Raw genomic sequence first — 142,807 nt, 5'->3', positions numbered from 1 at the left:
AGGTAAAGAACCCATTATTCCTTTGTAAGTCTAATCTATTTAATTTGGATATAATTCCCAAACTATTCATTCAATTTTAAATATCTAATTAAATATTTAAATAATATATTATTATATAATTAAATATTATTTTATTTATAAATTAAAATCAACCAATCATATAATAACACATAACCTTAATCATATAATAACACATAACCTTAGCATTTAATTAAAACTTTACAACTTAGTCAGATAATTTTATTATTATTTTTCCCAAATAAGAATTATATCTATCATTGCACTTGTGCCTTCACTAACAGTTTGTTCCAAGTAAAAAGAAGAAAGCCCAAGTTTAGAAGGCCTAATTATGCAGGAGGCCGAAATTGCCTTTATCGAAATAAGTTTAAGGTTGAACTACATTCAATCCAAGTCCTCCTCCCCGTCATCATTATCGTCAACAACATTACCCGGCTCCGGGCTAGCTCAAAAGATTAAAGCGACATAATTATAATTTGAATTTGCAGGCGAAGGTGGACGTGGGTTTTTTAAGTTCAATAACTATGACACTTATATTATCACTGCTGCCGCGAGCCATGGCGAGATCCGCCAGCACTGTGGCGGCTCTAGTTGCTCGGTTTTCCATGCCGACATTGCGGGCTGACGCCCATTTGACGTGGCCAATGAAGCATCTTCTCACTACTTGGCATGCGACTTCATTCGAAACAACATCCCACAGCCCATCGCTGGCCAGAATTAGAAATTCGTCGCTGTCAGCTCGGTGGCTCACTGTTACTTCTGGTTTCGAGATCACGAATGGCTCCAGATATTGATCACCTGCATGCATAAATGTATGAAACTTTAGGATTATTTTCTCCGTATTAACTTAATGTATGCTAATAATTATGCAGAGAGGCTTTGCATTTACGTACCAATGGATCTTGAAGTGGCGAGAACTCCGAGTATACGAGGTCCATACCAGTTTATGACTCTTCCCCCAGCAGCTTCAATTCTTTGAAACTCATCAGGTCTGTCAGGCTTCGAAAAAAGAATCATTTTATCAATAGATCGATTTAAGACATGTATCCAATGATAATTTTAACATTTTACCACGAGGATTAGTGGTAAAACAATTTTTTTACCCACTAATTATATATAATAAAACTATGTGGTCAAAGTAACTAAATTGACACGACTGAATCATACCATGATAAATTATTAGAATAAATATTGCTCAATTTACACTTTTCATCCGTTTTAAGGAAAAAAATTCTTGATAAAATGCAGAAAATTAAATTAAATATAACCTTCAAACTATTTCACTTTTCAAAATGATCCTACTACAAATTAACAAGATTTTAAAATAACCTTTTGTGCATAAAATTTGTCATAGAAGTCAACAGTCCTTTCTCCCTCTTCGGCTTTCATCCTCTTCTGATAAGTTTTTAAACTTCCCATAAAGAATTTGAACCAGTCAACCAAGTTCATCTAAAATCGACACTCCCATAAGAAATTATTATTTTCTTGGTTTTGGAGTTGTGCCACAGGAAAATTGCTTTTTCCTGATGCAAAGGCTTCGGAAAACCCTAAAATCATGGTTGCTCAAAGCTTATCGTTAAAGTGGAAGAACCAATGTTCCTCACTTCACATAACATAAAGATATTGACTTATAAAGCAGTTGAATGATACATAAAATCATTGACATGCATGAAATATTATAGGATTCTGATATGACTGCAGAAAAGTGGAGTAATCTGATTGAGATAAAAGTCTACAGAAAAAAGTGCAGTGACATGTTAGGACACTTGAGTTATCGTTTAACAGATGTGCCACTTGAGATGTGAGGCGTGGTGGTATGTTATGTTTCAAATGTAAAGTATGAGAGTTAAATCTCTCATTGAAAATTGCAATCTTAAAGGTAGAGCTCACATGAGTTGCAAAGTGAAGCGACATATTACCATCTTAAAGGTAAGGTAAAAAACTTGAATCCTCTTTTGGAAAATAGAAGACTAGCGATAAGCTAGCGCACAACATACCATCATAGGCTGCAAAACGCAGTGGTATATGTTACAATTTCAAATATAAAGTATGAGATTTAGATCTTATATAAAAAATATGCACTTTTGATGTGTGTGTAAGTATCAGCTTATATGGCCAAGAAAAACGTCCGAGTTTATATAAGTTTGGATTCTCTCTCTCTTTTTTTTTTTTTTAATTCTTCCAAAATTCTTATCATGTTTCCATTTTTCTTTTTATTTTTTGGGCTAAGAATTGAATCTCTATTCTACCCATGTCCAGGTTCCTTGATTGCCCTAAATTTTGTGAACATTTATCACTTCGAATATAATCTACTTAATATATAGACTATAGTAATGGTTTATACCTTGTGATCAACGGAAAGAGGCACCACAGCACCACCCCTATAGAGCACAGCCCTTGAGTCTCCACAATTAGCCACCACCAACTCCTCCTTACCCACCACTGCCACCACCGCCGTCGACCCCACCATCTCTTCTGCTAACCTCCCTCTATTCACCTCCTCATCCATTTTCTCAAAACAACTCTCCATCACTGTCTCCCAAACAATCTCATCATTATAAAAACTTTCTTGATTCTCTGTTACCGTCTCCACCAACACTCTATGCAGCCTCTCTTTACACGCCTCCGCCACCCGGGACCCGCCGTGCCCGTCGTACACCGCGAAAAAGTCGAACTTTTCCCCTCCTTTCACCATAAACCCTTCCTCAACTCTCACCCTATCCTCCATCTCTCTTCTCCTCCCTATCACAGACACCATCCCATGTGACACGCACGTGAAACTCTCCTTCTCCTCGTCATTCCCACAACTCTTCTCGTCGAACCCTGTTGAAAAGTCGTAGTTTTCCGACGAATGATCAGAAGCAGAAGATATCGATAACGACAACGACAAAGCCATCTCCGTTTCTTCTTCTTCCTCTCGTCGTAGCTCTCTCTTCTTCACAGCACCATGACTAGAGACACCGACACATGTACTTTGACAAGTATTCTTCAACTTTAACCCTCGAATTTGTAATTTTTTCCGACGACCATTACTCGCTTTCATCATAACAACCTTCCGGCCTGTTCTACCGGAACCCGAGTCCATTCGTCGGAGCAGCTTCATCGAGTTCTTCTCCTTCTTCATCTGAACCATTATTGCATGACAGATGAAATAAAAGTGAAAAATTTCTTTAAATAGGAATAGGAAGTGTGAAAAGCATGGAATGAGAGCCGTCGATTAAATGTGGTCCATCTAGTGGTTGCCACATGGGCCTATCTACGCCACTGGGGTAGGAATTTTCAGAGGAGACGTGGACGGTTGTGTTTTGTCGGGGAGACATGTGGCAATTAGATGTAGAAGTAAGTGATTCGGTACGCCGAGAGTGGGCCCGGTTGAGAATCCAGAACACCCATTACGTGGTGCCTCGTGCTTTGGTGTTATGTTGCTTTCCCGGTTTCACGGCCCTTTCCGTTTTCGATTTTGCTTACTTTGTGTTTTTTTCTCACCAGGAATGTCCATTATTGCAATTTTGCACTACACGTGTCCATCATTTGCGTCACGTTTTTTGAGTCGGCCGCAGTTGGGATAGCAACACTTATGGTCGGGGCTAAATATCCAGGAGATTTTAGATTTTGAAATGACAGCATGTGGATAAATTAGATATATAAATAATATATTAATATATTATAAAATAAATTTAAATTAAAAATAAAATAATATTTAATTATATAATAATATATTATTTAAATATTTAAATTATATATAAAAATTATGTATATATAATATTATTATTTTTTATTATAAATTTTTTTTTAAATTAATCTTTTAATAATAAAATTTAAAAGTTTAATTTTTTTAATAATAAAAAAATTAGATTTCTTTGAAAAAGATGATAACCGACACTTTTAAATATTGTTATCTTAATTTGGAAACAATGTCATACTAGAAAAGTCTATATATTATTATGGCTAAAGGGCTAGTTTTCATTCAAGTTTAGTTACCTTTTTAAAATTACATCTACAAAATTTGAAAAACTTAAAATCTTATTTATAAATTAACTAAGGGTAAAATTTTTTATTAGAGATAGGAGTAAAATCATTATTTTACTAATAATATTAAAAAAATATAAAATTCATTATATTTTCTCTCTAAGTTTTAAAAACTGATATTTCACTGATACCTAAAATTTTCTAACTTTAAAAAGTCATATTCTCCCCCCCCCCCCTCAAACCTTAGGGTTTCTTTCTTCTTCCCTTCAACCACTATTTCCGACATCAACGACTTCCTTTTTTCATCCTAAATGGCTAATCGACACATGGAAAGCAATTTGAAGCGAATCTTTTTATCACTAATAAAGAAATCTATTTTAGATTGTTTTTCTATGCGTCGGCCAACCGTTTAGGATGGAGAGAGGAGATCGTTCACACTAGAGATAGTGACTGAAAGGGTGAGAAAAAAATTTTGAGAGAAAAATATGACTTTTCAAAGTTAAAAAACTTTAGACATGGGTAAAATTATTAGTTTTTAAAACTTAAAGAGAAAATATAATAAATTTTATATTTTTTAATATTATTAGTAAAATAATGATTTTAACTCAATCACTAAAAAAAAATTCTAATAATAATTTAATTATGAGTGAGATTTTAAGTTTTTCAAACCTCATAAATAGGAATCTGAAAATGCAATTAAAGTTGGGGGAAAATAAGTCCTTTGGCCTATTATTATTATATTTAATAATATATGTATGAGTGATTACCATTTTTCCATCTGATGTATGAGTTAAAACACTTCTCTATCATGTAATACATAAATCACGTTTAAAAAGGTCGTCTCCTGACATCCCCCATGGGGATAGAGGTCATTTTCTCATGGCAGGCATTCACCAAAAAGAGGAGCCAATTTTATTATAACATATAATTTATTTATTAAAATTTTAAAAATAAAAATAATCTTTTTTTAAATACTCATTTTTATTGAATCATACTAAACATAATAATAATATATAATTAATATTTTTTAAAATAATCTATTTTCAAAGCAATACCGACTATTCTTCCAAGGCTGGCAAATCAAAGCGTTTTAGTCAAACAAAACTGCATATGAAATATTAAGTCAATATTTCTTATTCCAAATGCCAACACAAAAAAGCTCTTACAGTAGTTAAGTGGAGCTCTGTAATTGGCTTCCTTGGAAATGTCCTTATCCTTCAAGATACAAGTGAATCAATGTGGCCAGTTACATAAAGATCTGTTCAAAAGCTTGCCATGACTAAAATGTTGTGAAATTTAAGCTACGTTCCATGACACAGGGAACAGTCTTGTCAAAAAGAAGAAAGAAAGGGAACCCAAGAAAAAATGTACAGGAAATTGAGTTAAAAGACAAAATTATTGGAGTGAATGATCATACTATCATGATAAATAATTATAAAAAAGAATGCTTATGTAAGTTCTATGAAAAAATATTACTATTAGCAGAACAAGCAAAGGTGAAAAGAAAAATGGGAGTATACAAATTACACTTGCTAGCTGATGATTAATTGTAGCAGGATCATGATTTTTAGAACTTGAAACGCAGCAAATCACCAGTAATCGTTACAAGAGCATGCTCCATCCTTGATATGGTGAAAACGATTTGAATCCCTTAACACTATTTCCCTGCTAGTCGCAGCTGAGATGTATTTTATGGCGGTATGGCAATCTCTGCAAACACGAAGATTCTTAAAAACCCGGATGGGCTTTGATCTTGGTGTGCTAATAAGACCAAATGCAACAGCAATTTTCTCACTATGTTGAAACAAATATTGAACCTTCTTTTCCTCCTCTAATTCATGAAGTACAAAATTTGTATTAGGGATATAGCCTAGTTCCTTTATTTTTAAAGCCAACTGGTCCAGTTCAGCATATATCTCCTGTGCTTGTGGATGACATGTTTCTCCAACGTGGAACTTATGTACCTTATTTTCCACCTCTATCCAGCTACAACCAGCTTCTTTAATCAAATTTCTCTCTTTCATGATCTTTCTTATGTCTGCCACATCATCCCACTGACCTGCAGAAGCATACAAGTTTGACAATAGGATATATGCTGCTGGATCATTTGGATCCTGCTCAAGAATCATCTCAGCAGCATGTTTCCCGAGCACTGTGTCACCATGAACATGGCAAGCTCCAAGAAATGTACGCCATACTAGAGCATCTGCCATGAAGGGCATTGATCTAATAAACTCAAGGGCGTCTATAAGCGATCCAGATCGGCCCAATAGATCAACCATACATGCATAATGTTCCATTCGTGGAAGAATCCCATGTTCTTCATGCATTGACCTGAATAGTTTCCATCCCTCAGAAATTAAACCCACATGACTACAAGCTGACAAAACAGCAATATAGGTAATCCCATTTGGTCGTATGCCAGCCTCAAGCATCTCTCGAAATACTTCCAAAGCTCTGGCTGCAGATCCATGTTTTGCAAAAGCTGTAATCATTGAAGTCCAAGATATGACATTCCTATCATCCATCTCCTTAAAAACTTGGAAAGCAGCTTCTATGTTCCCACACCTAGAATACATGGATATCAAAGCATTACAAGTGAGGTGGTTTGACTCAAAGCCAGATTTTATTATTCTGGCATGAATTTGCTCACCCTTACTGGCTGCACCAATACATGATGCCCCACTCAAGAGACTAGCAAATGTATGAGCACTAACCCCAACTCCTGAATCTTCAATTTCATTGAAAACTTCAAATGCCTCTTCTGAATTCAAATTTTTGGCATAAGCCTCAACCATAGTGTTATAAGAAACTAAATTCTTCTCAAATAAGGAATCAAAAGCCTTCCGAGCATCATCCATCATACCAGATCGAGCATACATGCTGATAAGGGAATTCCCTACACAATTATCTAAAGCAAGACCCCTTTTCACAGCATGGGTGTAAACCTGTTCACCTACACCTGAATTCAAAAGATTTCCACATGCTTTCAATACACTAGCCAATGTGAAATGATTAGGTGCAACATGTCCCCCCTGTATCATGTCACAGAACAGTTTTATAGCTTCCTCGTCACACCCTCCACTCTGCACATATCCTGTAATAATTGCAGTCCATGACATAACATTATGATCAAGCATCCGATCAAAAACCTTCCTAGAATCACCCATAGAGCCATCTTCTGTGCATTTTGCATACATGTCTACCATACTGCAACCAATACATACATCATATGCCAGTCCTGCCCTTATAACCCAGGAGTGCAATTGCTGTCCTAAAGTCAACAACTCTAACTCTGAACAACCTGAAACAACCGCACTTAATGTAAACCTATCTGGTAAAAAACCACTTAAAATCATATCCTGGAACAAACCAATCCCATCTCTCGCATACCCCAATTTCACACATCTTGTAATCATTAAAGTCCAAGAAACTACATTTCTCTCAGGCATGTTATCAAATACCCTAAAACCTGACTCCAAATCTCCACCACCTTTCACAAACATGTCAATCAAAGCACACCCAACACACACATCACTCTCAAAATACCCACATTTTAACAAAAAACCAAATACTATTTTCCCAATCGAAAAATTCTCCATGTTCGAACAGGCCCTAACAACAGCTGTGAAGCAATACTCATTAGGGTAAAATCCCCGTTCTAGCATTTCAACAAACATAGTAACTGCATCCAATTCCTTCCCATTATTCGCAAAACACGAAATCATTGAACTCCAAGAAACCAAGTCTCGTTTCTCCCCCATAGTTTCGAATATCATACTGGCTTCATTCAAGTTGCCGCATTTAGAGTACAAGCTAATTAAAGAATTGAGAATTACTGAGTTGGGCTCCAGTTTTGAGTGAGTCATCAAATGCGAGTGCACGTATCTTCCGATGTCAAAGGCACGTGACCGGATACATAATTTGAGAAGCAGAGAGTAGGTGAGGAGGTCTAGGTAGGTGTTGTGTTGGGTCATGAGATCAAGAGTAGAGATGGCTTTCTGAAGATGACCCTCGTTGAGGTGCTGTATCAGACGGCTGTTAAGAGGTTCAAAGTTGTGGGGTTGTTTGATCAACGGTGTTAATGATGATGATGATAATGGAAGGTTTTGGCGAGAAGGCTTCGAGGGTTTGCAAGAAGGCAGAGGGATTTTGGCGGGAGCGGGAAGTGAGAGAGTAATCATCCTTTCCTCCAACGGCTAACCGTTGTGTCTCTTAGCTTCATTCATATTTATATCCGCTTTTTATTTAGACCTCAAAAAAAATGGTAAGAAATTTTTTAAATAAAAAATAGGTATAATATGTAATCATTATATTACATTATCCACAAAAAATAAATAAAAAATATATATTACACTTAAATAAAAATAACTAGATTTAATTATATATAAATAAGTATTTTTTTATTAAACTATTCTAAGATGAATTCAAATCGATGGAAAGGGGCAACATAGTTGAAAGAAGCGGAAAAATGATCCGCAAGACAAACTCTTGTTTGTCGAAACTGGCAAGACATCAATCTTGTGCCAAATACTAATACAAGTTTGGTTTAATTCAAATTTATCTACCTTTTGTTATAAGATTAAAGTTGAATCTGAGTCAAGTTAATTTAGCTTAATGTTTAATTTAATTTGAATTGAATCAAGTCTAAAACTTTAGTTTGACTCGAATTTTCTTTGAGAATACTATTTATATTATTGATGATATTATTTATCTTCCTAATAATACTATTTATCTTATTGATAGTATTATTTATTCGTTGATTATCTTATGACAATATTTTTTTTGTCAACTCAAACGAATTCAGATTCAAGTTAGCTTTTATAAAACTATATGAGTCAGCCCATGCTTAGGCTTAGCTCAAACCCAACCTGTAAAAAAATCATTTGGATGGTGTATTTCAAATTGGGACACATTATTGTTAGAAAGAACAACCAACGCTCAAGAGAAAAATTATATATACAAATTGATGAATATCTTTCCATATAAAACTAACAATTCCCAAAGAATTATGTGTAATCTAGGATGCACATGATATTTCAAGCTACATTGTTCCCGGCAATGGTAGCTGTGGTGGTGGCAGCGGTGGGGTAGACAGTGGCGGTGGCAATCTATGAGGTGCATTTCTACAAACTGGGCAAGAAGCATTCAACACAAGCCATTCATCAATGCATTCAGCATGGAAGCAATGCAGGCAGTGAGGGATTGTTTTGAGGGTCTCTTTAGGCTTGTATTCCGAGAGGCAGATTGAGCAAACATTGTCATCAGGCTTCGGCAGACGCCGACTCTCTCCAAGAACAACTTTGGGGTAAGAGTCGATTGTTGGGCCATCGAGGCCCCTCACAACTGTGGGCGGTAGAGCAGTTGAAGGATTGAGCTCCGGCAAAGTCAAGTTCCTGTTTACAAACTTGAGCATCCTATAAACCACACTGGAAAGTCCCAAAAGGCATAACATTGCAGGAACTCCGGCTCCCACCATCATTGCATAACGAGCACCCCTGGGAAGTCCTGTAAATTATCAAATAAAAGGATTACTTTTAGAAACTTTTATGCAAGGTCTTTAGATCCAAATTGGACCTTGATTCGTTTAAAATATCTGTTTACAAGTCAATCAGTTTGACGAGTCTAATATATTAATAATATTAATATGATATGATTAAATATTTTTGTTAAATAATGTTGCATAATATATGTTTCTAGTGATGCATGTACCCAAAAATGTGTAACATTAGTCTTTTATATCGATAATATCAATTTATGATGATGTCATGGTAACATGAGCAACACAAGCTTTTGTCTTGGCTTGCATCGAATTAACCATTGATTCTCGATCAATATGTTTCATTTTTAAAACAATACTTTCATGAATTTATAATCTTAGTGGAGTTTTTAGTATTTGAAAAACGATTGACTATAGAGAACCACTTTCAACTTTATGTTAACATCATACTAATATTAGCATGATAGTCAGACTTGAATAATTCATTCTATTTAATCTTAAGTTAATTCGTTAAATGGTTAAAATGAGTGTTAGCTTTGCTTTGAAATGACTTAATTACTAATTTTCGATTAGACAAATTAATTCTATATGTATTTCACGATGGATTGTCAGTATTTAAAATACGTTTGTCTATAGAGAATCGTTTATGAGTTTTTTATTTGAAGTTGTTTTTGACCTAACAAAATGAAGTCGACGAAATCAAAAAGCTATAATTGTAAATAAGAAAAATTTAAACCCACTTAAAAGGAGATTAGATTATGTTTATAAACTCTAACCTTTAATAATTGCCTTGCTATGCCAATACAAAACCACAAGACTTGCTGCTCAAAGTCATGACAAATAAGTTGCTATGTATAAACAACCAAATTAAGGGATTTGCCGACGCTAATACATCCTAAACATATTTATTATTTTTATTCTTTGTTTTAGAAATAGAACGAAAAAAACCCTATGCTCAACAAATGAATGAATTTTTCTATTAAATGACATAAATGTTATAAACTAATCGATAAAACATGTTAGTGATGTTAGTATAATATAACTAAAATTTAAAAATATATTTAGTTATGTAGTTGTCAATATGACAGTTGGATTAACTTGATTTGACAGTTAAATTGTTGTCTGATATGATTTACTAATTTAATATCAAATCGACCTAATCTAATAGTTAAAATGGGTTTTAATTATGACAAAAATTAAGCTTGTCACTAGTTTCCGTTCAAACTGACTAATCCCATCTAGGTTCTAAAACACTTATATGAGTGTGAAGAGACCATGAAAACAAATTGTAAGTTAATCTACATAATAAAAATAATAATAAAAATAATCACATTGCTTATCAAAATCCCTTTGAAGTAACAATAATACTATCAAAACCTTCAATCTAATTCACTCTTTTCCTATGAATATGATCATTTTGAGCCTATTTTGACACTAATAATTTGAAATAAAACCAACAAGAAAACTATATAGTAAAGAGAAAATTAATTTGAAGTTGCATTTACATTATTTAAAGTTAATTACCTCCTTGAGATGAATACGAGCAACCGATTTCAATGGTAGAATTGCTCTTGAATCCGCACTGTCCACTTCTTCTCTCACATTTCCCGCACTTGGGTTCACTCCAGCTCAGCCTCAGATTATCACTGAGGTCCGACGACGCAATCTGCTCGTAAAACGGCCACTCAACCGGCACTTCAACCGCCGCAACAATCTTGCAAGACGGTGAAGATGACAGAGAGTTGATAACTATTTGAGAAGACGAAGCAAAAACGGTGTAGTTTGTGTTGCTCATGCAGGCAATAGGGTTCAAGCGATACGCCAGATAGCTTAAAGAGCAATTAAAGAAGGTGAACTTCTGATTATACGCGGCAGTGAAGGGTGATCCCGAGAGATTAAGGGACAAAATACGTTGAGGCAGGCAGTTTTTAGGATCATTAATCCGTAGTTCTTGTTTGAAATAATCTATAGCTTGGAGTCTGAATTTTCCTGAATTTGGTAACTCAAGTATTGTTTGGTTTACAGTGTCACAGCTTACATTGAAACCCGGATAGCCGCAGGATTTCGGTTGCGACGTCCGGTTGATGATCCGAAATGGGAACCGAATCAGTGGCTCGTAGCGGCGGCAGATGGTGGTTTTGCAGGTGGGTATGGTGGCTGCAGTGGTTGAGGAGAGGAAGAAGAAGAAAGAGACGAAGAAGATTTTGAGGATGTCCATTTTTAGTGGGGAGAATATTTGAGGTTTGATTGTGGATGGATATTGAAACAATAATAAAGGTGTTATAATATATGATATTACAGTCAAGGGTGATTCAATATGAGTCAATTCAGCTCAAATCTATCATTAGGCTCGGATAAGTCAAATTGGAGTTGAAACTCTAGTTTGACTTAACAATTCTATTTACTTTTCTGATGATATTGTTTATATTATCGGTAACTTTCAAATAATACTATACACCAATTTAAATTCGAGTTAGATATTATAAATTTAAATCAAACTCAAATCAATTATATGTTTGAATTAGTTCAATTCGATTGTACCCCTAATTAATGATTATATTATAAGCCATAATTTTCAATTCTAATTCAGCATAAATAGGGCTCCACTTAGATGATTAGGTTAGAAAGAATCGTGCAAATTATAAGGCAATTTAGGTTGCTAGAGATATTTGATTTGATGTTTGCCTCTTGGCCAACCAATTAGGCTCAAATTTGACCCAATACTAATTAATTTTTGGGATAAACCTCAAATCACCTCTTGGGTTTGTGCAAATTCATAGTTGGTGGATGAATTTGAAACTTTGGACCAATATTCACATAATATTTCAATGGCAAATGGTTGAGAAGAAGCTTGGATCTACGTTCAAGCTTGAAAAATTTGAGTTTAAGCTAGGAGAACTAACTCAACATTTCGAATCAAGTTCGAGGGTTCATTAGTATCATCACATAGGAGCCCTTCTTCTCTCACAATTCCTCTTTCATTTGCAAAAATTTTGTTTCTTCTTCTCTTCTTGATGATTCTTCATATTTTTCAACTATTCATAGTCTTCTTCTATTGCATCACTTTTCACCAACCAATAGAAGCAAACTCAAACACGAGTTGACTGTTTTAGATTTGAATTACACTCCGGCTAATCCTTTTGCAAAACCACCCATAATTTTTTTTTTTTTTTAAAGGACTGTGAATAAAGATTACATCTGTTTGGTCACCAACCCAGTAAGCCATTTCCATTTTCTGCTTTCAAAGTATAATTCTCTCCATTATCGAAATTGTAAATAAACCAGAATTTCATCATCAAAAGACAATAAATTTAGCAATTATATGTAGTTATAATCATAAAGATCCACAAAAAATATACTAAAATTGATCAAAGATTGAATTCCTCAATGGGTAATTCTCCAATCAAAGTTTATTCAAGTAAAATAAAAATGATGTAAAATCAGAAGTCGTAACAGCGACCTTTGCGTTCCCAGTCACCGTAGCGGGTTGGCTCAGGGCCTCTGGGCCCACCGACTTCTCCTGTCTGTTCATTCACGAAATCGTCGTCTTCCCCTCCATCTTCTCCTTGATCTTGTTCGTGGTGATTTTCAGATTTTGTTTTGAGGGTCTCTTCTTGTTCTTTATTGGGGGTTTTCTCCTGATGTTGATGAGGCTGTTGAGTTGACGAGCTGATGAGTCGGCTCATCGTGTTTGAACAGATTGACGACTCGGACAGAGGGAAAGGAAAGGGAACTTTGGGTGAGATTGACGTGAATAAACGGCCAAGATTGTTTCTTGCCATAGCTGATGAGATCTGGAACTTGTTGAAGAAGAAGAACACTAATAACAATAAAACCCTAATTTGATCTGCCGTGAAACGGAATTGAAATGGAATGGAATTTCGCCACTACCACTCAATACGGCGTCGTGTCACCCAGTTGCAGAATCCACGTGGTGAGGGGAAGAGCACACTGCGTGTTAAGTGTTTTAAGTGCTCGTACGATCTAAGTAAGGTGACGTTTCTTCTTTTAATGATGGATTCATACGATTCTATCAACCCGTTACATTAGACATGTTAAAGGGTCTGGATCGACCCAAAACTAGTTTAAGCCCTTTATTTTGGCGCAACATATTGAAAGCATGACCAATTTCTGTAACGGGCCGTATTAGACCTTAGAATAATTCGAAGTGTACTCAAACTTAGTCGATTTGATATGAGCCATTATTATCATAAACAAAAAAATATTTAAAAAATTTATTTGATATGAGCCCTTTTTTTTCTTTTTTCTTTTTTCTTTTCTTTTAAAAAATTTATTAAAAAAATTTACTTTTTTCTTATGAAAAATAGATATTGAAAAATTATGTTTTGAGGAAAGGGAAAGGGAAGAAACAATCGACTAAGTTTTTTTTTTGTTATATATAAGAAAAAAGAAAAAATTTACCATGTTCACGGCCGACTAAGTTCTTTTTTCCATTTTCTTTTTTCTTATTTCCTATCTTATTATAAAATGGATTGCCAAGATTAACCAGAGGGAAAGGGAAGAAGAATTAGGAATTTTGGACAGGCCCAGGGCTGATTTTGGACATGTTCTACAACAGCACATATTTTTTACCAACACACCCTTTCAATGAATTCCTCAATACTATTAATTGTACAAAATATTATAGTTCAATCGTGTATTAAAAATTTAATTTTATATATTATATATAGAGTATTATTTTATATTATATGATACAGTTTTTAAAAAATAAAATTATAAAAAAATATAATTGACACATCATTAGTTTAAAAAATATTATAAACACTTTTAAAATACAAATAATTATAGTTCACAATAATACACATAAACCCAGGAGATCAATCGAAGTCAAGTTTTAATGATAACATCTGGTCATCACCTCATTTATTTGGAAACTGATCCCTGAGCACGCCTAATATCTGTAAAATTGAGTAGAGAAATAATTAATTATAATGCTTTGTTTTGCAATTGTATCGTATATAACTTAAAATAACTCATCATTGCCTTGCTTCCCTAGGGCTGTAGCACAGAAAGTTAGAAAGACTAACCTCTATTTCATCCTCAACTTCATCTAGGGACCCGATGCCTAAGTAATACATCTTTCAGGTCATAGGCCATAAGAGCAAATGCTTCAACATTTGTTAGTGCTTTCAGAGATCTTGTTGACAAGGGGATACTTGTTGATATATGGCCATCTAGAGCCCATGCAATGAGTTCTTCTCCATAGAAGTCACATTCTGCCTGATCATCCTTTTTGCTTATGAGATTATCATCATCTCTGCTATGATCAGTGCTTGCAAAGCCAGTTATACCCTTAGAGGTGTAGGAAGAGACTTTGCCACACACCACAAACAGCATTTGACCAATCGGATATCCTTCTTGAAAAATGTGAGTGTGCTGAGAGTAGAAGACTGGCTTTACATTATCACACAGTGCTTCCAACCTTTCTTCATTTAACATCTTAAACTCTGGTACCTTCACATACATTCAAGAACAATACTGTGAATAAATCAAACATCCAGTGACTTGAGGAAAAATTCAAGATTGACAATTACATCTGGTAATTACCTCCAATCTGATGTGTTAAATTCTAAGAATGTAGTTCAATTTTCAAAGCCATCTAAACTTTTCTTCTATGATAGTGTGCAATTGGATCCTAAGTATAGTTAAGCAATTATATAGAGACAAAGGAACTCACTTTCTTGAGTAGCTCCAAGCATAGCTCTCGATTAATGTTCCTTACAAGAGTGTTGGGGAGATTGCTCAACAAAAATTCTACGCCATCATCTTTATTTTTTCGCCATATGCTTCGCTGATATTTCCGAACCTGTTGTTGGAGATTCTTAGGGAGCTTTTGTAAGAGCATCAAATCCCCAATCTTTGGTGTCTCAAGTCTCATCTCCTTCGATCTCCCAACGGTAGACATTAAATATAACTGTTTCAGAAGAAGTGTTCAAAGAAGTTAATTTGTGCTTCAATTTAACCATATACTTTTAACCTGAAGACTAGAAACAATTATAAAAATCGAAACAGAAAAGAAGGCAACCTGAAAGTTCCCTATGAAAAAGACAGCCAACACTGAACTAGTGATGGTAATCAAAATAGCAAATAAGTTTTCCCAGACATTGGTACTTGTATGAAGGTTCTGACCAAACCAACTGCAATAAAAATTAAATACAACTGTAATAGATCAGAAATTAATCGTAGAATCCTAAGATCCATATGTGTGAAACTAATAAAGTACAGGGTACAAACCAAAATGTCTATAAATGTTAGAAAACAGATGACCGGACTCATACAGAGACTAAAAATAACTGAGTTAAAAACTAAGTTTCACCATCCCAATATAAAACATGAACCATGATAAATGCATAAAGCTCCACAAGTCATTTACCTCAATTTGCTAATGTATCAGAGAAGCCAAAAGTCTAGCAGTGTTATTCACAATGGACACACAGTCATGACAATCACACAACAAGTGCCAATCAATTGACTAGAATGTGACACCTATTACATTTTCTATGTCTCACTTCTTTCCCTTTTTACTAATTGAATGGCCAATTTTTAAATTTCCATTCTCTCATTGCAATCATCTTAAGTGTAAACAGGACAAAGGGTGGTCACCAGGCAGTGCTCTGTAATCATTAATATCAGTCTCACCTGAGCAGTGCACTGACAATTACCAAACGGTGTTTATATGTACCTGTGACAGCTAAATGCTCTACTACAATGGACCTCATACACTGACGACATACTCAAATTAGTACAAAACAAGGTTTGAGTCATCTGGGCAGTGCACTGAGAATTGCCAAATGGTGTTTATATGTACTGTAATAGCTACATACGCTAACACAATGGACCTCCATACACTGACCATATTCTCAAGTTATGCTCCCACCAACAAGAAAAGGATCTAGTATGCACAAACCTGAGATTTTGCAGGCCCCATAGAAAACAACGCAAAAACTTCTGTGGAATATTAGTCCTTTCCACAACACCGGACTGAATAGCATCATGAAAAATTCCAAAATCATAGATGGTATTATTTAGTTTTTTGGTTGGGCAGGTTCCATCTAGAAATTTGTAGTCTCTTAATTTACCACTGCAGTAGAAAGACGCATTACTGCATTCAGTATGATTTCTGCAGGCATTCTTCCAGCATTCAGTTTCTCTTTCGATGGCCATTAAATACCATAAGGCTCCAAATACCTATAATCACCAGCAATTGTATTTGATCAAACAGATATGAACAGAGGATAAATTAGTCAAATATTAATAAACAGTAAACTAAGCTCTGCCAAGCTAAGAACTCAGTAAAGCATTCTAATCCAATGCACAAAAAGAAGAGTAAAAAAGAAAATATGTAATCACATAAATCAACGAATAAGCAGTTGTTCAACTTACATGAGCAGCAAGCATGTAAATGTATAAAAGAGTAGTGGATATAGCTTTGTGCCATGTAGCTTCTGAAAGTTTGCCCAAAGTCGTTTTAGCCTTTGTATAGATTCTGATAGCCCTTACCAGGCATCGTAGAAACACAAAAACTTTCACCAACTTCATCAAATACCAAAATTCCAGGTCTTTTACAAAGGTCCAGACCACCAGCTGGACAGAGCAAATAAATTTTTTGAGTTTATAAGCGATAATTATACATAGCAGAAGTCTTAGTATGATGTAAAACAAATGGATTAATAATAATTATAAGACAACTTGAATTACGAAGTATTTGAATAACACTAAATGGTGAAAGATACGTTAGTTAAACCATGAATAGCAACATCACTTCAGAATAAAACGATCGTTCAAAGAGTCAGTCCGCCTTACCAGTGGAAGCGGAACGGGCAGGTCAAGGTATGAAGACAACCCAGTTTTTATTCCCCATATGAAGGCGTCAACTCTTCCGTGTGGATGTTGTATGAAAGTTATAATGATGGTGTAAAAGAAATACCAAAGGAGATGGAGAAGAGTAGCCCAAATACTAAATTTCACGTCAAACGCCAGACACTTGTTATCATGATCAACCACAAGAATGTAGAGAAACAAAAAATCCAACGGGATGGAAGCCATATCAAATATAATACAAATCCAGTTTTCCAAGGGCTTTAATGATGGGTAAGCCATTTCCATTAAAAGCGTCGAAAGCTTAATTTTAATTGTACTTGTAGACTGTTTAAAATCAACATCAGATGGTGTACCTCTTTGGAACTTGTCTAAGAGGGTCTCTCTTACTTCCTCACAAGCTACACTTCCTTTACCTTCTTCATGAAATCGCCTATGATTACCTTCCTCTGATTTCACGTCCCGAGACCTGGAAAAAACATGAGTAATAAAATACCTAAACCAAAGGTAATTCATTTGGTGCATAACTTTTGGCCAAGAGAAAATTGTTAGCATAATTTCAAGAAAAATTTTACAGCAAAAACAGTAGCGAACGTAAAATGCAGAAGACGAAGGTTTATGATTTCTGAAATTCGGTTCACCAGGCGATTTAAAGATCCATAAAAGTTCGGTAGCAATATTAAAATATTTTGCACGCGTTGACTTGAACCAGCCTTTTCGTCAAAACGATTAATTTTTTACTGACTTCCAACAACCTATGAGTCTTTTTAAAGGGAAATTTTAAAAAATAGCCAAAATACCCTCCCATTAAGCAAAAATACCCAAAATCACTATTTCCAAAATACCAAAATTACCCTTCTCCTCATTTATTTAACTCTCTCACTCATTATGGGGGTTAAATGTAAATTTAGATAAATATGGGGGGTTTTTGGATATTTTATATTGTAACAAGTCTGCTGTTATATGACAAATTTCCGAAAAACCCACTGTGTTCTAAGAAATTTTTGTTGGCTCCCTAATATTTTAAAAAATCTATTTTACCCCCCTAACCCACGGTCAATGTCTGTTGACCGTGGGAGAAATTGTTTGACCGTGGGAAACACTGTTCCCACGGTCAAACTGCAGCTCCTTTGCAGCCATTTTCAGCCAAAAATTTGGTTGTTTTAGCCTCCAATTTCTACATAAATCAAATCTACACGTTGTATAACACAAAACTCCTCAATCAATTCAACAAAAACAACCAAGAATCAAAACATTTTAAACATTGTTCAAGTCGAAACCCTAAAATTTTAAACCTCAAAATCTCAATCAAATCTTAATCATATGTGAAATAACTTGATTCAAACAAGATTACGGGAGATATACTAACCTTCTTTGTCATTTTCGGTTGCCGGAAAGCAAGAAAATCGGCGAAAATTTGGTTGACCGTGGGATGACCGTGGGAAAGTGGAAAATTTTGAATTTGCACAGTGAACTGACCGTGGGAAGTAAGGAAATTTGCTATGTTTATATATGGGGCAGTTTCGTCATTTCACAAAACATGGGTATTTTTGCTTAAACCTAAATATTTTGGGTAATTTTACTTAGACCCCCTAAATTTTGGCTATTTTTTATAATTTCCCCTTTTTGGATAAATTACGTACCGTGTGAACGTCGGAAAAAATCTACATGCATGCAAAGAAACGAAGAATAAAAAATTTAAAAAAATATTTTTTCGACGCGGCATCAAAATATATTATAATTCATAATTTATTATTAAACTTGTATTTTATATTCATTGCACATTAATAACACTAATAAAAATTATGAATGACAATGGAGCAATGTACTGTGGAGCGAAAATTTTATTTGAATTTATATAGTAATACCGTAAAAAATTATCGTGAAAAATAAGAAAATTCTTTTGATTATATATAGGGACAATTTAGTTATTTCACAAAAAAACGATATTTTTGCTTAAACTTGATTGTTTTGGATAATTTCACTTAAACTCTTTTAATTTTGGTTATTTAATATAATTTCTCTGATAAAAATTTTTCTTATACCCGTTAACTAAATGCTTCATAATAAAAATTTTATAATATTAATTATTATTTCTTTCACAAAATATTCAGTTATTACTTTAGTTTTAATACAAGAACTGATTTATTGTCGTGCATGACGGCATTGATCCGTTGATGAGAAGACAACCAGCTCCTCAACTTTGATCTGTTGTTGGCTCACAAAACTGAGCTTTTTTTTTTTTTCTTCATAACTTTTGGCTGTAAACCATCCATAATTATTATAATAATTATATTTTAATCCAATCTTTATGACTAATCTTCTTGCTTTAGTCTTTGTATATATAGATTCTTTTTAGACCGTTGCCTGAATATTGTTTACTAGGAAGTAGTTACATTACTGTAATTCCATTTTGTCGATATTGTTTGTGAATAACTCCAAGCTTCCTCGAAACTTCCTTTTACTACAAAAGAAGGAAATCCCATTGACCAAAAGACTTGTTCCCACCCCAAGGTTCGGTGTAACTTGAAAGTTTTTTGTACGTTAATTTTTTAAAATTTAAATATTTATCAATTGATTTATTTTTATCAAAAAATTTATTTAATATAAAAAATAAAAATATTATTTATTAAAAAAATTTAAAAAATAAAAAATTTATCATAGTTTTCTCTTAAATTTAATAATCTAATAATTTTCTTCAATCTAAAGTTTAAAAAATAAATATGTATCTTAAAAATTTATAATTTTCTTTTACTGTTTCTCTGGTAATTGAAACCAACTAACTTTCATATTAACACTCCCCTCTCTCTTAGACAATGACAAATCAAGGTTAACCAACGATTCGTTAATGCAAAGATAAATCTATGCATAACACAAATCAATCAATGTGTGGGAAAATATTTACCAAGAAAAAAGAAATAATGATGTATAAGTTTACCAAACTATCTCTTATTTTCTTAATTTAACACATTTAATTGATTGATGACTTGATATGCTATGATAAATGTTTAGTTTGTAGATAGCTCAAAATTACCGGTTCAATCAGAATAGTGATATTTATATACATTAAAAAAATGATAAATTTTAAATCTTTAATAAAAATTTAAAATAACTTTACCTGAATTCAAAATTCAAATAAGGATACAACTTTACCAAAGCCAAAATTGAAATAACAATACATAAATCTAAAATCCCGATCCAAAAACCAAATGATAAGTAAAATAAATCCAAAATGCAAAAACCAAATGATAAGTGAGGGATGCCTGTCAACCTACGTAAAGCTTTCCTTCCACGGTAGGATCTTATAACTGCGCCAAGCTTTTTGTATAATATACAAGCATTTTTACTTATGTTTTTCTAAAGCCTTCTTCAGGTCATCCAACTCTAGAGCAAAGGCTTGAACTTTAGTAGCAGCTCTAACATTTCCTTTTGACATGGGTTCCCAATTCAAATGAGGATGCGAACAAGATATTGCAATTTCTTCACCCCAATATTCACCATCACTGTATTCCTCAGCCACAAAGGAACTATCATCTTCAGTCATGGTAGATAGTATTGTGCCGTGTATGATGAAGAGCATCGCCTTGATTCTCTCGTCTTTTCTAACAATATAACTTCCTTCTGCATACAATACTGGCTTAAGATGGTCACACATTTCTTTTAAAATTTGTTCTTCGAATCCTTCAAACGCATTCACCTGCAACAAAACCAAGAAAAATAAATTAGAAAGATTAAATATTCTAAGAACTCAAAAGTGTTATGGGGTAAGAAACTCACTTTCTTGAGCATTTCTAAGCGAAGTTCTCTCAGTAAATCTTCTCGGAGGCCTGAGGGAAGAATATCAAGGAAATGTTGTCCATCAACAACTCCCGTTTCTTGGCATACGTACTGCAAATGACTCTTTATTTGTTCTTGTCGATTTGTGGAGAGCATGTTAAAAGTCTTGAATCAAGCTATCTCTTGGACCCTCAATCTCAAGTCCACTAATCTCTTGAACTCAGACAGCAAAAGGATCTGTTGTACAAAAGAAATTAAATTCAATGCGTCACCTTGAGCAAATGCCAAAATAAATTAAGAGACAAGGCATTGAAAAATATTAACCTGCACTTTTCCCAGCACAAGTACATTGATGAATATGACGCAAAACAGATTAATGAAAACTGCAAATAAGTTTTCCCAAGCATCTGTACTTGTATTGAAGTTCCCACCCAAGGATCTGCATTGAATTAATTGAAAAACCCAAACCAAACAAATTGATGAGACTGCAAATAAGTTTTCCCAATAAGCTGCACTTAATATGGAAATTTCCATGAATTTTATACACAAACCTTATAGTCTGCAAGCCCCAGTGAAAACAAAACATAAACTTTGTCATTAAATCTTTCTCCAAAACACCAGAGAGAATGACCTCTTGAAACATTCCAAAATCAAAAACTGTTGCATCTACTATCATAGAGCAAATGATAGTGGTTCCAGCTATACGCCAACATTGAATTAATCTTTCAACAGCCAATAGATAGCACAAGGCTCCAAGCATCTAAAAAGACAGGTAAACCGCTAATTAAAACAAATGCACACAGTTCAAATATACTTCTAAATGTAAGTCAAGCCTCATGCACTCCGTTGATGTTCACATGTAACGCGCTTTTGAATGTCAAGAGCGAGCCTAAAAATATATCAGACGAATCTTTGATTGTATCAAAAGTCATTGTTTTAAAAAAAAAAAAAAAGTTGTTAATACAGACATTCCATATACAAACCTTAGTTAAATATTTGGAGACCAAATGCGAGACAACAAGTAGAAAAAGAAATTTGGAGGAAAGGTTAAGTATAACTTACATGACCATCAAGCGGGTAAATTAGGAAACAACATGAAGCATTTACCCATATATTTTGAGTAAGGATGCCTTCAGCACTTTCAGCTTGTCTATAAAACCTATAAATTCTTAAAAACCTAGGTAGGTACTGGAAAATAATAACATATTTCAAGATCCGGAATGCATGTAAGGGTGTCCAACTTCTCATGCCGGCAATCATAAACGAAACCACCTGAAAAGATTATATATACCAAGTTCAGATCAACTACATTTGGGTATGAATTTGAATGAACATGGAGAGCCATATATAATGCTGGGTTATTCAATCAAAGTTATAACATATAAATACATAAAATATCAATAAACATGAATATTAATTAGTTAGAAAAGATGGTTCTTACCAGCTGTGGTAGTGGCAAATTACTGAAGATGACATCAACCCAGAAATACAGCGGTTTTTGCCTTGTAAGCACAGTGTCTCCTTCCCTTCCTCTTTCGCGTACACAAAGAAAAATAATCAAGAAATCAAAAACACTGCGGAAAACAGTGGCTTCAATTGCTGCACGTTTTTCGAGTTCAAGACAATTTTTAAGATTGTCGATCTTGAAGCTGTACAGAAAGAAGGAATCTGACCATGTCGAAATCATACACAGGATAGTTAAAATCCAGTAAAATGGAGATTCCTGTGAGTCCAGGACTTTCTTCATATGGTGAACCACTCTTTCGGTCAAATTTCCCAAGAACCCATTTCTTCCTCTCAAGGAAATTGGTTCACTCATCTCTACCCCTGAGTTCAAAGCCCTAATAGTCAAACAAGTCATAATCAGGTAAAAGAAAATTCATGTACGTATTTGTTCAAAAGCACACATTCAGTAGATAACAAAGTACCAAAAACGAAGCTTACAAAAACAGCTCAATCATACATGACATGTCAACAGCTCAAAACTTGTGAAGAGGAAAATTTATTCTCATAAAAATTTGCAAAATCAAGTGTTCATCAACATGGCATATCTACACAAGCAGCAAGAAGTTGCATGAATAATAATGCAAAGATCTAGCAGAAAAGAACCTGCAAGATACTGACTGACTGTCTTAATCTTCGTCTCTGCAACTTGATAAGAAAAATGGACTGAAAATGTTGCTGAAACGCTGCAACATATAGATTATATAGACATCCACCCAGCGTGGGGGAGAATATCCAACGAACGCGGACTTCTGAAGAATGATATCTGCCCAATAATTTATTGATTTTGACCAGAATCAACTTGGAAACTCTGCAGACCAGTGAAGTCTTCAAAAGTCACTTTCGTTCTCCTGTTGACGTAATAAAGAATCAAACATCCATGAATCATTTGGGGCTTTTTCTTTTATGTGAAAAATGAAGAAGCCTATGAAAAACGGGTACAAATGAAGGTACCCAAATATCTTATGAAGAATTATTATTTTGACTTTCCATTCACGTAGAGTCAAAAAGGACAACCATGAACACATTAGATGAATAAAAATCCAAAGGAGAAGCGAGATGCTGGCACTTCAAACTGAATTCGAAGGGAAATTGACATAAAATAATACTTGCCAATAGAGAAAGATCTGAGTTGGTTACTGCTCATTATAATTTTGGTCTACAATCACAATTTACAAATCGATTTAAGTAATAAATAAAAATAAATTCAATCTTTTTTTATTTCCGATAATCAAATATTACTCAAAACATTTATAATAATTTTTATTTTATTATAATTATATCTTTATTTATTAATTTTTTTATATTAAAATATCTTTATTTTTAATTCATATAATAATATTATAAAATAATTATATTCAAAGATAATTAAAGAAAATAATATCTTAGGGGGCATTTGGTTGAAGGGATTGATAATCTATCTTTTATAATTTATATTATTTTATTTAATTTATAAATAATAAAAGATTCTGGTAATCATTTATTACCAATAGAGATGTGGTAAGTAATACAAATTGTAATCTGATTATTATCTAAATCTTAAGTATTAAAAAATTACTCAGATAATTTTGATTTTATTATAATTATATCATTATTTATTAATTATTTTAATACAAAAATAATCTCACTTTCAATAATATAACAAATAATATAAAAAAATATTTTAAAATAATTATACATAATAGTATTTAAGTAAAATAATATACTACTTCTTTTTATTACCTCTAACCAAATACAATAATTATTTATATATATTCATCTTTACCAAATTTTATCAGATATGTTAATAATTTATATCCAATAATCTTCAAGTTAATCTTCAAATTTTATAATAAATTCTTCAAACCAAACGCTCCCTCAGTATTTTTTTATTACATCCAACCGAACACAATAATTATTTATACATATTATTTTTATCAAACATAATAATAATTTATATCCAGTAATCTTTAAGTTAATATAATTTTATATTAATATTTTATTTTTTTATAATAAAAAGAGTACCTGAATCAAATGCATCCTTATAAGTTATTATTTAAGTAAATAACATTAACATGAGTTTTAAGATTTATCGAATTTTTTATGAAATTCAATAACCTATTATATATTTGTTAGATCCTTTCCTTAAAACCAATACATTATTATAACGGTTATTCATTAGAGGTTTTAGCAGTAAAAAACTAATTATTTTGATGCAGATAAATACTTATCTCCATAATTTTTTTGCTTACTCCTATAACAATAAAACTATGTGTATCCAATTTTGGTACACAATTTGTGTACACAAATAAGGTGTCATCATGTGATTGAATATTTTTTTATCATATGGTGACACATATTTTAAAATCACCTAATTGCATGATGACACATCATTGTGTATATGAATTGTGTACCAAAATTGGGTACACATAACATTGCTCCTCCTATAAATGCTTATCCTAATAAGAAAACAACCTTCCTCATTTAATGCAGCCTTGTAAACAATCTAAACATACGAAACATATAAATAAAACTAATAAAGTAGAAGAAACATATAACGTTAGATGGGGAAAACATAGACATGGTGGGAACATTAAAATTATGTAATATAGTGCGTAATGTCGTAAAAGCTAAACTAATTATTTAAACCCGTTTGAATCAAAGAAAGAATTACTTAAAATATATTAGGTGGGGAAAATTGAAAAATATAAATATAAAATTAGGAGTGAGTTAAAATATACATTTAATTAATTCAAAGACAAAATCAAACCATAGACGCCTTCTAAGCTCCAGCTTACGCGTCTTTATCCCTCCCATTCCCTGTTCAGACTATAGATTTCTCACATCATGTATCCGCGCCAAGTATAAAAAATTTTAGAACATTTCATCGTCTTCCCCAAGCCTCTCGCCATTGATTCAATTAAAAATTCTTCTACTAATAGACTTTTGTTTTGTCCCCTCCAATTGAAGGTTAGGAACAAGGAATTTTGACTGTTAGACCAGTTGAACCAGTCATTAGATTAGATTATTGTATAAATAAATATTCAAAATATAAATTCTAAGCTATGTTTGCTTTTAAATTTCTTTTAAAATGGAATAAAAAGAACAAGAAGTGGCTTAAAAATTTGCAAACTCTCGCCTGGTTCCCAATCAAACCGACCAATCTAATTCGAGTTTCAAAACATTAGTGCATATATATTATCAATGGTGAGCAAACCAGATCAGATCAGATTGAAATCTAAACTCCTGTGAGTTAGTATCTTCAATTACTGTTTCTTTCAGTGAGCCCTTCTTTTGTCATCAAGATTTTAGTGATTCTAACCTACTCATTCTACATAAGAAATAATATCGAGGTCTGCTGAATACCTTGAAATGAGGTTATTTTCTTATGTATAATTAAATTTTTGCCTAGTAGTATCTAGGGCAAGAGCCATATTGTGTGCCTGTGTTTGTCACACGAAATAAAATTTTAAGAATTTATTCACATTCTAATTTAAATAAAGGGGAAGATTTACAATATAGAAATTTTTTTAATTTTCATAAAAATATACTTCAAGTTAGAGGTGGATTAAAAATCTAATTAAGGCCAAACAAGGGTTGGCTCAAAATTAGTATGAATAAAACAATTCCAACTTGAGTGAAGAGGTAATGAGTTTATCAAAGAAGCCTTTAGAAAGTGTCAAAAAAGAAGAAAAAAAATAGTCGAAAATGAAGAAGAGAAAGAATTGTCAAAGAAGAAAAGTGGTTGTATAAGATGAAAAAATTGTTAAGAAAGATGAATTTATAAGTAACTTTTTGACAATTCACTTAAATTGAACTGACTTAATTTGAACTTTCTATCTCAAATTTGACTCATTTAAAATACTAAGTCTATTTAGTTTGGATTCACCCCTACTTCAAATTTATTCGCCCTTTATATTTCATTATTATTTTACATTGATCTTCTTACATTTTATAGTTATTTTAATATTAACTAATCTATATTTCATTCTTGGATCTATCCCTATATATTACATTTGTCTTCCTGAAAATGTTGGTTTATGAAAGTGTGTTCACAGTGATTTTCGACAATCTATAAAGACCCCAAAATCAGAATAATTCAAATCAGAGATCAAAGTCCAATAGTAACCTCTTTCATTGGCTATTCTAAGCATGTAATGTATGATTGTGTAATCCGAAAACTAATAGAAGGCCTGTTATAATATACCAGTTTGCATTGCCTAGTTTATTTGGTGGAAGTTAAATGTTACCATTGAAACGGCTTTAACCATTTGTTGATGTTTCTCCTCATCATTTCAATTGCATCATTTCTACCCTGTTGGCGAAAAATGGTAACCTCTTTCAAATCTAAATGCAATAGATAATTTTTCAATAGTATATTTGATATGAACTTGGATTCTCCTTTCTTCCTCTTAGAAAACCAGTCCGTATATAAAATAGTGAAATTGTAAGCACGAAGATCAACAAGTTTTTCCGATGCTGGAGATGGGAGGGATTCTCAAGATTTCTTGCTGTTTATGTTCTTTTGTGGACACATTGTGAAGGAATCTATAATAGCACACTGCTAATAACATTTAAATGAGGTAAAGCTATGCATCTTTTTGTTTCCAATACTATTGCAAGCTTTTACTTATTCTTTGATAGGAATTTGGAGTCAGTGGACACTGTTTATATGGCTCAATCCTGTCCCAGCTGCTGATCTTCACAAGACTACTGTTTAATTGTTAAGATCTCTGTGATATTGGCGACTGTAAATGTAACACTCTTTGAAACAATATTGTAGATAATACTATTTGGATTGATTACATTGTATAAATAAAGATGAAGCATCCAGCTTGGGCATTTATCATACTAAATCCAGAACAAAAGAGAGATTATGCCAAAAGCTTAACTCATAACTGGCACCATTTCTATCTTTGTTTACAGACCAAAAGCATTAAGGGAAAATTAAAACCAACAAGAATAGCCAAGAACCATTTCCAGCTTTCAAGAGACTGGTTCTCTCCCTAATCTTCTCCTTCTTCCAATGACTTCCCTGCCTTCTCCATACTCTCCAGGCTCTTTATCTTTTCTTTCTCCCCACTGCTGCCCCTCCAATCTTGATTTGCCAGCTCATCAGCCAATATAACCGTGGTACCCTTTTTATTCTGCATATCCCTCTTTTCTTGCTGATGTACTGTAGCTTGTGTTATTTCTGAATTGTTGTCATCTGCAGGCTTTCTGTCAGGGTCTGCTATTTGTATCATTTCTGAAGTGCTGCCACTTGTTGAATCCTCACCTTCGCCACCTGTACTTCCTTTGCTAGAGTTATTTAGCATTTGCACATTGTGTTCATTTGGATTGATGTTTTTGTTTCTTCTTATTTTCTTTACATATACTTGAGCTCTGACATTCTTGAACATGTTCTACAACGGCACAAATCCTTGACGAACACACACCTTTAATGATTTCCTCTACACTATTAATTGTACACAATAATACACATAAATCAGGAGATCAATCTAATGCAAGTTTTAATGAAAACATCTGGTCATCACCTCATTTATTTGGGAACTGAGCTCTGGGCAGGCCCAGTTTTTGTGAATTTGAGTAGAGAAATAACCAATTATAATACTTTGTTTTGCTATTGTGTAAACATAAAATAATTCATCATTGCCTTGCTTCCCTAGGGCTGTAGCACAAGTTAGAAAGACTAACCTGTGTTTCTTCCTTAATTTCATCCTGATTCTTTCTGGCGTTCTGAATATTTTATTCCTTCCCTGCATTAGAATTATGAGAAGGCTCACCCCAATTGTCATCATGCTTCTCTGAATTAGGTGACACACATATTTGGGGGTCAATGTATGGGTAAGTTCTAAGGAACCAATACCCAAGTGTTAGCTTGGGTGTACGTGAAGAGGAAGAGGGGGAGAAAAAATGCTAACACAAGTGGACAGCCCGTGGTGATGACAGATGGCACTCTCCCAGAAATTATACAAGCAGCAGCCCAACAAATTATGCCATCAGCAGACCACCAACAAGAATATCAGGGCATACAACCAAGGGAAGGGACCAGAAGGATATGCTCAACTGAGCTGGCACCACATGATTGGGAGGACAGTTATGGTGAGGAAATGGAGAAAAGGGACCTGGAGAGCAGCAGGGAGGCAGAGAAGAGAATAGAAAAAATGAAGTATTGAGGAGAGATCAGCCCCTCGAACGCTGGAAGGGAGATTGCTTAGTGTTTTCTGAGCTTAGTTCATTTCTGGGGTGGTTCTGGTTTCTGTGTTTTGGTTGTTATTTTCCAGGGTTATATGTTGCCGTTGATGGCTTTAGTTTAGGTTCCGTTTGTTACGAATATTTGGAGAACAATGTTGATGTAAAAACTGTGTCTTTATTTCTTAAGTAATATTAATACAAGTGAAGTTACTGTTACATTGTGGTTGCAAACTGCATATTTACATTCAGCAGAACTCAATTCCAACAAACATATTTTATAGTATCTTTACAAACATCTGCAAGTGAATTGCTAGTAGTTCAGAGAGGTTGTTCTTCCTGCAAACAGAGTCATCCGGCAGAGCAAGCCTAATCATTCTCCGGGTACCTATCACGAAGTAATACATCTTTAAGGTCATCGGCCATAAGAGCAAAGGCTTCAACATTTGTAAGCGCTTTAACAGATCTTGTTGACAAGGGGATACTTGTTGATAAATGGCCATCTAGAGCCCATGTGATAAGTTCTTCTCCATAGAAGTCACAATCTACCTGATGATCCTTTTTGCTTATGTTATTATCATCATCTCTGCTATGATCGGTGCTTGCAAAGCCAGTTATACCCTTAGAGGTGTAGGAAGAGACTTTGCCACACACCACAAACAACATTTGATCAATCGGATGTCCTTCTTGAAAAATGTGAGTGTGCTGAGAGTAGAAGACTAGCTTTACATTATCACACAATGCTTCCAACCTTTCTTCATTTAACATCTTAAACTCTTGTACCTTGACATACATTCAAGAACAATAATAAAAATATATCAAATATCCAGCGATATAAAAAGAAATTCAAGACTGACAATTACAACTGGTAATCACCTCCAGTCTGATGTGTTAAATTTTAAGAATTTAGTTCAATTTACAAAGTCATCTGAACTTTTCTTCCATTATTAAGTGCAATGGGATCTTATTTAGATATTATATTTAAATTAATGCAATTGTATCTGAGTTTCCTCCCTAAATATTGGCACTTGTTTCTTCTTCTTTTAACTTCGTAAATGGGTACAAAAAGTAATCCAATGAGAAGAAGATTTTAACTCCACGCAGGCTAATAGGTGAGCAATTATATAAAGACAAAGGAACTCACTTTCTTGAGTAGCTCCAAGCATAGCTCTCGATTAATGGTCTGTAAAAGAGCATTGGGAAGATTACTAAACAAAAATTCTACACCGTCATCCTTGTTCTTTCGCCATATGCATCGCTCATATTTCCTAACCTGTTGTTGGAGATTCTTAGGGAGCTTTTGTAAGAGCATCAAATCCCCCATCTTTAGTGTCTCAAGACTCATGTCCTTTGATCTCCCAATATCAAACATCAAGTATAACTGTTTCAGAAGAAGCATTCGAATAAGTTAATTTGTGCTTCAACTTGACCATTTATGTATAACTGGGAGACAAGAAACAACCCAAAAAGGGAAAAAAGAAGGCAACCTGAAAGTTTCCTATGAAAAAGACAACCAACAGTGCGCTAGTGATGGTAATCAAAATAACAAATAAGTTTTCCCAGACATCAGTACTTGTATGAAGGTTCTGACCAAACCAACTGCAATAAAAATTACATCCAACTGTAATATATCATAAATTAATCATAGAATCCTAAGATTCATATGTGTGAAGCTAACATATTTACAGGGTACATACCAAATTTCCATAAATGTTAAAAAAGTGATAACCGGACTCATATAGAGACTAAAAATAACTGAGTTAAAAACTGTAAGTTTCACCATCCCAAAATAAAATATGAACCATGATAAATACATAAAGGCCCACAGGTCATTGACCTCGATTTGCTAATGCATCAGAGAAGCCAAAAGTCAGTAGAGTCATTCACAATAGTCACAGTCATAAGAATTATACATCAATGAGTACCAATCAATTGACTAGAATATCACATCTATTACATTTTCTCTTTCTCACATCTTTCCCTTTTCTCTAATTGAATGACCAATTTTTAAATTTTCATTCTCTCATTGCAATAATCTTAAGTGTAAACAGGAAGAAGGTTGGTCACCAGGGCAGTGCACTGTAAGCATTAATATAAGTCTCACCTGAGCAGTGCGCTGAGAATTGCCAAACAGTGTTTATACGTACTGTAACAGCTGAATGTGCTAATACAATGGAACTCATACACAGACCATATCCTCAAATTAGTACAAAACAAGGTTTGAGTCACCTGGACAGTGCACTGAGAATTGCCAAATGGTGTTTATATGCACTGTAACAGCTAAATATGCTGATACAATAGACCTCATACACTGACCACATTCTCATATTATGGTACTACCAACAAGAAAAGAATCTAGTATGCACAAACCTGAGATTTCGCAGGCCCCATAGAAAACAATGTAAAAACTTCTGTGGAAAATTAGTCGCTTCAACTATACCAGACTGAAGAGCATCATGAAAAATTCCAAAATCATAGATTGTATTATATAGTGTTTTCGTTGGGCAAGTTCCATCCAGAAATGAGTAGTCTCTTAATTTGCCACTGCAGTAGAAAGACTCATCACTGCATTCAGTATGATTTCTGCAGGCTTTCTTCCAGCATTCAGTTTCTCTTTCGATGGCCATTAAATACCATAAGGCTCCATATACCTAAACTCACCAGCAATTGTATTTGATCAAACAGATATGAACAGAGGATATATGTATATGTGTGAGTGTATGTATACGTGAATAAGCAAGCTAACATAAGTGTACGTATATCTGAGTAAGCATTTGCGTTTGATTCAATCATGCTGTTAACCTAAGTTGATTAAATATGTTTAAATGCTTTCAGATCAAATTTCCGAAGCAATTTAAGGAGAATGTTCAGTTGTAGCACAAACCACAACTTCCAAAAAAAAAAAAAAAGAATTATGTACCACCACTAAGACCTGGGTAAAGCATTTAAACACACAGAAATCACTTCACAAAAAAACTAGTCAAATACTGAAAAACAGTAAACTAAGCTTTTCCCAGATTAAGAAGTTGGTAAAGCATTTTAAGTCAATGTACGAAAAGATAATAATTGACCAGATAAATCAACAAATAAACATTTATTCAACTTACATGAGCAGCAAGCATGTAAATGTAAAGAAGAATAATGGATATAGCTTTGTGCAATGTAGCTTCTGAAAGTTTGACCAACGTCAATGTAGCTTTTGTATAGATTCTGACTGCCCTTATCAGGCATCGCAGAAACACAAAGACTTTCACCAGCTTCATCAAATACCAAAAATCCAGGTCTGTCATTAAAGTCCTGACTACCAGCTGGACAGAGCACATTAAATTTTTTAGTTTATAAGGGATAATTATATATATAAGAAGTCTTAGAATGATATAAAACAAATGGATTAATAATAATTATAAGACAACTTGCATTATAAAGCATTTGAATAACACTAAATGGTGAAAGATATATTAACCATGAATAGCAACACCACTTCAGAATAAAAGTTGAAACAAAACTTGGGAATCATATCATCAGTATCTTGTATGTGTGATTCGTCAAACATGAAATATTCTTTGATCAATTCATTCCATCCATTTGTTTAAAAACGACTGTTCAAAGAGTCAGTGTGCCTTACCAGTGGAAGCGGAATGGGCAGGTCAAGGTATGAAGCTCCCCACATGGAGAAGTCAACTCTTCCGTGTGGATGTTGTATGAAAGTTATAATGATGGTGTAAAAGAGATACCAAAGGAGCTGGAGAACAGTAATCCAAATACCCAATTTCACGTCAAATGCCAGACACTTGTTATCATGATCAACCACAAGAACGTAGAGAAACAAAAAATCCAACGGGATCGCAGCCATATCAAATATAATACAAATCCAGTTTTCCAAGGGCTTTATTGATGGGTAAACCGTTTCCCTTAAAAACCTCAAAACCTTAAATTTAATTCGGCTTTTAAACTGTTTAAAACCAACATCAGATTGTGCACCTCTTTGGAACTTCCCAAAGAGTGTCTCTCCTACTTCCTCAGAAGGTATACTTCCTTTAGCTTCTTCATAAAATGACCTATGATTACCTTCCTCTGATTTCAAGTCCTGAGACCTGAAAAAAAACATGACTAATAAAATACCTATACCCAAGGTAATTGAATTGATTTTTTTTTTTTTTTTGGGTTTTGCTCGGTGCATAACTTTTGGCCAAGAGAAAATTGTTCCACACATAAATTAGAATAATTTTAAGAATAATTTCACAGAAAAACAGAAGCGAACTTACATCACCAAAAACGCAGAAGAAGAACGATTATGTTTTCGGGAATTCAGCTCACCAACTTCCTTGAAAGATAATGCCGATTTTAGGTCGGTAGTTTTGATTATTATTATTTTTTTTTTTTTGCAGGCTTTGACTTACGAACCAGTCTTTTGGCCAAAATGAATCGCATAGCGAGTTGAATTACTTATACCCCCCTCGAGTTTTCCATATATTCTAAATAAATTTACACAATATGAAAATTCAAATATCAATAAAATATAAAATTATAAATACAAACATACATCGAAAAGCCCAATCCAAAAACCAAATGACAAGTAGGATAAATACAGAATACAAATCCTATATGATCCCATGAAGCGACTGATGAACTATACCAAAATGAGTTTAAACTTTAACTTATGCTTCTTCCTCCGAATGAGAATGATAGTTTATAATCTATGTAAGGTTGGAAAAGGCAACACTATTTTTCTTTAACTATTTGTTGGATTGACATGAGATTGGTTATTAATCGATCCAATTGGTTTGATCCGATCCAAATTTTGAAAAATTGATTTTTATGTGTATATATTTCTGTGCGCATGAAGCATCATAGATTGTATGGACTCTCCTATCTTGTCTAGACCAATTGCTCCAAGAGCAGTTTGGGTTTTGACTTTGAGAATTGTAAAGAATTTTCTTCCACATTAAGGGTAATTTGAAGCTCCTTTTTCTTCTTCTTATAACGGTGCCAAGATATTTGTATAATACGAGCATTTTTAGTTTTCCACTGCAGCGAGTAAAGGTTGGGCAACTTCTTAATTTTTTCTAAAGCCTTGTTCAGGTCATCCAACTCTAGGGCAAAAGCTTGAACTTCAGTAGCTGCCCTAACTTTTCCATTCGACATGGGTTCCCAATTCCATTGAGGATGCAAACAAGATATTGCAATTTCTTCACCCCAGAATTCACCATCACGGTATTCCTCAGCCCCAAAGTAACTATCCCTCGCAGTCACAGTAAATAGTACTGTGCCGCCTATGATGAAGAACATTGCCTTGATTCTCTCGTCTTTTCTAACAATACAATGTCCTTTTGCATACAACACTGGCTTAAGATGGTCACAAATTTCTTTTAAAATTTGTTCATCGAATCTTTTAAACACATACACCTGCAACAAAATCAAGAAAAATGAATTAGCAAGAGTCGATATTACAAGAATTCAAAGTGTTATGTTACTACTTTTAACTTTTAGGCGATAGCAGGGTAAGAAACTCACTTTCTTAAGCATTTCTAAGCAAAGTTCTCTCAATACATCTTCTTGGAGGCCTGAAGGAAGAATATCAAGAAAATGTTGTCCATCAACAACTCCAGTTTCTTGCCATACATACTGCAAATGACTCTTAATTTGTTCTCGCCGATTTGTGGAGAGCATTTTAAAAGTCTTGGATCGAACTATCTCTTGGACCTTCAATCTCATGTCCACTAATCTCCTGTACTTAGAAAGCAAAAGGATCTGTTTCACAAAAGAAATAAAATTCAATGCGTCATCAATCTTAAGCATATGACAAAATAAGTTAAGAGACAAGGCATTGAAAAATATTAACCTGCAATTTTCCCAGCATGAGTACAGTGATGAATATCACGCAAAACAGATTAATGAAAACTACAAATAAGTTTTCCCAAACATCTGTACTTGTGTTGAAGTTTCCACCCAAGGATCTGCATTGAATTAATTGAAAAACCCAAACCAAACAAATTGATGAGACTGCAAAAAAAAAAAAAAAAAAAAAAAGGCGCACTCAATATGGAAATTTCCATGTTTTTGAACAGTCTAATTATTATACTCAATTTCAATCCCCAAAACTCAACCACTAGAAAATCAAAGTAGACATGAATTATGTACACAAACCTTATAGTCTGCAAGCCCCAGTTATAACAAAACATGAACTTTGCCATTAAATCTTTTTTCAAAACACCAGAGAGAATGACCTCTTGAAACATTCCAAAATCAAAAACTGTTGCATCTACTACCATAGTGCAAATGATAGTGGTTCCAGCTATATGCCAACATTGAATCAAGTCCAAGTACCTAAAAAGACAGGTAAACTGCTATTTAAAAGTATATGCATACAGTTGACATATAACTAATTGTATGTGCAATGATTAATTGTAAATGTAATGTTATAAAATTTAGGAGGAAACTGCCATGATACTTCTATATATATGTCAACTGTCCAGCTTCATTCACTCTGCTAAAGTTCACATGTAACATGCTTTTGAATGTGAAGAACAAGCCTAAAACAATATAAGAGGGAACTTTGATTGTATAAAAAAGTCACTATTTTAGGGGAAAAAAAATTGTTAGATACAGACATACCATAAGCCAAGTTCATCATTCAAACCTAGGTTAAATACTTAGAAACCAAATGCGAGATAACAGGTGGAAAAGATTAAGTATAACTTACATGACCATCAAGCGGGTAAATTAGGAAACAACATGAAGCATTTACCCATATATGATGAGTAAGGGGGGGGTGGTGTGTGGGGGGCGTGTGTTTTGGCCTTCTAATAAAAAACGAAAATAACCTTATCTAAGTTCAAATTTCAAATAGCAGTATAATTAGAGGCTATAATTCTATCCAAAAACCAAATGGTAAGTAAAAAACCTTTAAAACACAAATCCAATCAGAGTTATTGAACCTTATTGAATGCTGTTTAAGCTAATATAAAACGGGTTTTAGCCATTACTGAGACAGGCTATTGGTCAAGCCAACCCATCAGATCCCATAACAATCATTCGAATGCAGAAGTATATCTCTGAGCATGTGAAGCATCATGGGCTGTATGGACTCTTCTATCTTGTCTTTAAACGAATCGGCGTGAATACTGAATGTCAACCTACGCAAAGCTTTTTCCAAACAATGCTACGAGGAAATGAACCCACATGCAACCTCACCTTTCTTAGACTCCGCAATCAGCCCAGCCTGTCCATCATCAAGCCTTTCTTTTATAAAAAGATCCACCGCCTCTTGCAGCTTCAGACCCTCATATTCCATCACAGCCATAGTCCCACGTATAATGGCCTCCCCTTCTCCAGTGCAAGACACTGCACACGCCGCCGCACCGATAAGCGATGAGTTGCCAATTCTCCTACTCATTTTATTCATCAGCCCCCCTGTTGAAGTGGCTGCAGCGCATTGTCCCTCCCTGTCCAACACCACGCAGCCGACTGTTTCCGGTGCGTATACGCTGAGTGGGAGCCCGTTCATTTGCAAGGGGCTGTCCATGGCTGCTGCACCCACACTGCAGCTTTCCAGTCCGGCTTTTGGGATTCTATAATCAAACTAGTTAAATGACAAAAATTTAATGTTAGTGATTGGAGCCCATTTGTTTTACAAGATTCAAATGACAGACGGTGATGGATAATTAATTCAATGTACCAGGATGGAGCATTTCTTTTTCTTCTTACAAGTGCGCCAAGCTTTTTGTATAATACGAGCATTTTTAGTTCTCCACTGCTCTGAGTAACGGTTAGGCAACTTACTGATTTTTTCTAAAGCCTTCTTGATATCATCTAACTTTAGAGCAAAGGCTTGAACTTTAGTAGCAGCTATAACATTTACTTTTGACATGGGTTCCAAATTCCAATGAGGATGCAAACAAGATATTGCAATTTCTTCACCCCAAAATTCACCATCACGGTATTCCTCACCCTCAGAGGAACTATCATTTGCAGTCATGGTGGATAGTATTGTGCCATGTTTGATGAAGAGCATCTCCTTAATTCTATCGTCTTTCCTAACAATACTATGTCTTTCTGCGTAAAACTTTGGTTTAAGATAGGAATACATTTCTTCTAAAATTTTTTCATCGAATCTTCTTTTAAACACATACACCTGCAACAAAACCAAGAAAAATAAATTAGAAAGATTCAGTATTCTAATAACTCGAAATGTTATATTATGTTACTACTTTTCACTTTCAGGCAATAGCAGGATAAGAAACTCACTTTCTTGAGCATTTCCAAGCAGAGTTCTCTCAATACCTCTTCTTGGAGGCCTGAAGGAAGGATATCGAGGAAATGTTGCCCATCAACAACTCCAGTTTCTTGCCATACATACTGCAAATGACTCTTAATTTGTTCTTGCCGATTTGTGGAGAGCATTTTAAAGGTCTTGGATCGAACTATCTCTTGGACCCTCACTCTCATGTCCACTTTTCTCTTCGACTCAGATAGCAAAAGGATCTGTTTCACAAAAGAAATTAAATTCAATGCGCCATCGATCTTAATCATATGACAAAATAAGTTAAGAGACAAGACATAGAAAAATATTAACCTGCACATTTCCCAACACAAGTACATTGATGAATATCACAAACAGATATATGAAAACTGCAAATAAATTTTCCCAAACATCTGTGCTTGTATTGAAGTTTCCACCCAAGGATCTGCATTTGAATGAATTGAAAAACCCAAAGAAAACAAACTGATGAGACTGCAATTTAGTTTCCCAAAAAGGCTGCACTCAATATGGAAATTTCCATGTTTTGATAGATCCATAATTATTGAACAGTGTAATAATTATTATACTCAATTTCAATTCCCCAAAATCCACCACTAGAAAATCAAAGTACATATGAATTATATACACAAACCTTATAGTTTGCAACCCCCAGTTAAAACAAAACATGAACCTTGTCATTAAATCTTTCTCCAAAACACCAGCGAGAATGACCTTTTGAAGCATTACAAAATCAAAAACGGTTGTATCTACTATCATCGTGCAAACGATAGTGTTTCCAGCTATACGCCAACATTCAGTTAATCTATTAATAGCCAATAGATAGCACAAGCCTCCAAGTATCTAAAAAGACGGGTAAACATATTGACATGGTTCACATATAACTAATTGTATGTGCAATCATAAAAAATTTAGCAGGAAACTACATATGATACTTCTAAATATATGTCAAGCCTCATGCACTTCGTTAAAGTTCACATGTAACACGCTTTTGAATGTGAACAACAAACCCAAAACAAGTTTTAGAAAAAAGTTGTTAAATATACAGAAAACATAAGCCGAGTTCATCATTCAAACCTAGGTTAAACATTTAGAAACAAGATTCGAGACAACAGGTGGAAAAAGAAATTTGTAGGAAAGGATAATTATAACTTACTTGACCATCGAGCGGGTAAATTAGGAAACAACATGAAACATTTACCCATATATGTTGAGTAAGGATGCCTTCAGTGCTCTCAGCCTGTCTATAAAACCTATAAATTCTTAAAACCCTAGGTAAGTACTGGAAAATAATAACATATTTCAACATCCGTAATGCATAAAAGGGTGTGGAACTTCTCATCCTGCCAATCATAATTGAAATCACAACCTGATCAAGGAGAGGATATATAACAAGTTCAGAGTCTACAAGTGATATGTATCAACTACAGTTAAGTTATTCAATCAAAGTTATAACGTATAAATACATAAAATATTTTTTAAAAAAAAACATGAATATTAGTTAGAAATTAAAGATTGTTCTTAATTACCAGCTGTGGTAGTGGGAAATTACTGAGGATGACATCAAGCCAGAAATACAGCGATTTTTGCCTTCTAATCACAGTGTCTCCTTCCTTTCCTCTTTCATTTATACAAGGTAAAATAATCAAGAAATCAAAAACAGTGCGGCAAACGATGGCTGCAATAGCTGCATGGCTTTCGAGTTCAAGGCAATTTTTGAGACCGTTGACCTTGAAACTGTACAGAAAGAAGGAATCTGACCATGTTGAAATCATACAGAGGACAGTTAAAATCCAGTAAAATGAAGATTCCCGTGAGTCGAGGAATTTCTTCGATTGGTGAGGCACTCTTTTGGTCAAGTTTTGGGAAGTTCTACGTTGACCACTTGTGAAATTTCCCGAGGGATTCCCGGAAATTGATTTACTCATCTCCACCTCTGAATTCAAAGCCCTGATAATCAAACAAATCATAAATAGTTTAAAGAAAATTCATGCATGTATTTTTTCGAAAGCACACGTTCAATATATACGATACAGACAACAAAGGTACTAATAATGAAGCTAATAACTAACAACAGCTCAATCAGCAAGTGCAAGCACAAACTTTTAAAGAGGAAAATTTATTCTCCAAAAATTTGCAAAATCAAAACAAAAGTTCATCAACATGACATATCTATACAACCAGCAAGAACTTTCATGAATAAAAAAGCAAGGATCAAGCAGACAAGAAGCTGCAAGATACTGACTGACTGTTTCGACTTTCGTCTCTGCAACTTACTCTGCTTGAAGAGAAAAATGGACTGAAAATTCTTAAAGTTGCTGAATCGCTGAGTGTTTATATAGATTATATAGACATTGACCCAGCGTGGTGGAAATCATCCAACAAAACGCCGACTTTTCGCTCCCAAGATGTCGAATCAAACAATTATTGCAATTGTCTTTTTTAGAAATTAATGTGTAAAATGAAGAAACCAATGAAATACAGGGGTAAAATTGTCTAAATATCTTGTGAAAAATTATTATTTGACTATCGACTTACGTAAATTCAAACATGAATAACAACTTGGATATAAATCCAGAGAAGAAGCAACTTTCTGACTATAACCTATAAAAAAAAGGTTTAAGGTTTAGGATTTAAGTTATGATCTGATGAACAAAATCAGCATGGACATAAAAAGATCTTTGATGAAGTTCAAAACCCTATTTTTCTCTCCAAAAAACATACAATATAATTGTACTCAGGAGAGGTTTCCGAGAACTTCAATACCCTTAAAAAATTTATTCAGTGCTTGCATGAGTCATGCGGATTATGGCTGAATAATTATAGTTTAGGTCATGCTAAATCTTACGTCGTTTTCTAGCTGGACGGCTTCTTCATCTGTAGATTATAAAACTTGTGAATCGAACTGTGGCAACAGAGATTACGTTGAAGGCAGAAGCAAAATCTAACCACATTCTTTCCTATAGATAGACATTGACAGTCAAGTTGGTAATTCTCAACCTAACCTACAAATTCCATATAATACAATATGAAAAGAGTCAATAAGATACGATTTATCAGATAATATTAAAATTCACATAAAAATAATTTGATATGATTTGAATCAATTTAAATATTTTAAAAAATCTTATTTTAATAAAATTTATTAGAGATATATTATAAAAAATATTAAATTTTTTATAAATTTATATAATTGTGTATTTGGATAATTGTAATTATTCATATTATTTTTTATTTATTTAAATGTATTATTTTATTATTAAATAATAAGAATATGATTTAATTAATTAAATTATTAATATATTTTAAATGTTTTTAAACTATTTGTAAATAAAATAAAATATTATATTATATACTAATTAATAATAGATTAAGATAATTTAATAAAGAAATTAAAATAATAAAAATATTTTAAAAATAAAAATATTTTAAAAATAAAAATAATAAATAATTTTGAATAATTTAATTAGATCAAATAATTTAAATATTTAAAAATTAAGTTCAATTTAAAAAATTTTGATATAATACTAATTTAATATAAAATCAAAACCGTTATATGCTGACATAATTAATGGTGCGTGGAGAGAAATATAATGCTGTCTACTCTGACTTCAAGTACCATGCGAAGAACAAAAAATTTTAGAAAAATTTTTTTCAACATAAACAAAATAATAAAATGAAGGGAGAAGGACTATTTCCCACCCATCTTTTGATGCGTTCTCACATTGCCACCAATGGCAGATGAAAATCTAGTTTTCTCATCCGTGACCAAACTGCCGTCCAATTTTTCAGTTAGGGACAGGGGCAAAATCGTCATTTGCTATTTAAAACCTTAAAACTTTTAAATCTTACCGTTTCCCCCCTCCAGATTTTAAAAACTAATAACTAACCCATCCTCAAAGTTTGAAAAGTTTAGATTTCACCCCTGGGGTTTGCTCCTTCTCCGACCACCATCAACAGCCGACGCATTCGACTGATCTCCTATCTCTGACTACAAAGGACGACGAAGGACGACCCTTCGTCGCCCAGATCTGGACGACGAAGCGTCGTCCAGATCTGGAAGAATAGACGAAGTCATCCTTCGTCGTCGCGTCTTCCAGATGCTACGAGCCACGAAGAGAGAAGAAGAGAGACCTTCATCGAGCGATCGCCCAGATCTGGACGACGATCGAAGTTTGAAACCGATCTCCCAGATCTGGACGACGAGCGACGAAGAGAGGTTTCTTCGTCGCATCGTGCGACGAAGAGATTTTCGTCTCTTCGTCGCACCACCGCCGTCGCACCAAGAAAAGGAGGAGGTCAGTGACGACACCGGAGAAGACGTCGGGAGATGAAGTTGAAGAATGGGGGTGAAATGCTAGTTTTGAAAGTTATGGGGGGCGACTGTATTTTGAAAAATATGGAAACCCTAGGTTTGGGGGTGAAAATGTTAGTTTTTAAAGTTTAAAAACTTTAGGTAAGGTGAAAATGTTAGTTTCTAAAACCTAAGAGGGGTGAATGGTAAAACCCTCACATCAATTTTGAGAAATTAAATTGAGGGGTACTTTTGTTATTTCATCTAACAAGGGTAAAATGGACATTTTACCCTTATGCAAACAGATATCATCCATTTTAATAGCTCATGGGTGGGAAAACTGGATTTTCATCTGCCGTTGGTGGCAATGTGAGAACGCATCAAAAGATGGGTGGGAAATAGTCCTTCTCCCTAAAATGAATGGCCAATATAAAATTTCTAAGGGTTATATTTTTAATAATAGTCACGTTGAAAATTGGTTAATTAAAATAAAAAGTTATTTACCTCATTGATTACACCACCACAAACAAGTGTCGAACCCTAATTGGTCATGGTAAATTAGCACTGTTGAAGGATAAGGATAAAACTTGGAATTTAATTACTTAAATATTTACTTCTCGTACAAATTTTTTATTAATAGATGTGAGATGCATTGGCCGGCCGAAATCAAGCCTCCCAACTTTGATTCAATTTCCTCCAATTGAAGGTTTGGAACAAGAAATTTTGACTGTAGACCGGTTGAACTGGTGGCAGACTGGATTACTGTGCAAATAAATATTAGAAATAATAATTAAAATAAATTTAACTAATTAATTATTAAGTATAATTCCCAAGCATCATTTCTACCCTGTTGGTGTTGGCTTGGCCGCATCCTAAGATGGTGGTATATATAGTTACCTCATTTCATTCTGAATGCAATAGATTACTTTGTTTTCGAGCCTAATTTCAGCTCTATAAGAACATTCATGTGTACACTAAGAAAAAGATAAGAAATAATGTGTTGGTAATGATATTCAAAATCACAAGTTTACTTGCTTGAAGGTTTTGAACAGAATTCCTGACAAGTTAAATCCAACTGTAATATAGTAGACATTAGCCGTGGAGATTTGTAAGGACATTAAGAGTTAAAAATTAAGAATGGTAAGACAAATAGTTTTTTTTTTTTTTTCACGTGGTTTGGGCAAACATTATCCAGGTTTGCATTGAGAATGTAGCTATTAATATATAGATGAAGACAATTTTATCTTTGTCAAAAGAAATAGGTTTCATCAATATTTGAGATGTAATCAACAGAGAGAATTAAACCTAAAGGGAGAGCCAAAATGGTTAAAGACGACTGTCTCTGATAATGATTTATAAACCCTATAAAGAAAATATTAATTTTTTAAACTTTGAGTAGAGAAAGAACTATGAAATTTTTAATCTGAGGAAGGTAAAAGTAATAAAACTTTAGTTTTTTAATTTTTTGTTAAATAATGGTTTTCTCCTTAACTTTAATAAAGATTTTAAACAAATAGATAAGATTATTAGTTTTTGAAATTCTACAGATAAAACTTTAAAAATACATCTAAACTTGGATGAGAAATAATCCCCTGGCCTATTAATAATGTTCGGGCAGTAACTTTCAAAACATAAGAAAGAACAAATTCATTTTCTTTTTAACCTTTCCAAAAAGGGAAAGAATTGAGTTATATCATACGTATTAATAAAATAAAAGTGATTTATTTTAACTGAAAATCATTCCACAGAAATTTTGGTGGGTAATTTAATCTTCGTGGCGGCTGAAGAAATAGCCGTTAGATCTATAGACAGAATAACATCATCGTCACAGGTTCCGCCACGTGGGAATATTTGATCGAATATGGCACGTGCTCGTCACACTCCCTCCGTCCTTCCTGTCACTTTCTTGCTATAAAAAAGGCGGGTACTAATTGTTAAACCTGCTAAAGGCACAAGCTTTATTACCCTCTTTCAGAAAAATTGTAATTTTCCCGGAACATTTTATGCAGGTCTTCGTTTCCCTCCATCCTATTGTATTTTATATGGATTTCACAATATAATATAATATAAATAAATACAAAATATATCAAGTTATTACGATATAATAAATTTATTAGATAATATGATATATATATATATATATATATATATATATATATATATATATATATTTAATAATCAAAAAATCGACCCTAATAAATCTTGGAACAATCATCAAACCCATAACTATTGCATCGGGTTCATCAAGGGTTTTATTTGTATAGTAGTTATTCGATTCCAAATTAATTAATTCAATTTTTTTTTCATAAGAGTGTCTCCTTTCACATATGTTATTTGAATTTTAATTTTTAATAAGAAGGTTTTTTTTTATTATTAAAATTAGTTCTAATGTCAATAATATATATTATTGATATAAATTAATACAATTTTTAAGAAAAATAAATATATATTAAAGATTTATATAATAAATTTTAAAATTTTAAAAATATATAATGTTTTTTAAAATAATAACATATTAATAAAAAAATAGAAGTTAGTGTACAAGAGACGTAACCGGAGCTTTTAGCGAAATAGATCACTTTTTCTCTAGAACTGCCTCTACTTGGGGACTAAGAAAGTGCAACTTCCTGATGTAGACAGCATCTTCATCTCTAAATTCTGGAAGTTGTGAGTTGAATTTGGCAACATTGCTTAACTCCAACGCTGACACTAAATCAAACCATTTATACTATAAATATAGTCATTAAGGTGGCCCATGTTATTATTAAAAAAATAATAATTTAATTAAAATTTTAACCTTAAAATTATAGGTTGCTTTCACTTCTATAATTATCTTCATAGTTTTTCTATATTACGAAAACATTGCTTGGTTGTGTTATTGAAAATAATAACATTATGTATATAATTTTTGTATACAAATAAGATATATTATTATGTGATTGAATTTTTTTATTTTTAATTTTCAAGTATTTAATCATATATATATATATATATATATATATATATATATATATATATATATATATATATATATATATATATATATATATATATATTTTATTTGTGCATAAAAATTATTCATATAATACTATTTTATTGAAAATAGTATCATAAAATTAAAATATAAGGTAATTAAATTTATAAACTATTTGCGTAAAATTTTAAAAATTATATTAATATATTTTTTATATTTAAAAACTATATGTCCCTTGATTCCCAATCAAATCGATAAGTTTTATCCAAGTTTCAAAACATCAACGCTTACAATCAATGGAGAAGTAGTTGTAGGAGAGATATAATAATAGATATAAATCAAATCAAGTCTAAATATCTTTTAACTCGAATTGGAAATAGTCTAATTCGGATAAAAAATAATCAGTTTAAATTTGATTCAATTTTTTAACTCGAATCAATAGTTCTAATTCATAACTTAGTTCAATTCAAATTTATAATTTAAATACATGATTTGATTAGTTTTATTTGAGTTTGAAAACATCCGTGCTTACTATCAATGGAGAAGTAGCTGTGGAGGGTGGTGGAGATGGTTATCAAGTAGGGATATTTTTGTTGGCATAGCCTTGTTTATGGATTTTATAGCAAATAGAACAAAGTAATTACCTCGATAAAAATTTATGGGTTGAAGATTAAACGAAAGTAAAATATAAGATTCAAATAAACAATAATAAAATATAGAAAGAGTCAATAAAAATTTTCGAAGCTATATTAATATATGAATAGTATTATATGAATAATTTTTATATATAATTTTGGGTACAAATAGTTACGTAGTATTATATGATTGAATAATTAATAATTAAAAATAAAATAATATCTAATCACATAATAATATATCATTATTTATATAAATAATCTTATTATTGATATATTTTATATATTTAAATTAATGATTTTTTAAATTTAGAAAAATTTAAATTTGTCACAAATCAAATATATCCCCCTCAACATATATATATAACGTTAATCATTCAACAATTGATTATCTATTTGATTTTACAATTAATTTTTATTAAAAAACAATAAAATTATATATATATAAATAAAATAATATTTAATTACATAATAATATATTTTCTATATAATTAAATTATATATAAAAAAATTCTCACATAGTATTTATGTGATATTAAAACTAATTTAACGAATAAATAGATTAAAAAGGAGACCATTGAGTCTAGAAGATTTAGTACAATTATCAATAAAAATAAAAAATTAATATATTTTGAAATTTCAATGCAAAAGAATTAATAAAATATATTATTTATAGTATGGAAGATCAAGGTAGAAATCTTACGTGAGAATGACACTTTTCTAACAAATCGGATGGAAGCGACCCTCCATTGACCAATTAAAAAATCTTCCAGTATCAAATTATTTTTTCGTTTAATTTAGCGTAAGGAACAAGAAACTTCGACGGTTACACTGATTGAACTGATTGTTGGATTAATTATTTTATTTAATTAATTATTAAATTTAAATTCTAAATTACATTTATTACACTAGAAGTGTCAGTAGCTCCGAAGTCGGAACAGGCTATACAGAGCAGATCTTGGTGCGGCCGAATGTGTTCGTTTGGGTTGAGACATATCAAGTAAGGTCAATCCGGCGAAAGTATAGGGCTCGGGATAAGACTCAAGGTTATTAAAGTCGTGTCATTATAAGTTATTAATAGGGTTGATCGGCAAAAATATGTACACCGCTCTACTGAATCAATAAAATTATGTGTATCTATTTTTGATATATAATTTATATACACAAATGAGATATTATCATGTGATTGAATATTTCTTTATCATATGATGACACATGTTTTAAATTCACCTCATTATATGATGACACATCATTATGTATATGAATTGTGTATCAAAAATGGATACACATAGTACTGCTCCTACTGAATTATAATTTTTTAAATTTAATTTTGGCCAAAGGACTATTTCCCACTCAAAGTATATTTTTTTAGGAAATTAAAATTTTTACTCTTATTTTAATCCGTGTATACATATATGTTATTTATTTTAAAACTTAAACAAATATACAACAACAGTAATCTATTTCCCTAAAATACCTATTTTTAGATGACCAATATAAATATTCTTTATTCTCTCTTCTTTCTCAACTTTTAAATGAAGACTCATACAAAGAGATCTTTTATCTTTTTTTCTACAACTTTAGAATTGTACTATAATAAGTAAAAAAAATTTTTTTGATAAAATTTAACTAAAAAAAAAGGAGTTACAGAAAAATTTAAAAAAACGTTGATGTGGAATTAAAAAGGGTTAGCATGGGCCCAACGCCAACCGTTTTATCAAATACCCAACCCTTCTTAAAGCGCCATAAATTTTTTGATTCTTTTTCCTGGGGTGGGCCTATATAAGTTAAAATATTATTTTTATTAAAGGGAATTCAGAAATCTTTAAATGCAGTAGACCTATTGTATGAAAAAAAAATCCAGAAATCTTCAAATTCAATGGGAGTGAACTAAATTTAAAAAAAAACATAAGTCAATGGGTGTTGCGCCAACCTGTTCTTTGTCTGAAAATATTTTAGATTTAAAATTTTGTATTTTATAACCATTAATATAATATTATAACAATTTTAAACAATAAAAACAATATTAAATAACAATATTAAATAATTTAACAACATAAAATCATAATAAAATTAAATTTCACATGAACTCATGAACATGAATCTATCATACATTATTTGATTTTTAATTATTCATAAATAAAACACACAACATATAAATTTTATTGTTCAATCACATATTTTCTTTGTTAAAGAATTTTTTTTTTCATACTGCAGAAATTTCTTCCTCACTGGAAGGCTGAAGAAAAAAAGAGAGATGATATTCTCTCTTTCTGCATGAGTTATATCAATAAGGGTATTTTAGAAAAATGTTATGCTGTTGTGGTAGTTTTATTTAAACTTTAAAATAAGTGATATATATGTATACACGGTAAAAAAAAAAAGGTAAAAATTTCAATTTCCCCTTTTTTTTTTTCAAAATTTTCTCTGTTAACTTTAAAAATTTGATTTACCCACCCATAAACCGTTCAAATTAACTGAGTCCATTAGTTATATCATTTTTCCTAACTCTAAAAACTAACAATTTCTCTTCAACCCAAATTTTCAAAAACTACATTTTTCCCCTAGGGTTTCCAAACTTTCAAATCCAATTTTTTCGATGACGACCGATGATCTCCAAGCACCTACTCTCCTTTTCCGACGGCCCCTCCTTTCGGTCGTACATCTTTTGACGCTGTGTGGCGTCTTCGTCAATGACAACAACGAGAAAGGGGAGACGCCGCACAATCGTAAAGAGGAAACATCGAATGCTCAGAAAGAGGAGACATCGGGGATGCAAAGTATAAAGGTAAAGATATAAAACTAATTACCTATTAATGTGAAGATCAGGTTGGCGTTCACGCTAAACCTTGACATGAACGCCAACGCTTGGCAGGAATGCAAAGCCTTGACAACCCGCCAAGCAATATTTTTGCTGTTTTTTATTCAAATCTGAATTTTTATCAACTTATTACTAGTTTTAATTATTAATCGTTTAATTATATTATAATAATATTAAATAATATAATAATATGAAATCATATTATTAATCAATAGTAAATTATATTTTACATAAAATTATAAATATGAATCTATCATATATTTATTTTCTTTTTTGCGTTTATAAGATTAAAAATAAGTGTAATTTAGATATTTCAATAAATAAAGTAGTAAGAACATTTATACTTAATAAAGTGCGATATAATTGTATAAGTGGACCATTTTATAGCAAAAATTTCAGTGTCCCTTGTATCAGTTATTCTGCTGAAGATCCACAGATAGAGAGGTGAAGGGAAAGAGGAGATCATGAAGAGAGTTCCACACATTACCATCAAGGACAACAACCAAATTCATGGAATAAATTAGAGTCCATATCTGGTGTATATCTATACAAATATACTAAAAATTGATGGTGCAATGCACAAGATTTGTAATTATAAAAACAAACTAAAAATTAATGATACTAAAAACTGATGATAATAAAAGTCAATCAGTCACGGTAAAATAGACATCTCATAGTCAGGAAGGGATAATTACAACTAAATATAAATATGTAAATTATATTACATATATAAATACATAAATGTGAAAAGCAATCTGTTCCTACGGCCACGGTACAAAAACCATGTACATACAGCTTTGACTTAGAGGATTGGGAACAATTTTCTTCCATCTCAGAAGTTCTTTTGAAGCTTTTTCTTCTTATAACAGTGCCAAGCTATTTGTATAATACGAGCATTCTTAGTTTTCCACTGCAGTGAGTAAACGTTAGGCAACCTCTTGATTTTTTCTAAAGCCTTGTTCAGGTCATCCAACTCTAGGGCAAAACCTTGAACTTGAGTAGCAGCTCTAGCTATTCCAATTGACATGGGTTTCCAATTCCGATGAGGATGCAAACTAGATATTGCAATTTCTTCACCCCAAAATTCACCATCACCATAAGAGTAACTATCATTTGCAGTCATGGTAGATATTACTGTGCCGTGTATGATGAATAGCATCGCCTTGATTCTCTCGTCTTTTCTAACAATACATCGTCCTTTTGCATACAACACTGGCTTAAGATTGTGACAAATTTCTTTTAAAATTTGTTCTTCGAATCTTTTAAACACATACACCTGCAACAAAACCAAGAAAAATGAATTAAAAAATTCAATATTCTAAGAACTCAAAGCGTTATGTTATGTATACTTTGAGGCAATAGCAGGATAAGAAACTCACTTTTTTGAGCATTTCTAAGCAAAGCTCTCTCAATACATCTTCCTGGAGGCCTTCAGGAAGAGTATCAAGGAAATGTTGTCCACCAACAACTCCAGTTTCCTGCCATGCATACTGCAAATGACTCTTAATTTGTTCTTGCTGATTTGTGGAGAGCAGTTTAAAGGTCTTGGATCGAATTATCTCTTGGACCTTCAATCTCGTGTCCTCTAATCTCCTGTACTTAGAAAGCAGAAGGATCTGTTTCACAGAAGAAATTAAATTCAATGCGTCTGCTTATGTATATGCCAAAATAAGTTAAGAGACAAGGCACTGAAAAATATTAACCTGCAATTTTCCCACCACAAGTACAGTGATGAATATGACGCAAAACAGATTAATGAAAACTGCGAATAAGTTTTCCCAAAAATCTGTACTTGTATTGAAATTTCCACCCAAGGATCTGCATTGAATTAATTTAAAAACCCAAATCAAACAAATTGGTGAGACTGGAAGTACGTTTTCCCATTATACAATTATTGAACAATCTAATTATTATGCTCAGACTTCATTCCCTAAAACCCACCACTAGCAGATCAAACAGCAAATGAATTGTATACACAAACCTTATAGTCTGCAAGCCCCAGTTAAAACAAAACATGAACTTTGCCATTAAATCTTTCTTCAAAACACCAGAGAGAATGACCTCTTGAAACATCCCAAATTCAAAAACAGTTGTATTTACTTTCATCGTGCAAATGCTATCGGTTCCAGCTATACGCCAACATTGAGTTAATCTTTCAATAGCCAATTGATAGCACAAGGCTCCAATTGCCTAAAAAAACAGGTTAACCGCAAATTAAAAATTTTAGCAGGCAACGACTATGATACTTCTAAATATAAAGAGCAAGCCAAAACAATATTAGACGAATCTTTGATTGTATAAAAAGTCATTATTTAAGAAAAAAAGTTGTTAAATACAGACATATCATGTGCAAACCTTGATTAAATTTTTAGAAACGAAAAGCGAGACGACAGGCGGAAAAAGAAACCTGTAGGAAAGGTTAGGTATAACTTACATGACCATCAAGCGGGTAAATTAGGAAACAACATGAAGCATTTATCCAAATATTTTGAGTCAGGATTCCTTCAGCAGTTTCAGCTTGTCTATAAAACCTATAAATTCTTAAGAACCTGGGTAGGTACTGGAAAATAACAACATATTTTAACATCCTTAATACATTAAAGGGCGCACAACTTCCCTTCCTGACAATCATATTTGAAATCACCACCTGAAGAGCCATATAAAGTGCTGAGTTATTCAATCAAAGTTACAACACATAGATACATAAAATATAAATAAACATGAATATTAGTTAGTTAGAAAAGATGGTTCTTACCAGCTGCGGTAGTGGGAAATTGCTGAGGATGACATCAACAGAGAAATACAGCCATTTTTGCCTTTTAATCACAGTGTCTCCTTCATTTCTTCTTTCGTGTATACAAGGAAGAATAATCAAGAGATCAAAAACGGTGCGGCAAACAGTGGCTGCAATCGCTGCATGGCCTTCGAGTTCAAGACAATTTTTAAGATCATTGACCTTGAAACTGTAGAGAAAGAAGGAATCACACCAAGTTGAAAACATACAGAGGACAGTTAAAGTCCAGTAAAATATAGATTCCCGTGAGTCTAGGAATTTCTTCAGATGGTGAACCACTCTCTTGATCAAATTTTGGGAAGTTGTACGTTGAACACCTGTGAAATTTCGCGAGAAACCATTTCTTCGTCCTAATTGTCTCCAGGAAATTGATTCAGTCATCTCTACCTCTGAGATCAAAGTCCTAATACACAAATAAGCCATAATTAGGTAAAAGAAAATCCATGTACGTATTTGTTCAAAAGCACACATTCAAAAGATACCAATAACGAAGCTAAAAACAAACAACAGCTCAATCATACATGACATATCAAAACTTTTAAAGAGTAAATTTTATTCTCAAAAAATTCATTTGCAAAATCAAAAGTCCATCAACACAGCATATCTACACAACAACGGTAACTTACATGAGTAATGATGCAAAGATGAAGCAGACAAGGAGCTGAAAGATACTGACTGACTGTTTCGATCTTGGTCTCCGCAACTTTCTCTGCTTGATCGAAGAAATGAGATGAACTGACTCGCCCCGATCTTCTGTGTAAAGCATGTATTATATGGCCATTATGCATCCCTCAAGAGTAATAATTTATTGAGTAATGTTATGTATACCTATTTTTGGTACACAATTCATGTATACAGTGATATGTCATCATGTAATTAGGGGATTTTAAAATATGGGTCATCATATGATAAAAAAACATCCAATCACATGATAACACCTCATCTATGTGCACAAATTATATACCAAAAATAAATATATATAATTTTATTGTAATTTATTATATATTAGTTTGGTCTTTCTAATGTAATAGTAAAAAATCATTCACATTAATTTTAATAGTAACATCTCAATTATTTTTGTAATTTTAAAATTTTAACATTATTAATAATATCATTAGTATATCACTATTAATAATAAAAAATTATAATAATCTCTTATCAATTATAAATAATAAAATATAAATCATCAAAATAATATTTAAAACGTGTCGTCCACCAAACCCTACTACAGGAATATAGTTCAAACAATTCTGACGTCAAAAATATATAAGTAAATTATTTATTTCCCATACGTGGACCCTACTTTTTAAGGAAAGTCATCGTAACATGTTGTGGGAGCACTTTTTGTCCGCTTATATATTTTTGACGTCAGAATTGTTTTGAAATTATTTACTTCCCACAGCATGGCCAGGATTACAATTCGGGGCGTTTAGTTATGGGTTTTAAAGATTACTTTGATAATTTATTTTTTATTTTTTTATTTAATTTATCAGTAATAAAATATTACAATAATTTTATATTATCAATACTGACGTAACAGGTAATATAGATGGTAATCTGATTATCACTTTCACTTTAGGTATTTAAATATTACCAAGGTAATCTTGATTTTATTATAATTATATTATTATTTATTAATTTTTTGAGACAAAAATAAATTTATTTTTAATTAATATAACAAATAATATAAAAAATATTTAAAAATAATTATATTCAAAGACATTTAAGTAAAATAATTTATTAGTAATCTTTTATTACCTTTAACCAAACACAATAATTATTTATACTTATCAAATTTTATCGAATATAGTAATCATTTATACCTAGTAATCTTTTAAATAATCTATCTTTAAAATAATTTTTTTATTTTGGTAATAAAACATTATCCGAACCAAACGCTCCATTTAAATAATATATAATAACCGATCAATTTGGAAACTGTGCAAATTCATTTTTAGAAATTAACTGTAGAACAAAGAAACCAATGAAAAACAGGGGTAAAAAGGTCCAAATATCTAATATTATTATTTGACTTTCGATTCGACTTACATAAACAAAAAAAAATCATTTGAACAAAGAAAAAATTCGTTTTTTCTTTTTTAAAATTAAATTAAGCATATTAAACAAATAAAATTCTAATTATATAAATAAGATATTTTTTAATAAAAAATTTTCATTTGAACTAAATCATTCTTTCAAAATTAAATTTTAAAATATTATCAAAAGAGATTTGAATCTATGCGCTTTTATATATAAATTTTTTTATTATTATTCAAACAACTTCTTGAAAACTATAATCAAGAGTTGAGTTTGTCAACATATATTGGATTGAAAGCTAAGCCTTACACTAAAACGAACCATTCATACATAGACATGATGGAAGAGTATCAAAACAGCCATGTGATCCTGGCCACCCGTCGCTAACATCATTTTTTCTCTTGAATATTTGTAGACATCGCACATTTGTTTCTTTCATGAACTTTTTGTTATTTACTAGAGCTTGCCAAAACTATACACCTTCCCACACTATGGAAATATGCATTTTCCTACTAAATTTTTTTACTTTTTTTAAAAGTATGAACAAAATAAATATTTTAATATCAATGATAATGTGATGAATGCGATAAAAATTACGTTAATTATCAATCCCACTTTTAATATTAAATAATTATTAAAGTAATTCTTATTTTTTATTTTTAATTAATATAACTAAGTAAAATAATAAATAAGATGTTGAACCCTAATTTGTGTCAAATTGCTTAATGTGAAATGCACAATCATGTCATGCCAAAAGAGACTAAATTAAAAATATTAATAGGTCCATTTGGTCAAAACTATCTCTTCGAACTTGGTTTCAGAGACATTCATACTATGTTCATTGGTTTCAGAGACATTATATATAATACATCATTTATGAAATAAATAAAAAATAATACATATAATAAAGTTTATTAAATTAGTATAATATAATAAACATATCAATTATATTATATATATTATCGATATAAATTGATATATTGTTTTAAAAAAATAAAAATATATATAAAAAATTTAAAATTTTTAAGAATGATATTTTTTAAAAATAATAATGTATGAATTAATTTTTTATTTTTTTAAAAATAATTGATACAAAACACAAAATTTTAATTTTTAATAGATGATTGGAAATGGAATTGGACCATTATAATCCTTGTTTACACAAATAGAAATCAAAAGATGCAAGATTCATAGCCCGAATTTGAAGGGAAATAGACCTCTTTTTCTCTATGACTTTCTCTACTTGGGGACGAAGAAGGTGCTCATCACCTGTGTTTTGTAAATTAAACCGAAATAGTTAATTTCTTTGATTAAATTATGAATTAATTTATAATTTAATTTAATTTTATAATTTAGTTTAATTTATGTATAAAATATTAATTTATTTAAAATTTAATTAAACTTGATTAATATATTTAAAATTATGTTTTATATTAAAAAAATATAATAAATATTTAATATTATTTAAAATATATATAATAATTTAATTATAAATTAAATTAATTAATTATTCAATAAATTAGTGAGATAAGTGATTTGATTATCATTCTAAATTTAAAAATATTGCTCATAACTCTCCGACGTGGACAGCCTCTTCATCCCTGGATTTCCAGATCTTGTGACTTGACTGGTAAGATAACTTAACTTGAACGTTGAGACTAAATCAAATCAATTATACTATAGATAGACATTGTTTAATAAATTAATAATAATAATAATTCAATAAAAAATTTAATTTAAATTATATATTATTTCCACTTTTACACATTTGCTTAGGTGGCAACAGGCAAACCGCGACAAGACACGGAGAAGTAAAATCTTTGTCTTTTTTAATATTAAAAGAAGAAATTAGGGATGGAGCCATTCGTGTGGGACCTAAAAAAGACACACACTAGCTTATTGGATATTATTATTTTAAACTATATTATCAATTAATATCTTGGTATTAACCTCATTTTTATTTAGTGTTCCCCCAATTTCTTTAAACTAATTGTTAACGGTTTTTGATAGTTAATTTTTTTTTTAAGGGACAAAATTGATATTTAATAAAATTTTCATATTTTTTTTCCAAATTGAGAAATATTAAAATAGTTTTATCTTACTCAAAAGTTCAATCATCTTTCCTAAATTTCCAAATGTTTATCCACAATTGTCAACCGTTTATTTGAAACGTCATTTTCATTCAACCCATTATTATAGGTAGGTTGATTATAAGCATCTTAATTTGATGGTTGGAAATTTAGGACATTGAATCGAAACAATTAATTTGATGGTTGAATTCACTGTTAGTTTCTTGGGTTTTTGTGGTTATCATTTACTTGGTGCCAAACAAAGCAACCATTTTTCTCTCTATTTTAAAGTCATATTTTTTTTTTTTTGTTCTCGTATTTTATGGCAAATAGAACAATATAATTATTTTGATAAAATTTATGGGTTAAGATTGAACAAAAATAAATTATAAGGGTTCATGTTTAATAATTAAATTTAGTAAGTGTCATGTAAAACTTTAGGGGTTATATTGATATACTCAATATATTTAAACTATTAATTTTTCAAACTCAGGAAATCAATTTATCACTCTTAACTTCTCCTGAGTCCACTACAAATCAAATTTGTCTCTCTAAATAGGTCAAAGAACTATTTTCCACCCAAATTTTAATGTTAAAATAAATACATACTTATGAAATTTGAAAAATCTAAAATTTCATCAATACGCTAACTTCTGTTAAAATTTTATATTTGAGGTAAAGGTAAAATCATTTTTTTATTAATAATATTAAAAAATATATAAATTTCATTAAGTTTTCCTACCAAAGTTTTAAAAACTAATAATTTTTCCCTACCTAAAGTTTTCTAATTATGAAAAGTAATATTCATCCCCAAAACCGAGGGTTATTTCTTACCTCTCCAACCATCAACGATGTTGCTTTTTTCCTGATAATACACTAGCCACTATCTCTCACCCTGTCCAACGCAACGAAGAAGCGTTAATTCAAACGAAGCGATAAAGCCTTCTCACTTTGTTGATTCGTCTGAAATCGAGAAAGACAACATCTTTGTCAATTCCAAATACTCTTCCTCGCATCGAAGAGATGGTGGTCGGTGTGTGGGTTCAAGCATCATCGGCAATGGACGAAGAGGGTAAGAAAATTAACCTTAAGTTTATTTTTTGGTTGGGGGGATATTACTTTTCAAAGTTAAAAAACTTCAAATAAGAGTGAAGTTATTAGTTTTTAAAATCTAGAGGGTAAAACTTAATAGAATTTATATTTTTTTAATATTATTGATAAAATAACAATTTTATTCTTGTTTCTAACAGAAAATTTTAACTGAAGTTAGAGCATGAGTAAAACCTTGAATTTTTCAAACCTCATAGGTGTATACTTGTATTGGCATTAAAACTTAAATGGAAAATAGTCTTTCGGGCTTTAAATATACATAATAAGACAATTATTCAATATTGATTGCCCATTTGATTTTATAGTTGATTTTTCACAATTTTCATTGCAAAAAATGTTTTCTCCACATTTTTAACAACAAATAGTATCAATTTTGGATGATTAAGTTTTGATTTAATGACTAAGACTTGAGGAATGACTCTATTTGATAAATTTAATCAATTTAATTATAAATAATTATATATTTGACTTATATTAGAATTATACTTGAACTCTAAATTTATGTAAAATAGTTTTTCATGGATTATAACTATTAATGTAAAGACTTTCAGTTATAATATATTTTAGTTGATTTTTAGACCCTTTTTTCCTTTTTTTGCTCTCTTTACATTGGAAAGGTTTTTTCATGTACAAAAATTATTTGTATTACTATATTCTTTCTTTTATATATATATTTTTATTTAAGGATGAGTGATTTTTATAAATTACTTATGTTACCATATTTTTCCCTGTAAACTCTTTCTTTTATTCAAGGATTGGTGATTTTTATTTTTTAAGTTTTCCCTATTTGATGGATAAATAATGACGAAATCAAAAGTATGATTGGATTCAAATCGAGCTAATTTAGTCGTAAAAATCAGTTCAATTTGGTTTAAATTTGTTTAATTTAAATTTGAATTGAAATTTTTGACTCATTTTTTATACCAAGCAAAATCTGAGCTAGAAGATGTTCAATTCGATTAGGCTTGAATTCAACTCAAATTTATGGTTTAAATATGTGGTTTGAATATGTACTTGATTCAATTGAATTCGTGATTGAATTTAGCTCCAATTTATGACTTGAATTGATAGTTTTATCTAATATTTGGATTAAACGATATTATTTTATTAATAAATCACGTGTTCAAATTATTGATTCGAACAAAATTAACTATTAATTTAAACCACTAATTTGAGTTTTGAATTTAAATCGAAAATTAAATCTAATCATTTTTTATTTGAATAAACTTAAATTGTCAATAATTTGATAAATTTCAACTAAACTCATATTAAATTCAAATAAGAAAGTGTTAAAACTTAATTAAACTTATATCCACCCCTTCGTAGAGGTTACCCAGATCCGCCAACACCTATATTTCGCCAACTCAAATCTCGGTTCTGCCAACACATATAATGGCACGTGCACTTATGTGAAAGCATATATTTCACCCTTTCCAAAAGGAAAAAGTAATGATACGAATTTAGTTAATATTATACGTATTAATAAAATAAGCCCACGTGATGTTTCAATTATTAAATTTATTTTAATTTAAAATCATTTTGCTGGTTAGTTAATTTGCGGCGGCTGAAGAAAATAGCGTTTAGATATCTCTATAGCCACAATGACATCATCGTCACATTTTCTGCCACGTGGAACAATTGATTAAATATGACACGTGCTCGCACATTCCCTCAATCATTCCGCATTTTCTGTCACTTTCTCGCCGTAAATAAATCAGCGAGTACCTTGCGCTAGGAAACCATGTTTATATTATAAAACCGCTAAGGTCCAAACTTTATTACCCTCTCTCTGAAAAATTGTCATTTTCCTGGGAAAATTTATGCAGGTCTTTTCTTTCAAAACATTCATGTTGTTTTCAATTGCTAATCTTCTTCCTTTCACAGGAAAAGAAAAAAAAAGATTTAAAAATATTTGGCAACCTTATTAATAAACAACCATAAATATAAACATATAGTTTCTATCCCAAGCAAATAATTAAGAGACAAAACTGTACATTGTTCCTTCATAACCAACCCGTCATCACAATACCCAAACAAAGAGCTGCAACAGAAACACTATAAACATGCTGTAGATAATGAACACCACTATCCCTAATTTACCACCTCCTTGAAGCTACTCCCAAGAATTCTGTTCAACCCTTCCCCCTAGCCCAAGAGATTAGATTTATCCTGAGCTGGTTATTCACTATGTACATCATTCTTTCATCGGTTGTTCCGAGGATTTGATTTGGAACCAGTTGTTTATACTGTGTATCAGTTGTACAGCTTTTGGGCACTGTATGAAGAAGAAAAGAATCCACTAGGTCATAACTGTGTGTTTGTCTTGTTGCCTCTTGGTGAAGTCCTTTTGCCTCTCATTATCAAGTCCATTTTCCTGGCTGCCAGATTTGGAGTCTTCTCTTGTGAGGTATTTATCCACTTGTGCAGCAGCTTGGCGACCCTCTGAGATTGCCCACACCACAAGGGACTGGCCTCGCCTGCAATCCCCAGCTGCAAAAATCCCTTCTACATTAGTTGCAAAGCGGCCGTACTCTGCCTTGAAGTTTGATCGATTGTCTTGCTCCAGTCCTAGCTTCTCTGCCAGAGTCTGGAAACAAAAAAAAAAAAGAACATCAATTGGTATGAAATTCAATTATGGGCTTGTTGTAGAGTAATTATAAAGGGTAAGGGATATAAAATGCTGACCTGCTCGGGACCAAGGAATCCCATGGCTAATAAAACCAGATCAGCTTCAATAATTTCTTCAGAGCCTTCAACCTCCTTAAACTGGAACTTCCCACTAGCATCCTTCTCCCATTGGACGCGAACCACCTCAAGTCCTTTCACAACACCATTTTCATCTCCCACAAACCGCTTAGTCAATACCTGATATGACCTTGGGTCTTTGCCAAACTTTGCCGCAACTTCCTGGTGCCCATAATCTACACGGAAGATTCTGGGCCACTGCAAAAGAAAAACAGAAAGAAATAAATAACACAAGACACCTAAAGACATGGATGCAATGTCAATTTATTTGATCTTGCCTTTCAATTAATTTGCCTAATCAGAATTTATTCCACATCAAATCACACTTTATTGCGACTTCTATGTATGTAAGCTAGAAAATATGCACAAGCAGTGACTCAGAAGGGGCAAGACACCATCAAGGACAATAACCAAATCATGGAATAAATTAGAGTCCATATCTGGCGTATATCTGCACAAGATAGGAGACTGCAGGAAAACACATACCTGGGGCCAAGGGTTTCCTGGAGCCCTAGTTTTAGGTGGCTGAGGTAGAAGCTCAAGATTAACAATGCTACTGCAACCATGTCGGATTGATGTCCCTATGCAGTCTGTACCAGTGTCACCTCCACCAATGACGACTACTTTCTTGCCCTTAGCAGAGATGTAGTTTCCATCCTGAAGATTACTGTCAAGCAAGCTCTTAGTGTTTTTATGAAGGAACTCCATGGCAAAATGGATGCCTGAAAATTCCCGTCCAGGTACCGGAAGGTCCCTGCATCAAGTAAAACCCTGAGGTTTAGACATGTTTGCATGTTTTTATTTGATGTGATAAGATTGGGCAGTCATGTTCTGATATTAAAAACTAACAAAGCAAAGGCATAACAGCAGAAGTTTGATATCAAGTTCAAGAAATTATGAACAATAAATGATAGTTCCTACCTAGGTTTTGTGGCACCTACTGCCAAAACAATGACATCATTCTCCTCTCGTAATCGATCAAGAGAAAACAAAGGATCAACACCAACATTAGCATTGACGACAAAGTTTACACCTTCTTTAGCCATGAGGTTAACCCGCCGCTGTACTACATCCACTTTGTCAGTCTTCATGTTGGGAACTCCATACATCATAAGCCCTCCAATTCGATCTGCACGCTCATAGACAGTTACCAAATGACCCATTCTGTTAAGCTGATCAGCAGCAGCCAAGCCAGATGGTCCACTTCCAATGATAGCTACCCTTCTCCTGTAATTAAAAACATGATACTAACCGCTCAATAGATGCACAACATTGAACATACACAGTTGAGATATTTTATTTGGTAAAATTCTACATAATATGGTCAGTTTACTATATTTCGATGCTCCAGAAAATTGTTAGCAACACTAAAGAAAAGAAAATATTTTTAATATATAGAGAAAAAGAAAGGCATACCCAGTTCTCCTCAGGGGAGGTCGTGGCACCATCCAACCCTCCTCAAACGCCTTGTCTATGATGGTGCACTCAATATTTTTTATGGATACAGGATTTTCAATGATGCCAAGAACACAAGAACCTTCACAAGGAGCGGGACATACTCTGCCAGTGAACTCTGGGAAGTTATTTGTCTCAAGGAGTCGATCTAGTGCTTCACGCCACCTATTTTGGTACACTAACTCATTGAATTCGGGTATTTTATTTCCAAGAGGACAACCAGAGTGCTCCTACATTTTTGAAAGTGGAACTTTAGTTAAGGTGAACTTTCAAATTCAAAGAACTAGTAAAACTATTCTAAATCGTACCTGGTGGCAGAAAGGGGTGCCACAATCCATACAACGGGCAGATTGAGTCTTTAAAAGTGGGCCAGGCGTTGATTCCTCCATAACTTCCTTCCAATCGTTCATCCGAACATTAGGATCTCTGTATTGAACGCCCTCACGCTCATAAGCAACAAAACCTCTGTGTTTAACAGCATCAGCAACCCGACTAGGCCTTTTGGTTTCTTCAGCTTGATCAACCATCTATGAAATTCAACATTCGCACAAAGTACAAACAGATTAGACAGTACAAGACAACAGTAAGCAAGTGCAATGAATATATCAATACTCCTAACAATCAAGGAAGAGCAGACAGCATCAGAACACATTAAGTTTGTTATTTTTAATGTTAATTCGTTACAAAAACAAAAATACCAACTTCTAAAAGATCTAAGCCACAATGATTAGCATAACAGAGGCTACTGCTATAAAATATGTAGTTTAAATAATAAATTAACTATGTAAATAAGTGAACATCAAAACCTAACCACCAGAAAAAAAGATTGGAGGAAAGAGGGACCAAGTTTAGATGGAGGGTAATTCATATAGATCACTAGTGTTGTGATAACAAAGAGGGAGATATACAGTGAGATGGTCAAATTCCAAAGTGGTAAAGTGATGTGGGAATGTTTAAAGGAAAACTGATTAAATAAGATTTACCTCACTGGATTTCTCATTCAAAGATGCAGCAGCCAACTTCTTGAGTTCTTCAAAAGCATCCTTTTCCATTAATTCTGCCTCATCTTGTTCCTCAACTTCTTTGTCAGCACGCTCCATTGCCTCTTTTGAGGCGGCTTCTTCTTTCATGTTTGCAAGAACTCGTTTATAATCCCTAGGGAAGACCTTTATAAATTTAGGCAAAAGATTCTCAAAGTTAGCAAGAACTTCTTTGGCCAACTGGCTGTTTGTGTATCGTTGATGTTGTTGTATCATCATTCTCAAAGTCATAATGTCCTCTTCCTCTTCAACCTTATCAAGATCTACCAGCTCAAGATTGCATCTAGAATGAAATTTGCCATCCACATCAAGAACATAAGCAATACCCCCACTCATACCAGCCGCAAAATTCCTTCCAGTTTTTCCAAGCACAACAACTGTCCCACCAGTCATATATTCACATCCATGATCACCAACACCTTCTACAACAGCTTTTGCTCCTGAATTACGGACACAGAATCTTTCAGCAGCCATTCCATTGAAATATGCCTCCCCACAAATGGCACCATAAAGAGCCACATTTCCAATCACAATATTTTCTTTCGGATCAAAACGACTTCCCTTTGGTGGATAGACTACAATCTTGCCACCAGACAATCCTTTACCAACATAGTCATTGCTGTCACCTTCAATTTCCAACAAGATGCCTGGGCAAAGGAAAGCCCAAGACTCTGACCAGCACTTCCATTAAGTTTGACGTGAATGGTATCTGCAGGAAGCCCTGCCAAGTGGTAACGCTTAGTCACTTCATGGCTAAGCATTGTTCCGACAGCACGGTTCACATTGCAGATTGGTGATTCAAGGTACACAGCAAGGCCTTTCTCTAAAGCAGCCTTGGACAAAGAAATGAGCTTTTGGTCCAAAGCCATTTCCAATCCATGATCCTGCTTTTGGATGCAGTACTGGGCAGCTTCAGGCCTAATGTCAGCAGCAGGTCTAAGTAACAGGGAGAGATCAATATTCTCTAACTTCTCATTAGTCTTAGTAACTTCCTTGTCAACCTCAAGCATATCTGAGCGACCAACCATCTCACTCAATGTCCGGAAACCAAGATTAGCCATAATCTCCCTCACCTCCTCAGCAAGCATAAAGAAGAAATTAATAACATGCTCAGGCTGTCCAGCGAACTTTTCTCGTAGAACAGGATCTTGAGTAGCAATGCCAACGGGACAAGTGTTCTTGTGGCACTTCCGCATCATGATGCAGCCAAGTGTAATGAGAGGTGCAGTACTGAAGCCAAACTCTTCTGCCCCAAGAAGCGCAGCAATGGCCACGTCCCTTCCTGTTTTTAGTTGACCATCTGTTTGAAGAACTGTCCGGCCACGGAGATCATTAGCAACCAGAGTTTGGTGGGTTTCAGCCAAACCAAGTTCCCATGGGAGGCCAGCATTTTTAATGCCAGTCCATCGAGAAGCCCCTGTACCTCCATCATGACCTGAGATCAAGACGTGATCAGCGTGCCCCTTCACAACACCGCTTGCAATTACTCCAACACCAGCTTCAGATACCAACTTCACACTAATTCGAGCCCCTGGATTGGCATTCTGCAGATTAAAAGAAACAAAGTCAAGTAGACTGGAAAACCATGTCAGAAATACTGAAACGTAAAACTCACATCACATAATAAACAAGAACCCACTTCTCCACTTCATGAAAAGAATGATAACCAAGACAACACAGAGAGAAAGCAAGAACAGCTTTCAGAACCCACAACAAGACATATAACTATATAATCCAAAGGTAAAAGTACACAAAGCAGCATCTGTCTATACCTTAAGATCATGGATCAATTGAGCAAGGTCTTCAATTGAATATATATCATGATGGGGCGGGGGACTAATAAGTCCAACTCCAGCAGTAGAATTTCTAGTGATTGCAATGTCTCCTATGACCTTGTGGCCAGGAAGTTCACCTCCTTCACCAGGCTTGGCCCCCTGCTCACCAATGCAGAGCATAGTTAAAATAAAATACTACATAAATAATAAAAGTATTCAGTTCATAGTTAACCTCACCAAATCAAAATGTAGGTATCATTAAAGATGCAAAAGCACCCAGGGAGTTTAGGTGCTTTTGCAAAGACAGCATCATCTGCCATGAACATAAAACCATAAACAAGAGGAACCTCTGTTCCAAAAGGAATACAGGGGGCTGACTAGGAATATCTGACATCAACAACAAAACTATAGCCTAATCTTAACCATCAAAGGTTATATCATTAAGCAACTACCTGTGCCATTTTTATTTGTAGTTCAACGGCATTTGTGAGGTAATAACTCGATACTCCAAATCTCCCACTTGCAACTTGCTTGATTGCACTCCTCTTTGGATTCCTTGAACCATCAGGAAGAGGCTCCATACGAGATGGTTGCTCACCTCCCTCACCTAAAGCATAAAGTAATAAATGTTATAGCATGATTTAATACAGACAAAACTCTGAAAACAGAACAGTCAAATTAACATAACGAAGTAAAGCCTAGACACCAGAACTCTTAATCCAATCAAAGCTTTGACATAGTAAAGCCATGATATGTAGTATAAATTAAGTTCAGCATGCAAGAAAGGTGATTCTGATGAAAGTTATAACAAACTTTTACCAAACATTTAAATGGAACCACTATAAATTAAGCAATACCATGACAAGATATTGTAAAACATACCTGTGTTTGATTTCCCACCAATTTTATTCATGGCAATAGCCAGTGTTGTGTGTGCCTCCAATGATATTGATCCATAACTCATTGCCCCAGTACAAAACCGTTTCACAATCTCACTTGCCGGCTCCACTTCCTCCAGGGGAACTTTCACCTCAGCCTCCTTAAACTTCAACAAACCACGTAAATTACAGTTTTTGTTCAACTCCTGAATGCGCTTGGAGTATTCCTTATAGGCAGCAACACTGTTACCCCTGGCAGCTTCTTGCAGCTTTGCTATAGCAAGAGGATCATTCAAGTGAATCTCACCATTTTTCCTCCAATGATAATCCCCAGGATTGGGCAGTGCTACAGCTTCAGCACTTCCAGGAGGGAAAACTCGGGTAGGAAAAGCCAATTCATGCAAGTGAAGTGCATCATTGGCAAGCATCTCAAATGTTGCTCCCTCTACCCTGCTTGGAGTTCCGGCAAAGCACTTCTCAATCACTTCTGATGAAAGGCCTAGAGCTTCAAAAATCTGAGCACCCTTATATGAGGCTAAAGTTGATATCCCCATTTTGGCAAGAACTTTCATCATTCCATAGTTGCTTGCTTTGAAATACTTCTTGACCAGCTCCTCCTTCGAATGGAACTCCCCATTAGATTTAGGTGGGATCTTGCCATCGACCTGCAATCTCCAAATTGCCTCTACGGACAAGTATGGGCAAATAGCGTCTGCACCGAATCCAACAAGTGTACAAAAATGGTGCACCTCTCGTGGTTCGGCTGATTCAACTATCAATCCTATCCGAGTGCGCTCAAGCTTTTCAACAAGGTGATGATGGACAGCGCCAACAGCCAAAAGGGAACTCACAGCAACACGGTTTGATGAGAAAGCTACAAATTCCAAAAAGAAAAGCTAAATTAATACAATGCCTGGAGGAAACGTTATTGTGTATGCAAACTACTGATCTTAGAGCAAAATAGGATATACCTCTGTCTGAAAGCACTAACAATTTATAACCCTCCTTGATTGCTTCCCGTGCCTCAGCACAGATCCTATCCAAGGTTTCCTCCAACCCCTTCCTTCCACGGTTCTTAGAATAAGTTATATCAAGAACCTTACTTCGCCAACCTCTGTAATTCATCTTTTTTATTGCTTCCATCTCTTCAATGGACAATAGAGGACCTTTCAGAGAAAGGCGATGACATTGTTCCTCTGTTGTTTCTGTCAGATCACCTTCTGGACCAATCATGCATTCCATGGAAGTAACTATCTTTTCCCGAATAGGATCAATTGGAGGATTTGTCACCTGAGCAAACATTTGTTTGAAGTACTCAAAAGTGAGTTTTTCTCTGTTAGACATTACAGCCAAGGGTGCATCATTGCCCATTGAGCCAAGAGCTTCTGTACCATCTTTGGCCATGGGAAGCAATAACATCTCCAAAGCTTCAACAGTGTAACTGCACAAAAGCCAGAGTTTGAATATTATATAAAAATCCATATAAGAAAGGACTTACTTATAAGTTATATTAAGTGCAACACAGAAATCAACATACCCAAAAGCTTTTAATGGAGCCAGTAACCCGCGAATGCCCATATATTCCATGTTCTCATCATTATTAGATGCCTATCATTACAGTATAGATTATACCACAATGAGCATCAGCCGTAATAAGAACAATACATTAAGTTGAGAAAAATATAAATGCTTCAAAATATTGCAAAACTTACAGGCATAACTCCGGATATTTCTGGAGTAACCTTTTCTGATTCTTGAACAGACCCAACTATATCCTTCAGTTCAATTTTTTGCCGTTTCAGCCACTCCCCATAAGGTCGTGCCACTGAATATTGTTGCTTCAAGGCATCGTCATCCACAACAACATGCTTCTCAAAATCCACCAGAAGCATCATTCCGGGGTTTAGTCTTCCTTTCCTGAGCACATCTTCGGGAGGGATGTCCACTACACCCACTTCACTAGCCATGATTACACGTCCACTGTGTGTGACGTAAAACCGACCAGGACGCAGTCCATTGCGATCTAGTGTAGCTCCAAGATAACGGCCATCAGTAACTGCAAATGACACATGCATGAGTAGAAGACCAAAATTGATATCTGCAGGAAAAAAAAAATCCTAGGAAGAATTTGAAAGAAAAAACAAATTACAAGATATGAGAGCAGGCCCATCCCATGGCTCCATAAGAGCAGAGAAGTACTCATACAAGGCTTTCCGCTCAGGATCCATGTTCTTGTCATTTTGCCATGCTTCAGGAATCATCATCATTATTGCTTCAGGAAGACTTCTACCAGCTCGAACAAGAAGTTCAAGGACACCATCAAAAGATCCTAAAGAAAGGTTTAAATAATTTTCAGACAAATGCCCTTTAAAAAACATTAAAAATCAAACAAAGATATGAAGAAGGAAACACAGAGCCTCCGCATTGTTAATTATTCAAAGAATTGGTGTGTGAATGATCATAAGTAACTTGTCAAGTTCAAATTCACCTGAATCAGATGAACTAGCATCCACAATTGGCAAAAGCTTCTTCATCTCATTCCTTGAGAGACCAAGCTCCTTACACTTCAATAGACCTTCACGTGCCTTCATCCTGTGTTACAGATAAGATAAATCAGCCAAAATCCTTTCAATTATAATTATATCAATGTTTGTTCCCCAACTATGACTAAAATTATATACACATAGAAGTTGACACTTTCAATACAACCATCAACTAGTTTTCAGTAAATACCAGTTCACATTTCCTCGTAGTGTATTAATTTCCCCATTGTGGCCCAAAACACGCATAGGTTGAGCACGATCCCAACTAGGAAATGTATTTGTAGAAAACCGTGAGTGTATCTGCATCAAAAAGAAAGAGAACAAATATTATTATTTGCAAATGTCCAGCAATAACACACAAATATGGGAAACAGATCTGAAACTGCAGAGATGAAAATTTGTCCTGGGCACTTCAGTAGACTTCATACTACAGTGCCAATATAAAAATCATAGAAACCCTCCAGTTTCAACCTCAAAAAACTGTCATAGAGAGCACTGCAGCAAGTTTCTGCAAACATTGATTCACTCGGCAATGAGGTTTCTTACCAACTCACCCAAGGCATCCAATCCAGTAATCAAGGGAGTGGAAGAACTTAAGAGATCATTCAAACTTCAATGCCTCAGAAGTCATTCCTCAACCTTGCATCTCTTCAGTTACCGATGGTTCCCATGCTGTTTGTTAAAGTATTGAGTTAGTGGCAAAGAAGTAAAGTGAATGGATTATTTATTTACCAGGGCCATGTAGCTCGTAAACCTTTCATTGCCAAGATCTGCATAATAGTAATCCTTCAATTGAATTGGCTTCAATTGACCTTTGTAAACAATAGTGCTGCACAAACAAAAAAATTAAAAACCAATATCAAGATCTAATCAAACTCAGATAGCAATAATCCCCACACAAACACAGCTTTCTGCAGTACACACCGTGAGGAAAGAGAACATATATAAAAGTCCCTCACACCACCGTGTTGAAGATTTAATGCAGCTCTTATTGCAACCATTGCAACCCTTCTTAGTATGTACATCTGTAAAACATAAAGCACTTTAGTAAGTGAATGCTACAAGATGAATCCAAATATTAATCAAGCGAAATTATTCATCATTCAAATAATTCAAATTCCTTTGAGATCTTGTCTCTGTTTTTCAAGTGTTATCATCGGCTTAAAATTGTAGTTTTCTTGTGATATTAAAAACCTAATCAGCTTTTTTTTATATATAAATATTGTTAAACTCTTCCAGGAAAAAGCAAAATCAATTTTAAACTTCAGTGTTTACTACCTGCTTCTCAAAATCAGCTTTTGACCTGAGGGTAGGTGTTAGGAAAACTTGTTCAACCACAGGTTCGGTGTTCAGAGCAGAATTTCCCAACCCAGAATTGTCAGTTGGTACTGATCGCCACCCAAGGACCGTATGTCCGAGAGACTCAGCAACCTTCATACACATTACGAAAGACTCTCATGAATTCCCCAAAAAAAAAAAAACAGAAATATAAATAATCAATTTAAATAATCTTACAACAAGACAAATAATGCCATGGAACATAAAAAAGTTACCTTTGTAAATACATTTTTACTTTCTTCCCTCCGGCTCTCCGATTGGGGCAAAAAGAACATCCCAACAGCATATTCACCTGGTGGCGGAAGCTCAAACCCAACATCCTTGGCAACCTTAAATAAGACAATTCAATAACAATCATTATCAGCATTTCAAACCTCCATAACAGTAAATCTTAACAGGAGAGTGGACATATTTTATAATAACCAAAATGAAATAGACCTAAACAGCAGTACCTCTTTATAGAAGTCGTGAGGAAGAGCCACTAGAATTCCAGCTCCATCACCAGTGTTCGTTTCACATCCACAAGCACCTCTATGTGTCATCCGTATCAACATCTCCAAAGCATCCGATACCTACGCATGGCATGCAAGAAAAAAAATCACAAAACTAAGCACGAAGCTCACCAAATAAATGCATGCGCTTTTTCATATATGCAAAAACGCACCGTTTTACGGCTGCTTTCACCGGACAATTCCGCGACAAACCCGACCCCACACGAGTCCTTATCAAAAGCCGGATCGTAAAGTCCAAGCGGCTTCTCTGGTGCTCCCGACAATGCAGACCGGACCATCACTCGGAGCTTCGGCGACTTTCCTGGACCGTCCGATTGCCAAACATGTATCCTCTCCGATCCGGACGCGCGTAACCGATTTCCGAAGAACTTCTTCTCCACGATCGTCGATTTTATCGAAGCCGAGCATCTTGCTGCCCTGGCTCTGCCTCGTGACAGAGTACTGACGTTAGAGTGGGAGACAATGACAGTTTTGCTCCGCGAAGGAAGCGCGCAGGAGTTCGCTTGGAGTTGAGCGACAGAGCTCGAGGTCGCCGACGACATTTTTCAACAAAGCCGTCCAGTGTATCAGTAATACACGTTTCTTATGATTCAGTTCTGATTTATTAAATCCTTTTAGACAAAAAGAAAAAATATATATCACTATACTGTTAAAGATCCGACGGTTGAAATCAGAATTAAATTAGAAATCAAACTCTCGTTAACAACAACAGATCTATTAGATAACTTTCTCAGGTTTAACGAGCATGTGGAATCACGAAAATATCCTCACAAGGTACGGATTCTTCGAGAGTTTGAACTTCAAACAAATCGGAAAAAAGCTGAATAAATCTGATATTTTCCGAGAAAATGAAGACGATTTTCCAGGAAAGAAAGCGAAGAGAGAAGGAAAAAACTTAGAGAGATTGGCTCAACGGCTTGATAGAGGCAGCTCTTTGTGTACTTGTTTGCAAGAAAAGATAGAGTTGCATTTATAGAGAGAAATATCTTTTTTTTAATTTAAAAAAATTAAGAAGAGAGAACTACGTGGGGACCACGGGGCTTGTTCTCACCATCTCTGGTTACGTGACAGCTCAGTATTTCAGAAAAATGCCACGTAGGCAAGACCTATGCGGCACGCGACAGCCGCTCATGGTGGGACCTACAAAAACGATCGAAAGTATGGGCCCCAACTAAGCAACGCCGCTGTGCTGCTAATTTTTGTACAGCGGTCCGGTAACGGTTAAGTTTTAGGTTCGGCTCCGAGCCTCTGCAGGGTTAACAGGTAAAAAAATATTAAAAAAGTCCAACTAATTAAATTTGTAAACGCCGTATTCGGCTCGTTTTAAAACGAAAATCAGAAGTACCAAGCTATGTGGAACTTGAAATTGTGAAATAACTACTCTATCCTTCTATCATATCACGAATTACAAAAAAGGCATGACTCAAGTCTAACTTCATCCCGTACACAAGTTTGTTGTACCGTTGATGGTATTGTTACTTGATGACAAAACAATTACTTTAACTGAAATTTTCCCTTCAAATAATGCAGTTTGTTTTTTATCTAACTCTTAAAAATAATATTTAATAAATTATTTGTCTTGAAATGGAAACTAAGGATAATTTTGTAAAAATGATGCAGGCGAAACTGGGTGGTTGGTGGGCACGTCATGTGACGCTAGGGATGACGATTTTGGGCACGGACGCGGCCAATGGTATGCGCATAGAGGCGGCCGTTTGAATTTATCTGGCAAACAGTAGCAATTGACTTGCCCTATAATCTTCATTAATATTGTGATTATTTAGGAAGTTAATTTAAATCTTACTCTTAATTGTGATTTATTTAACTATTAAGATATTACTACTTCACTTTCACCAAAACTTGCTGCTCCTGTTGTTTCTTGTTGCTTACTAATGTTTTTACCCCTAAATTGAGCCTCACAGATTAGTTAATTGAGATATATGGATCATCAAATATAATATAATTTTATTTATATTACCGTCAACAAAACAATCAGATTGATTTAACTTAATTATTAAAATATAATATAATATGATATAATTTATTCAGTTCTGAATAATTTAAATCAAATAGTTATAAGGAGTTTTAGTCAAACTTGAATTCGAATCATAATTACTCATTTTAGGCTTAATCGAATTGAATTGACAATTAAACTTGAATCAGTTTGGTTTGAATTAGCTTTAAACATAAATAATTAACTTTTTTAATAAATATTATTAATTTATATTTTATCATATTTAACTTTTTTTATTTTTTTTTGGAATTCTTTTAAAAGGTATGATAAGTATATTGTCCTAGAAAAGGAAATTACTTTTGCTTTCTTTAATTACTAAATATATGGGTATGAATTCCATCTTTTCTCCGAATGGGTCTAGTCAATGAAGAAAAAAATAACATAAATGAAACGTAATGATAGAAAAAGTAAACTTTAAAACATAACATTATGGAGCCACCAACAAATTTTAGCATATGGTATTATCACATTAGAAACATGGAAGTTTCACTATATATTATAAAAATGTCAAAAGAAAAGCATGCAATGTAGGCTTCAAGGAAGTAACTTCTCCTTTACAATTATTGGTTGTTTTCATATTTAAATCTTGTAATTTTTTTATATCTTTAATAAAAAAGTGATATGATTTTTCGTGGTCATTCGATTTGTCCTTGTCAAACTCCTACTCCACTTTAATGTTTTGTATATTTAAATTAAACTTTAATTTAATTAAAATATTAGTTCGTAAATCGATTAATTTGATATGTTGGATGAATTAATAAAATCAGTATGATATAATTAAAATTTTAAATAAATTTTAGTCATGTTAATGTCAACATGATAATCAGATTGATCTAACTTAGTGGTTAAATTGTAATTTGAAACATTTTATTTAATTTAACTTTAAATTAGTTTGGTTTAATTTAAATTGATTTTAATTATGACATAAACTATATTTATCATTGGCTCTCTGTCTGGATTTTAAATGAAATTAATGTTCAAAATTCTTTTGGTAAGAGTCACAATCAATTTTGGTCATATGATTAAATCAAAGTTAGAATTGTAACATTGTAATTCGTCAAACAAATGTTGTTAGTTGTCACCTACTCTCAGGCCTCTTTCATGCAAAAGCGTTGCAACTCCCACCAACAACACAACGAAAACTCAAAAGGGGTTAAAAATAAAATTTTATAAGCTCGGGGTACTCTACTTTGAAACAAAGTTATAAGGACTCCTTATTATAAAACAGACGGAAAGTACGGAGACATTTTAATTTTTTGTTCCTAGTCAACAGAACAACTTTCACGTCTTTTCATTCAAGTCCACCTCTATTCAAAGACTGCTACAGTGACTGCCGTTGTGGTTAAAATTACATTCGTGCCACACAAATGGGTGATACGTGGAGTGAACAGTCGAACGAGAAATGGCCATTGGCCGCCCCACCAACCTCCGCTGCATGATTGAGCTGATTAGTTAGGTACACGGTTAAAAGTCAAGGGAACATGGTGGACCATTTTGTCCCTACATCCCATCAAGGATTTTGTCAATTTTTTAGAAAACCATGCATGTGTACTTCTCAATATGACCATATCCTTTTGGTAATTTACTAAAAAAAATTATAGTATTTATTTATATTAGAAAAAAATGATATTTATTGATAAAAATAAGCACGTATTAGGAGACAGACTTCATATTCATTTAATGTACATAAGTGTAATATGAGATATATTTAAATCAAATTAAATAAAAATAAAAATAAGATTGAATTTAATTTGAATTTAAAATAATCAGTTTAAGATAGAATTAAATAATGATTTGAACTCAAATAATTTGAATTAAATCTAACATTCATATGTAGTTTTATCTTATTATTTATCTTATGCTTCTTTATATCACGTCTTTTTATGTTTATCTATACATATATACCGTCATTGAGTTTTTTAAGTAAAATAAAAGGGTTTAGCATTTTTTCTAAATAAGATTGTTGTTACATTTGGATTGCACAAAGACAAGGTTGGTATATTTCTTCAATTGGGCAAGTTTTTTAAGTCCTAATCATAGTTAGAATGTAAAGGCAACATGTCTTGAAAGGCAACAAGAGTGATATGGACCTACTTAAAAAAGCAAGTGTTATAATGACGACAATAATATATGTGTCAAAACAAAGAAAATTAAAAAGAAGTTATGGGTCATGAAGTTGATTGAATTTGTGTTGCAATTTTCTCATATTTAATATGTGGATGAGATGAAAAAAATTGACCTTGAAAGCCACATTGATTTACGCATTTCAAATCTTAATTTCGAAGTTCTGGATAAGGTTGATCGACTTTTATTTTAAAATTACGTCATTATGTATCACATGTTTATCATAATATCAAAAAATAAGACAAAAATTTCAACCGTTTCAATGTTGTAACCAATCACAATCCAAGACAACAAAATCCTTGGAAATGATATCACTTTACCAAATGATGTGATACTTGTTTAGTGTTTGTGGATGCATAATCTCAATACATTTTTATGTTGATTTAATTTTTTTTCAGATGTGTTTTACATGGTTGGTATTCGCATTTGAAATTAACTTTGAATGTCATACATTTTCCATATTCTTAATTACAAAAGATAATACAAAGGAATTCATATGACAACAAAATTGTAAATATTATATGATAAAGACTTCTTTATGATTGAACTCATTGGACCAAATATTTAATATGCAATAGTTCAATGACAAGTTACAGGAATAACGACAAAATATTTTGTTTATTTATCAATCATCCATGAATGTGAGGGAAAATCCTAATAACCAGAGATAGCAGGAGGAATTCCACATGGTAGAATATCTCTTTGGTATCTATGAGATTTCTTTCATTTTTCATCCAAGAGTAAAACTATTATCTTCTATCAAATCGAAATTATGTTCTCAATATAATTGTTAAATTCATATTTGAAGTAGAAATGTTTAAATATCACATGTGCATGTAACTCTTTATTTTATAAATATGAAATACCACCATAGAGGAAGTGGAACTAAGAGACAAGAAGGATGGCATAGCTTCCGACATTATAACTATGTTATTTTTCACTAACTAGTCAATAACATAATTATGGATATAAACACTTAAATCATCAACTGAATTATAATAAAAACTTTTATGTCTGAATTATTCTCATTATAGTGGATAACAAAATTACGTTACTAATTCTAAGTATTGTCATTATAGTTTATTTTATGTAAAACCCAAAAGTATATATATTAATCGTTTACGATAAATTTCAACAACAATAGCTAAATTAGAAAATGATACGGTGCACCGATAGATTTTGGAATTATTCTTTACTTGATATAATGATGTGATTGGCATGATATATATTATATTAAAGGTTATTGTTGAAGGAATTAAGACTTTGTAACAAAGTAATTACTTTATGCTATGTGCTGTCAAATTTATGAACGAGATTATGCCAACAAATACATGACTTTAAAATAGAGAGTTACAAAGTTACTTTTGTTAGGTGCCAACCATGTGATAACCACAAAAACCCAAAGTCAATTCAACCAAAATTTCACCATATGAAAATCTCACCTCTTGTTTACAAATCTAACCACCCAAAGTGAGTGTGCCCCATAAAATTGATTGTTTCAATTCAATGTTCCAACCTTTGAAATTAATGGAGTGTCATTCAAGTAACTTGGTATAAAGATTATGGGTTTCTTACACTAGAATCTCTCTTAAATAATAATAATAATAATAAAATAATGTAGAATACCAATTTTTTTGCTGAAAATATGAGTAATATTATATGTATTAATAATGCATACATATGTTAATATATTATTATATAATTGAGTATTATTTTATCTCTAATTCAAATTAATATAATTGCATATTTGTGTTTTGTGCATTACTAGCGCTTGAAACATTATTGTTACAAAAACTTTTCTCTCGTTATTTTAAAAAAACTTAAACTATTACTATTACGTATTAATTATGTTGATTTCATATAAAAATGTTTGTATGTAAATGACGTTTTAATAACCGGTTAACAATTCTAGGTAAATAGTTGAAAGTTCAGTTTTGAATAAACGATCAACTATTTTAGCTTTGTTATACTTATATTTTTCAACTCGAAAAAAAAATCTTAAACCTTATAAAACTAGCAAAAAATTTTAGCAATTTTTTTACCAATAAAATTATATATATTATTTATATAAATACATTACTTTACTGATGAAAATGGCTCGAACTTCAAAAGTTTGGTCCCTTTTTAAGTCCACACACATGGCTCCCCCTTCGGGACTTCCCTAATTTCTATTTAAAATATTAAAAAAATACAAAGATTTGAGTTGTCCATGTGTCTTTAATATAATTTGCTTTCTTATTTTGATAACTACCCATGATAATTTATGAAAGCGAATCGGTTTAATCAGTCCTAGATGAACCCAAATCTAGTGGCCCCTGTTTATTCTAATAGTTATAAAAAACTATTCTCATCTCAAGTTACTAATAAGGTAAAAATGCTCATACTTAAATAAAGTCTAATTTGAGATTGTTAAAAATCTAAAAATATCAATTCAAAATCAATAAATTAATGTAAAAATAATAATTAATGTTTTTAGAATTGGATTGGATATCAATTAAGTGAAGAGAGTGATTTGATCTAACTAGTGGTCACAACGGTTAACTGTTCAAAAATAATATTTAAAAAATTTTGTATAATTTATTATTAAATATATAATTTAACTTATTTAATATTAAAATAAACTTAGTATAATGGTATATATATTCAAATATGATAAATAAAGTTTTGGTTCAAGTTTTCATAATAAATTTAAAAAAAAAAATCAATTTTTTTATATTGATTGAGTTAAACCCAATTTTATATATGATTTATCTAATTTGATTAATAGTTGATAATTCAATCAATCAAATTAACTAATTTGATCCGATTTTTAAAGTCATGATGATAATCAAATTATTTATATTTTATCGAAACTATAAAAATTCGAATCAAACACTTCCTTTCATATATAATAAGTCTCTATATGGGAACCTTTGTAAGCATAATACTATTCTTTCTAGAATGTCTTACATCTTGCTATTAAAAAATCTCAAATAATGATAGATAATTTTAGCATAATTATCTTTCTAAAATTGATAAGAAATATACCGATTCTTGATAAGAGGAATAATGCGAGGTCCTTACTCCTCATCCTTAGAAGTTTGAATAATTTATATATTCCCTTATATAATTTTGATATTATTCAGCTTTCTTTTTACAAATAATTGAGACATTGATTCCATGTTTCTCAATTAGACCAAGATAATATATGATTCTTCGCTATCAAGAATGTGCCTAGATGTAAGATAATATAATTTGTGTTGGGTTGAAAATGGTCCGGTCTTGCGTGCCATAGATTGTGTTAGGCTAAGACCAGCAAAAATACAAGTCTTAGTGGCTTGTGTCGATCCATTGAATACGAAGACTCAAGATATTTTGGTAGGTTGACTCGTAAAAATATTTTTTATTTTTAATAAAAATTTTATATTTTTATGAGTCATGACGAGCCAACCCGTAAGCTTTCCTGTGAAGTCCCAACACAATCTATTATGTTTGCGAGTCATCCCCAAAAAAAAGGTCCACAACTAGTTTTACTTAATCTTGATTTGAAAGTATTTTAATTTTAAATTCTTTCTAAATAAACTCTTTTATGAGAACGAATTTAAGCTTTAACTTAACTCATTTTATTTGATCTAAGTTTGCTCTGTTCAAATTAAATTTAACTGTATTCAAAGAGTAACTCAATGAGATTTTTTCATTCATAAAGTCGATATTAAGTCACGTTTATTATAGTTTTTGATGTTGGGAAATTTCGCGTTTAATGAAACTCAAATTATTTTTTAAATTATAAAAAAAAAAAAACAGTTCAAAATTTTCTATGTTTTATTTTACAGATAAAACCGGAAATTTTTTATGTAATTATAATTATGGAATAATTAATAACTTAACTAATTTTTTTATATATAATATAATATAAAAGAATTGATTCTATTTTTTATAATTAAACTTCATCACGTGATTTTCTTGTCGTATTTTCTCTCAAAATATGTTGATTATTACAGCTTTTATTCCACATCTCCTCTTAAATTTGTGTTTTTCTTGTTGTTTATTGTTTTCAAGGTAAGATTCCAAAAATAAAATATAATAATAAACCTCTAATTTTTACAAAGTCACCGAGGATGTTAATGACTTGTCACGTGACTCTATCTATACAATACAGCTGCAACTAAGTTGTAGAGAAGAATCCATTGGCGTGGTTTATTTATATATTTATTAATTATTAATATGCTCATTAAAAAAATAATATTGAAAAAAAAAAGGAGTAATCTTTTATTTATTTTTTACATTTAAATCTTTTTTTTAAACTGAGTTGGATGTAATTCAAGATAAATTTAACCTAAATCATTGTTTCGCTTAAGATTAATGTTGGATTGTAATTGTTATATTAGGCCTTGTTTTGATAATAATTTTTTTTTTTCTAGCAATTCATTAATTTGAACAAACCTTTGTTTAAGAATTTTAATTAATTCCTGAATAAACACAATTATTGAATTTAAAGGGTGAAATTAATAATGTTAAATTTAAATTAAATTAAATTCGAGTTCGCTTAAACTCGAACTTAAACTTGCTTTAGTAGAGTCAAGTTAAAACTCGCTTAAAAAATATTCAAGTTTTATTTATTTAAAAGGAATCAAACTTAAGTTCAGATTGAGTTCAATACTAAAATAACGTTATTTTGATACGTATTAATAAAAAAGATATTATTTTAGTTAATTCATATCAAATTTTTTAAGTTTACGAGCTTTATAAATCAAATATTCTTAAAATTTAAGTTTGAAAATATTAAACTTTCAACGTTGCAAAGACACTCAATGAACCAAACTAAAGAGATTGGAGATAGATTCAAGAGCAGACACCCATATATTAATTGGGCAGTTCACCACTGATTTTATGACTTGTAAGCAGAGGTTACAAGCTTGCTAAAATCAAACCTTTTTTGGATTTATTTGAATTTATTTTAAATATAAACTCAAATAAATCTAATTTAAATACGTTTGGTTCAAACCTAACCCTATAAATTAGGGTTTATTTATAATTAATTAAGGATTAATTATGGGGCTAGAATCTTTGACAATGAATCTGATCTGTACATTCAATACCTTACATACAGCTAGGCATTTCAATTTTTCAGTCACAACCATGTATTTATTGTAATTCAGAGTTTTATATCACATCATTGTACACCCATTTACTGTATTGATTGTACTTCAGAATTTATGGGTGTAGGTAAAAATCTCGTTAACTGTAACATAAGTTTTGGTTGGGCATACAGTAAAATCAATTTCACCAAATCCGAACCTAGTAAAAAAAAAAAAAAAATCCCAATATAAACTTAATTTATTTCTCTTCCATATCATGTCATGCTGGCAAATTCGTTACATATCTTTCATCGACCCATAAAAAATAAAAAATAAAAAATAAAAAAAACAAGAAAAACGCTTTCTCTCACAGCATATTTAGTAACCTTCGCTTATGCATAAATAAATTAATGTTATCATCATATTCAACGAAACATGAGAACAAGAAATAAGTTGGATCAATTTCAATCATGTATAAAATGCCATTGACCTCAGCAAGCTTAAGAGAATAATATTCATTAATACTTGTTAATTTACTCTTGTTTAAAATTTAAATCTAATTAATTGGTCGAACCAATGATTTAAATTATAAGTAAAATTCATTGGACTCGGGAAAATTATTTTAATTAATTAGTACTAATTTGGGATTGATTGGGTGCTCTACTTGACAAATAAGCGAAATGAAATGCTTGTCGTGTCTCTTCGGTAGCCACATTTGTGCTGTGTGACTAGAAATATTATTGAATTATAATTTAATTTTGTATTATCTACAAAGCTGGCCGGTGGCGTTGAGGCACAATATGAGCTGCTTGGACGTTTCTATTTGTAGGAATTTTATTACACAACAATACCCAGGCTGACATGTTATCTTTGTCTTTATTGCAACTTACAGCCCCATCAATGTATCGTTATCGCAATAGTGGAACAACATATTCTCATGGTAAATCATATATGGTATCGTAAAACATATATTTTTTTAATCATTACAAAATTAAAAATATTTATTAAAATTTTTAGATATATCCGATAATATCACCACTTCTTCATAAATATAATATATCTATTATATTATATAATTTTTTATGTATTTTAAGATATATATTATTTTTTATCTATATTATATTATTTTTTAATTATATTATATTATATTTTAAAATATTAATAACTATTAGTATTATATAATGTTGATGTGAAATATCACACTAACAAAAACTATACTAAATAATAATGTGTAATTCAATATAAACAATAATGAAAATAGTAACGACTTTAAAGTGATTTGGTTTATTATTAAAAATCTATGTCTATTATTATATTATTAAATAGTCACACCAAAATTTAAGAGAGTTACAAATTCAAAGGAAAACCTTCCTTTTATTTTTATGCAATCATGTATTTGTAGCATTGGAGGTAAAATGTAATTTAATAAATACAAGAAAAGAGATACGTTGGGCTTAGTACATTGAATGTAGACATGATGTTCATATTAAGCTATAATAAATTCTTGATGAATTTAAAATCGAAATCCCTTGTGAGAGAGAAAAAAACTATAGCGTAATGTGAACATGATGAATTTATTATAACTTTGTAGGTAATAATTATTTATGAATAATTGTTATTTTTTAAAGTTCAGGGATAAAGATGCAAGATGATTGAATAACTCATGTAATTATTAAGATTTGAAGACTTCTATGAGTTATTTTATGAGTATGTGATGTGTAATATTTTGCATATGTTATTCAAATGATTAGACACTTTCCATTTGAAATATGAAAAAGATAAATCCGTAATTTACTAAAAGAGATAAACTTTCAAAAAAGATGTATAAAATATATTGAATTATCTAATTTTTTATATTAACTATCGATAAACGTTTAAATGCAATGTTTGAATACTTATTAAAAAGATGAAATATCCATATAAAAAACAACTTGTTTCAAATGGGTAATGAATAAAAAAGATTACTTAAGAAAGATTCCTTGTGGCCATAAAAGAGATTGGAAGGGCAATGACTTTGATGCCAAATATGCACACATTGATAATGAAAGACAAAAATACATTTGGTAGTTTAGTTCAATGTTTTTAGACACAAATCGATCTTAATAGTTAAGGGGTTAGCCTAAGTGTTTTCTCAATTTGACCGATAATTAAACAAAAATGTATAAATTTTTTATATAAATATATTATAGAATTGTAGTAATGCATCCCCAAATAGAATGGTGGTGATGTTTCCTTAGGCAATTTGCCTAAAAATTAGGTCATCAAAAAGTTTGTCATTCTTGTTAGAGTAATCACCATATTGCTTGTTTATAATAAAATTTCAAGACGCATGAAACAAATAGCAATCTTGAATTCAACTTATTTATATACGGTATATTTTCATGTGAAAGAAACATTTCATAATCGTGGTCCTCTAGATCTTTAAAGAGACAAAGCAAACTATCATGTGGAGGTTTTTTTGTTTTCTTAACTTTCGTTTCGTAAGAAAGAATCTTTCATACGATAAATATACTATAATTGATATATATTTTTATTTGAAATAAAAATTTTAAATTATACATACACTATATACAAAGTAATTTTATAAGAAATTTACAATACCCGAAAGTTCTTCGAATCAATCTGATGATATAAAATGACCAAATTATCCTAAATTATAAGCTAACCCTAGACCCATAAATTTATGCACAAGCTCCCTCTTGTTTGTCTCTTATGGAGTTACCATGTCATGTGCAATAAGTAAAGATTTGGATCTACTAGATCTAATGCGGCAACTCGTAGCAGATTAGCAAAATAATAATAAAAAATTTAAATTATATTGATTAAATAAATAAAAAATAATAGATAGAGTGAGATCTGAATTTGGAAGTCAGAAGTTGACATTCATGCAACATGGTTAGGGGTGAGTGGGTTTGAATATGATGCAATGCAATGCAAATGCCGCCAATGAATATCACACTTCGTGTATATTATTCGGAGGAGTAGTAATATATATAAATAAATTAATATGACATTATAAGAAAAATAATAATTATTTAGTGGGTAATCTTATATATATATTTTTGATGTATATTAGGTACATAAATGAGTTTTCATCAAGTGATTGAGTATTATTTTATTTTTAATTTAAAATTATTCAATCAAATAATGATATATTATCTATATATATAGTTTTATTATTATTTATTTTATTTCTGATTGAAAATAATTTAATCACAATTATACATGTAGTCGTATTACTTCTTTTTTTTTTTAATATTATAAAATAGTCATTCATCATTTATTCAACTCTATGTTTATGAATAATTCTGCTTATATTTCTTATGACAATAATTACTATATGGGTAGGAAGAAAAAAATCAATTTTATGTGAAGAAAAATAAAAATCGAACATTATAAAGGGTTTATACTACTAATCTTATTAAAAGATTGGATTCAGAATGGAGAATATTAGTACTATTCGACAAAGTCTAACCGTCAAGCTTTTAAATGTTAGGGAGTCTAATGCATTGTTAAGACCTTTCACTTTATTATGCGCATATGGTAAAGAGTTATTATATGCATTCAAATTCATTTTTACGAATGTATTCTCTAAATCCAATATTTTTCTTATGGTGGGTACTTCTACTTAAATATTAAATTTTATAACAAGTTTAATAATTGAATATAATATGATATGGGATATTATATTAAATTATTTGAAAGAATAGTAAATAAATTTTTATTATACATGATGGAGTGTCGTTTCAACATAAAAAAAAGAGATAGTCAAATGATAGATTGAAGGGAGAAGGAAACAGGAGGTTTGGCCATTTGATTAGTATAGGAGATCTTCAACTCTACTCCTTCAAAGATTCAAAGGGTCAATTGACCAAGAGCATGATATGAGATAGAGCCATGAATTATATAACTTTTACCTTCATCTTTGTATAATTTATTTTAATTTTGTTTGATGTACTTCAAGAATTATAAAACTATGTGTATTTAATTTTCAATATTTAACTAGATATTCAGATGATGTATCATTATGTGATCATGATTTTGAATTATAATAAAAAATATTTAATCACACGATGATATATCATCTAAGTATTTAGTCGGATACTCAAAATAGTTGCATATAGCTTTATTCCTTTAAAAATGCACAATTGTTTCTTTATATATTTATTTTCTTCTTAAATTATTGTACATATTAAAAACACAATATGTTTATTAAATTATTGAGTTTGAGTTTAAGATTAAATGTCAAGCCTTAATAGAGGCTGACTTGAGCTCAAATCGAATTAAAAAAAGTTCAATTGAAGTTCCAGTTCAATTGACTTGGTGATGAGGTTGCTAGAGAAATCGTCAAAAAATTCATGAAAGAAAATAAAGAATCATTAAAAAATGAAAAAAACCGACAAAAAAAACAAATTTACCAAAGACTTTTTAGCAACTCACTAGATTCAAGATGACTCGATTTGAATTCAAATTGAGACTATCCCAACTTAAGTTCAGCTTGTTTGAGTCAAACACTAAGTCTAAACGAACTAGCTTAACTTAAATCTAACCGTAATTTGAGATCATTTTTAGTACAAATCCACCCAAAATTTGTAGTCAAAATAAGATTCTTTTTTTTAAATATGTATAAAAGGAGGATTCTAAAATTAAATAAAGAATAGTTATGCCCTAATCTTGGGAATGTTACGGAAGCTTCTCATGAAACACTTAGAAGATACAAAGAAATTAAACTGATGAATTAGTTAAGTGAAAAATTTGGTGGGGTTGGTGGCGGAGGCTGGTGGCTCCTGAAGAAGATGGAGTAGGTTGATTACATGAAGTTGATGGGCCATGGCCACAAAGTGGGTAGCTGGGGAACTTGGAAAGAAATTGCTTGTTGAAGCTTTTTTAGTTTTATTGGCCCCATATTTTGATTAAGAAATAGTCTTGTTTTGTTGTATTCATCAGCATGATTCATGAAGTAAACTATTTACACCAACTCAACTTCACTTTGGGCATATCCCTTTTAGCCATTTATTTATTTGATGAAACACTAAAGCATGCTTTTTTTGATATCTTTTTACTTTTTAGTCCAATACCAACTTTCTATTGAGGGTGGATTTGACTCTAAGTCGGCTTTGTTTGAGTTCGACTTATTTATTCCTCTGGTGAGTCTAAGTCGGTTTTGCGTATAATCTACTTGTTTGTTTCTCTGGTAATACTATTAATCTCTTTCTGATCAAATCAACTTTGTTTAATATCTTTTTAGTTTAATATCAACTTTCTACTAAGGTTGCATGTGAAATAAACAATAATGTTTAATAATGTTATTGAAGAGGTAAACAATGTCCGATAAGATGAATAGTATTTCTGAAGGGCAAACAAGTTAAACTTTAGCAAATTTAGCTTAGATTCAAACCAACATTTACTTCATATTCTATCTCATTAGCACTGTTCGAGTTCAACTTGTTTACCTCTTTGATAATACTATTCATCTTGTTAATAATAATATTTACCCATTCGATGATACTATTTGACAATAAAATTCATTCTTTATATAACCGTCAAATAATGCTATACATCAACTTAAACAAGTTTAAATTGGATATTATAAATTTAAATCAAACTCGATTAGTATCCACCCCCACTTTTTACAAGTTATTATACTGAAAAAATCTCGTAAAAGTTTTAGGGGGTTTTGGGATGATTCAGGTTATTTCTTGTAAAAATCTTGAACTTGGATCTCTCCTCAGACCAAGCCTTGTATAAAGTTATTACTCGTGATATAATTCTTGTTCATTTTCAAGGGCAATTAAATGGTCCTTCTCATTAATGCAGAATTTGAAGTAGGTCTAGATTTCTATCAAGTGACATGCATGGCCATAGAAATAATTTTTACAATGATTCCCTTAGTTTCTTCCTAGAAAAAGACTTGAAGAATTGACATCCTGAGTAGCTTTTAAGTCATTTTCTTTATCTTAATTGCTTCAATAACTCGCAAATAAAGACTTTTTAATTCAAATTTGTTATATATATATATATATATATATATATATATATATATATATATATAAAACAAGAATTAACATCTTGAGTTTAAATTCGAGATGAGATAAAAAAAAGTCAAGTTCGAAGTCAACGATTGACTTGCATTAATAACAAATTGAATTCAAATTAATTTAAACATTTGAATTCAAGGTAAAAGTAAGTTTGTTTTGATTATATAAACTATAAAGTTTATTTCGAGTTTATTGTGCTCAAATTTGAATTGATTTTTTAAAATTCGAATCAATTTAAAACTAAGCCTTATTAGGGCACATGCATTATTTATGATTGAGAAAATGACTAATAGTTTTCTTGATTGAAATGGGCAAGTTGCTGTTGACACATTTAAGAGAATTTCACGAGCTTGGAAAACAAATTTTGGTAGTTGAAATGAAATGCATTTCAGAGTTTGGTAGGTAGATATAATATTATTATATAGACAATATGGGTAGTTGAAAGTAGATTGTCACATGTTGTTTTGGTGTAAAGTTGATGTCATTACAGATCACAATACTGTTGTCAGGAATTGACATTTTCGCACTTTTGATCTTTTTTAATTCTTGCATGGCCTTAAACTTGGATTCTCAGATCTTTGTCAGTCCCCTTGTCTCCCCGTTCTTGGTTCCTTCTTTTTGCTACTGGTGATTCAAGAAAAGATATGATCTTATCTACTAGGGAAAAAGTAGGCATTGATTTGATTTGATGTAAGTTGTTTAAATTTGAGTCAGAGTTTGGATCAAATAACGTAAAATAAATTAAGTTTGAACTAATCTGAATACTCAAATTTAATTTAAAAGATTTAGATCGAATTTAAAATAAGGTTGTTTTTCAGTCAAACTCAAACATAAGCTAATTAGGCTAACTCTTTTGGTTTTAAATTGATTTCAATTTGAGTCATGTTTGGATTTAGTCTAAATCTAATCTAACCCTATAAATAACTATCTTCAAATCCCTTTTGTGGATTTATTTCACCCATTTTCACACTTTTTGGGAGTTTATGGGAAGTAGATTAGGCCCATTTAACTAATTGGTAAGTTGGTTCTTTGTCTATTGTGATGGACAACTAACGGTCCAACTCTCTCCTGAAAATGCATGAGAATTGGGTTATCCCAACCCATCAAATGGTTTCATCTTTTTTCTGGTCCAATGGCCTGAGCACACACAATTGTGAGGAATTAGAGGATTCCATTTTGAATACATAATGAGTTCGTATCTGAGCCAACAGCTAGCTCGAGTTAGAATCCATTATATCCAACTTGAACTCAAACTTGTTTGAGCACATGTACAACATCGCCAGATTGCTATCAAAGGGGTTATTAGTGTCACCAGGTGGACAAATAAGTCAATCTCGAATCAAACCAGCTTGGTACAGATCCACCCATAATTAACAATCTTTGACCAACAAAAATCAGAAGACAGGAGTTTCATACAAGCATACATGAGTTGAACCTTTTCTCAGAAACAGTGAACAGAAATCTTGAAATTAAAACACATACAGGGAATGGAATTGATCTTGAACACAAATTAACCTGTAAATATGCAGAATTCGTCATTATAAAAGCCACAATTCCACAAAACCTCAATATTATGTAACCATTTGAACCAATTCAACCCCAGGAATCATGTTATAGCTGCTTAATCACTGCCTAGCATATCGAAACTATACAAAACACACCACATACTTGAAATTCTTGGACGAAACAAAGGCAAAAGTATATTTTCTACCTTGTATCACTAAATTCATGCAAAACTGGCATATTGCAAAAAGGTATGCAAGCCAAAAATGTATATTACTAATCAGCAGCCCTTAACCTTGATTTCCATACTCCAACACCATGCTTCACAGCTGCATTGATTGCATACTGCTTGAACCCACCACCATGCTCTGCAGCCATGCTGATCTCAAACTGTTTGAATGGCGAAATTCATCTGTATGTGCATAACCATTTATGGTTCTTTCTGGTGCTTCTTCCATATACCTTTCCAAGCTGGAAAAAAGTGGTCCATGAAATGTGTAGTCCACTCTATGACCAGCTCTTCCAAGTGTCTCCTTGAAATTATTGAAGCAACTGCTAAAGATCCTTGCACCTTCTTGTTGGTCATTCATGTTTCCATTGATACTTGTGTGAGTATGTCTACGATTGTCAAACCTATGTGGTTCCTGAACAAAATAGTCCACACCATTTAAATGGCGAAGTTCATCCAAATATGCACAACCATTTAAGGTTCTTTCAGGTGCTTCTACCATATACCTTTCCAAGACAGAAGAAAGTGATCCATGAACAGTGTAGTCTACTCCATGACCAACTCTTCCAATTGTCTCCCTGAAATTATTGAAGCAACTGCTGGAGATCCTTGCACTTTCTTGTTGGTCATTCATGTTCCCATTTATATTTGTGTGAGGATGTCTAAAATAGTCAAACCTATGTGGTTCTTGAACAAAATAGTCCACACCATTTGAAAGGTGAAGTTCATCCATATATGCACAACCATTTAAGGTTCTTTCAGCTGCTTCTTCCACATATCTTTCCAAGCCAGAAAAAAGTGATCCATAAACCATATAGTCCACTCTATGACCAGCTCTTCCAAGTGTCTCCCTGAAATTATGGAAGCAATTGCTAGAGATCCTTGCACTTTTATGTTGGTCATTCATATTTCTGTTGAAATTTGTGAGAGGATGTCTAAAACTGTCAAACCTATGCGGTTCCTGAACAAAATAGTCCACACCATTAGGAGCTCTTGCCAATCTCTCCCTTGCCATATTAAACCAACCATACTCTCTTCCTATATTTGTCATTAAAGGTGCCTCCACATGGCCTGGAAATCTATTCATATCTATGGTTAAATTTGTATGAAAACATCTCACATCAAATGAACTTTCCTGTTTCTGCATATGGATTGGTATCTCTTGAAGTTGCTGAGGACTTTTGTTGGCAATTTTCTTCTTCCTTGCCCTTCTAGACTTCTTCACAGGGGGAGAGAATCTAAACTTGAATATACTGCATTCTCCCAAGGGAAAGGACACATCACATCTCTTACCATCTCCTCTTTTATTGTTATAACCAGGGTAATCTTCAATCTTAAAACTGACACACTCGATTAATAACAGGGAGTTTCTACAAGCAAGTTCCTCAAGATTCCAGCTGCAAAATGGACCAGTTGTTTTGTGGCTTACGTGAACTTCACCACCAGCCCTCAGCATGCAGCTTGCATTTCTGAAAAAACCCTGCACAAGACTCCGATGCATCCTGTCAAGAAACACTTGGAATCAGCAATTTAGAATTAGGACATAAAATCCCAAAATTAGAATAAGGCAGGCTCACTTAATCATAAGCACATTTTCTTCCTTTCCATGAAAGCCTGCATGAGGAAAGTTGAAGATGATTCGATCAAACTTCCTCATTTGCAAATGAGGATGAAGCTTCATTTTGGTTGCATCCACACCATGTAAAATGCATGCTCCCAGCTTCTCTAGAGTTTGCAAATTTGATTTTGCTTTCTTGTATTTGCTGATCAACATATCTAATTGATTCAACATTAATAACATAAATTCCCCAACAAAAAACAGAAGATACTATATTTGATAAGAATAAAACTTCTTTGTTATTCTGTTGATGTAAAAAATCCCACATCATATTTTTCCTCCCCCTCTCTCTAGCGAAAGGCCTTTTCAAAGCAAAATTTTGCCACTCTAAATGACAAACAATGTTATGTGTATATATTTTTAAATACACAGATGATGTGCCAATATTATTTATTTTTAATTCAAAATCACTAAATACATATCATCTATGTACCTAGTTATGTACTAAAAAATATGTACACATAGTTTTATTGTTAAGTGACCTGATATGTGCAATTCGAGACAACATCAAACACAATACCATTGCTTGTACAGCAAGCAATTGCAACTCAATTCCAAGAGAGCATTAAAATGATACTATTCTCAGTTTGTATCTGTTTATTATTTAAACTTAAATTGTAAGTAAATGAAGGACAACTTGAAGTAGTTATTTTTAAGCAAAAGGATCAATTTTCAAATTACTGGAATTCCATAGATACAACAATATGAGACAATATCACGAATTTCATAATAATATCCAAAAGTATAAATGTACAGAATAGAAAGCAATGTGATGTATCGTATTGGTAATACCATACAAATCAAGAGAAGAGGCGCAGATGTTGGAAGGAGAGCCAAAGGAAAGGGCTAAACACAAAGAGAATGAGAAATCTCCTTCACCCACTAGAAGAATTTGATGGGTTGATGAGTAATGTTTCACCCATTTCTCTTCTCCTTCTTCTTTGGCAGCCATGGCCATCAGAGACTCACAGGAACACGGAGAGACTAGAAAGTGGGAGCGTTATTTTTGCATGGACTGGAAAGTGGAAGAGTCATCAGACGATCAAAAGATTTCTTTTTCTCTCATTTACAGCAAGTAAAAACCTTTCTTCCAACTTTTGAAATTTGTCTTGATAAACAAGGTGCTGTGCTGTCACTTTGATTTTTTTTTTTTTTCATATTTTCAAAATGGGATAATAAAACTATAAGTATATAAAATAATATATTTTGATGTAACCAAATATTATTTTTTAAATTTAAAATTATTTAATAATATAAAATATATTATTACTCCTATATAAAATTATATATATAATATTACTTATTATAGAGAAAGAGTTTCATTCTCACTAATTCACATGACTTATAAGAGATGTATTTGAACTCAATTGAGACCGAACAAGAGTCACTTTGAATTTGAGTTCAAATTAACTTAAATTGTAAATAAAAACGTTATAAAGAAAAAAATTATTAAAAAAAATACTCATGCAAAAATGTTGACGAGCTTTTGAACTCTAATCAAATGAAAACTTTAATTTGAATTGATCTCATTTAAGTCAAAAAATTTGAAAATATGAATCGAATCCACCACTACTTGGTTTACAATATCCATAGGGAAGGAAGTTAAATTTGAAGTTTCTTTTTTCATGTATAATTTCATAAAAAGTTTATTGCAAACTACCTTGGTACAACTCAAGTGGTCCATAAAATTATAAAAAAATGCTACACATCTTAGATGATATATAAAACTATCATTCTAAATAATGTATAATAATGTTATCTATACAAATAATATATATAATAAAATATATAAATAATAACATGTTATAATATGATTAAGTAATTTTACATTTGAAATAAATCAATACTTAATTATATGATGATATATAATTGTTTGTACATAAAATTATACAAATAATTTTATTTAATGCATTATTCAAAGTGACACTAATATGGATATACAAACGAAGAGTTGATATTGATAAAATTTTTGTCATGCAATATAAATTATAAATTGACCCATGACCTGAATTGAGAAATTTAGATATCATTTAGTGATAGAGAATGCTATATGTCCCAAATAATTAGAATTGGATTTTCTCTAAGTTGCTCGAATTCAAGTTTGATCACAAATCAAACATGTCGAGTTTCAAAGTTCAAGCCTAAGTATTAGACTTGTTTTCATAAATAAGCTAAGCTCAAACTGATTTGAATATTTAAGATCAAACTGACTACGATTAAATCATAAGTTAAACTGTTTTCAAGCCAAATGAGAACCTTAGTGTGATGATCTCGAACCAATCTCAAGCTGATTCTTTTAGATTCGAATCAATCTCGAGTGTGACCTAATTCAAGTTCAGCCTAGACCGAATCTAGCCCTCCATATAATATCCAAAAAAACAATCTCAAGTAACCCATCCTCCAATGAGACATTGTTATGTAGCGTTGTCAATTTCGGCATTGCCCCTTCACAGAATTGTTTTCTCAAATGTCATAAGTAGATTTACAGAATTTATCATTTTAACAATCAAAAGCCATGAAAACTCAACTCAGTCAAATAACTCCTAGCACTATCTCAACCTTGAGCAAAAACAGAATGAAAGAAATTACTGTCTTCTGAGTTTGCATTGTCTAGAGCTCGGTGTCACAAAATCGAACCAACAATTCGGAAACCACTCTTCGAGCAAAAGGAATATAACTTAGACTGTACCTGCAGCAACTCAAACAAAAACAACAAAAGCAGTGTGTATAAGATAATAATTCAAAATGAAACCTATAAAATTGATCCAAAATCAGACTGTCTTTGCCAGAGAAGTGTAAGGGGGCAAGCACCAAAGATAATTTAGTGAAAAGAATTCAAGGCAGTGTCTGCCACCAGATTGACAGATGTATGCAAGAGCACGCATACCAGATAAGAGCAAGGATTTCACAAATGATTGCGAGTATTGTTAGAATTTTGTTATGGATCTGCAACATTCAAATAAAGTATTAGTGAAAATTCATTAAACCAACACAAAATGATACCATTAGCATCAAAATAATGCATGAGTAGCTCTCATTCATAAGGCACATTTGAAGTAGAGCTGAAAAACAGCAGAATTACAAGCATAAATGTGTGCTATTATGAGTACAGACTAAAAATGGGTGAAATTAAACTTTCATCATTTTATTTAAGTTCAGATTGTTTGAAGATTCGGATCCTTTCAACATCTCAATGCACATGAGTAAAAGAGAGAGGAGACACAGAGGCAGATGCATTAAAATTCTCCTGATAACATCAACTGAGGGAGTTTACAGATGCACAAGGTGTAGAATAAAGAAAATAAATGGTTAGATGTTTCACCACTTGGAATTTACAATTCTCAAGCATTTGGAAATATATATTTTTGGAGCAAAGCTTAAACTTACCCAGAGAGCACAAATGAGAGCTATAACAACACATCCAAGGTAAACAGCTGTTGCATAAAGACGGGTGGAATCAAACATCATATTTAACTGTTGTGTAGGTCCAATAACGAAGGCTGTGCTGCCAAACACGAAAAGAAATTTAGAATCTGAGAAACATTGAGGAGAATAATATTCAGTTGAACCAAGTTAATGTGACTGCAGGGAGAAATCATTGCTGAAAACAATAGACTCAATGTCGAACATCATAAAGTCATCTCTTTAACACATAACAACTTATTATAAAACTTTGACAGGTGAATATTGTGGAATTTGTTGACTTCTACAACATTCGTAAGTGGTCATATGGAAAAGGAAAGAGCAGATTTAACAATTTTGTTGAATCTTTGAACATGGGAAACATACATCTAATCATTTAGATGAACCAAAAATGCAAAAGAAGCAGATTGACCACACTTTCTAGTATTAAGATAAGACCATGATTCTTACAATGTGGTTGATAAGATTACTAAAAGTGAGAAACTTGCAGGGTTTATATCATCAAAGGGTAGATAAGCAGCAGTAGAATTACATAATATGTAACACTAATTGCTTCATGCATCAGTCAACCTACCTTCCAACAGCCAACACATTGCCAAAAGTGAACAATATCGCAAATTTGATGGGTTTGAGAAACACAACCATTGACTGCAAAGAAGCAAAAAATTATGAGAAAAACTGGAAGAACCACCATCAGTTTACTTTTATTTTTGTTCCACTAAGCAACTTAACTATAAATCCCCGTTGCATCTTTAAAACTTTAAAAAATCATACTTCAATTGCTATAAAATCAAGAATTTTTTTACTTAATATGAGCAAAAAATTATGAGAAAAACTGGAAGAACCACCATCAGTTTACTTTTATTTTTGTTCCACTAAGCAACTTAACTATAAATCCCCATTGCATCATTAATAACTTTCGAAAATCATACTTCAATTGCTATAAAATCAAGATTTTTTTCACTTAATATGAGCAAATATCTGATTATAATGCTTCCAAAACTCTGCCTCCAACCAAACTAAATCATGTTATCCTAACCATAAAAGAACCCAAACTAAGTTTTAGGCATCAAGCGTCTTCATATTAACATTGTCTTAGTTTACAGAACTTGAGTTTTCACAAGTTTTTTACAAGCCAGACCCAAAGCAATTCTTGCTTCCAAAATCAAAGCCAGACTTAATGCACATTTAAACTACATTGTAATTTCTTAAATTCACACAATGAACCATTTTTTATCGACTAAAAAAACTAAAAAATCAGTTTCAGAAGTAGTCATACCAGAATCATACAAACGAAACCACCGACGAAACACGCAGCGAATGCATACATTCTCTGTATAAGAAAAAACACCCACATACGCGTTTAACTAAAATTGAATCTTGATGGCCGAAACAAGTAAATGAATGAAAACAGAGAGTGAAAATTTGTAGGATATGTTGGAGAAGCACCTGCGTGTAAGAGAGAGAACAGAAGCCGTCTGATTCTTCATCCAACAAAGTCGCATCTCTCTCATCATCACCGCCTGGTGTCAGCAGCTTCAGATTCCACATTTAAACTTTACAAAATCTTTTTGAGAGACTTCGAAGGACACCTGGAGAACCAGATCAGAAATGAGGCGGAAGAACGTTGGCTTGGCTGGCAACCTAAAAGAGGAACCAAAAAGCTTTTATTTTTATTGCACAGGGGAACCGGCCTTACTGTAGTCTGCAATACAGAAATACTTTTTACCCAGTGGTTTATCAAATAATAAAAATCCCCTGAAAATGTAAGAAATAACATAAATTATCCTATTATACAAGATTTAATTTGAATCGAACTAACTCAAACTCAGTTTGTTATTCGTTTGAACAATCCAATCTTAGGTTGAAGATAGACCAATTTGTTAATTTAGAGATTTTATTATATCTTTTCTTATGAGTAAATTTCTATCTTTTTTTCTAAGAAATTTTATATTTTTTTAAAGAATAATATTATTTATCAATTTAAATTAATTATTTTAAATTTAAATTAAATTTGAATTATTTTTTATTTAAGCTTGGCCCAATTATCCTTAATGATGTATTTGTGAATCATACATTTATCATTAGATTAGAATTTATAATATGATTAAATATTAAATATTTATAACTATAATTACGATAAAATATTTATGGTTTAATTGAACTATAAAAAGTATTTGTTATAAACAAATTTTCAATGGAAAATTTCCATAAATATTAATAATAATTTTAAAATTACATTATTAAATTCTGTAAAATTAAAATATTTAAATCAAATTGTTTCTTTTATAATTCATTGAAATGAAAATAAAGAGGAATATAATGGTTAATCCAGTGCTTTAAATCAAGGGATGGTAACGTTACCACAGCAGTAACTTATTCCTGCATTACACAGACTACAAGCCAATGACAGTTTGCTCCATCACTTTAAGAACCGCCTCAGTTCTGTTACCGTGGTACGTACAGTACGTTTCGTTGACTATTTCGAAATAAGAAAGGTGGAAAAACCCTAACCCCTCCTGATCCGGCTCTGGCGGAGAGAGAGAGACCTATAATGTCGTCGACTCTACTAGAGGTAACTCGCGCGGCTCATGAGGAAGTGGAGCGGCTCGAACGGCTCGTAGTGAAGGATCTACAGACCGAGCCTGCCTCCAACAAGGACCGGTTGTTTCAGACTCACCGCGTCCGTAACATGATCGATACAATCACTGCCACTACCGAAAAACTCGTAAACTATCCTAAATTTTGAAATTTTTTTCGTTGTCTTTTGATTGCAAGGTTACCACGACATCGTTTTGTGGTTTCGTTTTCATAGGTTGAGATTTATGAAGATAAAGATAATGCGAGGAAGGATGAGATTGCAGCTCTTGGAGGCCAAACTGCGACAGGAACAAATGTGTTTAGTGCATTTTACGATAGATTAAAGGAGGTAACTGATTTTTTATTTTAATTTTTAGAATTGGAAATTTGGAGGAAGTTGCTTTGAAATTTGGTTGTTAAAATTTGGCTGATTATTATTATTTTTTTAAGTGCAGATTCGTGAGTACCATAGAAGGCATCCAGCTGCACGAGTTGTTGATGCTAATGAGGAATTTGAAAATCTGCTTAAGGAGGAACCGATAATTGAGTTTAGTGGAGAGGTATATAAGCTGAATTTTAGTTAATCAATGCTTGATATTACATGATACTTATATGCAGTTTATGGGTATTCAAGTCAAGAAGAAGAAAATTTATGATTTGGAAGTGTTAAGATAGTATTATTGTGATTTGGATTTTTTTTTGTCTATTAGATTGAAGAACATGTCTCAGCATTTTATTTTTATTTATGTATATACTTGTTCATTCCATTGCAATGGCCTTTAATTTTTTTTTTCTTTTTCAGGAAGCCTTTGGTCGGTACCTAGATTTGCATGAATTGTTTAATCAGTACATTAACTCTAAGTTCGGAGAACGCATTGAGTACTCAGTTTACCTTGATGTTTTTTCACAGCCACTTAAGATCCCCCGCAAAATGAAGATGACAAGGTAACTGTTAGAAAAGCTGTTTTTCTTTTGAGAGGCTTTTAGACAGTCTGATTAGTAAGTTGTTATTCTTTATACCTGCTCCTCTCCATTATTAAATCAAGATTTGTATCACATCCTTTATAATTATTTTCTGCAGGCAGTACAGGGAATATATGGAAAATCTGCTTGAGTATTTAATTTACTTTTTTCAGCGGACTGAGCCACTGCAAGACCTGGATAGAATATTCTCAAAGGTGAAATTTCATGTGTTTTATTTATTTACTTCTATTTTTGATGTGCTGTAATTTGAATGACATGAGAGTCCAGTTTTTATCCACGTGTTTCAGGACAACTCTATGTTCATTAAGAGTGCATTTTTTTAGGGTCATGTACATGGATAAGAGGCAAATTTTCTTTTTTCTTTTTATTCTGTTTTGGTATTAGTGGTGTTTAATTGTCAAGTTTGACAGGTTGAGGCTGATTTTGAAGAGCAATGGACCCATGGCACAATACCAGGATGGGATAATGAGAGTCAAGAAAATGGACTTGTTGCTTCTGAGCATACTGTAATAGATCTTGACTATTACAGCAGTGTTGAAGAGCTAATGGAAGTGGGTCCTGAAAAGTTGAAGGAGGTAAGGGTGGCCATTTGTGATTGTATATTTATTTCTACAACTTGCTACTTATAGAGGCGAAGGCATCTGCAGGTAATCTAGGTAATTGTGCCTATAAATGACAAAGTGGTGGATGTGTCAATTTTATTGTTGGGGTTATAATTTGGGCTTTTTCAGTTGACGTTATCTATTTAATGTTGATTTAATTTCTATGAGAAGATCTGTTTGATTGTATGTGATACATGACAAGGTATGTGCTTGAATAGATCTTTTGGTATAGTCTAGTTTTCCAAGAGCTTAGACCATTTGAAAGCAAGTTAGAAATACAGTCAACAGAACTCCAAATAAAAAGAAAGGGTATTTCAACCTCTAGGATAGGTTCTCTGAATCTTAGTTTCTTTGGCATTCAGGAGTTATTTGGGATCAATCCAGACTTTTAGGGTGAGCACTTCTTCTTCTGAAATGCTAGATATTAGTTAGAATTGTGAAATGTTTTTTCTTTTCTCTGTTTGGAAGAAGATTATACACCTCCGGCATTATTTTTTCTTGCATATTTTTTATTTGCATGACCTTGTACAAGTTCAACCAATATATTTTTGGCATCTCTTTCTGTTTTATTTGCTTAGTTATTTCCCCATTTCTTGCCTGGCAGGCATTGGCTGCATTAGGACTGAAGAGTGGCGGTACTTTACAGCAGCGTGCAGAGAGGCTTTTCCTTACAAAGGTGATAGCACTAGCATTTTTATGTAATATAGCACATGAGAGCTAGAGGAAATGAAAATACATAAACTGTGAACATATTTTCTGATGCCACCCTGGTTTTCTGAAATAGTTTCCTAGTATGATTTACTAATATTCTGGTAAAGCAGGGCATAAGCAGTCTCAGGTCTGTGTGTGGATATGAATTGGCAAATTTTCATTCAGAATGCATTATTTACTGAATCATGAAACTTGACCAATCTTAGGATGGCTGCTGAGTTCTGGCTGATACCATGATTGCAAGGCTTGAAAAGTTGCTAATATACAGTTATATGCTCTTTAGTCTAATGATGTCATAAAGCATTATGCTTTTGCTTCCTTCTTCCAGGACAGTAGTACTTTAAACAATGTATTGTTCAACTTAAATTACTTGGAAGCTTTGTGTTAGAAAATTGAGTTGACATATTCCCTCATTGTTTGTGTTCTTTTTCACCTTTTCTGGTTGCAGCATACTCCTTTAGAGAAGTTGGACAAGAAACATTTTGCCAAAGGTTTGCATGGGCCTGAAAAAAATGGGGTTGCACCACCGCCACAAGAAGTTAGCAATTTAAAAGACATTGCTTTGATGGAGGCTAAAGTGCAAAAACTGTGTGACTTACTGGAAGAGGTTAGTATTTGCTGATTATTTATTTAGTTTGTCCTCGTTTTCTTGGTCAAATGTAATATGCATTGTTTTACTAGGTGCATATTCACTAATAGTCAGCATCGTGATGCTGTTATTCTTTTGGTGACTGCTGAATCTTCAAGTTTTCTTTGACCTTGTGCAGACAATAGAACGAACCAAACAAAATGTTGAGAAGAAACAAGCTTTGACATATGAGGAAATGGAAGCAGAACGCGAGGAAGTAAGTTAATGGCTTTTTTGTTACAGCCTTTTTCAGTTGTCAGTACAGGTCATCATTTCTATATAATTTTAGTACAGATTTTAATTTGAGATGCTGTATTAGAGGTATTATCCATTTATCAAATGCATGGGGTGGGGCTATGGTTTATTCTTGTCTAGGGTGGAATTGTGGATGTCATACACCCAAGAGGCCTAGACCACTGCAAGCATGTCCCACATCAAAGTTTATTATATCTGGGATATTATTTTTTAAATGCAACATATGTAATTTAAGGCTAGTATATAATGCCAGTGATTAATTATCCAGCTTTTGCAATTGGGATGTTGTTAAATTCTCGCCTTGAGACTATACATATTGTTTTTCGGTATTTTGTTATGGATTGAATCCCCTCTAGTTTGTTGTGAAATCAGATAACTAATGATTGCTAGCTTTTGAATTTTTTTTAGCAGGAGGAGACCCAAGTTGACACTGAAAGTGATGATGAAGAGCAGCAGATCTACAATCCCCTAAAATTACCAATGGGTTGGGATGGGAAACCTATACCTTATTGGCTGTACAAGCTTCATGGTCTGGGACAGGTATTTTCTTCTCTAATATTTTATGTTCATATTTTGAATTTAAAAGGAATATAGATGCAGTTTTATTGGAGAATGAGGGTTATGCCTAGCACGATTATTGATTTTTTAATGCAGGAGTTCAAGTGTGAAATATGTGGGAACTACAGCTATTGGGGACGTAGAGCTTTTGAGCGGCATTTCAAGGAATGGCGCCATCAACATGGAATGCGTTGTCTTGGTATTCCAAACACCAAAAACTTTAATGAAATCACATCAATTGAGGTATCTCTCTCTCTCTCTCCCTTTTCCCACCCATGATTACTTGCTGCAAGCAATTGTTTAGTGTTAACATGATATTGGCATGAATTAGTTCCCTGAGCTAACTTTTCTGTGGCATTTTTGTCTAAACCGTGGTTTAACTTTTCTGGAACCTGTAAATATTGATCTCAACCTGCAATAGAATAATAAATGTTGTTGTTTTAGTCATACGGTCAAGAGTTTTTAATTGGATCTGATGATCGGTATGATTATATCCAGTTGATGACCATTCGACATATGTCCAGTATTTTTTCCTTTGTGGTAAAGAAAGAACATAAAGGTTGTGATATGTGATGAAAATGACAAGTAGAACTGTACATGACTGCAAATTACATGTGTACTGCAGCTACAATAGTCGTTAATAAATTTTATTGTGCAGGAAGCCAAAGATCTGTGGAAGAAAATTCAAGAACGCCAAGGTGTGAACAAGTGGCGCCCAGATCTGGAAGAGGAATATGAAGACAAAGAGGGTAACATCTACAACAAGAAGACATACACTGATTTGCAGCGCCAAGGACTGATCTAAGGAGAATGATTATCTCTGGGATTCAAGAGAAACTCACATTTCATTCTATGGTGGTGAGAGTTTGCTTGACCTCCATTCATTCTATGGCTGTTGGCTTGCGTGTGAGCCCGAAATATGATGCATAATTTATAAACATCGAACTTGACACAATGTAATGCTCTTATTGAATTCACAAGCATAAATCTTATGTTCATGTATTTTCCCTTTGAATGTGACAGGCAAATAAAGAATACTATAGTCTGTATGAACACTCAGGTCAAACATAATCTGGTTCTGATATCATGAACTCTTTCGCTGGCTGCTTTCATCTGAAGAAAGCTAGAAAAACGCTTGGGTATGAGGACCCAGCAATCTGGCATCAGGTCAGCGTGTGTGTACAGATTATATCTGCTTGGCGAAATGTAATGCTGCTATATTCCTGTTACAGTAATTAGCATATTTTTGCAGTCAGGATTATTTGCACCATGAGATGTAGCCTTTGAAGTGACAGTCTGTTTTACTCTATTTAAATGAAAAAAAGAATAAATTTCAATGTGTTAATACTTTCAGTATGTGAATTTTAGTTGTGATTTCTGTTTGATTAAGAATGTTAAATATTGACTCTTGACATTTGCAGAAAGATTGTAAACGTAGATTTGAGCTGACGGGTGGGGCTTTTTGAAACTTTGTGGGAGTTTTAGTGGAGTCCAGATAAAACTAGAGAGACAAAATGTTTAATATTGGATACAAACAAATTAACGTGATATCTTATAATTAATTAATTTAAAATTATTTAATTACACGATAATAATCATAATACAACAAATTGTTATCTACAACTCTCGTTTACAGAAGGCCTTCAAATTGTCATCTACAACTCTCATTTACAGAAGACCTTGTGAACAAGAGTGCAGAACCGTTCACCCCACGAAGGACTAAAAGCCTAGAGTCGACATACGTTCCACACACAAACTTGGACAAATCAAACATTTCAGGTGGAACTTGTGTCCGAACTTCTTGAACTACATTTCTTGCAGTATCAACATTTTGATTTAATGGGTCGTCAAGACTCATAGCCACCTCAATGTCACCGGAAACAAGCTTGGCCACCGGAAGGCTTGATGGAATCTCCTTAAAGGGGAGTGCTTTCTTCCATTTTCTACCTGATAATGTCTGAACTAAGGAATTGTGGGCATTTGACTGACTAAATGATAATCTACCTGTAGTTTTTTCTTCCTTGAGATACAGACGTCTTCCTGCTGTTAATCTAAATAACGAGTTTATTTCCATTTTTCCAGTTATACCAGTCTTGTCATGGGGCCAATCTTGACCCATCATGACTGTGAAGCCAATATCAGAGGTGAGCAAAAGGCTCCAGTTTGCCTTTGTTGCTCTCGCAACAGTTAGATGCACATCACCAACAAGGACGCGTGCAGGAGGTTGGCGTAGGGTCAATCCTATGTGCCTTCCTGTACAGTATAATAGACGCCATTTTCCCGGCAGGAATTCCAGCCAATTCTGCACATTCCAGTCATTTTGTAAAAATGTTTAAAGAGTATAATGATGCAAGCAATAGTGTCTTGCATGCAAGAACCGTGATATTTACACTGAGAAACATCAAATTCCATTACCTTTTAGGAACTTGTATAAGAACGGATTACGAAAAAGTTCTGAAGTTACCTTTGGTTTTGAATGAGGATTCAGCATCTCCATTAATTCGACGAAGTGGGCAAGCCTAGCACGCTAAAACACAAAACCATCACAAGTTAACTCATATCTGTCCACAAAATCAAACTTCCGCGAAAAAGGTAAGTTGTTGCCATATATGTGGCAGGGAGGGTCCTTTAAGGTATGAAGGCTTATTGATATGGAATGTCTATCCAACATGCTTCAAATTAGTAAAAAACAACATGAAATTTCCTAAAACTCCATTGAAGGACTCAGTCTGAGACATGGTGTTTCTCTCATGCCACTGAAGATGGCAGCTGTTGTGTGAATTGCTGAATTATAGTAAGTGCCCACATTATTATATGGTTTTCTCTAGGCATTAATTGGTAGTAAAACAAATAATTGATAAATTGTTAAACCCTTCCAACAGGTTGGCGATAAAAGGAAAATAGCAATGGGACTCTCGTAAGACCAGACTTAGAATTATACAAAGTTCAAAGAAACTAATTTTATTAACTCAGACCATAGCTTCTCCATGTTAACATTCCCGGGAAACTAGTGCAGAAAAGACACTCATCCACGAATAACGATGAATTATATGGAAACCATAACATATAATTTGTTTCAGAAAAGGCAAATATCCACATACCTGAGGCTGACGATATATGTACTCCTCAGTAATTCTCACTGCAGTTGACCCAAGACCCCACCTGATCATATCCATGGATGGGACTACTCGCCATCTAGGTCCACATAGAAATGGGTGTCTAAGAGCATCTAGGCAACTACGAAAGAATATTTAGAAGAGATTGTCGTCAATGGCATTTTCTCCCCAAAATTGCAATCACTAATTAAATATGTGTATCATAGATTAAAATAATACCAAAAATTAATTAAAACGATTTTGTTTTAAATTCAAATTGTGTTTCCAAACCTATGTAATATTTATATATCTTATATATGTTTCTACATGCACATAAAAGACTGCTCGTTGTTGTTACAGATAGTACACCTTATTCTTTTAGAAGGCTTAGTTGCTAACAACAAAGATAGAAGGTTCCAACCTGCTCCCCAGTTGCGATCAAGTATCTGCAAAACAATACTAGATTAAAGAGTTGTTTCGAAGACAGAAAGGGAGAAATAAATTACATTCAAGAAACAAAATACGTACTTGAAGTCCAGCATTTCCAGATGAAGAATTCCTATTAAGGACTTGCAGAAGAAATTCACGCAAGCATGACGGATCATTTCCCTGTACTTGAACACAAATGGAAATATGGTTCAATTTGAAATGAAATTCATTACATTAACTTCAAATTATTGCAGAGGGTCACAAAATGCAACCCACTTATCATTCACCTGTCCTGAAAATCAAAGTAAACATTTTAAAAATTAATAGCCATCTTCAGCAAGCTGTACAGATGTAATAAAGTTCCAAATTTCAGTTGGTTTTTAAGTTCTAAAATTCAAATTCTCATATTAAATTGGAAGATTTAGCAGATTATACCTGTGTGAGAAATGATTTGAACTTTGTGAAGATTAAGGGATCCATAAGTTCTTGCAACACCATTTTTGCCATCATGAATCCAACACATCTTTGCAACAAGTATGAAATAGAATCAGGTCCATGATTGTCTTCTACATTCACTTAGACACAATTGTAAAACTCAGTTCATTAACACCATACCTCATATCAAATGCAATCATCATCTGTCGCCTATCCATGTTGTTGTCCAATGTGCTACTGTTTTGACCACCCTCATAGAAGTCAGCAGCATTTCCCAGTATTCCTACCTATCAAGGTCAATTTTCAAGTTATGTAGGTCAAAAGTATGGGATAAACAGAGGAAAAAGAATTTAGAAGCCTCAGTTACCACATCTACTAGCACTAGAATCTTATAAGCCCCAGTCAATTCACAATGCAAAGTCCAACATCTATCAAATCCTGAGCATCTATAAGACCTTACTGCAATCACCATCAACTCATCATAAAGTGATGGGCATACATGTCATAGCATTCCAATTAATCCAGAAATGTGGTCATAATATACTGGATAACTTGTCAACAACATTTTAAATCATATATATTTCTTTCAATATGTCATAATGCCTTCCAATGGTTATACAAAACGAAAATGATGTTTAACAGAAGAATGTTCAGAACATTATGATCAACTACAAGAGTCATAAAGCATAATTCCTATATCATGATCATTGGCACTTACTTTAATATGCCTATCTACAGGGCTTATGTGCACATTCTCCAGCCTTAATTCTGTATGAGCAAGTCCATGGCTGTGCAAGTAATTCACCTGAAGCAGATAAACCACGACGACACCACAGCTCTAGCTTATTGCTAATGTAAGTAAATAAATACAGCCCCAATAACCAGAAGTGATATAACATACTCCAATTAGAAGATCCCTCATTAGTATTCGAATAAGTCGCAACTGCCGAGAAACGGCAGGTCCTCCAACTGAGTCATCTCCCACCCTCCGAACAGACTCCTCATCCAATGCAAGAGTAGCTTCTAAGGTCGGAAGCCAATCCGCTTGTTGAAGCCAATGTCGTAAAGAAAAACTGCCATGATACTGCCAGATAAGAACAGAGAGAAATGCTCAAACTTTTGTAACCTTCTCTTTTTTCCACAAATATCTGTGAGTGTGAGCGATACATAAACTTTGATAAGGCAATCAAGATTCATCTAAACATAAAAATGCTTTTGACTGAGGCTTGTCATGATCATCTCTGCAATATAGGTGGATGTTGGCAGCAAATAGATCCATCTTACATACGGAATACTTACCCCATGGACAAGAGTAAATGAGGCACAACCATTACTTTTCTGCGAAGAGACATAGCCGTGAACTTGCATTGAATAAGAATGATACATAAGTCTACGATGAGCAAGCTTCTTCAAAACCTATAGGGCATTCCAATATTTAGGAATTACAGAGGACACAGCTTCCAAAAACAAACAAATATCAGTTTACTAAGTTAACAAACCTCTATTGCTCGTCTTCCCCTACGCTGAGCTTGAAAACTAGTAAGTCTTCGAAGTACAACTCTTGTGTTATACAAAGGGCTGCAATCTCACAATACAACATAATAAGTTCACGCCTAAGTCTAACATATTAATGAAAATAATGAAAAGGAAACAAAAAAGAAACCAAACCTGTTAGAATCATTTACAATGGCTTCAAAAACAACTTCATCAGCCTACAAAAAGTCCCAATTCAATCAAATCACAAAAACAATCAAACACCACCATCAAATTTTCATAAAAACATTTTAATTCTCCACATGAACATACCCGTCCAGCAAGGCCAAGGCTAACACGATCAAGAACCTTGAAATCAGACATCTTGAACCTCATAACATCCCCCGACTCTTCTTCCTCAACAGAAACAACCTCCGATTCAACTCCAGAAACAACCTTCCTCGAAGATGAACACTGAACTCCAAAACTTCTCTTTTGAACTATCACACACGATTTTGACTTCACTCTAAACTGCCTACTAATCAGTCTTGTCGACAAATTCCCACTTAATGTCCATCTCTCAACACCTTCTAAACCCAGACTTGTACCAATCCCACATAGCGCCATCTAGCCTATTTGTAAAAAGACATTTTTGGATCATTCTCAAAACAAAAACAGCTCTAGATGTTTAATTTTTATGTCATGTTAAGAACCCAGCTACAAGGTTTTAAAAACCAGACCAGACCATGAACTGTTTTGAGGTCCAGCTCTGCTCGAACCGGTCCAACTGGATTTTCAATTTTGTGTAAGGACATGACAAATCCGTAATATATAACAGTAGAGTATGTTTATTTTAGTTTACAAATTTACAAATCCAAAATATATAACTTATATATTGATGATCAGAGATGATAAATATCTTCTACAAATTAATTAATTATACTAACTCCTTTTTTTCACTAAAACCCTTAAACAAAAAATAGGAGGGGTTAATTTTGTTTAATTATCCTAATTAATACTATTTAACAACTAATTAACAAGTAGCTGCTGACTTGGCAAAGGGGTTATAGCAATGCGTAGGTGTAACACTCGGTGAATATGGAGGCTTATTAGATGCTCCATCAGCAACGCCGCCAATCCATTCACAAGAAGGGCACATGGTGAGTGTCGCCGCCGGCAATAGCGTGTAAAAGGGTTGCGCTAGTTTCAAAGCATGAGATCTGAAAGCTCTTTCTGCAGGAAGAGCCGAAGTTGAAGAAGAAGCAACGCGCGCGAGAAGAACAGACAAACGTCGTCCGAAATCGGCTGGGGTGCGTTTGGTGCTGCAGCAACGGCGGCGACGCAGAAGAAAAAGCTGAAGAAGACGCCTTTTTGGGTGTTTATGGCTTTTCAGTTTTGGGCTGGAGAAGAAGGGACCGGACCAGGCTGAACCGGACTGGACCTCGAACCGGAAGCGAACCGCCGGTCCAGCAGCGGTTCTAGAATAAGTTTTTGGGTATTTATGGCTTAAGTTCAATTCCGATCAACTGAATCACTACTTATAATAACAATAAATAAATAAAAATTTAAACCCAACCCACTAAATTATACAAAGAAATGTTGAAGAAGATACAATTGAACGAAAGAAATGAACAATTCAACACGCGTAGAGCAAATTTCAAGTTGTTCAGAAACTTACCCAACAACAAGAGAGCGAAGGGAAAAGGCGCAAAAGTAAAGAAGAAACAGCTAAATTGGAGAAGAGTTGAAGAGTGGGGAGTATAAATTGACGGAGGAGCGTGTGACAGTTACGTGAGAGAGCACGCTTGAGGCGTTGTGCCATGAGTTTTGCTCATGTCTGCGTCTGCACCCTCCAAATATCTTCTTGTTTTTCTCACTGATTCTCTCTGGTGAGGCTTTTGCTTGTACTCTACAATTAGCTACTGGGTGACGCCACGTGGTCTAGGCAGCTTGCCTAATCCTTGCCAGTTTAATTTTGCATAACCAGATAACTTGCCCATGGCTGGGCTGGGCTGGGCTGGGCCTAATTTGATGTAGCCCGCCATGCCACGGTCTGCCCAAAGGTAGCCTTGTGGGCCGTTCTAACCATCCTCAGAGCCCAGATTCCAGGCACCATCGTAGCCTCTTAAATTGTGTTTAATTGGGTTTCTTGCATGCCAATCCATGTGCTTCTAGGATTTTACTTTTTGAAATGATAGTAAATAAAATTTTAATTTTAATTTTTCACATTGTGTTAGAATTTTTTATATTAACAGAGTGTGATTTCGGGTGATAAAATGTCATTTATGCAATAAATGGGGAAAAAATATTTTTGATGAAGCCTTGGGGTGAAAAAATGTACTTTACTCTGTTACAATTAAATAAGACCGCAAATTTATATTTTAAAAAAAATTAGTAATGATAAAAAAAAACTAAAATTACTAAACACAGATTAATTACAGTAACTGGCTTTTCCCAGCCAATCATGCCAACGTGTCACATTCTTATTGGTTAACTCGGCGCTGTTCAGAGCCATTGGAGCAAAAGTCACCTAGTAATCATTGTCATATTCTTGAGTAAACCCTTTTGCCACTAATCAAACTTTATATAACTCTATGGAACCATCAGCACAAGTTTTAATCTTGTAAACCTATTTGCATCTCACAATAGTTTTACTATGTGACAAGTCAACCAAATCCCGAGTATGTGTCTTTGTTAAGGGCTACAATTCTTTTTTCATAGCTTGTTGCCAATGAGAATTAATACTAGCTTTCTTATAAGAGGAAGGTCCATATGAAGAAATCATGGTAGAGTAACAATGATAATCACGAAGATAAAGTGGTGAAAACCATAATCATCAACTAATAACTATAAATTTAAATTCAACCCAGGCACCGGAAGGACAAAAACGTAAAACAATAAACAACCTAGGGGCACTTTCGATAATTCACAACGTATCATCCCCAAGTCTCCTCCGGGTCTCGTTAACATGCACACACTCCCTCTCGCGATAAAACAAAAGCACAAAAAGGCCCTCACAACAACACACAAAAGTCACCTGTTTTCGTCAACAATTACATGCTCTTCCACTTTTATCCTCACTTCAATCTCCAAATCTCTCTCCTTTTCTTGGTGGTCCTCTCGTAATTTCCCTCACTTTCGATACCAATTGCTTGCCCCCGCCTTCCCTGTCCAACTCCGGTGATCCCGTCCGGTCATCGATTCTACAGTTCGTGCTTTTTAATTTTCGAATATTTATCTCCACTCCGCTGGGGTGTTGTTTTGTTTTGATTTGTTAGGTTTTTAAGTCTCGGATTTGAAGCTAGGGTTTCGTCTGCAAGGAATTAGGGTTTTTAGATTGTAGATAGAGAGATGACGCGGAGTTCGAGGCACAAATCCAGTAAGAGGAGTTCTAGAGACGCGAGGGATTACTCAGATTCTGAGAAGGACTCCAGCGTGAAGGACCGGAAAGGGAGGGATGAGAGCAGTAGTGTTAGGGTTTCAAAGGACTCGGGTGGCTCAGGTGAGAAGCGGAAGCTCGATTCGAAGGAGAGTAAGGACGTGTTTAGTTCTGGAAATGGTGACTATGAGGAATATAGTTCCTCGTCTAAGCGGCGGAAAGACCGTGCCGTGGAAAGTGGGAATGACAGGTGGAATGGCGGTGGGGAGAATGATAGAATTGAGAGTGGTTTGAGGAAAACCAAGGTTTCGAGTGAAACTAAGAGTAAGAGGAGAGATGATGATGAGCTGCAGAGGTCGAGGAGTGAGGGGAAGCACAGAGAATCGAGTCGAAAGGAGAGTAGAGAAGTGGAGAGGGAGAGGGAGAGGGAGAGGGAGAGAGAGAGGAAGGGGAAGGAAGGGAAAAACGAGAGATTTGATGAGAGTGAAGGACATAACAAGCATCTGGGTATGAACGAAAAAACTGGTAAGGTAACTCATTGATAGTGCAGTATGTGTGAATTTGTGTATTGTGGTTAACTTATGGCTTTGTTCAAATAGACCTGCTAATTGTTTCCCATTTATTTGTTTGGGTTTAAATTATCCTTTTATTTGTTTATAGGTGTGGTTTTGCAGTTGTATGTGCTGTTAAATTTGAGGATGGTTTTAGCATTATGGTTGGCTTGCCAAGTTGATTGTTTAAAACGGATGCTGGGCAATTCCTAATTTCCTATATGTGATGGTATCTATAGTCACTTGATTAAGATTAGGAAGTATGCATTTGGAGCTCAAATGATTCCTGGGCAATCAAAGTTATATCATATAGTGTTTGAATTGAAAAAGATTATGCGATATGAATAGGTACCTGCTATAATTATTTGAACTTGGATTGTTCCTAATTTGCTAACATCTGGCATTAGCATTCCTGTTAATTGATTTTTATATACGGTTTATTTTCTTGCAGCAAAAAAATATAGTATGTACTTTTTTTTTGGATGTCGTTAAATGTGAGTTAAGCAAGTTGGAAGCACTACTGTTTGAGTAATTTAAATTAAATCAAGCCTACTGTTAAATGTGCATTATTGATATGAAGTACAACAGAATTATATCATGAGTTGGTTTTTATTTTTGTGTTCATTTGAGGGGAACTTATTTTTGTCAAGGATCTCCAGCCCTTATGATTGTATTCCATGTTTTTTTTGTGAACTGCTTGTTAACTCTAATGTAAGACATTGTCTCGATATATGAAAATTTCTGGTTTAATGAAAAAAGAATGAAACTGTTTTGACCCTAAACTCTAAGTTATTCCTTTTTCAGTGAATGAACTCTTAAGAATGCTTGAAAGATTTTCCTAACCATTTTTTTGAAAGGGATCAAAGTTTAATATAAGAGGAAAAAAATAAATTTTTAGTCATTAGGTAGCCTATAAATTCAGGCTGTCAATGTGTCTTTGTGGTTTTTTCTGTATACCTTTTGTTACTGGGTTAACAAAGAGTTTTTCTGGATTAGTTTGTACTGTGTGCTCCACATATGCTGCTAGGCTGGTGAACAAAGATGTTTGACACTTTATAATCGATTGATAATTGTTTTGTAAATGATGTGGTATGCTTTAAATTTGTATGGGTTTATTTTCTTGTAAATCTAGACCTCTTTAGTATTAATGTAGCTTTAGGTTATCTTGGCTGCTAATTCTACTATGGATTCTGATTGAATTAATTGATTATATCTGGTTTTGCGATTTTATCTATTTGGAAATTTGTTGAATGGAACATGAGTGGCTGATAGAACTCAGTGAAGTAATTGAAAGGCTGATAGTTTTTGCAAATTAAATAAAATTACTAAAGAATTGCTTGGAATCTGTAAAACCATACTTTCATTCTGAAATAGAAACGATATCTGTTCAACTTCGAAACAATATCTTGCTAGAATTGGAAATATTGTCATGAAGGTGAAATACTAAAATATAGTGAAGAATCCATCTTCTAGATGTGAGACCAGCTATTCATCTTGCAGTTAAACTAAAAGAACGTATTGCTATAAAAAATTTGTCTTATGCATCTAAAAGCACGTATTTTCATGCTTGTGTGGCCCTTCTTAACAAAATATGCTTATTTTGTGTAAAATAGGGTAAAAATTATCCCAATCTAGTTCTATATAATGGTTACTAATAGAAACATTTTTTACCTTTCCGTAAAATTTGACAATAGACCTGTAGTTTCTGGGCAAGGATTGACAACTTGAATTTCTATTGGGATCCTGAAATTTTCTTGTTGGATTTGAATAAGGAAGAATGTGTTTTCTAGTTAAGTTTGGAATAATTGGAAGATTGTGGAAGACCTCACATTGACTAATAAATGCTTGTAAGGATCAGAATTTACATATGAATGTCTACTGCCTCCTACAATTCTGAAGTTGGATTTGAACTCGAAAACCCTAAATTGTTCCTTAGTTAAGTGTGGAAACATTTGAAGGTTAAATATTTCAAAACTAGGAGTAGAGGTGTTTTTTGTGGGTTTTAGGAATAAGAAAAGTATGTCTGGATGATTATATGTCCAATTATATGCAGGACTTTTTTCACTGCAAAAATAATTAACAAATCTGATTTTTTGAAATATTTACAAGTGTAAAATGTAATTTCATTAAGGTTGATGCCTTTGATCTTCAGCACACAGTTTATGGAGTTACATTTGGCATTAAAGCTTAGTTTCTAGGGCAAATAACTTGATTAAGATAAGTGAACTATACTTTTAAACTTTTTTGTTTTAATTTGAAGTGGGGATTGTTAATGATTAGGCAGTTGTTGCCAAATGTGATGAGAATAAAAATTATTGGATATGGGTTCTTCTGCTGATTTGATAATTGGTTGTAATAACCACATCTACTTTGGTTGAAGTATAAAGGTCTGACTGTTGATATAATAACATAGTTAATGTGACAATTCTCACATTGATGCAGATATTTCAATATATAATGAATTGAATTTCTTGATGATTACACTCTTGTATTGAACAGGAAGTATCATACAAGGTTTCATGCTAATTGAATTTGTTCCTTTATTTTTTTTCTTCTTTTGCTTGCATTGGCTCTTGCTATTTCTTAAACAAAAAAGGAGCACAAGTTTAGATGCACAGATATTTATGCCATTTGCTAGTTACTATTTTTTATGGAAGTTGTTGTTTTTGCATTCTGCACTTTAATGAAATTTAAGGTGATTAGTAGGTTGTAGTTCTTCTATGGTTGCTATGAAATATGACACTTCGTGGTTCAATGAGTTTGAATAGTGAGGTTTTTTCATTTCTTTTTTATATAAAAAACAAATTGTTTTATTTTTATGGTTTTGAATGTGACTCTGATGCTCATCTAGCAGTATTTTTATTGTTATTCTATATGTATTTGTGCCCCATCATTCTAGAGAGGAGAGAATGTCTGAGTTATATGGTGTCTGATCTTATGTCACATTCTTTCAATGTCTTTGTTTTGATGAATTGGAACGTCCTTGAATGAGATATCAAAAGCTTTGTACATTCAGTTTCTGCACAGAATAGATTCATATTTCTAAGTTAATTTTCGTTGCTGAATGATGAAACTCCTCTTTACACCTTGTTCTATGTCTCTTTGCAGAGACAAATGCACAGGATCGGTTACCAAGTCCTGAATCTGAGAATCAGCTGGAGAGACGAGTTAGGAGAAGGAAAGACGGTTCTGGTGGTGGGGATAAACATGAAGTTGATATTGGAGACGTCAATGATAGACGGTGGGACGATGTTGCTATTGATGGAAGGCTGAAAGATGAGAAGCATAAGGATGAGAGATATAGGGATAAGTACCGAGAAAGCGTAGACAGGGAGAGCAGGCACCGAGATGACAAGCAAAGACATGAGCGCTCTGCTAGAGATCATACTGGTAGTAGGTCTGATGATAAGCACTTTAGGGTTGAAAAAGATGCAACAGAAACTAGACAAAAGAAATCTAGGCCCCAGGACAGTGACCGTGATCGAGAGCATGAGTATGACCGTGATCATGATCATGATGAGCATGATTTTGACCGTGAACATGATCACTACCGGGAGCGTGATAGGGACCGTGATCATGATCATGACTGTAACCGTGATCGTGGTCACAACCGTGATAATGATGTAGACTGTGAATGGGATCGGGAGCGAGATCGGGATCGTGACCACTGTGACCGTGAGCGCAATCAAGAGTGTGAACAAGAAAGAGATCGAGACCGAGATCAAAACCGTGATCAAAACCGTGATCGTGATCTTGACCATGATCGTGATAGAGATCTTGATCATGATGGGTCACAGCTTGAGAACCGGACTGCCAAATACAAGGATAGCAGAGGAAAGAAGAGATCCCCGGATGAGCATGATGAGTTCAACGATACTAAATCTAGAGGTATCAAAGCACACTATCCTGACATGGAAAGCAAATCTTTGAGCAGCAGCAGACTTGAATCAGATGCAGATCGGGGAAGGTCCCAGTCACGTCAGGCCTATGTTGATTCTACTGTAAGTAGCAGCAGAAGGAGGACTTCTCCCAGCTCCAGTTCACACGGTGGTGATGAGTACAGGTATCCCTTTTATGATCTGAAGATTTTCTATTTTGATGGACAAATGCTGTTAGAATTGGCATTTATGTCAATTGCATTCCTTCTGGTGGGTATACCTTCCAAATTGTTCACATATTGGGTGAATGGTGAACACTTTTGAACTTCTAAGATATTAGGTTAGAAAATCACATTTTTCAGATATCATATTTATATAGTTCTGATTGTGTTTAATGTGACATGCTTTCTTACAGTGGAATGTGTCATTTTATTGCCTTGTTTTATGTTGTTTTTGAACATAATGGTAACTTGTAATAACATTTTATTTCTGGTTGCAGACATTCGAAGATGGAAGATCTGAAGTACAGAGATTCTGTGATAGAACAAAGGCCAAAATCAATTTCCTCAAGGGAGGTAACTGGCTTTTCAGGAGTATCAGATAGAGTTTCTAAGTATAGATCAACTGAGAGAGCCAGCAAAATTGATGATGGGCATTTGGGGGAGTTAACGGTTGAGAGGTCTTCCAGTTCAAAAGCTTCACCTATGGGCTTGATGGAAAGATCGCCTTCCTCAACAAGTCATGATCGCAGATATGTGAACAGAACTGGCATCAGGCGAAGTCTCGACATTGAAGAAACAGGGCGGAGGAGCAGTATTGGTCCCAGAGATTTGTCTACTAGTGAGGATAGGCTAAGTCGGGAATTACCTTTGGAGAAACCTTTGGCAGATGATTCCTCCCAAATTGATGTATTGTATTACAGTAGAACTGGTCAAAGCAATTCAGCTTCTTCATTACCTCCCCCTCCTTTCAGGGGCGGAGTTGGCAGTCCTTCATTTATGGGTTCACTGGAAGAAGATGGTAGAGTTAATGTGAATGCTCGTTACCGCAGGAGTGGTGATCCCAGTTTAGGAAGAGGACAAGGAAATGCATGGAGGGGTGCCCCAAACTGGTCCTCGCCAGTGCCTAATGGTTTCATGTTTCAACATGGGCCGCCCCATGGAGGATATCAAGCAATGATGCCACAGTTTCCTGCTCCATCACTGTTTACCGTTAGACCATCAATGGACATCAATCACCCTGGGATTCCTTATCATGTACCTGATGCGGACAGGTTCTCTGGTCATCTGCGCCCTCTTGGGTGGCAGAATATGATGGATGGGTCAGGCCCTCCCCACTTGCATGGATGGGATGGAAATAATGGTGTTTTTAGGGATGAATCTCACATGTATGGAGGGTCTGACTGGGACCAGAATAGGCATCCGATGAATGGACGAGGTTGGGAAACTGGTGCAGATATGTGGAAAGGAGAAAATGGTGAATCGAATATGGACTTGCCTTCAACATCCCAGAAGGAGGATCACCCTATTCAGGTCCCTTCAGATGATGCTTTGGTTGAGCAGTCAGGTCAACAGACTCTCTATGAAAATAATAGTCATGGTGTTCAGGAGAAAACTATTGATACAAAATCCATTAGTTCTTCCAAAAAATCTTCTAATAAAACTTCCCACGAGAAGACATCTGAACCTTCAAAAAAATCAAGTGAGGATTATATTGCTAATACTTCTCGTGCGTATCTTGCTAAGCTTGACATTTCAGAGGAACTTACTGCCCCAGAGTTGTTTAGAAAGTGTATGAGCTTACTGGAGATGGATCAGACTGCTACTGTCGATAAAGAAACCACTGTGATTGTAAATTTGAAGGTAAGAGAATCTGACATCTCTTTTTTCTATTTGTTACTCATACATATATTTTTATTAGTTTTTTCATATAATATATATTCGCCTTTGATCTGGTAGGATGGTGGAAGGGCAGTTCCCAAAAGTTCCAAAGCTTTGTTAAGTCCTCCATTTTTTCCTGCTGCAGATGATTCTGTTTTTCAGGTAATTTTGGTAATGGAAAAAATTTAAATCAATATGACATGCTTGTAATGTTTGTTTAGTAGTTCATGTCTAAGGGCTGCAACCACAAGCGTTGGTTGAGCATGATATGTAGTAAGACAACATTATGTTCCGCTTGTTGAAGGGGCATGACAATGTTTTTTTGATTGTTTTTTCAGTCGAAGTTAATGATTTTTCTCTTGGTGATTAATGACTGGAACAAAATTTCTTCAATATCTATTAATTAATGTGTTACGGGATATGGTATTGGATCTCTTCCAAAATTTTAATTTTGAAAGACTGTAAATGATGTTATCTTGAGATCTGACTTTATTTCAAATTATCAAGTGATGAATTCAAAACTGGGTACTCTTGTTATGTTGGACTAAACCCGTAAGGATGTGGTCTGGGCACATGTAATGAATGGGTCACTATTAGTATTTCTAGAAAGCTGGCTTCTGATATGTATATTATAATCCTTGTTTCTGAATTATTGACTTTTGCTTGAAATTATTGGAAGCTCAGTTACAGCAAAACTGTGTTTCTGTTCATGTTATAGAACTTTGAATCTGAATGTAACTTTATGATATCTGATTTTCAGAGAGCCATGGACCAATACAAGAAACAAAGGGTTCCGATCAGTTGCCTGCAAATTTTCAATGGTGGGTTAGTAGATATCATTTCAACATGTAATCCAGAGAAAATGGAGCAAGGTTCTCCTTGTGGCCTTGAAAAGGCAGAGGAGTTGGTCTTGATCTCTGACGTGGAAATGTCTGATGGGCCAATACCAAGTTCACATGAAAAGGAACTTGAAGATTTTCCACATTCGGAGCTGGTTTCAACTCCATCTCAAATAGTCCCTGATCACAATGATCCCCTTCCGCTAAATTTGGAAGTGCCTAATCAATCTCTTACATCTAAGAGCTCCGAAGAATCTGTACCAGTGCTTGATGCCGATAAGATGGAGGGGATGATTTCTGAGCAGCAGATGATCTCAGAAGATGCAGATGGAGATCAATTAGCATCTTCTGATAATGCATCTGTTGCAGCTCCCATTTTGCCGATTGACGGGAATGAGATCACAAAAGGCAGTAATTCTCTCTGTATTGCTGAGGAAAGGCAGGCATTAGCTGATGCAATTAGTGATCCCATAGTTTTATATGATGGGGCTCCTAAAGTATCTGAGGCTTTGATGCCCGGTTCAAATGAGTCTGAGTCGGTGGTAATTTTAAGTCGGATACATCATTCTCCTGAAAGTACACATTGAGACAATTTCTATATGCATGTTTCATAATGCATTTTTGCTTATTATTGCTTCTCTTATTCTGTTTCCGTTTTATTTCCAAGGAATAAAAGGAAAATCAGCTTTTTTGAGTCCTTGGATTAGGGTTCTCCTCCTAAATCCCAGAATTTCATCTGCCTTGTACACTTTTCCGGGCACTGGTTTCTTGAACTCCCAGGTGATCTGCATGTTGCTTGATGGTCCTGCAATGACATTCCATCTGTGGAAAGATGAGGTAAGCTTCTTTGATGGCTAATATTCTATGCATTCACTTACTTTACATAAAGAGGGAAACATTGGCTTTGAATGAGCAACTTTTATGAGACTATTATCAGTTTATGACTTGAAAGAAAATAAATCTGGGAACTTGTTTTAAGAAGTTGCAGAGCATGGTATATGTTAAATTTCTGGTTGTGACATTATGGATTTATACTTGGGGTAGAAGGAAAGAATTTAAAATTCGCTTGTATAAGGTGTACGGCGGAAGTACTTCTTATTTGGGCGTCTAACATAATAATGTCACTCCCTATTTTTAGCAATTGGCTTTTGTTGATTGGAGGGTTACATTCGATCCAGTTCGATCATTCAGTTTGACATCTGTTAGAATTTAGAAGGTTTAGTTAGATATTAGTTCAAGGCCGGCTAGTTAAAGCTCAAAATCAATTTAATTTGGGCCAAATTGAATTCTATTGTTTAATATGGTTGACTCAACTATTATGAGTCGAAATTCGAATTAAAGCAATAAATATATTAAATTAATAATAATAATTGCGGTACCTTTTAAATATTTTGTTACCAAAATTAATAATACATTTAAACAGATAAAAACATTTAACGTAAATTTTGGTAACTAGGAATCTAATCTAAAATGATATTATAATATTATGTACAATTTTATCAAAGGTACGTGAATTGACGGACAACAAAAGTTATTAACAAATCGAGGACAAGTGGCCAAGATGAAATATGATAGGCAACGAGGTATTTTGGGATGGAATTGATCCGAGGAGAGCCAAGTCTAGGGGTTTAGATTGAGTTTAAATTGACTTAATAATACTTAGTTTGAATTTGAGCTCATTTAAATTATATTGTATTATTATATAGGTATTAATACAATAGATAATATCATTAGAAGTGTAAACAAAATTATGAATAAAATAAATAATATTATTAAATAGATAAATTAATTAATTTCAAATTAAGTTAAAACTCTATTTTTGGATTAATTCATTCAAATTAATTGGTAGATTTAAATCGAATTAAATTAACTATTAGAGAGATGTAGATGCTTTCCCTTGTAGGCTGTATAATTGGCATATAAAAAGTATATCATCTAAAACCTAATCTAACTATACACGTATTAATTTAAAATAGTGTTATATATATACTTGTATATACTAATGAATTGAAGTATTAATACATGAATGGTTTATTTAATTAATTACGTTGTTTCTTCTGAATGAAAATCACATTATTGTTTAGTTTATATGTTCTCTAAGTTTTACACCTTCCACTGCTGCTACTTGTTCACGATCATTTTACAGCTGCCATCAGGAGATGATAAAGTTACAAATCTTTCAATTTAGGGACAGTCACAAGTTGCTTAGAATAAAGCTGATAATCTTCTATCGAATTGTTAACCTTTCACAATATGGCTAATAAAAAATAGGATTAGTTTTAAGTTTTCTTTCTTTCTTTCTTTTTTTTGTTTTTACACAAAATCTAGTTAAATTCGACCCAAAATAACCCAATTGAGTTTTGGGTTGTATTCCAATTGATATAAAATTGACCTAAATATTTGGAAAAATGTCACCATAGGAGAACATACTTTCACAGAAGAAATTTATATGATCAACAAGTTTAAGTGACTCCAAAAAGTATCGAACTGTGCATGACTGTCTTTAGTTAAACTTTCTATCCAATCACTTCAACAGGAAAAGGGGTGAACTTTTTATATACCAACAATTTCTACCATAATTTGTATGCAAAACTTTGAAATGTCATAATTAAGTTAATTGACTTGAAACCTAATTTTTTTGATCTGAAGTTGAAAACTCTTAAACATTGCGTCTCTACATTCTTAAAATCAATTTAATAATATCTTTTGCTCTTGTAGAATTAATCAGTTGTCATGATTTCTTCAATAAAAAACGCTCATAACTAAAGTAACAATTGCACAACCAAAAACGATCATTGCATGATATCTTTCTAAGATTTCATGTATCAATTATTTTTATCATATAGAATTAACCAAAGACGACCATCTAAGAGAAAAAAAATGTTTATTACATTATTATAAATCATTATATATTACATATAATTGTATCTTTATATAGTTATATTTACTTTAATTATTCTTAGTTTTCATTTTAAAAAAATATTTTATTTTGGGTAGTGAGATTGATATATAGTTACTACTATTACTAAAGTAATTTATCCAACCATTGTAAACAAAGCAATGCTATAAAAAACACTCACGAGAATAAAAATAATAAATTCGAATCATTTTAAGTTAACCTAAACATAATTTAAAAGAAAGATTTTGATACGATTCTATTATATATTGAATTAGGGTTAAGACTCTTTTATTCGAAACTCTAGCTAACGCAACACAAATATGATACGATAAAACAAACTAACAACTCTAACTTAACTTTATACAAGTTTAAAACAATAAGAGTATATATTAAAATGATTTACTTTAAAAAAAAATTAAAATGGTTAAAAAAGTGTTTTTGAAAAATCAATAGAAAGGAGCTTTCTTTTTCTATTCTCAAATTCTTTTGATTTTTTTAATTATTTTGGTAAATTTACAAAAATATGTAAAAAGTAAGCAAAAAAAATACAACCCATTTGAACATTTAAAAAAAAAAAGCACATAGAAATATATGAATTATATTCAACCAATGCATTCTGCATTTTGGAGTACCTCAAAACTAATCAAGACTTGCTACTGTCAACTATTAAAAAAAAGACCTAAACGTGATTTCCCAAAACTATTTTCAAGCCCCAGCAAAAATTTATTCCTGCACATTCTCACCTTTTCGACAGCTTCATCTCTCTCGAGTTGATCATGCTGCCGGAAGTCAGGCCCTTAAACAAACCTCCCTTTACAGCTTGTCCTCGTACTCGGAAAGCGGTGTCATCTGCTCCTTCAGACCCTTTCTCTTCCTAATGTCCGCCACGAGTTGCGCCGCCTGCGATCCGCCCTCCAACGGATCCGATGACATCATGTCCCAGTGATCAAACACGCACTGTGGGAAGGCCTGTCCTGAGGTTGCCGCCCTCAACGTGCTTGAGAATCCGAACGATTCGATGACCGGGAGGTAAGCTTTGATGTTGTAAAGCGGCGTTCCAGGCCTCTGAATTTCCTCGAACACGTGGCCGCGTTTTTGGTTGAGAACGCTGTAAATTCCACCTAGGGCTTGTTCCGGGGCTTGGATTTCCACCAAGTAGACAGGCTCGAGCAGCCTCGGTTTAGCCGTCAGCTGGGCGGCGTATATGACGCGTCTAGCTGTTGGAATCACCTGACCGCCGCCTCTGTGAATGGCGTCAGCGTGAAGAACGACGTCGCATACTTCAAAGCAGATGCCTCTCATGTTTTCTTCAGCCAATGCGCCTTCTTTTGACGCCCACTGGAACCCGGCGACAACAGAGTCTTTGATTTCGTTCAAATATTGAACTCCTTTACACATGTCGACCACCATGTTTGGGCCAGTGGTCTCTGGGCCAAAGCACCATATTTTCTTTGCAAGGTCCTTGTCCCAGTTAAACTCCTCAGAGAGGATCTTAGAGCGAGCCTTTGGGTCATCTCTTGGGCCGATACGGCCTTCATCAATGGCCTCTGGGAGACCTTCCTCCAACGGCCGGGCTTCCATGTAAAGACGGTTGTGCTTGTTGGGGGACTTGCTCATGACAGTCCGGCAGGATTTTTCAAGCACAGTTTCCCGGAAAGACACGACTGGATCTGATTTAACAATCTCAGCACCACCCATGAAATCTTCCTGCAAATCCTTCAAACAGATTTCAAGGTGGAGCTCTCCTGCACCTGCAATGATGTGCTCTCCAGACTCCTCGATGGTACAAACAACCATGGGATCTGATTTGGCCAAACGTTTGAGCCCTTCAACAAGCTTAGGGAGATCAGATGCAACTTTGCATTGAACAGCGACACGCACGACAGGGGAGACTGAGAACTTCATAGCTCGGATTGGGTGGGCGTCGACTTCCTTCTCATTTGTCAATGTAGCATTTTTGGTGATGAACTGATCCAAACCAACCATTGCCACTGTGTTGCCACAAGGCACATCTTCAACAGTTTCCTGCTTCTTCCCCATCCAAATTACAGTCCTCTGCACGCTCTTTAAATACAAATCTTTCTTCTCACCGGGCACATAGTTTGGCCCCATAATTCTGACCTTCTGCCCGGTTGAGACCCTTCCGGAGAACACACGGCCAAAGGCAAAGAATCTACCTTTATCAGATGCAGGAATCATCTTTGATACATAGAGCATGAGGGGGCCGTCAGGGTCACAGTTTCTGATTGCAGTTGCGTATTGATCATCAAGGGGGCCTTCATACAAGTTCTCGACGCGGTATTTTTGTGCCTTGGCAGGAGAGGGAAGGTGGAAGATCATCATTTCCAAAAGGGCATCACTTGCTGGGAGCCAAGTCTGCATCACCCGTTTCATCAACGCCTTACCCATCAAATCCTTTTCATCGGACTTCAGAGAGACATTAAGCTTTTGCAGCATTGGCCATAGCTTATCTTTCTGGTCATTCATACAAATATTAATAATCTGCTTGATTGGTTCATAACAGAACTGAACGAAACCACGCTTGCAGGAAGAAGATCCAGTGTTCTTGCTGGTCCATTTTTTAGTAGCTGGGTCGAAGAAGTTTTCACCCCAGAGTCTTTCCATCATCTTAGACTCATCAACTCCAAACTTGGAGGCATACATTCTAGCAAAGTTTGTCAAAGTAAACGCCCAGCCGTGTAAACCTGCAGAGAAAGCAACAGTTCCTTTCTCGGGGTAAACTTGAACATCACCAAGGAGAGGATCTTCATAAGTAGCCATGATTACATTAGCATTCTCAATAACTCTCTGGAATGTTTGGTAGGCTTCCTCTCCATCAACCTGGAGCTCAAGGAAACACCTATCCATCTTGTTGACAGTCAAAACTGGCCTAATCCTTTCGCCCAAGGCCTGCCTAAGCACAGTTTCGGTTTGAACACAAACACCCTCAACACAATCTACCACCACCAATGCACCATCAGTGATTCGGAGTGCCGCTGTCACCTCAGATGAGAAGTCAACGTGCCCAGGGGAATCGATAAGATTGATCAAGTACTCATTCCCTTGACGCTCGCCGCTGTATCTCTTTAAGGCTTCGTCACTCATCTCATAATACAAAGAGATGCCAGTAGACTTGATAGTTATGCCACGCTCAGCCTCGTCAGCGCGAGTATCTGTCATACGGACATCACCGGCTACTTCTTGTGCAATAATACCAGCAGCAGCCACAAGAGAATCGGTAAGCGTCGACTTCCCTGTAGATAGAAAATGAACATCAGGACTGGAAGAACCAGAAATTCAATGTTAGTAACATAGAAATCTTACCAGATTTATTGGCCACAGCCATGAACACAATTTACAGAAAAAATTTTCATGGTAAGTGCCACAAAATCGATATGAACAACAGTTAATAGTAGAGAATTTAACTGGAAAAACAAACATTTAGAAAAACATCCTAAGAAATTTGTAAAAAGAAGCTTATACCATGATCGACATGGGCAATCACAGACATATTACGAATGTTGTGCTTGAAGTCCATAATTCTACGGAGCTCCTCTGCAGTGAACTTCACCTGTTAATATCAATTATAATTTTCTCCATTAATAACAGTGGAAACAACAGAATTTAAAGGTAAACCAACAAAAATCATATGACCCTAAAAACTTACCATCTTGACGAGCTGTTAAAGTATCACACTACCTGCCCAACAAAATTTCAGAAAAACCGTTAGAATCCAATAACGATTCAAAATTCAGATCATAACACATACAAGACCAATTGAGATTCAAACTTTTGAAAATAATTTAACTTTGAATTTGATTAATTGTCTCTACGAAGACAGTCTATTCTTTTTATCGAATTTCAAAATAACACTCAAGCTGCTCCTATTTAATCTGGCTCTAAAAACACAAATACACTATCTGCCTAATATTTTTATCCTTAAAAAAGGAATTCGATTAATATATTTATTATTCATAAATCAGATTATTATATTGTTACCATATATATATATCACGGAATTCAGCAAAATAAAACCTTGAATCTTGATAAACACGTTACTAACAAAATTTTACAATATTCGGTTGATTACAAAAATAAAATTTCAATGCAAAGAAATCATGATCAAATAGATTCACAATCCGATAGCATTATTCATGTCTGAATCACAGTCAAATCATCAAAATCCATAAACTACATATCTCAACACAAAATTGAAACACATCATAATAGATCATGCATGAAACTACTTACAACAATAGAAAATTCAGGAATATTATATTTGATTACTGATCAATCATCAACAACTAATATATAGAAGAGAAGTGTGGAGCGAGCACGAGAGCAAACCTTGAAAAATAAAATTGAGGAAACGAAAGAGAAAGAGGAGGAGAAGAAGAGCGCTCGACTTGTTTAGTCTTAGAGCTCTCGACAGACGAGGCACTCAATGAGGAGAATTTATAGTTTTATACCGTGGTTTGGTGCTATTATTATGAGATGCGGTTTACGTGGAGAGCAAGCCTAATCCGACTAGGTTTCTCTTTTGGTTGGGCCTTGGGTCTTGCCCACTTAATGTTTTCTCTCGCCACAACAAAAATATCTTAATGTTATATTCTCGCCATTGAATTATATTGTTTCTATATAAGGGGAAAGTCGCTGTCACCCCTAAGGTTTGGCTTAATTATAGTTCTCCTCTAGTTTTGAGAAACTAGCAGAATAACCCTCAAATGAGGCTTTCTTATGAGAGTGAATTTAAGTTAAATTGAGTCTAAATAAAGGCTAATTCGACCTTGGTTTGAATCTAGAGTAGTCAATTTGAGTTTAAGTTTGACTCACTCAAGTTAGTGAGTGGTAATTCCTAAAAAGAGGAAGAGTTGTCAGAAAAGAAAAAAAAGAAATGGAATAATTGGCAAGAAAAAAAAATTGCCGTAGAAAAAAGAATCACTGACGAGGTGATCTTTGATGTTGACGTCAAGCTCAATTTTGATGAGTTGATACGTCTTTAATTTGAAACTAACTCATTCGAATTGAATATCAAGTTTAGTTTGAGTTAATTTAATTCGAATCTATCTATATATTTTTTAATTGGGAATCCAATCAGTATTAGTTAGACGAGTAAATTCAAGATATAGTAATTACAATCATAATTACTATATCAAGAACATAAAAGTTTAAACTTAAATTTTTTTCTAAAAATTTTAATATTCTAACATTTTCACTAACCTTTTGGGTAACATTGGTATAACATTTAGTAGATGTAATATTGTACAGCTTTATTTCTATTTGGTCTTTTCGTTGGTAGCTGAACATTATGAATCGCTGCAGCACTTTAATTAGCACATTTATGTTGTTTGAGATATAAGACTAGTGCTGGCAGCAATTTCGTATCAGATCGGTCCCTCCTCATTACTTATTTCAACCACTACAATTTATTAGGCCAAATCACTATTTCCAATCCGTGGTATGACAAAATGGTAAATTTTTACTTTTAAATTTCAAAAAACTAAATTCTTAATGAAACTGTTAAGTTTTTTTTTATAAATGATCATTTTATTTTTTATTAAAATTATAATATTACCATTAATATTTAATATAAATATTAAATTATTAATAAATTTTTGTTACTTTAAATTAAATATTTTATACTTTTAAAAAATATCAAAATTTAACTAATTTTTAAATATTGTATTTTGGTCTACACTTTGAATATGTAAGTATGTGTACATATACATACAAATAGTTTTGCCATCAAATCAAATCAGTAAGTAGGACAGAAAATAATTAATTCTATGTACGTAACTCCCCCCACAAACAAAAGAGTCATAAATTAAGAGGCGAGTGATTAACTTTTTCCGGGCAAGGTGGAGCCTAAAATTAATTTTAACCAATGAATACGTAAATCATATTTTTCACCTAAAATTTAACTCTGTCAATAAAAAAATTCTAATACAACAGTAAAAAACTAAATTACCATTATGTTTTACTCGTTTCCTTCGTTCTCTGCAATTGGACTTTGTACTTGGTTGGTGCAACCTCATAAAATAAAGCTAGGGTTTCGTATGACTTTTCCTTGGGTTGGGCACCGCTCTCCCTCTCTTTGTCCTCCCTTGTGTTTGGTGCTAAGGTGGTGGTTATTAAGCTTGTCAATTGCATCTCCCTTCCATTCGAAGGCTGAATCGCGAAGCCCAGACTTTGGTGGACTTTTGCTATCGTAATAACGGTGAAACGACAATGCAAGTGTTTACGTTTTTAATTTTTATTTTTTAAAAAAATTTAGGAAATGAAATAGACAATTTTCCCCCTTTTTTAAGTACATTTTTCATTAACCAAATGAGGTTTAAGATTAAAAAATTAATTTATACGTTGAATTAAGGAAAGAGAAAAGAAAAACCCAACATTGAATTATAGGCAGATGGTGGAAATATAGTAAAGTTAGTGTTCCAAATGTCAACGAGATGGTGCAATCTGGTGGGAAATATTAAACCGTCTAGAAGAAGAAACAGTACAGTCCTCGGTATCATCGGCTAGATTAGGTACAATAAATAAACACCGCATTAAAAAGAATAATACCATATTATACACGTATTAATTTACTGTATTATTTTCTGAACCTTCTTCGCCAAAGCTGCGATTGTAACATCAACGGCATCTTCAAACTCGGCTTCATCGTCACTTGCATTGGGATGTTTGTACGTAACTCTAGGAATCAAATCAATAACTTTATTTCTCAGCATCTCAACTCTCTCTCTCGGTATTTTCATCAATTCTTCTTCGATTTTTATGCTCATATTCCCCTTCTCGCCGTCGATATAAACGGAGTACGAGTTCTCCTCCCCATCGGCCGGCAAAAACCACGTGTACTGAGTGTACGCCGTGTGCGGGGAAAAGAACACCGGAATGCAACCGGCGAGCACCGCATCGAACGTCGAACGTCGTGTGAAAGAGTCACCTGGTGCTTGCAGGCAGAAATCAGAGCTGCTCATTGCTTTGATTACTTCACTAGGTTTGTAACACGTGCTTGAACCTTGGCTGCTTATGCAGGCATTAGGTTGCAGTGAGTTGACTCACCGCATTGCCGTATCAATTCGTTTCGCATGGCTGCTTTCTCTTCGACGCCCTTCCGTCGGGCCCCAATGAAAGTGAACAAGTGGGGCCGTTTTACTTGCCGTATTTTCTGTTGCCACGTCAGCATTTGTTGTGACCTGGACGGATGGAAATAAGAAGGGTAAGGGATCCCGTATTGGTTTAAGCCTTTCCAGGGGTGTCTCTCGACTGTCATCACCGACATGTTACGTATACGTGGCAGATTAAGAAGACAGTTGGCTCCGAAGTCTGTCCCACCTGGAGTTCTCATAAAATCCCATGCTGTTCGGCCTAAGACCATAAAATGGTCCTTCCCTTGATGCCTCTCCCACCACGGCTGTGACCGTAGAAACTCCTCCAATTCAACTGCCAACTCGTCGCGAACGGTGAAATTCGCCTCTCGGAATTTACTAGACGCATGAAGACCGCCGTAGAACGGAACATAGAATAGCGTCGCACGTGACGGATCCCACGTGCGAAACGGATGATTTTCCATACGTGCATGGAAGATCATTTCCGCTAGAAACTGGTGGGTGGCGAACCACGCTCCGCCCAGACCCAACTCGGTGGCTATATCGGGAAGTGGCTGGCCGAGGCCGCGATTTGCTACGTGTGGACACATGTTGCTGTAGATATTCAAGTGGGAGCAGTTTTTGAGAAGTTTGAAGTTAAACTGTGGGTGCAAATTGTAAATGTAAACTGAAAACGGCGTTTGATTATAATTGTCAATGTTATGAAGACCGTAAGTGTTTTGTTGTTTTGAGTTTGTGGGGATTGCAGGAGGAAGATAGAGGAAGAGAAGAAGAAACCAAGCGGTTAAAGAGATGAAAATGAAGAGAGTGTAGTTGTAGAATCTTGAGTTTGGCTGTGTTTCTTTGGTTTTGGAGTAGGGTTTCTTGTCTTTCTCTGTCATTATGGATATGGAGAAGAGAAAGATCGAGGAGAAGCAGAGAAGAGAAGAGAAGAGAAGTGAAATTTGAAAGTAGAAAGAAGAAACAAACTTGAAGCTTAAAAAAGTGAAGAAAAACGAATTAAATGAGGAAAAAGGGAGACAAATTATTGAGTTTAGGTGAAGAAGTTAGGACTGAGGACGGTTTTAAGCTTTAATGAATTGTATGATATGAAAAAGAGGCTGACTTCCACGCTTTTACGCACATGATTAACTTAGTTTATGGCAAATATCCATTTTGCCCATGGGGTTTGCATAATATCATACTATCCAAGTTAATTTCAAAACAACAAATTTACTTAATTTGTTAATCGATAAAACTATGTGTACTTAAAAAAGTGTCTAACTTTTGATATTTATGATGATATGTTAACAAAGACTTTTGTGTCAACTAAAATTTATCCCTTCTATTTGCCTCTACAATTCCAGTATAAGCAGTACCACATGCATTAATAGAAGTGTATAACGAATAGTAACAACTAACATACATATTATCACGTGATTAAGTAACGTTATTTTACATTTATGTCAAAATTACCTTATTACATGAAAATAAACCAAATTGTTAATACCCATCAATTAGTAGTAGACAAAGTATTATTCTTTCAATACTAAATATATAAAAAAAATTTATAACCAATATACGATTTATAAATTTATATAATAACGATACCATATTATTATATAATTAAGTATTTTTTTATTTCTAATTCAAAATCATTTAATATATATTATTAATAATTATAATTTAGTACTTATTATTATTATTGCATATAGTTGTATTGATATTAAAAAAACTTATCTCTATGAAAACGATATACAATCATTGTATGTGACTGTATATCAAATTTACCCTTTTTGTCCATGAAATCATCTAGTGTGTGTTAAGAAATTGGGTCGATTTGTACGTATCAAATGGTGTTGGGTCATCCATCATTACAGTAAACTTGATGGGCAAAAACGTTGATTGGCTTTAGTTTACATGTCAGAATTTAATGAAAGGACCATGTTACCAAGAAAATGATGAAGAGAAAAATGAGACACACGATTAGTCATGTCGTGATTTCTTCATTGACAGATTTTAAGTGCGTTTTTGGTGGAAAATGCATCCCTCGACTAACGTAGGTGAAACGTATTATTGAGACTTAGAAGTTATAATTAGTAAATTAATTAGGAACTAATCATATCATTAGTTAAAATAATCAATATTATATCAACTTCTATACATATCGGGAAATAATAAAACTATACTTATTTTGGATACATAAATAAATATATACTTGAAATAATTTGACAATTTTAAATTAAAGATAAAGTAATATCTGATTATATAATAATAGATTATATATGTACTTAGAAATAGATATACATAATATTATTCTTAGACAAAATAGAGTCCATTGACTAAATTTGCTTTGCATAATATGTATCACAAGTCACTTATATGTTTTTCGATAAAACTATGAGTATTCATTTGAATACACAAATAGATGCATATTTATATATATTATCATATTATTGAGTGATTTTGAATCAATGATAAAATAACACTTAAAAACGTAATAACACATATAAAATATATATCTATTTGTATACTCAAAATGGGTCTACATAATATTACTCTATTTTTTTTACGCATCAAATTAACCATATATATCTTGTGTAAATCTCGTCTAAAATATATTATATTTCTTTCATAAAGATTAAAAATGAACATTAATTATCTATGAGTATTGTTTTTTCTATTGGGACCCTTTCTAGTGATAGATTCAAGTGAAGCCTACTTATTTCATTATTAAGATTGAATAAACCAAATTTAAAATCAGCTCGTTGAGCTTAAGTTTGATCAGATATCAATGTTTTGCCAGTGTTGTTGTATTAGAGTTATCCTCATTGACAATTTTGTTTTGGCCTTTGGTGATATCTTTCTCTAGTTTTTTTGTTCATCAATTTAAATTAATTATTTGAGTTTATCTTCGTTAAAGTTTAGTTCAATTTGAATCTATTACTAACTCTCTTCGTTCACATATAATAAATGAAGATACTTGATGCCTCATGGATCCAATAATTTGCCTTCGTTCTCCCTTTGCAATCACTTATCATCTTTTTGTTTTTTAAATTTCCGTATAAGTGAGATTAAGGATTACGTGTAGGTGACTTTAGATATATTTTTTTTATAAAATAAATAATTAATTATGTATAGTTAAAATTAAGAAATTATGCATACAAAATTTACTAAACCGATATATATAGGTGTAAGTTGCTTAAGTTTGGATTGAATAAACTAAATTTAAGTTAAGAATTGAACATGTTTTTTTTTTTTTTCAAACGAATCGAGCTCTAGCTAATCTAAATGTTCGAGTTCGATCTAGGTTTTCATCTAAAGTTAAATTATTTTTATTGATCTCTAACAAATCTCAAATAAGTTTTTTTGGATTTGAGCAAATTTTGAGTTTGAATTTGTTCAAACTCAACTCAGATTGAATCTTGCAGTCCTGCCCTAAGTGAAATGATAGTAACATATGTAGTATATTTTATTTTAATTTATATACACTTATAATAAGTATCGACTTAAATAGTAATGATATATATATATATATATATATCATATAATAAATTAAAAATGAAATAACACTTAATCATATATATAGCTCACATTTTGTTCTTTGGTGCCTAATTTGATAGACATAATGATTTTGTAAACCTCCGAACAAAATTTTAATGGATTGATAAAAAGGAGAAAGATTCAATTCAACACAGAGAAGAAATGTTCAAAGATTGTTTGCAATAATGTAATATAGTTTTACATGGATTTTTCTTACAAAAATCTAGCTATCAACCAACCTGGTAGATCGATTATTCTTAGTAAAAATTAATGTGCGGTCCATCTTAAGACCTCATTAATTCAATTTGAATGGTTCAAAAAAGGAAAGCTTAATCTATGATTTTTGCGTTTTTTATTTCTTTCTCTCCTCAAATTTCAACCTTTTTCTCAAAAGCCGTCAAAAATTTAATTTTAATATTAGCTAACTATAATAATAGTAATTTGATAATATACCATAATTCAATTATATATATATATATATATATATATATATATATATATATATATATATATATATATAAAATCTGTTAAAGAAAACTTCGTTTGATTCTATATATCTATTTCATTTCAATACATTGTTGTAATTCTAAAATATCAAATATATTTCAAACTCAACAATGCTCTCTAACTAGGGGTGGATTCAAGTTGATTGAGCTCGAACAAGGCTTGGTTTGAATCTAAAACACCTTACTTAAATTCAAACTTGATTGAGACTAAAGAAATAAATAATACCATTGAAATAATGAATAATAACATTAATGTATTATCATGTGATTGAATATATTTTTAATAAAAAAAATAACTAAATCACATTGTAATACGTTTGTGTATTCATCCTGATGTTTATATCCATTTTTAGTATATGAAATATTATTGTAAAGAACAAATATAGACATGATCAATGAAAAAAGTTATCTGCTTATCGATTACAATCTTTATATCTACTCCAATGACAAGAAGTTGCTGTAATTTAGTACATAAAAGATATTTCAAACTCAACAATACTCTCGTTTTGGATTTGAAACCAAATAAAATTTAATCTAAATCTAAAATATCCAACTTAAAGTTTGAATTCTCGTTCAAGTTTATTCAAATTAAAAAATAATATCACTAGAAGAATTCACGTTCAATTTTATTCAAATTAAAAAATAATATGACTAGAAGAATGAAAAGTATAATTGGAACGATGACCCTTCCCAGGTGAATTGTCCAGCGGCGAACCCTTAAACTAGAAAAAGTTGTCCTGCTGGACTTTTCTAATAGAGTGGTACTTCATCCGAATTGTCAAACTTTCCTAATGTCCTATCTATCAATAATACACTACTCTAATGACAAATTTCACACGAAAAGGAAAAAATTGCAGAGAAATTTTGTACTATTATCTACAAAATTATAAAAGACAATAAATATCTACCACAAACGTGTACTTAGATATTACGTCCTGTTCAACAGAAAATTGCTAGTTACAGTTTTATTTTCTGAAAACCATGTACTATCGATCTGAGAGATAGCTGAACCTGAATGAAGAGCGATGTTTCAAATGTATACATCTGCATAGTCAGTCACGAACGAGAGCTGGGATCCAAGGGAAATTCGACGACTTGTCGTAGCTCATCCCAATTCTCATATGACAAGTCATGATGATTCTCGTATGGATTCTGAAAGCTTGAAGACGATGCCATTGACATTGGAGAATTGGCTATGGCGAAATTGTTAATATGTTCTGAAGCTAACTGCTGGTTCCACATTTCGTTGAAACAATCGTCCATCATGAGGGGTTTTGGAGCTTCGAAACTGATGTAGCTTTGTTGTTGCTGATTGTTGGACTCCATTAATGCTGAAGAAGACGATTTTTTCCAATCTGTTCTCAGCTTTCTGCATGAAACATTTCGCTTGAAGATTCGGCATATAGTCCATACTTCCTGTGATAGTGACCATTTTCCCATTATATATCTCAACTTAGAAAATTTTCTGACGTGGATTAATATTAATTAAAATTGAATAATTAAATAGTTAGCTTATAAATGAATATTAAGGTTTATTAAACTTTTAATAGAGATATCTATTATTGAAAATAGTTATTCAAAGGTTTCAGAAGTGAAAAATCAGTTACTTTGATGTAAGTGATTTTGAAAGCTCTAAATGCTGATATTCCAAGTATTCATATAATCTAAAATATTTAATTCAGTATTTTATAATTTACACATAAATTATGTAAAATTAAGATCGCATGGTTAAAGTTATATGTTTATGTAATGTAAATCTTACAAATACTTGTATTATAGGAAATGTGCTCATGCTTACCGCTTCTTGGAAAGTGGTTTTAGCAATATTGGTGATGGTATCATTTGAGGGAAGGCGAAATTCGTGCATCATCCAGTCAGTTTTGGTACCTTTTGTTGCAGTTCCACAGTAGTAAACAAGTGTTTTCTTGAGGCCGATGCATTCACGACCGTGTCCTCCATCAGAATACAGTGGCTTGTCGATGCCAGTTGCTTTCCAAAAGCCAGACCCCGTCACTCTATTTGGCCTTATGCTGTTTCTGTATTTTCTCCCTCTTTTGCAAAAAAAATAATCTTCCTTGTCAGACGTACTGCTAATATCTGCATGCATAATAAAATAGTGTTTTTACGAAACATTCATGTATAATTGCACCGCACGAACCCTAAAAAGAGTTTAATTCTTTTAGTTGATCCAATAAGAGAATGCGTGAAATCAAAACATAAACCAATATAAACAGCTAATAAAGAACGCATGATTGATCTTGTTTCACTAAAAAACAAGGTTACCTTTAGCATAATCAATATTTTCTCACCCCAATGTATGTATTTATTAACAAATTACTGTATCATTCATATAAAAAAAAATATATATTTATAAATTAAGATTTTTATCTTTGAAAGAAACTATATCGAGATTTTTATTCTTAAAAGACAACATTAAAACAATTTTTTATGAGTTAATCTCAAATCATTTAAACATCCTATATATGTCAAGTCTTATAAACGAAATGGTTATTAATAATTCTAATATATATGTTAGTTTTATATATAAATGAGGTGACGTCAATTCCAACACATATATTAGCTTTATAGATGAAGTGGTCTCTAATTCTAAAATATATGTCAACTTTATAGATGAAATGAATCTCAATTTTGATATATATGTCAACCTTGTAAATGAAGTGGTTGTCAATTTCAACATATATACTAGCCTTATAGGTGAAAGGGTCAGCAATTCCAACATATATGTCAGATCAGTTTTATGGTTAATTTCCACAGATTGTTTCATAATCTATATATGTAAGTTAAACATAGCAAGAAATCAATGAAAAAAGCGAAAACCCTTGGTTTGAAGCTTATTTAAAATAGTCCTTGGAGGGGGATGAATATGATTGTCTTCATGTCAAAATAATTCTGCACCTGCGAACTACATATTGCACTAGTTAAGAACGACTATATAGCAAGAATCAATCGAACTTATTTTAAATCCACTTCTCTAACAGATCAAACCAAGAACAAGATTAAATTATTTGATTGATAATATCAAAACTCCCTTCAAAAACCCTAAAATTTTGAGTACAGGAATCAACCAAATTATTAAAAATTAAGGTATTTAAAAGCTAATATATAAACTGATGAAAAGTATGTCATACTTGGAAGATCCCATGGATCATGTTTGTAAATATCAATCTGCTTGATGAGTTCGATAACGACTGGCTTCTTCTCGACTTTTCTTCGAAGATAAAACCCTACAAGTTCTTCATCTGTTGGATGAAAGCGAAACCCTGGAGGCTGCAGCTCATGGTGATCATCCGTAGAGCTAAGAATTTTCTCTGTGTTCATGATCGTCGAAATTTTTTCTTCTTCAACCTGAGATTTTTTTTTTCTGCAGCGAGTGCAATGGCAATTGAAGATGAGAGAACTTTCTTTGTAGTGTGAAAAAGTCTTGTGAGGTTGGTTTTTTCTCAGGTTAAGTCATTCGCTTGTTTTGACTCTATAGGAAGACACTGTAGCCAAATTTGATATTAGAATAATTCTTACCGAAAATATCATTTTTAATTACGGTTTATAATTTAATTAATTCATGTACTGGACGTACTTTAGTGGAATTGATGTATTACTATGCATTTAAATTATTCTGAATTAAAAGTAAGTTAAATAATTTAATCATATAATGATATATCATTAATATGTTTAATTAGTATCCATTTGTAAATTAGAGTTGGATTCTAATGGAGCCAAACTTGAATATGGGATAACATGAGCTTGATTGTATTTATAATAGTCATCTTAAACTCATTTAAACTGCTTAAAGATATCATTAAATGATTATTACAAATAATATCATCGATAAAATAAATACTATTACTAATTAGATAAACAATATTATTGATAGGGGATTCTAAATGAATTGTCAAGTTAAAACTTTGATTTGAATCGAATTGAACATCAAACCGAGCTAACTTAGTTGATATCCATCTCTAATGTCATTATAAATAGTATTACTCTTAATTTATTATCAGTGAATAGAATGCGTTATTCAAACCGGTAGTCTTATAACTTATAATTTTCGGAATTATTCAGTAAGTTTTATTTGTTTATGGGGAGAAACAAAAATCAAGTATAAGGTATCAGAATATGACCCTGTCAAGTTCAAAAAATTGAATGCGCTTTTTTATGATTTTAATTTTCAATCATTTTGAAATTCTAATTGGTTAAAGAGAAAGCCAAATAGAATTGGTTGATAAAGGGAAAACAATAAAAAAATGATTTTTTAAAGTCATAATCTTATACATAATCATTATTGAATTCAAGAAAAGGTGCATCAATGAAAGGTAAATTTGGTGAGGGAATTATTATATCCCACCGAATAGATCAATTAAGTCTTAAAAGACCATGAGTAGCTTTGAAGACCATGAGTCTTGTAGCACAAAGTGCAACCAAAAAAAAAAAAAACAAAAAGTGTAAAGAAGATCAACCACCCAAGTAAAAGTTGTCCCGGATACATTTTGAGCCAAGTCAAATTTAAACGTGAGTTATCGTGAGTTTAATTTAAATATATTATAATTTAAACTCGACTTAGACTTTATTCAAACTAATTAAGAATGAATGAATGATATTATTAATGATATTAATAGTTATTGTCAGAAGAAAATTCGGATTGAATTATTAATTTGAAACTTTAACTCAAATTTAATTTAAATCAAATCAAATTAACTTAATTCAAATATAACCCAATTAAAAGGTTTTTTGGATTTGACAACGTGTTTGTGGAAGATGTCATAGTTCATTAACGGAATAAAATAATATTTTAGTGGTAGGATAATATTCAAAGTGTTGAACCTGATAATACAATTCGTATATTAAAATCACATATTACTTTTCTTCTCTAATGTTCTTAAGATTGTAAAAGGGTTTGTAACTTGTTTAATTACCTCTCGGAATTTACTAGACGCATGAAGGCCGCCGTAGAACGGAACGTAGAAGAGCGTCACATGTGACGGATCCCACGTGCGAAACGGATGATTTTCCATGGGTGCATGGAAGATCATTTCAGCTATAAACTGGTGGGTGGCGAACCACGCGCCGCCCGGCCCCAATCCCAGTGCTGAATCGGTGGCAATATCGGGTAGTGGCTGGCCGAGGCCGCGATTTGCTACGTGAGGACACATGTTGCTGTAGATATTCAAGTGGGAGCAGTTTTTGAGAAGGTTGAAGTTGAACTTTGGGGGCAAATTGTAAATAAAAACTGAGAATGGCGTGTGATGTGATTTTCATTGTTATAGAGACTTTAAGTTTTGTGTTGTTTTGAGTTTCTTTGGATTTGGAGTAGGGTTTCTTGTCTTTCTCTTTCATTATGGATATGGAGAAGAGGAAGACGGAGGAGAAGCAGAAGAAATTAACAAACTTGAAGCTTAAAAAAGTGAGGTAAAATGAACCAGGAAAAAGAGAAACAAATTATGGAGTTTAGGTGAATAAGTGGGGACTGAGGAAGAGGTTTAAGCTTTAATGAATTGAATGATATGAAAATGAGGCTGACTTCTATGCTTTTGTGCGAATGATAAGCTTAGTTTATGGCAAATATCCATTTCACCTATCGCGGTTTGACGAATACGTACACAATCGAACAAAATTTCAAACCGACAAATTCACTCAATTTTCTCATTGATGTAACTATGTGCAATTAAAACTAGTATCAAATTAGTTACTAATGATAAAATTGGTTACTAATAATGATATGTCACGTGTATGAGTAATTTAAATTAAGAATGAAATAATATTCAATCATATAATGACACATCAACATCGATATCCAAACTAACATTCATTATAATTACACATAACAACTTTTTTCTAATAAAAACTTTACCCAAATTAATAATAAGCATAGACTTTTGTGTCAATTAAAATTTCAATAATACTATATATATCTTTTTGAATATATAAATAGGTACACATTTGATGTGTATCATCAAATGATTGAGTGATTTTAAATTAAGAATAAAATAATACTTAATCATATTATAATACATTATATGTATACTTAAAAGTGGATACTCAAAACATTGCTCGTAAATTTTATCTCTCCTATCAACCTCTCTAATTTTAATGAGTAATATGACAAGTACTAATAAATGGGTATAAATTATAATATAAGTACTAATGACTGACGTATCATTGTATGAATGATTGATTTAATTGTTTACTTTGTATATAATTCAAAATCACGTAATCAATTAGTATATAAAGTATTACTCTTCCAATATATGTAAAAAATTTCATAAACTATATACAATATATATTGAAAGCGTAAAACTTTGTGCACTAATAATAAATATCAATATATATAGTAATGATGAATTATTATCATGTGACTAACTGTTACTTTTTTTTTAAATTTAAGCTCACTTAATCACATAATAACACATTATTATTAGTAATAAAACTATATGTATAAACAACAATATGTCACTGTGTGATTGTGTGTTATTTTATCTTTAATTTTTAGTTATTCAATCATATAATGACATGTCATTATTTGTTTATACACAAAAGTTGCATATATAACACAACTTTATTGTTATTTATAAATGAGTGCTTATTGTTACTGCATACATAGTGTTATTGAAATTTAAAAAATTATTATCTCTATAAACATCATACCATATAATAAAAAAAATTTACTCTAAAATCTCTGATTTTCCTAACAATTACTATCAATTTATGTGACCGGTTTTTAAATTTACCCTTTTGTCTGTTAAATCATCTAGAGCCGTAAAGAAATTGGGTAAATTGGTAAGTGTCAAGTGGTGTTGGGTTATGTAAAGTTTAAAGTAAACTTGATGGGCAAAAATGTTAGTTGATGAAAGCAGTATGTTACCAAGAAAAGATAAAAATGAGAAATGTGATTAGTAATGTCGTAATTTCTTCATTGACAGACTTTAAGTGCATATTTGGTGGAAAATGCATCCCTCGAATAACGTATGTGAAAAGTGTTATTGAGATTTAGAAGTTATAATTAATTAAAATAATCCGATATTATGCATCTCTCGGGCAACATAGAGCCTTGCCAGTTTTGCCTTACCTAACATGTGCGCCGAGTCACCTATATTTTTATACGTATCCAATTAACTATATATATGACTTAGTGCTTTTAAAATAGCTAATTAAGACATAAAATCTCAAATGTAAAGTTAGCAAGTCCAACTTTATATTCTCATAAATAAATTTGATTATACACTCTAACACCTCCTGAAATATCCATGTTAAGATAGAAAGACTTTGACGAAGAATTAATGTGTCAATTTTCTTAAAATTTATTGATTTGATAGTTGGGTTCTGTTAAATAAGGTTCTTTGTTAAAAGGAAAAAGAAAAACTATATATATGTGAATTGAGAGAGTCTCTCCTACTCTCAGGTAGTAAAAACAATACTATAAAAATTTTTATTGAACAAACATATATGATTGCTCTTAAGAGTAGATTTAAATTAGAGTTGTTTGAACTTGGATTAAATGAGCGAAATTTAAGTTAAGAGTTAAACTTGTTCTATAAAATAAGTTGAGTTCAAACCGAGATAAACATTCAAGTTCAAACTAATTTGAATCGAATCTAAAATTAAATTATTTTTTAGCTGAGTTTGAATCTTAACTTATCGATTTTATCTTAAGTAATATATGACAGTAATATATGTAATATATTTTGATTTCAAACTATATACACTTAAAACATGTATTAATTTAGATACTAATGATAATACATGATCATTTAGTTGAACAAATTTGCATTAAAGATAAGTAACGCATAATCACAAATATCGCTCGCATTCTTCTCCATGGTCTCCAGCTTGATAGGAAGAGCGATCTCTTAAATTTCCTCATAACAAAATTTTAAGGGTTTCATAAAAAGGAGAAGATTCAATTCAACACGAAGAAACGTTCAAAGATTTTTTTCAATTATGTAATATAGTTTTATATGGATTTTTCTTGCAAAAAGTTAGCTGTCAACCAACCTGGTGGATCGATTATTCTTAGTAAAAATTCATTGCGGTCCATCTCAAGGCCGCATTAATTCATTTTTGAATGGTTCAAATAAGAAAGGTTTAATGTGTGATCATATAAAAATTAGATCTTAGGCGAAGATCATTGCATTTTTTTTTTTAATTCCACTTTCAACTTTTTTCCCTTGAAAGTTGTTCAAATACAAATATAATATAGACGTATCATCATATGATTATATAAACTTTATCTTTAACTTAAACTTATTTAATCATATATAATTATGGTTAATATTTATACTCTTGTTTTGAATTATTGTTAGTGTATAAAAAATTATTGTAAAGAAAATAAAGAAATGATGAATGAAAAAAAAAAGTTCATTCAATTATCTAATACATTGTAATTTAATATGTGACAGGTATTTCAAACCCAACAATACTTTCTAATTATAGATGAATTTGAATTGAAACAAACCTAAATATAGGTCATTTTGAGGTCAACTCAACTTTAAAATATTCAATTCAAGTTTATTTGAATTAATAAATAGTATTATCCATAAAATAAGAATAAATAGTAACTTTAGAGAAATAGAATGTTAATAAACCCTTAAAACTAGTAACCCTTATTCCTAATTAACAAACTTTCCTAATATCCTATCCATCAATCATGCACTAATCCGATCACAAATTTCATAGCAAAAAACAAAAATTGCGCAGAAATTTTATAATATATTATCTACAAAATTATAGAAGACAATAAATATCTACCACATGGGTGTGCTTAGATAGTACGTCCTGTTCAACCAAGCATCGCTAGTTACAGTTTAATTTTCTGAAAACCATGCACTATCGAACTGAGAGATAGCTGAACCTGAATGAAAAGCGATGTTTCAAATCTATACATCTGCATAGTCAGTCACGAGCGAGAGCTGGGATCCAACGCAAATTCGACGACTTGTCGTAGCTCATCCCAATTCTCATATGACAAGTCATGAGGATTCTCGTAGCGATTCTGAAGGCTTGAAGACGACGCCATTGACATTGAAGAATTGGCTATGGCGAAATTATTAAAATGTTCTGAAGCTAACTGCTGGTTCCTCATTTCGTTGAAATAATCGTCCATCATGAGGGGTTTCATCGGTGTTGGAGCTTCGAAACTGATGTAGCTTTCCTGTTGCTGATTGCTGGACTCCAGAGAATATGTTTTACAGGCTGACTCCATTAACGTTGGAGAAGACGATTCTTTCGAATCTGGTGTCAGCTTTCTGTATGAAACATTTCGTTTGAAGATTCGGCATATAGTCCATACTTCCTGTGGTAGTACCATTTTCACATGAAATATCTTAAGACCGGTAGAAAATTTATTGATATGAAATATTATTAATTATAATTTTGGTTTAATATAATTAGATAATTGAATAGTTTAGTGATAATTTATAAGTAAGTTTAAATTATCAATAAAAATAAGTTTAATACACTTAAAATATTATGATATGACAATATTAATAAGAATATTAAAATGTATTAAATTTTTTATGAAGAGACCTATTAATATACCGTACATTAGTTATGTTTCATCTCTAAAATCAAAAATATTGAAAGTTATCATTCTAGGGGTTTTAAGAGCAAAAACTAGTTACTCTGATGTAGATAATTTTAAAAACTCTATAATTGGTGATATTTTAGATATTTATATAATCTTAAAGTATTTAATTTAATATTTTATAATTTATGTGTATATCATGTGTAATTAAAATTCATGGTTAAAGTTATATGTTATTAAACGGGCTCATGCATACCGCTTCTTGGAGACTGGTTTGAGCAGTATTGGAGCTACTTTCGCTGGGGGGAAGGCGAAATTCGTGCATCATCCAGTCAGTTTTGATGCCTTTTCCTGCAGCTCCACGGTAGTAAACAAGTGTTTTCTTGAGGCCAATGCAGTCACGGCGCTCTTGTTCTCCATCAGAATAGACTAACTTGTCGATGCCAGTTGCTTTCCAAAAGCCAGACCCCGTCACTCTATTTGGTCTTATGCTGTTTCTGTATTTTCTCTCTCTTTTGCAAAAGAAATAACCTTCCTCATCAGGCGTACAACTAATATCTGCATGCATAATAAAATAGTGTTTCATCAAAATATGCATGTATAATTGCACCGCAAGAGCCCTAAAAAGGTTTAATTCTTTTAGGTTGATCCAATGAGAGAATGTATAGAATCAATATATAAACCAATATAAACAACCAAGAGAAAGAACCTGCAATTGATTTTGGCTAACTAAAAACAAGGTTACGTCTAGCATAGTCAATATTAATTTTCTCATATTTTATTATATCACTTATACAAGATAATATTGTATTTATATATTAAGATTTTTATTATTAAGAGAAATCTTATTGAGATTCTTATTCTTAAAAGATAAGAAACAACATTAAAACAACTATTTATGAGATAATTTTAAACCATTTATAAACTTTTTATGCGTCAAACTTTATAGACGAAATAGTTACCATTTCCAACATATATGTTAGCTTTATACATGAAATGATCGCTAATTCTAATATATAGGTCAATCTTATAGAAAAAGTGGTCATCAATTTCAACATACATGTTAGTCTTATAGACAAAGTTGGTAATTCTAACATATATATTTGATAAGTTTTATGGTAAATTTCTCCATACAATCGCTCATAGTCTAAAGATAGAAGTTAAACATATATAGCAAGAAATCACTTTAAAAAAACCCTTGATTTGAAAGCTTATTTAAAATGGTCCTTTTGAGGGAAATGAATATAATTGTCTTCATCTAAAAATAGGGCTGCACTGAGAACTACATATTGCACTAGTTAAGAAAGACTATAGCAAGAGTATTCAATCGAACTTATTTCAAATCCATTTCTCTAACAGATCAAACTAAGAACAAGATTAATTATTTGATTGATTATATCAAAACTCGCCTGCAAAAACCCTAAAATTTTGAGTACATAAATTAACCTAATTATTAAAAATTAAGGAATTTAAAAGCTAATAAACTGATGAAAAGTATGTCATACTAGGAAGATCCCATGGATCATGTTTGTAGATATCAATCTGCTTGATGAGTTCAATGACGATTGGTTTGTTGTCGACTTTTCTTCTAAGATAAAACCCGACAAGTTCTTCATCTGTTGGATGAAACCGAAACCCTGGAAGCTGCATCTCATTATGATCATCCTTAGAGCTCGAACTTTTCTCTGTGTTCATGATCGTCGAACATTAATTGATCTTCTTCAACCTGAGATATTCTTTTTTCTGCAGCGAGTGCAATGGCAGTTGAACTTGAAAGAACTTCCTTTATACTGTGAAAAAGTCTTTGGAGGTTGGTTTTTTCTCAGGTCAAGTCATTCGCTCATTTTGACTCTATAAGGAAGACTGCGTAGCCAAATTTGATATTAGAATAATTCTTTTTTACCATTCAGCTTACTGAAAATACCATTTTTAATTACGGTCTATACATTAATTAATCCTATCTCATTCTTTCATTATTATTTTTAAGAAAATAAAATTACGCATACAAATTAATTATAAAAACTTATATATACAAACTGAAATGATAACTTTTGATTAAATGATGTGATTGTTTATTTTTTCTCTTATTTCAAAGTTATTTAATTAGATATTATTATATCAAGTTATATGAATAAATTTGTATATATATTTTTTTATATATAGTAATACTCATTTTCAGGATAGCAATTTTTAATACAAATGAGAGCACATTTAGATAATATAGAAGTAATACCGTTACTCTATGTGTAATACTTCATATTATAAAGGATGTGTACTCATTTGTTAGTATCTATTAGTAGCAATTCGTTATTTGTGGTTGGATTGTAACCTAATTGAACTCAAATATAGGATAGTTTAAGTTTGGTTCAAATTCATAATTACCAATTCAAGCTTATTCGAGCTAGTTAGAGATATTGTTGAGAGGTCGTTTGCAAAATTAAAAGTAGCATTTGCAGGATAAATAATGTCAACGACAAAATAAATAGTATTACCTAAGGGTGGATATGAACTAAGCCAAGCCTGAACACCCATTAGTTTGAGTTCGGCTCAAATTCGTCGAGCCAATATTAAGGGTGGTTCAAGTTGGTTTGATTGAAAATGATTCGGTTTGAATTCGATTCGAATTTATAACTTAAATTCATGGCTCAGATATGTGGTTCAAGTTCGTGGCTTATTGACAAAACGATGTCGTTTAACAATTATTTAACATAATTCGAATTGAGCCACAAGCCTAGTTCGAACTAAATCGAGCCATCATTCAGCTCGTGAGCCAAATCAAACCAAACTCTCTATAGCTCGAGTTCAGTTTAGTTTTAAAATGAGTCGAACCTCTTAACTCGAATTCAGTTAATTTTTGAAGTGAAGAAATTCAAATCAAACCGAATTGAGTTAAACTAACTTTCAAACCTGAACAAGCTCGATTCTAGTTTAGCCCTAGTATTACTAACTAGATAAGCATTATTGTTGGAGAGAGATTCTAGCCAAATTACCAAGCTTAAAGCTCTAGCTTGCATCGAATTGAACACTGAGATAAAACAAACTGAGAAAGCTTAGTTTAGATCCATCCCTATCGTCATTACATTTAGTGTTACTCTTAATTATTGATAAATATAATGCACTATCCAAATTGATAGTCTTCTAACTTACATTTTTCAGAATTATTCAGCAAGTTTTATTTGTTATGGGGAGAAACAGAAATCAAGTATATGATATAGGATAAGACCCTGTCAAGTATAAAAAAATGAATGCATCCTTATATGGTTTTTGGTTAAAAAGAAAGACAAATAGAATTGGTTGATAAAGGGAAAATAATAAAAAATGATTTAAAGTCATAATCTTATACTTAATCACGATTGAATTCAAGAAAACGCGCATCAATGAAAGGTGAATTTTGGTGAGGGAATTATTATAATCCACCAAATAGATCAAATAAGTCTTAAAAGACCATGAGTAGCTTTGACGAATATTTGCTCTTCCATTGTACTTTGAAAATTTTCCAGGAGTCTAGAAATTGAAAAGTATAAAAGAAACAAATAAGAAGTCAATTTTGTGGATTTCTGTTTATAGTTTAATTACTAGAGATAAAGAAGATCAACTACCCAAGTAAAAATCGTCCCATTAGAAGGGAAAAATCGAATCGAGTCAAATTCGAATATGGGTTGGTTTGAATTTAATTCGAATTTATAATAATTAATTTAAATTTAATTTAAAATTAGTTCAAATTTATTAAAGATGAATAAATAGATATTATATTATAAATGGTAATTATGGAAAGAAAATTTGAACTGAGTGCTCAAATTGAATCTTTATCTTAAATTTAATTCGAATCAAATTAAGACTTAAGCGAAACAAACTCCATTCACATGACACCCTTAATTATAAGGTTTTGACATTCTGCTTGTGTAAGATGTCAAAGGTGTATACTTGTAATTCATCAATGGAATAAAATAATATTTTAGTGGTGGGATAATATTCAAAGCGTTGAACCTAATAGTGCACTTCATATATGAAAATCATATATTAGCTTTCATTTACAATGTTGTTAAGATTCAAAAGTGGGTGGATTTTATTTGAAATGATTTGATTTAAATTTATTATTTAACTCAAATGAGTCAAACTCGAATTGAAATTTTAGTTTTATAATTCGATTTGAATTCGATTTATTTATCTATTCAATGATTTTATTCTTTTTTTTACGGATATTATTTATTTTTTAAATAATATTATTTACTTTGCTAATAGAAATGATATTATATATCAATTCAAACTTGAACTACATTTTATAATTCAAATTAAACTCAAATCAATATCAGACCCAACTTAGATCAAAGCAATTGGAATCCTCAAATTACTTTCAAATAAAAAAAGGGAGTGCAAAAATAGCAACTAATGAGGATAAGTTTAAAAATTCAAAGGAGGAGTCACAAAGGTTAGGGTTTGTTTGTTTATTAACCAAACATCTAACATGTTTTCAATCTTTGACTTGGTGAATCTTGACTTACGGTTAATTACATGTCTCTTTTTAAGTTGGCTTGGATTCAAATCTAGTTTGAACAAATCAAACTCAAACTGAAGTTTCAGTTTTTAAACTCGGCTCAAGATCAATGTCTTCTCGATATTGTCATATCAGATCTGGTCTTGCCAATTATTTTTTTTATTAATGATTTTTTTTGTTTTCCAACCAATTTTTTTTTTGATATCATTGAACAACAATCTCGAACAAGTTATACTCGAATTTGAACTAACAATTCTGAATTTAAATCAAATTTAAGTTAACCCACCCTTGTTTTGGATTTAGTTTGATAGTCTACATGCATTAAATTTTTATTTTCAAATTCGATTTTACCATACATATATTCATATATGAATCCCCCAATTTATAGTATATTTACATTGAAGACTATATGTTTTGTGCCAATTACGTAGATATTATGTCACATGAATGACTTTAATAAAAGGATAAATTAACAAAAATGAAAAGCCTAACCGTTTACTAAAAATCAATGTTCTTGGTCTCTGTAGTACATATCATTTGACCAAGTTGTGCTGCAGTATCTTTCAAATTATTAAAATCCGGTTAGAACATGTGGTTGTAAAGCTAATAAAATTATTGATGGGACGTCTAAATTTACCTGTGAATCTTTTAATGATATGATATTTTATCAGGATTCATCATCGAAGGTGTGAGGATCCTTTTGGCAGATAATCTTGGAATCTCAGATTCAGTTTTGATGGACAAAACACTGTGATCGTGAAATCGTATATATCCATGGAAGAATATGAGAAAAGAGAAAGCTGAGAAAATTTGTTCACAAAGGTTTGACTTATACTAATTGCCTAGGCAAGATATGGATCATCAATTGGCCATGGCCAGTTCAAAGGTATACATCAGCTTTTGCTAATCTTGAATGAACCAATAAATATACTAAGGTTAGATTCGAATTCAGCTAATTCAAACTCAAATTTGAGTTCGATTCCAATAAATTCGAAACGAAGTTATGTATGAACAAGCTTGAGCTTGAACTCGAGTTTTATATACTTGAAAATACGAACTCGAACCTGAGCTCGGCTTGGCTTAGCTCTCAAGCCAAGGCAGCCTGTTAGCAAGCAAAAAGTGTGAGTGTTATAGTCGTTTTATGTGTGTGTAGGCAAGATGATTGTCATTCTTGTAAACACAGTTAATATTTGATACAAATTGCAATTTTTATCTCTATTTTTGCTGTCAATTGGTTGGTTGAATTTGGTTTGGAATCGGAACAGTGCTGGGTTCCTAACAATTCGTTTTTAAAAGAACTAGTCACTGTAGAGAGCAGGTCCAGGAAATATATAAATTAACATACTGTTTTCTTTTTCGGATGCATCCAGTGGGGAAGACATTAAGGAGCTCATGCCAAGCTCCAATTTACCATTAATTTCCCTGGTCTTGGTAGGGTAACTTCATTTATGACGAATACTAGATGCTTTGATTGCATTTAATGCTATTCTTTTTATATATGTTGTCAAGACTTCAGGCAAGAACCCGTTCAAAATCCCCATTTGAGGTTTGCGTGAGCTAAGAGCTAGCCCATTTATTGCAATCAGCTATCAAGTCAAACAATGACAATGCACAAACCAAAATCTGGTAAAACAATTTCCATGTGCTTCGACAGTTTCAATCATATCCTTTGTTTTGGGTTTTCCTGAGCGACTTTTGAATCATTCTACTGGCGTACTAAGTGAGAAAGGAAGAGAGAAATGCCACTTCTATATCAGTGGTTTCAGAAGCGTGGGTCTCATTTGTCCAAGGGCAATAAAATAATTTCGAATGTTTGGAGAGGGAAAGGGAGAATGATCATTGTCGGAATGCTTTCTCCTGCCAATTTATTTGGCATAACCAATACGAATGTCTCTCCTGTTGAATTAAGCAACTTTGCACTTAATAATACATATTTCATATTTTTTGTTATTTTTTTTATTTAATGAATTTTTATTTAAATAATGATATTTATGTAATTTGATTTTATTAGATGAGTTATTATAGTTCAATTTAGTTCTTGATTATTAAAAACAAGATAAAAACAAATGGGTTTTGAACAGACTCATTTAAACTTGTCAAACTCTACTCATGATTAAGCTTGTAAAGCCTACCTGAGCCAAGCTCGAGAGTAGCTCGACCTGTAAGCAAGCCGAATTCAAATATTGAATTTTTTGACTGGTTGAATTCGAATTCGAGCTCAGACTCGTTTCAACAGTAGCCGAATTGAGTTTGAGTTTGGTTGAGCTCAATCTCGGATCGGCTCAAATCCAACTATATGCAAGACTATCACGTCACAACCCTAATTAGTAATTAGAGGTCATTCCAATCCAAGTTTACTTGAATCAAACTCATGACTTGACTTAACCAAACTGAT

General features: G+C 32.8%; 18 protein-coding genes across 24 annotated transcripts; 2 read left to right on the top strand and 16 right to left on the bottom strand.

Moving 5' to 3' along the window:
• Positions 1–333: 333 nt before the first annotated feature.
• LOC123197559 (protein phosphatase 2C 51-like) lies at positions 334–3,153 on the bottom strand. Of its 2 annotated transcripts, XM_044611876.1 has the most exons (4): positions 2,363–3,153; positions 2,016–2,024; positions 912–1,017; positions 334–816 (listed from the first exon to the last, which is right to left on the bottom strand). In XM_044611876.1, the coding sequence occupies exons 1-4, from the start codon at positions 3,149–3,151 to the stop codon at positions 488–490; spliced, it is 1,233 nt and encodes a 410-aa protein (XP_044467811.1). In that variant the 5' UTR covers positions 3,152–3,153; the 3' UTR covers positions 334–487. The 2 variants fall into 2 exon arrangements, with proteins under 2 accessions (XP_044467811.1, XP_044467812.1); XM_044611877.1 differs by lacking the exon at positions 2,016–2,024.
• Positions 3,154–5,384: 2,231 nt separating this feature from the next.
• On the bottom strand, positions 5,385–8,188 carry LOC123197881 (pentatricopeptide repeat-containing protein At3g49170, chloroplastic). Its single transcript, XM_044612381.1, has one exon. The coding sequence runs from the start codon at positions 8,169–8,171 to the stop codon at positions 5,577–5,579; it is 2,595 nt and encodes an 864-aa protein (XP_044468316.1). The 5' UTR covers positions 8,172–8,188; the 3' UTR covers positions 5,385–5,576.
• A 720-nt stretch (positions 8,189–8,908) lies between these two features.
• LOC123197884 (putative RING-H2 finger protein ATL21A) lies at positions 8,909–11,721 on the bottom strand. The gene is made up of 2 exons (XM_044612385.1): positions 11,012–11,721; positions 8,909–9,495 (listed from the first exon to the last, which is right to left on the bottom strand). Exons 1-2 carry the CDS (start codon positions 11,703–11,705, stop codon positions 9,032–9,034), a joined length of 1,158 nt encoding a protein of 385 aa, XP_044468320.1. The 5' UTR covers positions 11,706–11,721; the 3' UTR covers positions 8,909–9,031.
• A 1,206-nt stretch (positions 11,722–12,927) lies between these two features.
• LOC123198018 (succinate dehydrogenase assembly factor 4, mitochondrial) lies at positions 12,928–13,269 on the bottom strand. Its single transcript, XM_044612590.1, has one exon. The coding sequence runs from the start codon at positions 13,267–13,269 to the stop codon at positions 12,928–12,930; it is 342 nt and encodes a 113-aa protein (XP_044468525.1).
• A 979-nt stretch (positions 13,270–14,248) lies between these two features.
• Positions 14,249–18,040, bottom strand: LOC123197882 (cyclic nucleotide-gated ion channel 1-like). 2 transcript variants are annotated; one of them, XM_044612384.1, is made up of 8 exons: positions 17,902–18,040; positions 17,312–17,795; positions 16,892–17,092; positions 16,416–16,696; positions 15,534–15,645; positions 15,186–15,422; positions 14,536–14,962; positions 14,249–14,406 (listed from the first exon to the last, which is right to left on the bottom strand). In XM_044612384.1, the coding sequence occupies exons 2-7, from the start codon at positions 17,612–17,614 to the stop codon at positions 14,555–14,557; spliced, it is 1,542 nt and encodes a 513-aa protein (XP_044468319.1). In that variant the 5' UTR covers positions 17,615–17,795; positions 17,902–18,040; the 3' UTR covers positions 14,249–14,406; positions 14,536–14,554. The 2 variants fall into 2 exon arrangements, with proteins under 2 accessions (XP_044468319.1, XP_044468317.1); XM_044612382.1 differs by having other exon boundaries at positions 17,312–18,040.
• Positions 18,041–20,669: 2,629 nt separating this feature from the next.
• LOC123198017 (cyclic nucleotide-gated ion channel 1-like) lies at positions 20,670–22,922 on the bottom strand. The gene is made up of 5 exons (XM_044612589.1): positions 22,545–22,922; positions 22,166–22,375; positions 21,655–21,863; positions 21,428–21,542; positions 20,670–21,023 (listed from the first exon to the last, which is right to left on the bottom strand). The coding sequence occupies exons 1-5, from the start codon at positions 22,920–22,922 to the stop codon at positions 20,670–20,672; spliced, it is 1,266 nt and encodes a 421-aa protein (XP_044468524.1).
• A 6,016-nt stretch (positions 22,923–28,938) lies between these two features.
• On the bottom strand, positions 28,939–33,158 carry LOC123198080 (cyclic nucleotide-gated ion channel 1-like). The gene is made up of 7 exons (XM_044612662.1): positions 33,046–33,158; positions 32,406–32,874; positions 31,888–32,088; positions 31,151–31,431; positions 30,268–30,379; positions 29,925–30,161; positions 28,939–29,563 (listed from the first exon to the last, which is right to left on the bottom strand). Coding segments are annotated over exons 1-7 (1,716 nt in total). The 5' UTR covers positions 33,048–33,158; the 3' UTR covers positions 28,939–29,149.
• Positions 33,159–33,496: 338 nt separating this feature from the next.
• On the bottom strand, positions 33,497–35,541 carry LOC123198417 (cyclic nucleotide-gated ion channel 1-like). The gene is made up of 3 exons (XM_044613123.1): positions 35,484–35,541; positions 34,295–34,531; positions 33,497–34,186 (listed from the first exon to the last, which is right to left on the bottom strand). The coding sequence occupies exons 2-3, from the start codon at positions 34,493–34,495 to the stop codon at positions 33,659–33,661; spliced, it is 729 nt and encodes a 242-aa protein (XP_044469058.1). The 5' UTR covers positions 34,496–34,531; positions 35,484–35,541; the 3' UTR covers positions 33,497–33,658.
• Positions 35,542–57,674: 22,133 nt separating this feature from the next.
• LOC123198124 (glutamate synthase 1 [NADH], chloroplastic) lies at positions 57,675–69,000 on the bottom strand. The gene is given in 23 exon segments (XM_044612744.1): positions 57,675–58,361; positions 58,460–58,717; positions 59,006–59,273; positions 59,441–59,746; positions 59,936–60,204; positions 60,283–60,501; positions 60,958–61,676; positions 61,679–62,558; positions 62,787–62,948; positions 63,242–63,396; positions 63,672–64,541; positions 64,639–65,108; positions 65,205–65,275; positions 65,380–65,723; positions 65,817–65,996; positions 66,156–66,259; positions 66,401–66,510; positions 66,943–67,039; positions 67,135–67,235; positions 67,489–67,641; positions 67,764–67,877; positions 68,001–68,120; positions 68,213–69,000. Coding segments are annotated over 23 exon segments (6,648 nt in total). The 5' UTR covers positions 68,603–69,000; the 3' UTR covers positions 57,675–58,073.
• A 15,803-nt stretch (positions 69,001–84,803) lies between these two features.
• LOC123197710 lies at positions 84,804–87,762 on the bottom strand. The gene is made up of 3 exons (XM_044612046.1): positions 87,436–87,762; positions 86,603–86,801; positions 84,804–86,527 (listed from the first exon to the last, which is right to left on the bottom strand). Exons 1-3 carry the CDS (start codon positions 87,599–87,601, stop codon positions 85,120–85,122), a joined length of 1,773 nt encoding a protein of 590 aa, XP_044467981.1. The 5' UTR covers positions 87,602–87,762; the 3' UTR covers positions 84,804–85,119.
• Positions 87,763–89,062: 1,300 nt separating this feature from the next.
• On the bottom strand, positions 89,063–91,790 carry LOC123197415 (vesicle transport protein SFT2B). Of its 2 annotated transcripts, none has more exons than XM_044611716.1 (6): positions 91,516–91,790; positions 91,346–91,399; positions 90,641–90,714; positions 90,031–90,148; positions 89,455–89,589; positions 89,063–89,332 (listed from the first exon to the last, which is right to left on the bottom strand). In XM_044611716.1, the coding sequence occupies exons 1-5, from the start codon at positions 91,615–91,617 to the stop codon at positions 89,479–89,481; spliced, it is 459 nt and encodes a 152-aa protein (XP_044467651.1). In that variant the 5' UTR covers positions 91,618–91,790; the 3' UTR covers positions 89,063–89,332; positions 89,455–89,478. The 2 variants fall into 2 exon arrangements, with proteins under 2 accessions (XP_044467651.1, XP_044467650.1); XM_044611715.1 differs by having other exon boundaries at positions 89,531–89,589; positions 91,516–91,787.
• A 656-nt stretch (positions 91,791–92,446) lies between these two features.
• LOC123197264 (splicing factor SF3a60 homolog) lies at positions 92,447–97,729 on the top strand. 3 transcript variants are annotated; one of them, XR_006497857.1, is made up of 13 exons: positions 92,448–92,794; positions 92,882–92,995; positions 93,102–93,206; positions 93,449–93,591; positions 93,728–93,824; positions 94,041–94,205; positions 94,837–94,908; positions 95,392–95,550; positions 95,711–95,788; positions 96,235–96,366; positions 96,481–96,627; positions 97,043–97,242; positions 97,408–97,729. XR_006497857.1 is itself a non-coding variant. In XM_044611477.1 (12 exons), exons 1-12 carry the CDS (start codon positions 92,621–92,623, stop codon positions 97,187–97,189), a joined length of 1,530 nt encoding a protein of 509 aa, XP_044467412.1. In that variant the 5' UTR covers positions 92,447–92,620; the 3' UTR covers positions 97,190–97,399. The 3 variants fall into 3 exon arrangements, 2 of the variants coding, with proteins under 2 accessions (XP_044467412.1, XP_044467411.1); XM_044611477.1 differs by lacking the exon at positions 97,408–97,729 and having other exon boundaries at positions 92,447–92,794; positions 96,238–96,366; positions 97,043–97,399; XM_044611476.1 differs by lacking the exon at positions 97,408–97,729 and having other exon boundaries at positions 97,043–97,399.
• Positions 97,730–97,923: 194 nt separating this feature from the next.
• Positions 97,924–103,715, bottom strand: LOC123197263 (probable plastid-lipid-associated protein 14, chloroplastic). 2 transcript variants are annotated; one of them, XM_044611474.1, is made up of 14 exons: positions 103,495–103,715; positions 102,150–102,448; positions 102,012–102,055; positions 101,843–101,921; positions 101,643–101,759; positions 101,245–101,427; positions 101,062–101,148; positions 100,524–100,630; positions 100,344–100,431; positions 100,008–100,088; positions 99,849–99,925; positions 99,486–99,621; positions 98,849–98,911; positions 97,924–98,686 (listed from the first exon to the last, which is right to left on the bottom strand). In XM_044611474.1, exons 2-14 carry the CDS (start codon positions 102,441–102,443, stop codon positions 98,036–98,038), a joined length of 2,007 nt encoding a protein of 668 aa, XP_044467409.1. In that variant the 5' UTR covers positions 102,444–102,448; positions 103,495–103,715; the 3' UTR covers positions 97,924–98,035. The 2 variants fall into 2 exon arrangements, with proteins under 2 accessions (XP_044467409.1, XP_044467410.1); XM_044611475.1 differs by lacking the exon at positions 103,495–103,715 and having other exon boundaries at positions 102,150–102,603.
• Positions 103,716–104,791: 1,076 nt separating this feature from the next.
• Positions 104,792–113,037, top strand: LOC123197803. The gene is made up of 5 exons (XM_044612209.1): positions 104,792–105,720; positions 108,855–109,809; positions 110,124–111,486; positions 111,583–111,666; positions 112,265–113,037. Exons 1-5 carry the CDS (start codon positions 105,168–105,170, stop codon positions 112,928–112,930), a joined length of 3,621 nt encoding a protein of 1,206 aa, XP_044468144.1. The 5' UTR covers positions 104,792–105,167; the 3' UTR covers positions 112,931–113,037.
• Positions 113,038–115,811: 2,774 nt separating this feature from the next.
• Positions 115,812–119,675, bottom strand: LOC123198404 (elongation factor 2-like). The gene is made up of 4 exons (XM_044613109.1): positions 119,590–119,675; positions 118,910–118,941; positions 118,726–118,813; positions 115,812–118,496 (listed from the first exon to the last, which is right to left on the bottom strand). Exons 2-4 carry the CDS (start codon positions 118,910–118,912, stop codon positions 116,056–116,058), a joined length of 2,532 nt encoding a protein of 843 aa, XP_044469044.1. The 5' UTR covers positions 118,913–118,941; positions 119,590–119,675; the 3' UTR covers positions 115,812–116,055.
• Positions 119,676–121,695: 2,020 nt separating this feature from the next.
• Positions 121,696–123,319, bottom strand: LOC123197704 (probable xyloglucan galactosyltransferase GT17). The gene is given in 2 exon segments (XM_044612041.1): positions 121,696–122,273; positions 122,276–123,319. Coding segments are annotated over 2 exon segments (1,404 nt in total). The 5' UTR covers positions 123,236–123,319; the 3' UTR covers positions 121,696–121,829.
• A 4,119-nt stretch (positions 123,320–127,438) lies between these two features.
• Positions 127,439–129,723, bottom strand: LOC123198016 (transcription factor JUNGBRUNNEN 1-like). Its single transcript, XM_044612588.1, has 3 exons — positions 129,532–129,723; positions 128,181–128,479; positions 127,439–127,798 (listed from the first exon to the last, which is right to left on the bottom strand). Exons 1-3 carry the CDS (start codon positions 129,719–129,721, stop codon positions 127,439–127,441), a joined length of 849 nt encoding a protein of 282 aa, XP_044468523.1. The 5' UTR covers positions 129,722–129,723.
• Positions 129,724–135,173: 5,450 nt separating this feature from the next.
• On the bottom strand, positions 135,174–137,612 carry LOC123198328 (transcription factor JUNGBRUNNEN 1-like). Its single transcript, XM_044613014.1, has 3 exons — positions 137,423–137,612; positions 136,174–136,475; positions 135,174–135,686 (listed from the first exon to the last, which is right to left on the bottom strand). Exons 1-3 carry the CDS (start codon positions 137,610–137,612, stop codon positions 135,291–135,293), a joined length of 888 nt encoding a protein of 295 aa, XP_044468949.1. The 3' UTR covers positions 135,174–135,290.
• Positions 137,613–142,807: the final 5,195 nt, after the last annotated feature.

The sequence above is a fragment of the Mangifera indica genome, chromosome 15 (genome assembly GCF_011075055.1).
Source record: "Mangifera indica cultivar Alphonso chromosome 15, CATAS_Mindica_2.1, whole genome shotgun sequence".
Taxonomy (NCBI): Eukaryota; Viridiplantae; Streptophyta; class Magnoliopsida; order Sapindales; family Anacardiaceae; genus Mangifera; species Mangifera indica.
The sequence above is the reverse complement of the archived record's forward strand: the minus strand, read 5'-3'. Positions and strand labels throughout refer to the sequence as shown.

Coding starts and splice junctions, on each gene's coding strand:
- LOC123197559 (XM_044611876.1), bottom strand. CDS start 3,151: ATGGTTCAGATGAAGAAGGAGAAGAACTCGATGAAGCTGCTCCGACGA. Junction 817..911: donor CGCCACTTCAAGATCCATTG/GTACGTAAATGC, acceptor TTATGCATGCAG/GTGATCAATATCTGGAGCCA.
- LOC123197881 (XM_044612381.1), bottom strand. CDS start 8,171: ATGATTACTCTCTCACTTCCCGCTCCCGCCAAAATCCCTCTGCCTTCT.
- LOC123197884 (XM_044612385.1), bottom strand. CDS start 11,705: ATGGACATCCTCAAAATCTTCTTCGTCTCTTTCTTCTTCTTCCTCTCC. Junction 9,496..11,011: donor CTCGTATTCATCTCAAGGAG/GTAATTAACTTT, acceptor GATAATTTACAG/GACTTCCCAGGGGTGCTCGT.
- LOC123198018 (XM_044612590.1), bottom strand. CDS start 13,269: ATGGCAAGAAACAATCTTGGCCGTTTATTCACGTCAATCTCACCCAAA.
- LOC123197882 (XM_044612382.1), bottom strand. CDS start 17,881: ATGCTAACAATTTTCTCTTGGCCAAAAGTTATGCACCAAATGAATTAC. Junction 16,697..16,891: donor TTTACATGCTTGCTGCTCAT/GTAAGTTGAACA, acceptor TGGTGATTATAG/GTATTTGGAGCCTTATGGTA. Junction 15,646..16,415: donor TGGGGCCTGCAAAATCTCAG/GTTTGTGCATAC, acceptor TTTTTATTGCAG/TTGGTTTGGTCAGAACCTTC.
- LOC123198017 (XM_044612589.1), bottom strand. CDS start 22,922: ATGAGTGAACCAATTTCCTTGAGAGGAAGAAATGGGTTCTTGGGAAAT. Junction 22,376..22,544: donor ATTTGCCACTACCACAGCTG/GTAAGAACCATC, acceptor TAATCTTTTCAG/GTGGTTTCGTTTATGATTGC. Junction 21,864..22,165: donor TTTACCCGCTTGATGGTCAT/GTAAGTTATACT, acceptor CTGTCTTTTTAG/ATGCTTGGAGCCTTGTGCTA.
- LOC123198080 (XM_044612662.1), bottom strand. Junction 32,089..32,405: donor TGCCCATTCCGCTTCCACTG/GTAAGGCACACT, acceptor TGCTCTGTCCAG/CTGGTAGTCAGGACTTTAAT. Junction 31,432..31,887: donor TTTACATGCTTGCTGCTCAT/GTAAGTTGAATA, acceptor TGGTGAGTTTAG/GTATATGGAGCCTTATGGTA.
- LOC123198417 (XM_044613123.1), bottom strand. CDS start 34,495: ATGAGATTGAAGGTCCAAGAGATAGTTCGATCCAAGACTTTTAAAATG. Junction 34,187..34,294: donor GCTTAGAAATGCTTAAGAAA/GTGAGTTTCTTA, acceptor ATTTTGTTGCAG/GTGTATGTGTTTAAAAGATT.
- LOC123197710 (XM_044612046.1), bottom strand. CDS start 87,601: ATGGCCATGGCTGCCAAAGAAGAAGGAGAAGAGAAATGGGTGAAACAT. Junction 86,802..87,435: donor CTCTTCTCTTGATTTGTATG/GTATTACCAATA, acceptor TGAATCAATTAG/ATATGTTGATCAGCAAATAC. Junction 86,528..86,602: donor GAAAATGTGCTTATGATTAA/GTGAGCCTGCCT, acceptor GTTTCTTGACAG/GATGCATCGGAGTCTTGTGC.
- LOC123197415 (XM_044611715.1), bottom strand. CDS start 91,617: ATGTGGAATCTGAAGCTGCTGACACCAGGCGGTGATGATGAGAGAGAT. Junction 91,400..91,515: donor GTTCTCTCTCTTACACGCAG/GTGCTTCTCCAA, acceptor TTTCTTATACAG/AGAATGTATGCATTCGCTGC. Junction 89,590..90,030: donor CTCTCATTTGTGCTCTCTGG/GTAAGTTTAAGC, acceptor TGAATGTTGCAG/ATCCATAACAAAATTCTAAC.
- LOC123197264 (XM_044611476.1), top strand. CDS start 92,621: ATGTCGTCGACTCTACTAGAGGTAACTCGCGCGGCTCATGAGGAAGTG. Junction 95,551..95,710: donor TGTGTGACTTACTGGAAGAG/GTTAGTATTTGC, acceptor GACCTTGTGCAG/ACAATAGAACGAACCAAACA. Junction 95,789..96,234: donor TGGAAGCAGAACGCGAGGAA/GTAAGTTAATGG, acceptor AATTTTTTTTAG/CAGGAGGAGACCCAAGTTGA.
- LOC123197263 (XM_044611474.1), bottom strand. CDS start 102,443: ATGGCGCTATGTGGGATTGGTACAAGTCTGGGTTTAGAAGGTGTTGAG. Junction 101,760..101,842: donor GGGGAAGACGAGCAATAGAG/GTTTGTTAACTT, acceptor AATGCCCTATAG/GTTTTGAAGAAGCTTGCTCA. Junction 100,631..101,061: donor CTGTAGATAGGCATATTAAA/GTAAGTGCCAAT, acceptor TGACCTTGATAG/GTAGGAATACTGGGAAATGC.
- LOC123197803 (XM_044612209.1), top strand. CDS start 105,168: ATGACGCGGAGTTCGAGGCACAAATCCAGTAAGAGGAGTTCTAGAGAC. Junction 109,810..110,123: donor CACGGTGGTGATGAGTACAG/GTATCCCTTTTA, acceptor TTCTGGTTGCAG/ACATTCGAAGATGGAAGATC. Junction 111,487..111,582: donor CTGTGATTGTAAATTTGAAG/GTAAGAGAATCT, acceptor TTGATCTGGTAG/GATGGTGGAAGGGCAGTTCC.
- LOC123198404 (XM_044613109.1), bottom strand. Junction 118,497..118,725: donor GATTGCCCATGTCGATCATG/GTATAAGCTTCT, acceptor TTCTATCTACAG/GGAAGTCGACGCTTACCGAT.
- LOC123198016 (XM_044612588.1), bottom strand. CDS start 129,721: ATGAACACAGAGAAAATTCTTAGCTCTACGGATGATCACCATGAGCTG. Junction 128,480..129,531: donor TGATCCATGGGATCTTCCAA/GTATGACATACT, acceptor TTATGCATGCAG/ATATTAGCAGTACGTCTGAC. Junction 127,799..128,180: donor AAACCACTTTCCAAGAAGCG/GTAAGCATGAGC, acceptor TCACTATCACAG/GAAGTATGGACTATATGCCG.
- LOC123198328 (XM_044613014.1), bottom strand. CDS start 137,612: ATGAACACAGAGAAAAGTTCGAGCTCTAAGGATGATCATAATGAGATG. Junction 136,476..137,422: donor TGATCCATGGGATCTTCCTA/GTATGACATACT, acceptor TTATGCATGCAG/ATATTAGTTGTACGCCTGAT. Junction 135,687..136,173: donor AAACCAGTCTCCAAGAAGCG/GTATGCATGAGC, acceptor GTACTACCACAG/GAAGTATGGACTATATGCCG.